Raw genomic sequence first — 114,531 nt, forward strand, 5'->3', positions numbered from 1 at the left:
ATTTCTTCATATATATATATATATAAATATCTGTAGCTATACTTAATATTATAAAACTAAAGAGTTTGTTTGTTTGAACACGCTAATCTCGGGAACCACTGGTCCGATAACCGATTAGAAAAATTCTTTCGGTGTTAGATAGCCCATTTATCGAGGAAGGCTATCATCACGCTAAGACCAACAGGAGTGGAGCACTGCGGGTAAAACCGCTAGTTATAAATATTTTTTCATTTTCTAATGTAAAGTAAAAGTCGTAGTGAAAGTTACAAATAAGGAAGGGTTCACTTAATAAAAGGTTATAAATAAAATATCACAATTTTAAAACAACATTTATTTTTACATACATTAAGTCGGATTCAAAATGCCTGAAACATACTGATTTTTGTGTACACATCAGTTATAGATTAATTTCATGGACAGTAAATAATATAATCTTTGCGATTCTCTGGAAACAATAAAAATTATAAGCGTTTGTTATTCAATGATCACCTCGCAGTAGACACTACTATACACATAAATATTAAAAATTTTATTTTTAATTTTAGGAATTTTATTAATTAGGTATATTTTAAAAATTAAATTAGTTAAAAATATAGATTTTTCAGAATATATTTAAACATAAGTATTAAGAGTAAATACACAATGACCCGCAGTCCGTCAGTGTACAATGAAATGTGCTGATTCAAAACTCTAAAAGTGTTGCTTTACAAGTATTATGAAATACCCTAAAATGAAAATTAAATTAACGTATTATAGTCGTGAAAACACATCATACTACGATGAAAAGAATTCAATGAGCAGTAATTAAATGCGATTTATTTAAACATTAGCGAGTAAGGGACGCGACTTTGGTCTGCGACAGATAAAACATTACCAAAAAATATTTTGCAGACTATATCTGCACTTTAGAATTCAAACGAAAGTTGAATCATTTCCCTCACAAACATATTGTGCGCAAGTACATTCACTTATCTACTATGAAAGATATATTAAAAAAGGGAGGAATTGTTCAATACTATTTGGTTATTGGCAACGGACGTTACATTACTACTAGTCGAGGAGTTGATCACGCAAAACTAAATTTAATATTACGTCTACGCTAAGTTCCCGTTCTGAAGAGATTTTTTATAGCCTCCGTTAGTCTATGTGCACACTAAAGGCTCGATCACACCGTTTGCAACGTTTTGCGTAGCTTGTCCTTTTCGCTTAGAACATTTCGATTCGAAGACCTTTCGTGTGCATGAGGTTTTAGAGACGTTCTGATCGCACGTTGGAAACATCTTAACTTTACACCTTATTACTTTCAATAACTTTGACATCGACACTGGCAGTATATCATCTACATATCGAAAAACATAGAAAATATGCTATATACTACTTTATACATATTACATGACTCACTTGTTATTGCGTTTACTTAAATTTTACGTAGTAGCAGGGATCGGACAGAAATGTACAGTTAACCAATACCGCGACGAGCTTGTGACAAAAATCCATTAAAGTATGATTATGAAAAAAAAAATATTGCACTCTATAATGAAGACTAAACAGTTGCAATATCAATTATTTGTAACCATAGAGAATAAGAAAAACAAACGTCAAATTTTGGCGCGCAACCGGCATGGCATCATGAGATTCGCGTATTATACGTTACGTCAAAATTATTTTCGTTTTTTTTTTCAAGAAAACTTAGTGACATAGATTAAAAAAAAGCCGTTTTCTGTGTTGCTACATTCGGATTCGCCATAATTGTATGCAGAAAAGTCTAGTGTGATATTTTCGAAAAAAAAATAACTCATTTCAATAAATTGCACCCGACTAGTGGACAGTAGACTTGCAAGGGACAAAGAAACCTCACTCCAGCAGTCTACATTACACATATTTGTTTTCGATTTATCGCGATACACTAACTTACTTAAAATAGCTACGAAATAGTTTTTTTTTTAAGTTGCATATACAATAAGTTTAAGATGCCATTTTAATAAATTACAAGATGAACTCTATAATGTTTTTGGTGTTAGAGCCGGTCGTTTGTTAAACGCAGATCTTTAAAACGGCCGAATACTTACCGACTGGTGAAATTTAAAATATTAAACCAAATGGAATTTTCCTTATATCGAAATTTAAGTCAAAAATATAAATTTTGTGATGATAATTTCGAACGACCCTACGCACCACGAAATGTGTGAAATAATATATACTTTTATATTAAACATACGCTATATTTTTCTACTTACAAAGAGAAAACTTAACACGATAGAAAAAAAAATACAATCCTCGTAATATGAAATATATTAAAAATAACGACAAAATGTTATTCAATAGAAAGCAAAATAGTTATTTGTTAATTTACAAGGTACTAGGAAGGATTGAGTTTTTATAATCTGTAGACGATGTTTTTATATATGGTAACATTATTAGTATGGTGTTTCCGCTATCAAGACATCATTATGGCACATATTTCGCCAGCATCGACTCTCTTATATTAAGGACCATTGATTTTATTTTATTTCAATGTACAAATAACCGTTATGATTAAGAGAATGCAAAGAAATTTAATAAAGAAATTTTTAATCATTTTTGAAATAACAACGAAAAAAATAATATATTTTAAAGGCATTTCAACAAATTGTAAGTACATAAACCAATTTTATAAATAAATCATAATTGTAAATATTAATTATACCGTAATGTTAGTTACATTTGTACTTAGGGCTAAAGATTGCCTTAATATAGACTGATTTCGGAAAAAAAATAATTAAAAAATACTGCTAAATAAAAATTTTTTCATTACACCGCATTACATACGGCCGGCGAATAAATCTTTGGACCTTATTATTATTAAAAGCTCCATATATTAAATAACTCTTTAAACTAATTTAAATCTACGCAGCAAAGCTCTTGCTTAGTACAATTATTTCCAAAATGTGCGCTAGTCATCCAATAAAATGAAAATAATAAAAAAAAATCGCAAAAAAATATCATACATATTATGGAAGACGTAAACTTAAACAAAAATAATATAATTAAAATAAACTTAAAAACTATGCGAAAACATACAGAAAACATTTGTTATTGCAATTAGTCCTCGAAAATAAAAATAACGTAAAATAATTATTATTATTGTACGTACATAATCAAAAAAAAAAAATCTAAACATTTGTAAAAAAACATGTGCTAGGTAAACAATAATATACTCTGTGTATATTTTTCTACAAAAGTCAACGACAGAAAAAAATTAAACTGGCGACATCGAAGTTACTTTTACTATTAAAATATTATCAATAATCAATATATTATAATAATATAAAATCGAATAAAATTTACGCAAAAACAATGCAGTTACTAACATATTAAAAAATGTTGCCAGTTTAAAAATAACAATAAATAGTATATTTCATGTACGCTGTGATATGCATTAATAAAAGAAATGCGTAATTTGCTACGTTTAGTAAAAGCTAATTGTGCCTTCTATACAAAATACTATGTGTAGCCTCAATGTGAACCGAAAAAACGTATGATCCTCAATATAAAATGACTTTTTCTAATAGCTGCCCTACGCTAAGATACAGGCTCGATTCTGCACAACTATACTCTAAATATTATATGTATATTGAATATTGCAACTACCCTATTTACTTCTGACACGTAATCATAAACATTAGAAATAGACTTAACCTATAAAATGAAATCGATTTTTTTTTAATTTTGCCGCCAAATAATTTTTGACATGTCACAAACGTCACTTGGCAAAGGTATCCAGTTATACAGCCACACGCAACAATCGAGCCGATATCAGAACGAGTTCTAAATACAAATTCATATTATTTTTTTTTATACAAATTCAGATTGCCAGCGTGCTGTACGTTCGGAAACACCATGCGAACGACAGAAGAAGAATCACAGTGACACTGGCCGCTCGGCGGTCGAAAAGAACCTTTTGCACATTATCAAAAAAAAAAAATTACGTTCTAATTTCAAATGAACTATTGATACGTTCGTACGCTAGAAAGGGTTCCGAATGAAAAAAAAAACTTTTTTTTTCAATCTTACAGTCGATGGATAATGTGCAAGAGATATAAGGCTGTGTACACACAGCGACTTCGCAACTAATTTACCGCGACGAAGTGTATGTTGAGCCTTAATGTACATAACGTTACTTAAATTGGAGCGTTACACATATAGATGTAGTATATTATGTAAATATTGCTGTCGTATTCGTTTGGTGTCATACATTGTCGCCCGCCGGGGTCAAGCCAGCGCCGGCGTTGTGCCCTCGTGGTTTTCACTGGAATTATATTATATTTGATTATTATGAGGTAGATAATAGGTCTTTATCTATACTAGTATTATAAAGCTGAAGAGTTTGATTGTTTGAACGCGCTAATCTCAGGGACTACTGTTTTTTTTATATCAGAGCAAGCAAAGGAGCAGATGGGCCACCTGATGTTAAGTGGTCACCACCGCCCATAAACACCTGTAACACTTAGAAGTGTTACAGGTGCTTTGCCGGCCTTTTATGGACAAGTAAGCTCTTTTTTTTTGACTACTGGTCCGATTTGAAAACAAAAAAATAACCTACCTAACGCGGAAAATAGACATACTATAGTAGAGCCAATTTAATAGGCAACATTTGACGTCTATCAATTTTATCTTCATAGGGTGGTAACCTGCTTAAAAACATCGATTAAAGTGAATTAATCGATACGGACTTGAAACATTTGTCAATCGAACTTGAAACACATGTCAATAATTTATGATAATTTTTATTCCCAAGTAATCAATGCATTCGATTCTAGATGTCAGATTTCGATTTTTAGAGTAACGTCTCTGGTATTTAAAAATAAAAAAGGTTTATTGACACAAAATTGTAGCGACGTCAGTTCTTTAAATCAGAAATTGTTAATTATGTTTAGAATGGTTTATCAGTGAAATCAAATCCTAAAATTACTTCTATCGGTCATTATTATTATAAATATGTAATCGTAATTGAAAAAAGTTAAACAAATGTGCAGTTCTAACAAAACGAAATATCATGTTATTCTATGTCGTGGTTACTAGGTTACGTTGTTGAATTTTGTTGAACTGTCAAATGTTGCCTATTAAAATGGCTCTACAATAAAATAACAATTTTTCATGTTACTAAAATAAAAATAAGAACATATCTTTGTTCGATCATGTCTTTTAATGCATGATGAAAGTTCATGAAGCTAATCTGTATTTTTTGGGTTCAAACACCTTGTGTATGTTTGTGCGTGCGTAGTTGTACGCATACGCGTGTGAACGTGCGCTCGTGTGCGTATGCTAATGCGTGTAACGTGAGTGTGTGCGTGCGTGTAACGTACGCACGAGTGTGTGTGTGTGTCTGTGTACACTCACCGTTAGAGCAGCTCGTACTGGCGCAGGTGCATCCGCTGTATGATGTCGCGGCAGTCGTTGAACACGCGCTTGATGTTCTCAGTGTCGACCGCGCACGTGAAGTGCGGGTAGCAGTAGTGCTTGCCCTCGCCGCTCGCTGTGCTTATACGCTGTGAACGATATATAATTCTATAGTATTATTGACGTGACAACGTCTTATAATTCGATAGAGCCGGCTGCACGCACGAAAAAACATGACTCATGCGGCGTTACCTCTCTCTGAGGCGTTCCATGTGAGGCTTGAAGTGCGAGCGAAAGCGCGGCACGAGCGACAAAGAAGCACAATCGGACGTTGTCACGTTCAACTATCGTCAGTAAACCGACTTTACAGACAATCAATTTTTTTTTATTGTGTAATTAGGTTTTCAGTGGATTATTACGTAGTACATATGGTATATTTATAGGTTAATGAAGATGATCTTAGATAACTTTGTCTTTTTTTACTAATTTTTAATTGCAAAAGTTTGTGAGTATATTTGTTACTCTATTACGGAAATACTACTGAGCCGATTACAATGAAATTTGACACACACATAGAGCGCAACTTGGATTAACACATAAAATAGGTTTTATCCCGGAAATTAAACAGGAACGGGAACTATGCGGGTTTTTCTTAATAATGCTAAATAAATAAAAAAATTGTGTAAGTGTGTGTGTGTGTGTGTGTGCGCTCACCAGGAACTCGTCCCGTATGAAGTACTTGGCGCGCGCCACGTCGGCGTGGTCGCGCGGGTGTGTGTGTGTGTGCGCTCACCAGGAACTCGTCCCGTATGAAGTACTTGGCGCGCGCCACGTCGGCGTGGTCGCGCGGGTGTGTGTGTGTGTGCGCTCACCAGGAACTCGTCCCGTATGAAGTACTTGGCGCGCGCCACGTCGGCGTGGTCGCGCGGGTCGGGCGCCGCGTCGGGCGGGGTCTGGTAGCGCGCGAACTCCGCGAAGTACTCCTCCAGCCGCGACTTGCCGGCCAGCACCTTCTCCGCGAGCAGGTCCTGCTTGTTCAGGAACAGGATCACGGATATCGTGCGCAGCCATCTGTCGGCAACATCATAGTTGATCAGTATTAGTCATTTATTTATGACTACTGGCGCATCCACACGTGCCGCCGGGTTTCAGACCGTCTTGCCGCTGAATGCAGGTCGCCGGCTTTACCGGCTGCTGACACTCCGTAGTCCATATAGAAGCCACAAGCAAACTGCCGCCGGCAACTAAAAGCCGCGCGTGCCGCAGGAAAAAGATGCAAATGCCGGAGTCATCGCCGCCGTTCATGTGTAGATGCGCCATACCCCCTCTTCCCGCATATTTTAATTCTGAATACAGTAGACCCGCGTTACACCGGCCACTGGCCTATCCGTCGCCCCCCTATAATCCGACACGTCTAAAATTACTGAATCACAATTTTTTTTAATTTTTTCGTCGGCCATGCAAGATTGAAAAAAAAAAATGTGTGTGTATACTAGTGTACACACGTAAGAAGTGAAACTTCTTTATGACCTTATTTTTCAAAAAATAATTTACTACATGCAACTTTACAGAAAAAATGTTACACTAAATTTTTTTACAACCCCGATCAAGAAGTTTCACTTTAATAATTTCACTTACTTTGACTTTAAACGATTTTTTTATTATTTTCTATCCCCTCCTTACCGATTATTCCATATGCTCTTGAACAGATCGAGCGACTCCCTGAGCCGGTTCTGCGTGGGGTCCTCCCGGAGCACCATGTTGTATGACGAGCAAGCGGTGACGAATATTATCGCTGTGACGTCATTGAAACACTGTATCCACTTGCGGCGCTCGTCCCGTTGCCCGCCGACGTCGAACATACTGGAATTATTAAGAATTAATGACAAAATGTAAGGAAAAAAATTACTACTGATTTTTATATTTAGTTTCAAATGTGAATGTTGAATTAATAGAAAAATATATATAATTCTAAAATTTCTAAAATTTTGTGTTCGATTTTTTCTATTATTACAAATATTATATTAATATTATTGACTGAAAATAAATTTATAAAACTGTTTCAACCCTCTATGACTCTTAAGTTGAAAACTTTAAATTTAACCCATTAAATTATTAACGCATTTAGTAAATATCATGACAACTATTCATATTTAACAGAAATTTTAGTAAAGGAAAAGAGTTTATTAAACATTTCATAACGGTCACTATTTAACTGGTATGTTTTTTGGGTAGTGTTTTATCTTTTACACAATAACTTATACAGATTATAACTTTATCTCCACACTTAACAATACCAAACAATAAACATATATTTAAAAAAAAAAAGACGGGTTGCACTCCGGGAGTGCCGGCAGAAGTGAAAACTTGATTACATGTCGTTCAGCATGTTTGTTATTTTGGAATGGTATCAGTCTTACGCATGGAATAGGTCAAAAAAAAACATCCGTCTTACGCTTTTTCGATCAGGCCACGTGTCCTGACGCGAGTTTAAGATTTTATACCCAACGCCGCTAAAGAAGTTTTCACTTCAAAAAAAACAAAATACTAACTGGAAATTGACTTTGTCCACGACGAACTGCGTCTCAAATATGCCGGACGTGAGCACACGACAGCGCAGTATGTCCTGCTCCGTGGGCGTGTAGTCCGGCTGCTTTATGATGTGCACCTTGTCCAGGAAACTGGGGGGTGAGATGGGTGGGTTACATTTGGTCGGGTTATACATAATATGAGTAGTAAGTTATGTAGAACGTTGTACAGAGTAGCGTATGGTATTGTTGAAAAAAAAAAGGAAATTTATTACCTTGGTAAATTTTCGTTTTTGTATATTGCATATTGTATACATTTTTAATTTTTTAATAATAAGTCACAAAAAAAAAAATACCTTTTTAACAGAAATTTCTCGATTAAAAGTTTTTTCTGATCCGACCTCGGGTCTCCCGTAAATCATTCCTTTCAATTTATTTTATAATCTCTTGCTTTTCCCACGAGTTTCACTCCAACGTTTTGTATTGTTTTATTATTTATTATCGACCCTTGTCTAATTTGACACATATAAACCCCGTACTATTTGGCGTCTCAATAGAGCGATCAGATTTTTGTATCCATAAATGGGTGGCAAAGGTTACTTTTTACCGCTGTAAGCCATTTCATTCCCATGACAATTTCCATTTATAGCTAGAATTTCCTTCTACAGCTAAAGAAGCGACGGAAGTGCGGTTGGGAGCTATGTCCCGCCATTATATCTAACCACAATACTTACTTGGCACAATCGATGAGTTGGAATAATTTCCCAAATAATTTATCTGCGAGTTGAACTTTGCCATGTTACAAAGAGCATATAATAATCTTTCTAATACATTTAACCACAAATTGAGTAAATAAAGACAGTGCCTAAAATTGGTTAGCAAGGTCGAAGAATATCAATTTTTAATATATTTCCACGACTAATGTACCAATGTTATATAAGTACCCGCGAGACAGGCTGTGCCTAGTGTGGGGTCCGCTGTCGTGATTTGTATATATTTTTAATAACCTTTTGGCAAATAAATTATTATTTTTTTATTTTTTTTTTTATATATATACATATATATCTAACCCCAATACGTACTACTTGGCACAATCGATGAGCTGGTACTCGTTGCTCCGCTCGTACGTGCGCTGCACGCCGTGGTCCTTCCACAGCTCCTCCGTGTGCTCGTAGAACTCGGCCGGGTAGTCGAAGTCGGGCTGGGATGCTACATCCTGCAATTTGGGAGTCAATTATTTAGTGAATTATTCGTGAAATCCGGCTCGAAGGACCAATGCTCGAGTAAATACTTGAGAAATGTTCATTTATTTACTGATTTGTTTATAAAATCCGACTCGAAGGACCAATGATATAGTACTGCGTGATAGCAGTCAAATAAACGCGTTAGGAAAGCTTTAATGCTGTAATAGTAATAATTTGACATTGGAAACGATACTCTTACATTAAATAAGTGCTTATAATGCTAAAATTTACGACAAAACCGTAGGCATAAAATTTTTAAATATAGACGCCCGATTCACAATACAAGATTTACTGTTTACTAGGAATCTTTATCTAAATAACAAGAAAAATTTGAGGATGAGGTTAATAATGATCGCCATTTTTTTTTTCATATTTTGTCAGTTGGTCAGATTTTTTTTTACAAATTCATATTATATGTGGTATTTATTTGATACATACTTGTATGTAGTCGACTCTAGCTTTATTCTCAGGTTTCTCGAGTGGTATGGGCGGTGTGAGGGTGCTCATTGCACCTGTTATTGTCTGAAAATACACATGAAATCATATTATAATTTGTTTATCCCCTTTACAATAGAGATTTATACATAACAAGCATTTTAAGATAACTACGAAACTATGTCTATGAAAAATTTAAAGGATACTGTTTATCAATTAAATTCATGCAGTATATTTTATAGGTTAGAAATATGAACATACACTTCAGATGGAGTAAGATAGATATTCTGAAATCATAATATAAAGCAAAGAGAAAATGGTCTATCCTTTTCGACCACTAAATAGTTGCAAAACTTTTTATCCCGGAATACCCATAGGAACGGTAACTATGCGGGATTTTTTTTAAAACGCGGGCGAATCCGCGGGCAGAAATCTAGTGTATTCACTTACAAGTATAGCATCTCTAATATTCTTCTTGATGTCCTCTATCTTCTCCCGCCGCTCCTTGTCCGAGAAGCCGTTGACGTGCAATATGCGCATTTGCTTCACGATCGTCGACTTGCCCGACTCGCCCGCGCCGAGCAAGAGCAGCCGGTGCGTGGCGCGGTATAGCTGGAAGATGATTATAACGTAATTAAAAAAAAGACGTGTGGCACTCGGGGACTGCCGCGGTAAAGCTATTGCATGCTATGCCTTCAAGCCACACCTCCGCGCCCGTCCCCGTGGGGAGCGTGAGGTTTTTCGTTACTAAATTTCTGGATTCGGTCCCCGCGCTCAAGGCCCGCGATAGAAGCTATGCAATAGCTTAAAAAAATATTTTGTATATTGAAACTTAGCAGCTTCACACGAGATAAAAAAAGAATATCAAATTGTTAACAAAACTGAATAAATAGGCCGATGATGAAAAAAAGTGTTTTTAATATTTGTCTCGGTCTGGCAGATTATGCGTCTAGATCACATTACCTTTTTGTACTTAGAGAAAATCATTGAATATATTATTGCACGCCTCATAAGCGAAGCGTTGAGGTGGGTACTACTGTCACTTCGCGCAAAACATCTGATTTTTCAAACTTAAAATGTCTTTATGTATCATACATTGCACTTGTAAGATAATACATACACACACATATTAAGAAAAAACACTATTTTTAACGTTCATGATATTTTTGATGTCATTTTTGTTATTTAAACTAGTTAAAAAACAGTTTAAAAAAGTTCTGTCTTGGACGTCCGTGTGTCTGTATGTGCGGATCCTTTTTCTTGTTTACACGATAGCGACCGAAATACTTTACTAATCGAGTCTTTTTTTTTCTCTTACGCTTGAGTATGCTCAGGAATAGAACCCTTTCATTTTTCAGGGTCTGATTCGATGTGGTTTAATTGTTATTAAATAAACAAAAATAATAATTAATAAATATTTATTAAAAAAAAATTATGAGGCGTGCACTTTTGGATTTTCCAAATTATATTTATAATCTATAATCCATCCGCCCCATCTATACTATATATAATATTATAAAGCTGAAGAGTTTGTTTGTTTGAACGCGCTAATCTCAGAAACTACAGGTCCAATTTGAAAAATTCTTTCGGTGTTAGATAGCCCATTTATCGAGGAAGGCTATATATCATTACGCTAAGACCAACAGGAGCGGAGCAATGCGGGTGAAACCGCGGAGCGCAGCTAGTAAGTCATATTTTTGAAAAACAAAAATATGTGAGGCTATTGATGCTCATTGCTTAGTTAATTATTGCATCTGTCAATTATGGGATCTAATTTTTATTATAGATGGAAATGAACAAAAGAAAATATAAGGTCGTAAAATCATATTGCTCAATTTTATTATTTCTTTATTCATCTAAGTACTTCCAAAACTTTACTATACTACTAAAAACTCAAATTATTGTCATCAAAAAGTTTAACAATTATAATAAATTAGTAAAATGAAACAACACAATAAGGCTCCACGATGAGTTTAATGAATTACGGGATACCAATGCAGAAAAATAAAAATTCAGATCTTGCGCACAATATACAGATATAACCAGTAGGGAAACTTCATACAACACGTTCGAAATGGCACACACACACAAGCAAGCGTGTTTACGAGAATCGTAAGGGTGGGTATTCTTATATAAAACTAGCTGCACCCCGCGGTTTCACCCGTGTGGCTCCGCTTCTGTTGGTCTTAGCGTGATGATATATATAGCCTTCCTCGATAAATGGGCTATCTAACACCGAAAGAATTTTTCAATTCGGACTTAGAAACTCTTCAGCTTTATAATCCATACTAATATTATAAATGCGAAAGTAACTCTGTCTGTCTGTCTGTTACTCAATCACGCCTAAACTACTGAACCAATTTGCATGAAATTTGGTATGGAGATATTTTGATACCCGAGAAAGGACATAGGCTACCTTTTATAGCGAAATATGTACCACGGGCGAAGCCGGGGCGGACCTCTAGTATTAGTATAGATTGTCAATTGTCATAATACCCTTACGATTCGTACTGGTTGTACCTGTATATTGTGTCTTTGGTACGCGCGCTCATTACGTCTAAAGCCCGCGAAATTTCATTTAAGTCTAATACATAGAAATTACACCTTACTACTTTACCAAAGAAATAAAAAACATCACTCTAAAAGGAAAAGCTCACACCATGATCCCGACAATTGATATTACAGTAAAATTGCTGTCAAATGTCGAAAAATAAGATGAAAGTTTACAAATACTATTATCACGTAGCGTTGGCCTATATGCAGTACTGTTATACATATACCCGTACGATCATAATATTATATGAACGTGTTTTTATTTGTTTTGTGACTTTGCCTGGGTTAAAAATAATGAAGTGCGGTTAATCATAAAATATAAAACAACAAGATGTTTTTCTGCTCTTGCATTTTGAAGCATATTATCTACATTGACGATTTCGTTTCATTTGAGAATAAAATTTATAAAGCTGTTTAAGCAGAACAATTTAGAGGTAGATTTGATTTATGTCCGTCAGAATTTAATTAGCACTAGCACACAATAGCAGTTCATTTACCTGCTTTTCTTTTAAGCTGCCGCATGATAACGCATCTCCTCTCCGCTAAATTTAATAGGTAAAAGATTGCATAGTGCTCCATTTACCTGCTTATCTTTTTGTAGCTGCCGCGTTATAGCGTCACTCCGCCGCTTCTGTGACTTGGCATCGTCCTCGCCACTCTTGGCGCCCGGCGACCCGAAGCACCCCATTGCAGACCAGGCAGCCCACCTGGAAACGAGATTGTATAACTATTTAAATTGCTTTTGTATTATTTTTTTAGGATAGCAGTTTTTAGCCAGGATTTTTTTGTTGTTGACATGTTTAACCAATCAGCCAGTTGTGTTGTAAAGTAATAAGGTGGAATGTAAAACACACTTTTAAAATAAATAAGAAAATTTTCGGGACACATTACGTAGGTCATATCTCATATATTTTAGTTAATCGCTAGTAAGGCTTCGTTTCATAAGACAGGTTGTCTAGAACTAGTCTGCTGGTATTGGCTCACAAATAGTTATATTTTAAGAACGTAACGTAATTCTTTAATTATTTAATATAATTTTATTAATTATATGTATAGCTATCAGATTTTTATGTGTAAATATAGGGAAAGGATAAGCAGGTATGTTAAGCCTCGTAAATAAAAGCAATCCTCGTAAATAAAACAATAAGAAAATAAAAAAGAATTCGATGGCAAATCTATCTATCGACTATTTTAAACACGCACGTGCAAGTGAGCTCTGAGGAGGGTCAGGTAACTCGTTATAAAAATCCAACGTAAGGTATAGCTTTAATATAGATGACACTTTTTAAAGGTATTTCTCCGATCTAAAAGGAATACCTTACTTAAAAATAGATAGGAATAAACGATACAATATATTATAATACCTATGTAGGTATCAATTCCTTTAAATGCTCGTTCCAGTCAAAAAATCTATACTGTTCCCCCGAAGGTTCGAAATGTAACATTTTAATTCAGAAGGTATGTTTGATAGAACTTTAGTTCCAAATACGTAATGCTTCTATATTTTGTTCAATAATTTTTACTTATTAATTTTAAATTTCAGATCATTCCATTGAGTTTAGAAGCTTCGAACATTCTGAAATGTAACATTTTAATACGAAAGATATACTTCGAAGTACAGCCCCGATAATTCTAATCAGTAATGTTTCTATATTTTGTCATATGCCTATAAATACGATAGTTACATTTCCTAGAAGCAAGGATTGCATACAACAGTTACCATGAGCGGTTTACCCGATCCCATTGTCCTGGACAAACATTTATGTACAATGTACATGTTTGTTTAAGGAGTAACATCATACGTTTGTTGTGTATTTTGTGTCTCCCGTTATACGAGGCACCCTTTGAAGTGATATGGTGTATATGGTATAGTGGAAGGGTAATGGGTTCATATTTTCCCAATTATATTAAATGAGCCCTCTTCACAATCGATAGCGTTGGCCCAACAAATGATCGTCGATGTTTGCCGCCATTGCGGCGATTACGAATAAACATTTACAATAACGGCCGATCATAGACATTTGGGGTCTTCTACACTATCGTTTTTGCCTCTACTCTACATGCCCAACGCTGCCCATTGTGAAGAGGGCTCATTAAACTAACTGCCATAGCAAACATTGATCTACCCCATGAGAAAACACGGAATATAGACACCTATTCCGTGTTTTTTCATAAAAACATTCCCTATGCCTCAATAAAAACGCTCAAAAAATAGCCGAATTGGTCATTCCGTTCTCGACAAGCTTAGCAATACATTTGCCGATTCATTTGTATAACACAGATACTATGTTTTTAAATTCGTAATAACATTTATATTAGGTTTTTACCTGGATAGAAAGTAGGCTATAATATGTCATGCCGTGCTATTATCGATCTAAATTAAAAATAAGTTACATTCGTTCAATATCTTTTACGTGAAAGCGCAATGTGCATATTAATATTTTAACATAGAGACAGGGATTTATAATATTACTATAGATTAAATTAATTTCCGATTATATGTATAGAGAGTGGTAAGTGGTAACATAGCAAACATTTTCAACAGTTTAGTCTGATGTGGCTAATTATTATGATAAACTAGATTTCCGCCAGCCGCTTCGCCCGCGTTTTCAAAAAACCCGCATAGTTCCCGTTCCCATGGGTTTCCGGGATAAATAGGTATATAGGTATATTTAGTTTCATACGAAAGTTGCTTATTTTCGGCCAAGATAGCGTTTCGCGTAACGTCTGAGAATATTAATTAAAATAATAACAAACTGTTATAAATAAAACTGTGATAATGCAATGTTTGAACGTTGCAGATATAAATAATTTGGAAAATCCAAAAGTGCACGCCTCATAATTTTTTTTAAATAAATATTTTTTAATTATTATTTTTGTTTATTTAATAACAATTAAACCACATCGAATCAGACCCTGAAAAATGAAAGGGTTCTATTCCTGAGCATACTCAAGCGTAAGAGAAAAAAAAAGACTCGATTAGTAAAGTATTTCGGTCGCTATCGTGTTAACAAGAAAAAGGATCCGCACATACAGACACACGGACGTCCAAGACAGAACTTTTTTAAACTGTTTTTTAACTAGTTTAAATAACAAAAATGACATCAAAAATATCATGAACGTTAAAAATAGTGTTTTTTCTTAATATGTGTGTGTATGTATTATCTTACAAGTGCAATGTATGTAATCCAGTCTGTAGGTATTTATGCTCTACAAAAGGTGGCGTAGAAAATGTTTTGAAATGATATTGTTTAGGTATGAAAGGTTAATAAAAATCCAAGTTTTCGACCTTGAGGGACCCAGGCGCTAGCCGCCATCTTGAATTAAAGGTGCTAAAATTAGGTATATTTTAAATAACTTCTCAATTGTTTACTAAATCACAAAAGTGTCTATGAGGGGTTCAAAGAAGACAAAATTACCTACATTTTTTGCATACATGATTATTCTGTAAGTCTTAAAGGTAAAAAGTTACAAGCGACGGAAATAATAATATTTACAGAAATCATATAATTTTAATTTTGTTTAAAAATTGTACAGCTATCATTTTTTAATTCTCTTTGATGGCCCGGGCTGGTTAATGGTGGCTTCTTCATTATCGTCGCTGAAATTTTCTGTTTCATTGTCTGTATTTTTAGTTTCCAACCATGAAATTTCGTCGTCATGACCAGAAGAAATCGAAGACGCTGGAGCACGCTTTCTAGTAACTTTGTACAGAGGGGACATGGATAAGGAATCCTTAGTCACTACATAGTATAAAACAAAGTCGCTTTCCCTGTCCCTATGTCCCTTTGTACGCTTAAATCTTTGAAACTACGCAACGGATTTTGATGCGGTTTTTTTTAATAGATAGAGTGATTCAAGAGGAAGGTTTATATGTATAATTACATCCATTAAATAGTGGAGAAGTACTGTTATTTTTGGGGTTTCTAATGTGATGTTGTAAAAAATTACATTTTTTCCGCTAACATTGCAAACGCAGGCTGAACCCTACGAGTTTTATCAAAATAATGTACTAAGTATTATACACATTGAAAAGGTCTACAGAAAAGTCCGCGATGGTATATGTCTATCTCTTATGGATAACCCACAATAACTTTTTTTTGTCATTTACTTTTCACGACAAATAATGGCTAATTTTCGATGCGATTTTAACAAATACAGCATTAATCCTTAACCAATTAAATACCTTGAATACATTGTTCATTTAATATAGATCTATATTGCCCTTTACACCGTATGATTTAAGTGAATATTTTCGAAGATATTACAGATTTAAAAATTGCGGGACGTAGCGTTTGCGGCGGTACCGGCCGGGCGCCCGGCTATATACTTAATATATGTATATATAATACCCGTGCAACGTTCACAGTTTATCTGTAGTGTATTTAGTATCAGAATTGCACCCGTGCGAAGCCGGGGCGGGTCGCTAGTTATCAATAAAAAGTAAATTTAAACTTACTTCTTTGCCGCCAACAAAAGACGCTGCATGGTATCATGCGTTTAGGACATACCACCAAGTCAAAATGGTATGGAATTGAAAAAAATCCAGAAGACTGGGGCTGGAGATATGACACCAATAGGCTCACTCCAATAACAACGAGAGAGAAAGCAGCACCTCAGATGCTTTTAAGTGTAATTTCTTGCCACTGTAAAAAAGGATGCAGCAAAGCATGTAGTTGCAGAAAAGCTGGATTAAAATGCTCTATTGTTTGTGGATTCTGTAGTGGTCAGCTGTGTGAAAATGCAGTAGAGATTCAGATAGATAACGAAGACTGTGATGACGACGAAATTTCATGGTTGGAAACTAAAAATACAGACAATGAAACAGAAAATTTCAGCGACGATAATGAAGAAGCCACCATTAACCAGCCCGGGCCATCAAAAAGAATTAAAAAATGATAGCTGCACAATTTTTAAACAAAATTAAAATTATATGATTTCTGTAAATATTATTATTTCCGTCGCTTGTAACTTTTTACCTTTAAGACTTACAGAATAATCATGTATGAAAAAAATGTAGGTAATTTTGTCTTCTTTGAACCCCTCATAGACACTTTTGTGATTTAGTAAACAATTGAGAAGTTATTTAAAATATACCTAATTTTAGCACCTTTAATTCAAGATGGCGGCGAACGCCTGGGTCCGTCAAGGTCGAAAACTTGGATTTTTATTAACCTTTCATACCTAAACAATATTGTTTCAAAACATTTTCTACGCCACCTTTTGTAGAGCAGACGCTTTTACATTTCCCCACAGACTGGACTAATGATACATAAAGACATTTTAAGTTTGAAAAATCAGATGTTTTGCGCGAAGTGACAGTAGTACCCACCTCAACGCTTCGCTTATGAGGCGTGCAAAAGATACACTTTGATGCTAGTACATATTATGAATAAAAAACTGTAGGTAATTTAAATCCTACTAATTTTATAAATGCGAAAGTTTGTGAAGATGGATGTATGTGTATGTATGTTTGTTACTCTTTCACGCAAATACTACTGAACCGATGAAATTTAGCACACATATAGAGGGTAACTTGGATTAACACATAGGATAAGTTTCATCCCGGAAATCCCACGGATACGGGAACTATGCGAGTTTTTCTTTAAAAACGCGGGCAAAGCCGCGGGCGGAAAGCTAGTACATATTAATTTTACTTCACTTAACCCATTGACCACCGAGCGGCCCGATCGGGCCACTACACAATAGATTTTCTATTGTGTCTGTGATTCCGGGGGCTGAGGCAAAACAAAATTGACGTTATAGTTTCATCATTTAGCGCTTATTATCCGTATATTTTATAAAGCATTGAAAAGGAGTAAAAGTATGTCTCCTTTTCCGTCGTAAGTCTTCATGAAAAAGGGGTGTTCGAACTTGGATCCAAGTTTCTATAAGAAAAAGTTGTGTTCTTAAATATGTCATCATGAAATTGCAAAAGTCAACAATAGGATAAATAACTCGTATAGTTAACTACATTAACTACAAAATAGCATTTATTTCGCAAAACATAACTACTACACAGACTAACTTGACCACTGAATTTTCCAAGCAATACCTACTTTATTTTTTAACGGGCTCCATAAAAGAAAGGGTATCATTTCATATACCGCTGTATATTTTCTACCATGTCGTTGTCATTTGTTAATATACGTATCCTACCGATCTATAAAAATATTTTCTTCCGTAACGTAGAAAAAAATATCGAAGATGAAGGGGGAGTCTTCTTCTTACGTGTCTACGTATAGGTATAATATAACCGTATCCTGACTGATAATAAAATTTTCAGCATTCAATATTTTAATTCCACAAAGCTAAACATCATCCTACCTAAAATGACGATTTAATTACCAATTTTGTAGTACATACTGTATATGAAGGTACTTAGTTTTTTACACGTGGCAAAACTACCTTCGCACCGTTCGTTTAAAATTTCCCTCTCACATTTCCTGCGATCCTGTTCCTTTCCGGGCTATAAGTGAACTATTTGAAATTGAAATTATTTGAACCAATCTCGCAAAAGGCATGAAAAATTAAGTGACATGGCGTATATACAATATGATTAGCATCAATCTATCGATAGATTCCTTCGTCTCCGCAATCCGAATGTTATTGCTATACATATTATTAAACTATGTATAAATAAACAAATATTTGTCGAAGAAATACAGCAATACATTATATGAACTCCTTTATACACAAAAATGTATTGTCTTTACTCGTACTACATATTATATAAAGTCTCCACTTACAAAAAATAAAAGAAAATCCATTTCTTCTCACTGTCCTACATCCGCTCCCTCCATTGCTACACATTTGGCGGCAAATGGCCATAGACACGGCCGCCATGCACAACTTTCATTTTCACAAACCATAAACACGTCGCGAAGCATACCAAAGAGGTAATGGTGTATACGACCTCATCCGTCCATCGGTGCCGATGGGCTTGTCAAAACCATGTGTAGACAGAGAGCTCGCTGTGTTATGTGAAAAGTATTATGTAATATATCTATGTATTTATTTGGCATTAAGTTCTACTTAGTACCTATTGTCTATTATTTCCTTCTGTATTGAGTTTATCGTGTCTCAAATTGTCCTATAATATGTAAACTATACTACCGTATTTCTTAAGTAGGTACAGAGACATTGGATGAAGAAAGTGTAATAAGACTTGTATGTAGTTATTCAATTTAACTTACACATCCCATAATACAGCCTATTGCACGTCTACGTTTAACGAAAGAACAAAATTTCCTAGCGGGAAAAAGATCAATGAACGTTAATTATACGTCCTGTGTCTGTTTGGTGCAAAATGCTTTTAATGAATTTTCATACACAAAACGATAAAACTGTGGAAAATAATCACCAAAAACGTGCAAATATTATTTTAATAATGTACCTATTTATCATTTTAAATACTCTACATACATTACAGAATTTACAGATAATATAATACTACTAATATAGACTATACAGGATACCTTGCAAATGGCAATAGATTTTTCACATAATTGCACTGGTTACGGATATCACGCTCAACATACAAAATGACCTCTTTTTATATATTAGCATAGCTTATATAATATGATGTTTTGAACTTATTTGAACACGTGTAGACCGAGTCTGGAGTGTAATTAATGAATGTAAATAGAATAATCGAGTAAATAAATTTAAATACTATTAGTTATTCACTATTATATCGTGTTTATTGTTTTTATACTGTTCTTAATGAGGATAAGATTTGATATCCGTTTTTTGTTTGATAGTTTATAGTTGTATAGCTCAATGTAGGAAAATGATCATAAATATACATATTCAGTACTTTTTTATATATTTTTGTTCTTTGTTATCCTTATTATTAAACAAGTGTCGTAGAGTTTTATTACTGTTGTACAAATGAACAATTCATAATTAATATTGATATAAATTGAATGCGGTGATGTCCCGTGTCTTGTGGAGAAGATAGATTTGATATCAGTTTCATAATCAATCTACAATCTTTACTGGCAGGTTGATGATCTAGCGTGCTTTACTTCACCGTTGCTGTTTTGTTTAGTACCAAGAAAGCGGTTAGTAAGAAAATATTACACACTTAGGTAAACCTACACCTCATTCCCTAGTAACTACTTTTGACGGAATAATCTTCGAACGTGCATTTGGTTCTGCTGGGCACAAAACCCAAAAAATTTCACTCTATCGCCTTTCGTTTCCTTCCTACACTTTCATCTACAATTCTACATTATTGAAAAATAAATTAGATCAATCGTACGAATATACAAAGCCAGATCATTTGTAATATATTTCGATTCTAAGTATCCAAAAATTAAATTAAATATATTACATTTACATCCCCGTCTCCTGGCCTATAAAATTAATCGAAAAGGAACAAATATGCTAATAGCCCCATAATGCGCCGGCGTGCGTCCTGCGGCGCGTGTGCCGCGCGATTTCGGCGGCTAATTACATCTGGCAGGCCTCGATGTGACGTCATTGTCTCGTTAATATACGGCTTATTGTTTACTATTTTCGCGGTCGCTCCTTTTAAATGGGAAGTGATTTTTTTAATCTACATTCCAAATTACTAAGGGAACTATATTTTCTATCACCAAAATTTATATTTGTCATCAAGTTGTATCACCTAATAAATAGATCTATCACCACGAAATATTTTCGTTCTCAGATAAACAAAAATTGTTCCCAGGTATGAATTATCAAATTAATGTTAATATATGTGTAAAATAAGAGATCGATAACCAATAAAATTGTATTGCATTACATGAATATAAACTTCGTTCTTATAATAAAAGTTTTGTTACTTAAATAATAGCTCTGTGCTCAGAATGGTAGATCTGTCACCAAATAAATCGATTATCGATCCCTGACTGCGACCCCTTTTTATTTGATATTTTGTCACCAATACAGTAGTAACATTTTATTTCGTTCAGATATTAAATTAATAGTATTCATTACCAATTTAATATATCAATTTATAACTTAAATTAAAAAATGATCAAAGTGGTGGAGACAAATTGGCGCGATAAGCTGATTATTCAGTGGTTATTATTTTTAAGAATAAATATTGATTATTTTAATTTTAATTAAGTGTTTTATCTACTATTCTGCTAGCCATAAGCCAGCTATTTTAAACCAGCGCTGATTATTCAGTGTTAATTATTTTAAACAATAAGTATTGATTATTTTGACTTTAATTGTTTTATTTACTACTCTGCTAAAAATTTTATTTAAATATAATTTATACTACCAGTGGAAATTTAGAACCTTGGGAGTCTAGTTAAGTAGCAGAATCTTTTGGCTGAAACGATGATGACAACCCTAATTTTTTATTTGAACTTAGGGCCGACTTTTCAATGCTTGGATAAAACTTATCCGTCCAATAAAGTATTACACGATAATATTAAAATGTCACGTAAACTGTTTAATACGGGCCAATAGAATACTTTTTTAAAATGGTAGTTTTATACATTATTCGACGAATAAGTTTTATCCAAGCATTGAAAAATCGGCCCTTTATGCAATTTTCTAGTAACATAATATGATTTATTGGTGATCTCTTTAAATTAGTTTGCTTAAATACTTATTAGGACACACCTATTATAATATGTACATACAAAAACATTTATTTGGTACTAGACCTTATATCTCAGGATTTTAGGTAATTTATTGTGGAACTGATTTTGCATTGTTTGGTGACTACATTTTGGTGACAGATCTACTATTTTGAGGACAAACCCTATTATTTAAGAAACACAAAACTAATTAAATTGGTGATAGTTTAAATGATACCCAATTACTAATAAAGCTGAAGAGTTTATTTGTTTGAAAGCGTAGTTACATCTACTGAACCGACATCAAAAATTATTTTACGGTTGGATATGTATTATGTAGGTACGTGATCCCTGAGTGCAATTTCGTTCGTATATATCTTAAAATCTTCCAAACGATACTGAATCTGTTACGTTTTGGTAAAACTACATGAAGATAAGACAAATCCATTGTTCATAGCGATTTTATAATCCGTTTGTCTGTCAGATTATTATCAAACCTGAGCCGATAGATACAGAACATGAATGAATTTTGAGAGATACAGGAAATATGAAGGAATGTTAATTGAGCCGCCTTTAATTGAAATGATAATTGACGGAGGTTGAAATAAAAGCTTTTGGTAACTTTTAAGTACGTGGAAAAACTGCCTGATAATGAGCAGTGCGAGCGTAAAGTAAAATTAAATCTTATTAGATTTCTGAAATGAGTTCGATTCTTTTGTACACTAGAAAAACATATGGCTAACAGAGGCAAAAACATCAACGTTTTTTCTAAGAACGATTTCTATTTAATTAATCAATTAGATACTCAATGTATCTAATCGCTAAAAGACACATGTCGTGAATTCAACAAGTCCTTAAGCACAGTATAATACTTAATAGTAGCTAACGCTACCTTTAGCAAAGATCCAAATAAGCAACATTTTATTATCTACTTTATTTATACAATATCATCAATTATTTAATCCCATTTCGTACCGGTCTCATAAATATAAAATGTGTGGGTAGATTGTAAAGATGGTGCAATGTCCTTGCGTGAAAGCCTATTTGGATGATTTTTTGTATGGAAATGTGCCTACATGTTAAGGTGTGGAAGATTTTTATGATTCGAATGTTTTTAATTGAAATAAAAGCCTTAAATATAAATTTATAAAGAATAGAATAAATTCGATTGCTCTGGCGGGTCACGAGTGGCTGAATTGGTCAGGCATCCGCCCCGGAATGGCGCGAAAGGATGCGGGTTCGAGTCCCGCCTCGTGATCGAATTTTTTCTATTCTTTATAAATTTATATTTATAAAGCATTTGAATGCCATAAAATAATAAATATCAATTTCAATAAAAGCCTTAACTAAAACAACGAAAACCTTAATTTTAATGCAGTATCCACTCTGAAAAATGTGCTGAATTTACCAAACATATATTATGAAGTTTGTAACATTTGAAAAATGTTTTCAAGCTAATAACAAACACGATGTGGGTATAGAGTATAGACCATAGTCTATAGGCGTAAACTTTAGTTCTAGCCAGTTTAAAATAATAACCGCTAAAGATTAATTTAACACTACCTAGCACTGTTGCCGTAGTTAACATCTCTCGCAAAATGAATTAACTTAAACTTAACTCCTCGTTATCAACTTGACCTACCTCAAGTGCGCTCCGCTGCAAAACGCAGTTTTATATTCATAGCCGGTGAATATTTATAAGAAACCAGTTGACAAAGAAGTAAATCGATTTGCAAATACATGACGATTAATTAAAGTGAATGGTTCAAGAACCGTATGTTATTACCACAAAACAATTTAAACAGTCTAACTTTAAACCAGGGATCTGTCACTTTAATAGTTGTGTATGTGAAATACGATTAAAGAAAACCTGCGCTTAAAGTTAAACCCTGTCTAAAGCTTTTTGTGGTAAGACAGCTTATATTTAAGTGTTGGTACATTATACAGGGTGTCCCAGGAAAGATAAACAGTAGTTACACATACATGGCAGTGATTCGGGTAGCCTAAATGATGATCTAGCTCTGGGCCACCGCTTGACAGGCTTTCCTGGGACAGCCTGTATAGGTATGTGTTGCATAATGCGATATCATAACGTAACAAGACTATAGGCAGCTGGTACGTGTAGTTGGAAATTCAAATAGGAAAAGTAATATATGTATCAAAGTGTACCGTTGAAATCTTTTGGTACATAAGGAATAACTGAGGTAGGTAATGACTCTTTTCTTTGATATTTATGCGGAGTACTCAATTCGTAGTATTATTGGATAAGGGTGATGATATTATACAGGGTGTAATCGTTAAGTGTGCACAGGCGATTATTCCGTAACTATTACAGATATCAAAAAACTTTAAACTGATATCGAAAGTACTTAACCTAATGAGTAAAATGGCCATAATAAATTTTAAAAAATAATACGAGAAATATCTAAAAAATTAACTTTAAACCCTCCCATACATTTAGTATGAGATATGAATATCCCATGTACATGGGTTGATCCAAAAGTAATGATAATCAATATTAAACAAGGTTAACATTACAGTTAAAATAATTATGTATTTCTCTAGATAGTCTTCTAACTAGATAATATACTTCGATATTTTTTTTCCTTAACTTAGAAAAAAAAACTTTGACTTCATCTACAAAAACCCCTCAAAATCGGCCATCACTTCGCTGTCGTCTTAAAATTTCTTGTATCGACGGTGTTTCTTGTGCCGAGGTAAGAGATAGAATTAACTAGGAGCTAGATCTTACAAACAGGGTGGGTGTTCAAGCATTTTCAATGCCGATTTTTGATTGGCAGCCATCGCAACTGACGCTTTGTGATCTGGTGCGTTGTCTTGGTGAACCAACATTCAAGACCGAAGTTTGCCATGTCGCTTTTTCTTACTAACCTACCCGCAATCTTTTAATTTGGTCTGTGTAGTAAGAGCCCTGTGTAGTAGTGGCTACCTTCTTAAAATATTCCACATTTCTTCAGCGTCCCAAAAAACTACGGCTTTAATCTATCCCACTAATTTTCACTTTGAAAATCTTCACCGTCACTTTGGAAGCTCGCATCCAGGCCATTGATTGTTTCTTGGTTTCAGCATAAACATGGTGAACCCAGGTAACGCCCATGGTCACAAATCGTGACAAAAAATTATCCTGATCTCATTAAAAATTTAGAAATTCACCCTCTAAATGTCGAATCGTTGTTTCTTCTTTTCGTCGGGAAACATTCTGGCTCGCACTGTTCACATTAAAATTAATGTTAATACTTGGAAACGTGGCCTGTAGATATAATTTTTTTGTGATAACTTAGTGATTACATGAGCAAGCATAAAACATTTATATTATATTTTTATGTGCACAGGAAATACCCAATTATCATTACTTTTGGATCAACCTATACATTTAATATGAAAGATTTTAGCTTTTTTTTTGTTTTTTTGGTTTTCTGCTTTAATTACTTCGCAAATTTGGAGGGAAGTTCATTTAGAAACTGTAAATAGACCTCCTCATTGTATTGCACAATAAGGACGTCACTTCGAAAATCTACTATGAATACAAAATGTATGGGAAATAAATTGTATGGGAGCGTTTAATGTAACATTTTTGGTTATTTCTCGTTTTATTTTTAAAAATTTATTATGGCCATTTTACTCATTAGGTTAAGTACTTTCGATATCAGTTTAAAGTTTTTTGATATCTGCAATAGTTACGGAATAATCGCTTGTGCACACTTAACGATTACACCCTGTATAGCCTATAACCTTCCTCGATAAATGGGTTATCTAAAACCGAAAGAATTTTTCAAATCGGACCAGTAGTTCCCGAGATTAGCGCGTTAAAACAAACAAACAATTCAGCTTTATAATATTAGTATAGTTATTAGTAAGTATAGATTACAATATCAAGCACTAATCTGCCTAATTTGTCTCCTTATAAAATTTAAACATACTCGAGGTGTTTTCGCGTAAATAGGATCGACAATTCATTCTTCCTTACAAACTTAAGTACCTTTTTATTGGATACTTCGAGGTATTGTAATAGTTGTCACAATTCTAGTATCCCATTATCACTATTTCTGAAGTATATTCGTAAATAACGTAGGACGTAGCAGGGATTTACAATTTCTGGAACGAAGTTCGCAATCGCGCGTTGCGAAAGAGGGCTAGACGGAAAAAATTAAGACAAAAAATTGTACTTAATGACAATTTTTGTTATAGTCTGTCTCTCTTCCAACTTCGTTCCATGACACCTCTCAATATTTTTTAAATAAAATTATACAATTACTACAAGACAAAAAATTTGTGAATCATAAATTTCATATTAAACAGCAAATAATTCCACTATCGTTTTTACTTTTTATTGCTTATTGATAACTTGATATGTGCATAATATAATTTTTATTGTGTTAATACTTTTATTTGGTTAATTCCTTTTATTTATAACTTAATTGCCAAGTGTGGGATTGAAATAAAAAAATAACTCCAATATTATTCAAACATATTAAGAGCAAGTAGAAAGATAGGCAGTCTGTGAGAGCAGTGGACGCGGCCCATCCGGGGAAAACGCAAGCGTTTGTCACCTAATCAGACACAGCCTGGCTTTTGCAGAGGTCTCGTGTTAAATTATACAAATTTATAGCTATAAATTACCATCATAAACACACATATATGATAGCGCTCATAATTTATCAGGAAAATTATAATTTAAAAGTAAATTCATTAGTTGCAGTTGCGGAGCATTCTTTTTCCGACTTTGGTCGAGTAAAGATATCCAAAAAATATTAGTTATATCCGTAATTAATTACGTAATTTATATACCAGCACGCGCTAACATAATATATTTATCAATCTTTCAATGGTAGTAGGTATATTTGAGAATTGTTTATTTTTTTCGTTAATACGATATTCAATTACCGAGGTTACTACTACCTACACCTAATACATATTTTATTTACAATCATTTAAAAATAAATAAAAACATAGACACAAAAACTTCCCTCATGTGATACTTAAAAATAAATTTGGTTGTAGGATAACCAGGAGATCCTACAATCAAAATTGATTTTATAAAGTCCTGGTGAAATCAGGCCACCAATCACCATATTACGAATTTTTTAAATTGTAATCCGCCCAAAAGTAGCGTCCAAAGTTCCAAACGTACCATAGACACCTCAACTGAGCAAGAAGCTATTATATGCCTTTAATACTACTAAAACCTAATTAATATTCAGCGCTGCGCACGCGCAGTACATTCAACTAGCTGTCCGTACCGAAAGTGAAAAACAGAGTATGTCACATGTCCATGTATGGGAAAGTCATTGTTTTTCGGTCACTTTGCCTGCTTGAGGACAAATTCTTTTTCCTGACATGACGTGTTAGATTTGAAGTAACTTAACTAATCAGAAATAATATGTACCTAATACAGTAAGGGCGCGTTCCCACTATGTCGTAACGACTAATTTATCGTTCGACGACTGTAGTCTCTACCTGTTCCCATTATAACGATTGTTTGTCGTCAACATTTTTTATCGTTTAGGGACTGTCGTATCTAGCTGTTCCCATTGGATCGCTAAGATCGCTCGCATCATCAGCAAGCTACAAATCTAGTCGCCTCTGCGTTCGCTTGGGTTGGGAAAAGCAAACCGAGTACAGACACGAGGGGCGCGCGGGTGCGAGAGGGAAGGGAAAACACGTGTTCGTCTACATAGAGTTGCCGTCCACGATTTTTTTATCGTTTTACGACTGTCGTGCTTGCCGTTCCCACTGTCACGACAAAGCGTCGTCACTGCAAAAACTGTTGTAGACGACAGTAAATTGTGTCGTTCTAAATGTGAACACCTCCATTTAAACATATAAGCCACGACACTTAAAACTACACGATTATCTGTCGTCACGACCCGGTGGGAACGCGCCCTAAATATGACGTTTTTAATCATTTTTAAAAGATCTAGGTTTTCACCTTTTTTGTCTTTTTGTGGGCTGTACTTTGTGTGTAATCAACTGAAAAGCCACGGACGTAAAGTAATAATTTAACTACAATATAAGAATAAATGGTAAAACATCAGTTCTACTTTTTCGCATATCCAGAAATTCCAGCAAATATACAGAATTCCCCTAACCTACCCTCTCAAAGATTTTTGTGATGATGAATACGGTTTATTCTATCGATTAAAATGTTTACTACGTGTTCATATTATCTTAGTTAAATGCTTAACTCGTAGGTTAAGCTCACTATCATTCCTAAATATTTAATAGGGCATCGATTGATGCACAGAAGTGCATTACACTAAGGGCCAAAATTTCAGTGTCGGTTAAGTCCCTGCTGTAATCACCGCACTAATTTTATTGAGTCAAATTGTCGTGCAGTGTCAAGGTGTTTTAGATAACAAATGTTACCATTAAACTTGTAAGACATTTTCTATTACGGTGAGATTAACTAAAAAAAAATATATATGTAATTAGAAGTTAGAACATATAGGAAATTCTGCGATATGCCTGAATCTGTGTCCATGTTGATCAGAAAAAGATCCATGTGTATCGCTTGATGGTTTATATATCACAGATTAAAAATATCACAAATGATAAGGTTATTTTCGTTTATTTATAAAATAAAAATGCATTCCATATGTAACCTCATTTGAATGTGCGTCAAACTTTCTTATGATGGCATTACGGCATCGCCTATATTATTTTGAGGGTATTATTTTATGGTATCGAATAATTAGGTTCTATAAACAATAAGGTTTTATTGATACGATTTTCTTCATGATTAATACAATACTGATAGTTTGTATAATTGTGTCACATTATTATATTACAGCTTAAAAGTTAAAATTAACAAAACAATTAACATCCTCAATTATTTATTTTTTTGGCGTTTGCGAGGAATAAATGTAATTCCCGCGATAAATGAATGAACAACAAGGTTCTAAAATCTACCTGCTTCTTTTCTTAAAAAGCTATCAGTTTCCAAACTGCTTTCAATCGAATTGCAAAAACATGCAATCTAGTCGAAGTCAAACGTAATGGGACATTAAAACTTGAGAATCTTAAATACACGCTATCTATTCTATCATCATTCATCATGCGTTTTGCAATAATATTTTTAAACAAATAAAAAAAATTGTTTGTGCTCTATAATGTATTGAAAATTGAAATTATAGACTACAATAATGATATTATATTAGGCAAAAAGGTGTAGTCTATACTAGATAATCGTCGAAATGTGGTTAATTATCGACATTTTATTTGATTTACGAAATTTTATTAGATTTACCTCAAATTTGGTACAGCGATAGCTAGAGACCCGACGGAGGACATAGGATAGGTTTTATCCCGGAAATCCCACGGGAACGGGAACGATGCGGTTTTTTTTAATAAAAAAAATACATTTTCTTGTATATTGCGAAACATATTTTGTAGTGGTCTATTTTTGAAAAATTTCATTCATGTCAGCCATAATACAAACATTTTGAAATCATGCATCACAGCCAAACCATGTCTTATTCAAATCATAAGCCCGATTCACAGATACAAAGATACCGTCACGGGCGTCGGTTAGTAAATAAATAAACCATTATTACAACGCTCGGTGATTGCTCACACGTCTCGTTCAGTCACATGACCATTCACATAAACATATCAACAACTAGCTGTGCCCCGCGATTTTACACGCATTGCTTCGCTCCTGATATACAGCTTACAGCCTTCCTCGATAAATGGGCTATCTACCACCGAAAGAATTTTTCAAATCGGACCAGTAGTTCCTGAGATTAGCGCGTCCAAACAAACAAACTCTTCAGCTTTATAAGTATAGATGCATCATAGGAAACACATTCTAGGCCCAACTAAAAATAATTCCTGCCTTGCAATTAAGCATTAGTGTGAATGTCAATGATTATTTTTAGCAAACATTTGATGAATGAACGGCATGCTCTTGTATAATACAGCTGTTGCTATGCCATTATTTGGTGATTTACGAGAAACTGCCTTCTTGTGATTGTTTCGTCAGAATTGTTAACAACTGCTCGTTTTGGTCCTTGGTTGTCGGTCTTGTTTCAAAGAATGCGGTATTTACAATCTGGTAAAATTGAATGCAATGTGGGATTTGGGAATGCCCAAATTATTCATCAGACGTATTTTCAGTAGCGGTTAATTACCGTCTTTTTACAGCCCTAGATATTTCCCTAATACTGCTTGCAGACGATTTGAGAATTTATTGTTTTACGTGATACTGGATGACCATGTTTATTTCACGAAATCTTGCTACGACTGTTCACCGTATACAATTAATTTCAATCTAAGCTTCTCAAAACTATTATCAGTGTTAAATGTGCGTGCCTTTACGGGAGTAGAGGTATTATAGTTAGTATAATTCGCCAACATTAAATATATTTTTAACACCTTTAAAATAATATAGATACATATTTTATCACTATATAGTATATAAGATGGCTTGATGCTGTCTGTCTGTCCCTAGTCTCTTTCTTTAAAACGCCACGGATTTCGATGCGATTTTTTGTTAATAGATTAAATTCTTCCCGAGAAAGATTTAAGTACATATCATTTGTTAACAAATATAGACAACGCGGGCGAAGCCGCGGGCGGAAAGCTAGTTCATAATTAAAATATCTGCTACATTGAAATGTGCGCTTTATGGAGTTGCATATAAAATGCAAATTGCTTAATATTTTCAATCAATTTCATCAAACTATTATATAAAGTAAATATTTTAGGCTAATAGAATTCGTCTAGGCATAATTCTCAGGATAAGTGGAAATTTCTAGCTAGCTTAGTTGATTAATTACTTTAGTTATTTGTAATCTTGTTAACACACATACCCAGATACCAGTAGTCAGGACAGTCTGTTTTTAATAAATAAACATTCAACTTCTGCACATATCAAAATACCTAACTATTATTTATTTTAATTCCATGAAATTTATTATTTAGTTTCACTTACAAAATAATTCATACTTCAAATTCGAAAAATATTTTATACAAATAACGTTCATTTTACAGCAACATATTTAAACGAATAAATGATAAAGGAAAACATACCAAGAAACTTAATTTTCTTTTGAATTACAGTAAATATCTAGGCAATCCTCAATTACAACAAAAACTTATAATTATTGTGGTATGCTCAGAATCATCAGGAAGGACACTTATTTTCCTACATGGTATCTTATGTATGACGCAATTAACAGGCAGGTGATGACAGAAAGAGATTTGTAGAGTGTATCAGATATTTGGCAGTGTGACAGAGAACAAAATATCTCCATCTCTATTTATTCAATATATCAAATCAACATGGTAGGTATAAAATGAGTCATTGTTTAGTCCATGTAATATATTGTGTTGTCCAAAAACGATTCTAATAGGAAACTATTAATTGAAATATTATAGGTTCTTAATGGGAGTTGGTTACACTTTTGATTTGAGGATACATGATACATTTTATAGAAGATTTTTCAATGTAAGAATATATTCTACAATAATGTTTTATTGGCTCATAGGTATTATAGAAACAAAATTTATATGGATTGACTTGATATAAAATTTAAATATAATTTATAGAATTGACTGTTATTTAGTGGTTAATAATATGTACAGAAAATAGCAATATTTAGAATAATTTTTTATACACCTAAAATTGGTAACATAAAAAGATTTCATATCAATACCTGTATACAATATCAATGCTGAAATATGTTACATATCACTACATAGTATAAAACAAAGTTGCTTTCTCTGTCCCTATGTCCCTTTGTACGCTTAAATCTTTGTAACTACGCAATGGATTTGGATGCGGTTTTTTTTAATAGACAGAGTGATTCAAGAGGAAGGTTTTAGTACATAATTTATAAGGTTGTAGACAAAGCGGGCGAAGCCGCAGGCGTTATGCTAGTAATATATAAGTACTGAAATTGTAATAACAGACTACAGTTTCAACATTATTTCACATAGTAAATCAAACATGTACAACAATGTTTAATTCATTAAAACTAGATTGTAGCCGACTTAAACAATTAACATCACAAAAATAGTAAAATGACTCACTATTATATATAAATACTGCATTATATTACTATTATTTTTAATCTGTGCAAATGTCATGTTGCTATGTATGTTATCTGTGCTAATATTTTGTTTGTTTTGATATTTTTAATATTTCGTGAATGGCTGCAAGTTTTAGTTGATAAGAAATTGTGTGGAATGTTGATTTGATTGCATTCAATTATTTAAGTATTCAACTATTTCTGTTATAATGACACATATATCTATGTCTATTTTTATAACTGTTAATTATTTTATTAATGATATAATAGAAAGATATTATATAATAATTTGTTTAAAGATTTGTGAATAATAAGTTAGTAGATTAGTTATTTACAATTTAATTATAAAACAATTTAAATGTGTTCTTGATGTTTTATTCATATCATGTGAATTCATAGAGAAAGTATACTTATATTCCTTAAACGTTTTACATAATAATAAGATCAATTTTGTTACCAACAAAAATTTATAATTATACTAGCGGTCCGCCCCGGCTTCGCCCGTGGAACATATTTACGTTTTCTCTACATAAAAACCATCCTCGGACTTCAAGGAATATAATAAAAAAAGAATTATCGAAATCGGTTCAGCCGTTCTCGAGTTATGCGCTTACCAACAAATTTTGCGATTCATTTTTATATATAAGATTTGTACAGGCTATAGCGAGTTAAAAATAGCAGCAAATTTAAATACGTAATTAGTGTATGAAATAAAAGAATGATGATTTTAGGAAGGTCATTTCAACTTGAGAGCCTGCCTAATTACGCATATTGTAATCGCTTCAGTTTTTTTGTATATCCTGATTTCTAGGTATGTGGTTAATTTCTGCTATAGTATAATCTTTTTTACATAAAAATTATACTGATGAGAATAATGTTTTCTGATTAGAATTTTTACTACGATTAGAAGCTATAATTTGATACAACTCAAAAATGCATATTTGCCTGTAATTGGATCTACATCTTGCTATGCATGCTAATTTATGTCACATACTCAAAATATATTATAAATATAAGATGTACATCTGTTGGCAAATCAAATAAATAAATAAATCTTTTTTTAGTCCTGAACAATCTAAACTATATCCAATCCTAATAATATGAATGGATTTATGTTTTTTTCACTTGAAAACGGATTAAGATTATACTTGACAATTCTATACTAATATTATAAAGCTGAAGAGTTTGTTTGTTTGAACATGCTAATCTCAGGAACATCTGGTCCGATTTGAAAAATTCTTTCGGTGTTAGATAGCCCATTTATTGAGGAAGGCTATAGGCTATATATCATCACTCTAAGACCAACAGGAGCGGAGCAATGCGGGTGAAACCGCGGAGCACAGCTAGTGTAGCTTATATACAAGAATAACAGATTACCTATGGAAATAATTGGTCTTGCAATATTACTAAATGCTCATGACATATCCAGTACACATACAAATTTGAAAAACTGTCTGTCTATTACACTTTTACAGGTAAACCACAGCACAGATAAGGATAATAAAATTAATAAAGGATATTTAGAACAAAAATAGTTCATGAATCACAATCTCGGCGGATACAAGTTTTTGCTTAAATATTTAGTCTATAGGTATAGCCATAGACCGCCTCCTTGGTACAGTGGTTGACGTGTGAGCGTAGAACCGGGGTCCTGGGTTCGATTCCCGGTGGAGACGAAGAAAAAAAAAATGTCTCGGTCTGGCAGGACACAGAAGGCTGATCACCTACTTATCCCTAAAGAAAATCGATCAGTGAAACAGATGTATGAATAATGCATCTGCCCCTTACCCCACTACGGGGACACGGGACTTCACTTACTTATAGCCATAGAAAGCAGTTAGTACATAATAAGAGCAGAATATCAGATATTTCTAAAGGTTGAAGTATTTTTTTCTACTTTATAGGTTAGATTTGATAATTCGGGTGATATTTAAGATAATATTATACTTATATTTCTTTAACTTATTAGATTTATTATTTAAACGATCGTAAATTATCACTTGAATGAGAAAAAAATATGTAGGTATTTTATTAGTTATAAAAACAAATTCTTGTTTTAAGTATATCTAAAATGTCATACAAGGATAACGTATTATATGATACATTTTCTTTTTTTCAATAATCACATTACATAGTTTGATACACATTGATTGAAATAGGTAAGTAGTCATGTGACTATATTGCTTAAAAATAAATTAATAGTATAAGTTATTACTTATGGTATGATGAGCTCGGCTAACCTATTTTAAAATTGTAAGATATTTGTCTTACATTCTGATAGGTTATGAGCACTTATGCAGCTTATATTAATGATAAATATTTTAAAAAGAAATCTGGGTTTCGAAATATTTACTACTAAAGATGAAACTATTAACTATATATCTATATCTAAAGATGAAAATGTTTCATTACTTTTTGACATGTTAATTTCTACATAGCTGCAGGATATTTCCCTTAGATATAAGACTGATATTATTCTAAGCTAGATAACATCTCTTTAATATGTGTTTAGCATGTAACAAGATATTTTAACAAATTACACATACATACCAAAATAGAATGTCAGATGTTTCAAAATCGGTGTTATTCATGGAGTTTAAATTGTAAATCATGTTCTTATAACTTTGCTGTTATCCATTTCATTTGTGTAATCTTCTTTCCAATAATTATTTTTATTATTACCATTACATGTTACATACATACATACTATAATATACATACATATTGGCATAATTTAAACCAATAACAAAACTCACTTATAACTGTTTAAAGATAAGAGAATTATGATAATAATAAACCCACTGAATACTTGTTACAATGTAATTTGAAATTTAATGTAATATAGCTGTAAGTATGTAAGAATAACAACTTACATTTAGGTTAGAATAATGACGGAATTTCCATTTTGAGTTTTGTTTTTTTTTTTTATTTTTTTTCGAAACGAATAGGCTAAGGATTTGAGATAGAACTTACCAACAGGTGGGAGTGGCGTTATCCACCGTGTCTTGGTTGGCCTGCGAGGGAGACTCTGCTCCCCTCGCGCCACCCGCCACAGAGGAAGCCGTGGTGCCGCTGTATTCAATCACTGAGCCCACATCATCACCACACTCTTATTATCTCCACGGAACTGACACCAATTGCATAGTTACCTGAAAACACCACAGCACTTCACTACGACACTCCACGGCGAACACAGTTGACACTTTTGCTATTTGACCGCGCGCAAGGACTTGACACTAGGATACGATGTGATCACGCCCAATATTCACCAAAAACAAATTTATCTCACGAAAAAATGGCAACCTTCAAATATAATGACCCGAGTCAACTAGCTAGTCCACCATAATATACTAAAATATTTATAAACTTTCACAAGTTAATTATAGACCAGACGTTACTATTAACGTTTGAACATAAGTAAAAGATGAGAAAATATTATTTATAAATAGCTTTGGATTATTTTGATACGATTTTAATTCGGCAGAACATCACTTATACACACCCCTATTTCGGGTGGATCTGATCCTCTTCTTTATCTTTGTAACGTTTATAACATGCAAAAAATAGCACGATTTTGTTATTAATCTACAATTAAATGACCTACACCCTGATAACTACAAAGACATTTTTGTAGCGATGACAGCGATCCGTATCGGCTTCACAGAACCTACATAAAAAATCAACATGTCGCCTGTGAGATTACGAAGAGGTGTTTTATCATTCCTAGTTCTGTTGACTATACAGATAAAGGGGCGTGGTCAAGAATAAATTTAAATATAGAAAATTTGTGTTTGTAAATACGCGATATAAATACAATTATTCTAGGAATTTCATAAAAGAATTATTTTTAAAAGATTAATTTGCAAAAAATATAGCACATCTAGCCAGTGGGTCGACACTTAGAACATCGTTTTGGTTAGGATTCTATTATCAAGCAATTTTAAACTTCATTCTATTGACATAGAGTTCAAATTATTTTGTACTTTTCCAAGACCTAAGGGCGAGTCTGGCATGCCAACATTTAGAAAAAATAAAAATATTTCTAATGTTGGCCTCTCCGATGTAATCATATATTATAAGATTTAATATTTTAGTTTTAATTATTTATTATTATTTCTTCTTTTTTTTTAAACCTTATTTTTGTACATTTTAATTTTAAGCTAGTACATTTATAAATTATTTCTTTCTTTCTTCGATTTCTTGTCAATGGTTAAGACTTAAGCATAGACAACGTCTTGATGTTGATTCGTTGTTTGTTAATTTGAATTCAAAATGGCGTTTTATTTTGTTTTGGTGGAAGTTAAACAAAATTTGTTCTTCATAAATCGTAGATTTTGTTATTTACTCAGTTAATCAAAGTGTACATTGAATTTGTTAATTTGTAGTATTTCTGCCAAAAGTGAAAAAAAAAGAAAAAGTGTTATGTGTAAACAATGTGTTTGTGTGTACTTATTAATTATTTGATTAATTATGACTTAATATTTGCAATAATATGTACCCAATGACTGTTCTATAAGGAAGATAAAACATAATAATTACATAACAATTTATGAGAAAACTTCTCTATTACGTCATGTTCTGGCTGTAGAATCAATTGGAGAGATATTATTATGTCCAAAGAAAACAACGGCTTCTTCATATACAATTCCAATATGGCGATCCGAACGGCAACGATATATTGTTGGTATCGAAATTTAGAACGAGATTTTAAAATACAAATCCCGCAAAATGTTTCAAGGAAAAGTATAAAATGTGAATCAACTGTATTCACATAATATTTAAGCCGCTAACCAAATTAAGTCCTACATGCCTAAATAAAGATATTCACCAAAATTCAAATGGAATTAACCATTTTTGCCTATTATAGTGAGTTTTAATATTATATAAAAATGTTATTATATAATAATAAATATTATATTTTAATAAACTTATTGATCTACATTGTTGGTGTTTTATTTTTAATTTCCTATAAATTTGAATAAGGATGAGAACTAGTAGTGATGTTACCCAGCATCGAAAATTTTATCGATATCGATATGAAGTTTTATCGATAATATGCACTCAAAAAGACATCACTAGCACGTCAACTTTTAAATGTTGGCAGCAATGCGTGTCATTTTTGACGTAAGTGAGCTTATGTTGGTATATAAGATTCGCCCTTAGCCAATACATGCATATGTGTGCGTGAGCTCGAAATCAAAGTACTGAGTGCCGTCCGTGATAACGTTATCGCATATTATGTGTCAATGTCAAGTGTCGTCTATTAACTATTTCAAATGGAGCGGCGAAATCAAAAATATTTTTAAAATTTGTAAACTTTGAAGGAAATTGTGAAACATATGAAAATAATAAACTACAGCACAGTATTATTTTGTTTCCTTTTAATATATTAAAATGGCCTCATCTAAAACACTTCTACTATTAGCAACTAAATTGGGGTTGGCAGAGGAGGGAAGAGTAATAAGGTATTGTTTCAGATTGTTTATAAATTATTTTATAAATAATTATAAATTATAATGATTAGATTCATAGTTATGCTTTAAATCCATATTAATTTCATTAATCTTATTTCATCATCATAAAAGGTAATTCAAGACTCAATGAATTCAAGATGATTTTTTATGCATAGTGGAGTTTTGAAATAGTCTTTTCTTTCCAAATCATTTTACTTGTAAGAAAAATACTTTCAGTAATCATTTTAAGTCTTATCAGTAGTAATAAATAAAATAATTATATTACCACAATTAAAAAGGTGAAAAATATGATTTGAAAGCAGCATATAATTTTTTTTTCAATTCCACTCAGTATACTATTATTTTATTTACAGTAAAGCAGCAGAGTTTGAGCGTTTATTACAAACAAAAACAACAGCAGGAATCAATTTAACAGACACAAGTAAAGTTGTTATATGTTTGGACTTGGCTGCGTCAATGCTCAGTGCTGATCTGGACCAGGTAAAATCAATTGAAGTATTTATATAGATTAAAAATAGTTTAGTGATTTAAAAAATTGTGTAAAATACAAAAAAACAAAATCAATTAAAATTTAAGTGTCTTTTTATCATATTATTGAATATGTGAATGTTGATACTGAGAGGTTAATCCATACTATAATACTATAATATACTATAATACTATAATACTATAATAATATTATAAATATTATAAATGCGAAAGTAACTCTGTCTGTCTGTCTGTCTGTTACTCAATCACGCCAAAACTACTGAACCAATTTTCATGAAATTTGGTATGGAGATATTTTGATACCCGAGAAAGGACATAGGCTACTTTTTATCCCGGGAAAATGAAGCAATCCCGGAAATCCCACGGGAACGGGAACTATGTGGGTTTTTCTTTGGCTGCGCAGGCGAAGCCGCGGGCGGAAACCTAGTTTTTATTAAATATTTGATAATATTGGCTTGCTATAGGATTTTAAGGCTTGCTATTTTAAACATTTTTTTTTTAATTTTCAAACAATAAAGCAAAAAACTTGACTAAGTTCAATTTGTCTTAGGACTGAACTATTGTAATGTACATGTACTGTAAGAAAAATTCGTATTTCAACCGACCTTAATATATAAAATATTGAATTTATATTTTTGGTTTTATGGCATTCAAATGCTTTATAAATATAAATTTATAAAGAATAGAAAAAAATCGATCATGTGTCCCTCCAGACACATAAAACTGAAAGAATAGAATAAATTCGATCGCTCTGGCGGGTCACGAGTGGCTGAGTTGGTCAGGCATCCGCCCCGGAATGGCGCGAAAGGATGCGGGTTCGAGTCCCGCCTCGTGATCGATTTTTTTTTTCTTTATAAATTTATATATAAAATATTTCTGCAATTGAATAATATAACATTAATATTTTCAGAAAACAGCCATAAAATATTCAGGTCTCAAAGCTCCAAGTTACAATAATTGCAGGAAAGTTGTAGAAAACTTACTTGAGCTAAATAATGACAAGATTACAGTGTCGAGTCTTTGTTTAATCATGCAGTGTACTGGCGTTCAGAACTTGGCTGAAAAAATATTAGCGGAGTATCAAAAGGTTACGAAAATGGTATGTGTTTTTGATGGTATAAATCTTGAATATATAATATGAAATAATTGTTACACAAGTTTTGTAACAAAACAAATCAAAGACGCTTTAATAATATGCATAAGTTAACTATTGTTTTGTTTGTTACCTAAGAACTGATTAAAGTTGAAAGAGAAGTAATGTTAAGTGTATTAAACTCAGATAACTAAGGATGTATCGGCAAATGTATCTCTTTGCTATAAAATATAAACAAAATGATTGTCTAATACATATAAAAAAATAAGTCACTTCATTTTTAAGGGCTTTTTTTTCTATTTCAGGACATGGATCTAACTTTGCCACAATATGTATGTATGGCTGTTTACCAAGCTTGCAGGTAAATAATTTCATTATAATTACTATTTACTAGTTTCAGAAAATTAATTATTGTATGTTTGTTTTTTTATTAAGTTATTACACATGAATCTTGGTCAAGTAACTAACCAACAATTTGTTACCAAATTACCAAAAACAATCAGGGAATTCGAAAAATAAAAAATAAAATGTTGCATAAAAAATATTAGTGCGCGATGAGGTTACATCAATTCAAATTTAATGGCGGTTCGGAAGTTAGGTGCAGGTGCGAGTGCGGGTGCGCACAGGTCCCTTAACGTCCCGCTAATGCCTAAAATTGTTTTCTGCGCATCGGATCGTACGATGTTCCGAGCCGCCATTAAGTTTGAATCGTACCTACTGTAATAAAAAATCGCACTTATAAATAAATACTCTTGAAATTGAAATATTCATAGCCAATTCAATGACCGCCTCCTTGGTACAGTGGTTGACGCGTGATCGTAGAACCGAGGGATCCTGGGTTCGATTCCCGGTGGAGACGAAGAAAAAAAAATGTCTCCGTCTGGCAGGACACAGAAGGCTGATCACCTACTTGTCCCTAAAGAAAAACGATCAGTGAAACAGATGTATGCATAATGCATCTGCCCCTTACCCCAATTGGGGACATGGGCTTCACTTTTTTTTTACTTTTATAGCCAATTTAAAGCACAGGATGAAAAAAGTATATTCAGACAATATTTTATGCTTTTAACTATTACAGAGTCAATAAAGTTAAAATAACAAAAAGTAAATTAATCGAAAAATCAAGATTGAAACCAGGACAATGGAGTAAGTTAGATGCTGAATGGACGAAAATTGTTGACGAGAAATTTACGACTGTTAAGAAAAGAGGAAGACCACCTAAAATTAAGATAGTAAATGGTGAGTGGTTTCATATTATTTGATGTGTTTTTAATTTTGGTCTATGTTTGATCCTAAGGTTTGATCAATAATTGTCTATGATTGCTGAAAAAAAAAACCATAAAGAAGACATAGACATTCTTCTGATTATACTTACGAAATTTTGAATAATCAAGTTTAGTTTGCCTTTTAACATTTAAATCTTATATTTTTCACTTATTGATACTAAAAAAATGTTATAACAGAACCAATGTATTGATAAAAATATATTATAACTTCAATTAACATTATAGACGAAAATGAAATGGAGATAGATACAAGTACTAAAGATGAGAAATCACTTGAGCCGAAAATTGAACCTTATGAACAGTGGAAACAACGCATGCTAGAACAAGCTTACAAAGAGTTGAAAGAACTCGAAAGAAAAGAAGTAAAAGAACAGAAAGAAAGAAGAGATACTATGAGAGAAGAGATAGAGAAAGAAATGTTGTCGCCGAGACGGTCGCCAAGAAAGACTCCGCAGAAATTCTCTCCTTATAAAAGTCCTAAGAAATCTAGTGGAGGAATAAGACTTCTCTTTCCTAAAGATCTTTGATAGATAATTTTTAATTGAGATTAGTAATTGAATGTTTTATCCATTGATTCTTAAATAAATGATATTTTTGTAAGTCTGGTCGAAATAATAGATTTAAGCTCTGTTTAATCTTTATTAAGTTTTGGTAGCATTTTTATAATTATTCATTGCCTTATTTTATCAACTGACATATGTGACTCTGGCTGGTCCTTATTCTGTGTTTTAATGTATGTTTGTGTGTTAGTTACAGTAATGACATTTATTAAATTACTATTATTGTGAATTTGTTTTATGATAATGAAATAAAATTTGGACAACTGTAAATTTTTTTAATTTTGATGAGACATCAGACAATCCCTATGGTCATGCAATTAATAATGAAAATGTCTCTTTTACCAGTATATTTATTTTGTTTGTTATCTCTATTTTTATCTTACAATGAAGTGTTATCAAATAACACAGACATATCTAGTTCCCAAGAAACATTTGGCAAAGAAATGGCTAATTCAAGTGACCGATTAAAACCGTTAAGTTTGAATGGAAGGAACCAAAGTGTAGAATTTGATGATCCATACCGACCTACTCTCGCTTATCCTACGTCTATAGCCTTTCTTTTTGTCTTTCTAACCTTGCTATTTGGTGTTATAGTAAGGGCCATAATGCTTTGCACAAGTATGTGTATTCCTTATAGAGTAGTCATGTTTATTTTTGGAGGTATACTCGGATTTTTGGCACACAACTATCCACATTTTAGGCCCTTCGTTGAGATCTGTTATATGGACGTTGATTTATTACTTACAGTTTTCCTACCAATTATTGTGTTTTTCACGTCTTATTCTGTCGATTCACATTCTTTCTGGCGAAGTTTTCCACAGATTGTCATGGTGGGAGTCTTTGGTGTGTTACTTACTGCTCTTATGGCGGCATTCATGGCGTTCTATTTAATAGAATCTTCATGGAATTTCTCAACAGCCCTGTTATTTGGAATCGTTTGCTCGCCTATATACCCTGTAGAAATTGTGACGCAGTTAAAAGAATTGACCAAGGGTAAAAATATAAGCGTTTTACTGCTGGGTGAAGGTTTGATTGGAGATGTCACAGTCATGATTGAGTTTACTGCAATTTTCGGGTATTTGGCAATGGCTTTAACGGATGCATCGCAAATATCTTTGTTACTTCTACGTTTTGCTGGTGGCGGTGTTCTTTTGGGACTCGTCATGGGAAAAATAACAGCTGGATTATTATCCTTGACGTATTATGATTTACTTTGCTCAGTAACTGTGACTCTGGCTGGAGCTTATTTAACATACTATATTGGAGAGAAGTTCTTCTATGTATCAGGGTTATTGGGAACGGTTATAGCTGGCGTTATGGTAAGCAAACGAAAGTCAACTGTATCAGCTGAGGTGGAACAAGTGGTATCACATTTCTGGAGAATTCTCTCCCATATAGCGAATACGTTAGTCTTCGCTATAGTAGGCGTGGTGATATTTGAGAAATTATGTTACATGATAAGTGTACGGCAATGTGCCTTGATATTTGTGACGTATACGACGGTGTACACTTCGAGATTGTTGGTGTATGCCGCAATGACACCTATTCTGAGGCATATAGGGTATGGTATGTCCTGGCAACATGCAATGGCTTGCGTTTGGGGTGGGTTACGAGGTCCGTTATCACTTTGCCTGGCTTTGATTGTCCTTCAAACACCAATTGTGGCGGATGCTGGTGAGGTAAGCTTAATTTTTTTATGCAGATATTTATCGTAATATTAACTATTAATTGTGTTAATGATTGGGCCAACATTATTGGAGTAGATTTCATTGTCAAATTTTCAAATTCATCTGCAACAATAGTATTTAAGTCACGTGTTAATTGTCTACTTCGTTACTACTAACTACCCTACTTAATAAGTGAGTACATTTTATAAATTAAATTCTAATAAAGTTTGTAATTGTAAAGTTCTTCTTAACCATTTTCTCAGATATTCATCATTCAAACAGCTGGTCTAGTACTCCTTTCTCTATTAATCAATGCAACCACAATCACCAAAGTACTAAAGATCCTTGGGCTAGCAGAAATATCGTTAGCAAAGAAAGCTAATATGACGAATTGCGTCAAACGTGTGATGATGACGAGGGATCGGTGTATCTCTATGTTGAAGATGGATAAGTTTCTTGCTGATGCCAATTGGGATCTTGTGCAAGCTAGTAAGTGGTGTTATGGAATATCTGAATCAAGTATTTGACTGAATTGTTGTTGTTGCCTGTTGGTTTACGCATTATTTGGTTGCTAGAGAATTAATTGGAAGTTTTTTCACTTTACCCATCTATTTTATACCTTCCCTCTTTTTGTTGTAATTTACTAAATATTAAATAACGTTACCTAGCTGATACCATTTTAAAATTTCGACACTTCTGAACCATTAGCAAATTACTAAATTTAATCGGTAATCAGTAGGTAATTTTTGTTTGCATAATATTGCTAACTTAAAATATCATATAGCATGTGGGTAAAAAAGCTAAAAACTATTTTAATGGTTCAGCAAACAATTCTTGTGTTTCCTTTCTCTAATAGATTATATTTAATAAGGTATTATTCCTTCCAGATACAACAATAAAACACCCATACCAACTTCAAATGTCTGGTCGCGACGAGGATAGTGATGACGACACTTACATGGGGTACCATTACACCACGTGCCCGGATTGTGAGAGAGAGATACCGAATGAGCCTACTAAGAAGGAGATTGCTGAAATGATGAGGTAACAATAAAAATCTTTATTGACATTATAAATCATGGTGCTGATGCTTGTTTAGTTTTGGATATGGTTTACTTGGATTTGCGGTGTTTACTAGTGTGTTGAACAATTTATTTACGTAGGTAAGAAAAAAATGTAACAGAAATAATAGCTGAAAAAAAGTTTTATTTTGTATGGCGTATTGCTAAAATGTTAAAATGCTTAAATGTATGATAACTTACCAGTTACCTTTCCATATATGGACTTTAAATTACTTCTGAGCCGTTATTTTTTACGCCCAACAGAATACCCAATGCTTCAATTTAATCCTTAACACAATATTTGAATAAATAATATTAATCCGCATTATTTCCTAAAGCCCTTACACAATTTTTTTTGACTGATCTGTTGGCTTAGTTGACCCTTCCTTCTAAGCCGGAGGTCGTGGGTAAGATTCCCACCCAGGGCAAATATTTGTGTCATGAACATTGCTCTGTGTCTGGGTGTTAATTATCTATATAAGTATTATTTAAAAATTATATATGTATGTTTATCAGCTATTTGGTTTCCAAAGTTTAGTTTAGTTTCACAAGCGAAAAGCTTAGTATGTGAAAATGTCCTGCAATATTTATTTACAATTACAAAATTCCTTACTAAAAGCTATACAATCCAAAGAACATTCTAGAATCAATTCGAATTATTCTAGAGAAGCAAATCAACGCGTGCTAAAAGCAATGAAGATATCGTATTGGCGCCAATACGAACACGGCAAGATAAGTAAAGATGGCGTCCGGACGTTGGTACAGGCGGTGGAAGTTGCCGCTGATTCTAATGATGGTAGGATTAATTTGGAACAATTGGGAACACTGTGGAAACCTAAGGTATATATTTTAGTCTTTATTTACCAACTTGATTGTGTATAGTCAATGGTGGATCATTACCCAGGGTGGGTTTACCATTGTAAACAGAGGTGATTGTAAACAACTAACAAGAGAAGTTTTAAAAGTGTGAGTCGAGTTGTTTCAAATCACTCCTGTTCACAACTACCCGGATTGACCCTCTTTCTTACTTGTATTATTATTTGCTAAGGCATATCCTTAAATTTTATTCAGGCCCACGCGGTCTGGCTTCGTCGTAAGCTGGTAGACATGATGATACCAGACGCGGCGAATGCCCAAGTGCCCAGACACCCTTGGAGGCAGTATTGCTATAGAATTGTAACCAATGTGTGGTTCGATGGCTTTATATATGTGATGATTTTGTGTAACACGCCGGTTATATTGTTCGAAGTGGCCATGAGAGGGCCTGTGACTCCAACGGTCACTTTCACGATCAAATCTTTGAATTTGTGAGTGTTTTTGTCGGAACTATTTAACTTTTTAGTGTTAAACTTTTGAGAGATAGAATAGAAAATGAAGAAGGATGATAATTAAAATTTTAGAGCAATTTGATTTTATATTATTTGCGGGTAGTTTAAATAATGATAAACAAGATTGTTTATTGAGATACTTTTGCTTATTGATATAAGGATGTTATCTGTAGTAGTGTGTAGTGTAGTGTAAGTTTTTGAGAGAGTAAAACGCTAGAACGATAGAATATCGCATTACAATATTAGAAAATTCGTAGGAAATAAATCAATTAGCTGATTCCAAAATTTATATCAGATAAATATGATAGCTTATTTGGTTAAATATTTTCAAATTTTTCTGCACTTGATATTGCAGATTCTTCTTCATTATATATTTGTGGGAGATGCTAATTAAATTCTACGCTTTGACCATTCGTGGATATTTTCGATCACACTGGAACAAGTTGGATTTCTTTATTATTGTCATGGCAACTGGAGGTCAGTATTGATAGTTTAATATTATGAAAGTTTAATTTTAAAATTACTGTGTATTACTATATGCTTTTTTTGTGAGCAATGTACCTAAGTAATAACCTAACAACAATTCAGTTTAAATTTATAGGCTTCTTATTTACAGAATATAATGAGCATTGAATACATATTTTCGCACTTATAATTTAAATGCAATACATATTATTATTATTTAATACAACTAAGATTAACACAAATTTCATTACCTACATCGTAATGTAATTTAAATTCAGGATAGTTAAAAAAAAACCCTTGGAAAAAAACAAATCCTACGTACCTGGTTTTTTAATTATTTTTTTTCGTTACAGATTTAATTCTAGATATAATAGATTCTGTGACTATGTGGGATAAATGGAATAATTTAAATTCAAGTGTATTAACAGCAACTAAATTATTGAGAATGCTACGTTTTCTACGACTATGCAAATTGGCAAGGTAAGCATAAAATAGATATAAGAAAAATATTTTTTTTAGAGAAAATGTTGTTTTGTTGAAGTAAAATTTCTTATGGCGCGTTAAGAGTAAAATTTCAAGGTCGCGTCATGGCAGTTCCGTCACGTCATGGAGTAAGGCGACGATTTTGGTATCTTTGAATATTGCCAAAGAAGTTTCACTACTGACACGTGTGCTCGGCACATACGCTCTGTTTTATTATTAAAATTAATCAGAACTTAAAAATCATGGGTAAATTTTTGTTAAAAGAAATAAAAACCCTACACTGCAACTGTCCAAACCGCAAACTGTACAGCAAAAGTATTTGATTATTAATTTAATTTTTATTCTAATGATAAGTAAAGGTCATTTTGCATTGAAAGAATGAAGTTTTTATTAAACATTTGCTCGATTTTAGGGTATCTGTGCCGAAAATAATGGCTTATATAGACAGAATGATTGACATACAACTAGCCTTTGGGTATGATGTTGGAAAGGTATTTATTATAAGGTTTAATAATGAATTTATAACGTAAATTTCCTTTTTATAAAACAACTAGCTTCCGCCCGCAGCTTCGCTCGCGTGGTGTTTTGATAAAAGGTAGCCTCTAGCTATGTTCTTTCTCTGGGTCTACTGATTGTCTGTGCCAAATTTCATCAAAATCGTTTGATAGGTTTAAGCGGGAAAGCGTAACAGACAGACAGACAGACAGAGTTTTTTCGCATTTATAATATTAGTAGGGATAAAATAATATGTCAAAAGTTGGTTACATAATGAAAATAGTTGGAACATATTTAAGAGCATTTTTATTTAAGTAAGTATATATAAGAAAAAAAAATTATTCATATTTTTTTTCTTATACACGAGTTCCTTTAAATAATTAAGAAATTACTTACCATTACTCGTGCTCAAAATAGAATTAATCTTCTATATTATATTTTCAGGGTTTTGTGACGGGTGAAACAGAAGTATGCAATCTGCTCCCACAGTTAGTGGATAATCTTCAAATTCAGGAAACGCTATATAATAAACTTGAAGCTGACAGGTGATACATCCCCAACAAGTCTATGTTTCGTCTTATTATAAAACACATCTAATGATTTAAAATGCACTATTCCTTCAATTGTTTCACACGTGTTCATTGGTGCTAGTATAATTTGAGAAAAATAAGTATGTTTTTGAAGTGAAAACTTCTTTAGCGGCGTTGAGCACTTTTTCTGTAATGGGTATAAAATCTTAAACTTGCGTCAGGACACGTGACCTGATCGAAAAAGCGTAAGACGGATACCATTCCAAAATATCAAACATGCTCAACGTTAATAATCAAGTTTTCACTTCTGCCGGCACTCCCGGAGTGCAACCCGTCTTTTTTTTCTAGGCTAGCAGTAACAAGACAACTAGGTCTTTTACAAAGGGATCGGCCTTGGACCGCAATAACTGTGAAAACGAGACAAGCGACCACCTCCACACTGAACATCATGCTTTCAGATGCCATGCAATTAAAGGAAGAAGGTAAATTGTTATAACCACCACACCATGCCATGCCACACCACGCTACGCCACCCCACGCCACGCCACGCTACGCCACGCCATACCACACCACACCATACTACACTGTTTTAGTACACAATTTAAAAATGTCTTATCGCAGTTTCAGCTACCTACATACTAAATTTCAGTGCAATCGGCTCAGAAGTATTTTCGTGAAAGAGTAACAAACATCATACCATCCTCACGAACTTTCACATTTATAATATTAGTTATTTTTTGTTGAAATTCCCTTATGTACTTTCTATAAAACAATCAAACATGTATCTAAACTCTTGATAATTTATTGGCCCTATTATATTGCAGGATTTCTAGATGAAATGGAATATCGTTTGCTTGTAAATGCAATACAAGAAAGAGTACAGTCTATTCGGCACAAGGGCAGCTTAGTGGCGCCATCTTCACCCGAGGTAATAAGAAATTAATTATTTATCAGTAATTGTCATACAATAAACAACTACACTAACAATTATGCTTGAAAATTGTCTAAAGCAGAACTCTGCCTACGCGTGTATTGAGCAGAGTTTTCGAATGAGCGAGACAATAGACTTTGAACGTTACGACTACGAAATAAAGTGTAAATTTCAATGAATGCGTTTTTTATCTGATGATCAAAAACTCATTCATTGAAACAATGTACTGAAAATCGGCTGTCGTAATTCTAAAAAAGATTATATATCTATGTCCCAAATCAATTAATAAATACATAAAATATACGTAACATAGTATAACATAGAAGCCATTAAAAATATCTTCAAACGTTGCTTTATTAACTACACTAATATTATAATGCTGAAGAGTTTGTTTGTTTGTTTGTTTGAACGCGCCAATCTCGGGAACTACTGGTCCGATTTGAAAAATTCTTTCGGTGTTAGATAGCCCATTTATCGATGAAGATTATAGGCTATATTTCATCACGCTACGGCCAACAGGAGTGGAGCCACGGGGGTGAAACCGCGCGGAGCAGCTAATTGGTAATAAAAGTCACTTTTAAACATAAATAAATTTCAACAGACTCAACTCCGCGCTATATCGTGGTTGCAAGGAAATGAGAGAGTAGCTGACTTTTTCATAGAGAACTCGGAAATACAGAACTATAATATGAACGATATATTAATATCCAGAGGTAAGTATAATTCTATTTCTGAATATTTAATAATGGTATGAACTGCACAATAATACGAAGAAGAAGACTAAAGTTTATAAACATATATCTAAATAAATAAAGTTTGTTATTCTGATAGTTTTACATTGTTTATCTATCTGTCTCTTTGTTCTAGCCTATTTCAGAAACAGCTGAACTGATTTGACGTCATTCAATTCATTCAATGCAAACGATGAATTAATGCACATTCCGCTTTCTTACTAATATAGTAGATGTAGTAAAATGATTTCAGTAAGTACAGGTGATACCATGTGTGTGCAATATACCGTGTTGTATGAATTTTGACGTGACAACGTCTTATAATACGATAGAGCCGGCTGCACGCACGAAAAAACATGACTCATGCGGCGTTACCTCGCTCTGAAGCGTTCCAAGGCTTGAAGAGCGAGCGAGAGCTCGGAACGCGCGACAAAGAAGCACAATCGGACGTTGTCACGTTCAACTATGACGATCAGTTAACCGACTTACAGACAACCAATTTTTTACCTTAAAAAATACCTTAATTTTCTAAATTCATAGAAAAAACCAACCATTTTAGGTGATCAACCCAAAGGTCTATACATATTAGTGTCTGGGTTATGTGAAGCTTCCTACTTACCTCCTGAGGAAGATTTGGACGAAGCAATACCGAATTATGAGTTCCTTACCGATCTCAAGTTTTCTGAACCTAGCCAAGATTATATTGTGTCGGGGAATGCTATTGGAGTTTTGGGTGTAGGTATAATCAGTAAATTAGTACAATTCTTATAATTTTTAAAGAATAAAAAATACAACCCCGAGGCGGGATTCCAACCCGCGTCTCTCGGCCACCCGTGATTTATATTTATGAAAGCATCTGTATGCTATAAAACAAAATATCATATAGAACCATTCTTATCATTAACAGGGGGGTAACCATCATGTCTTAAAGTATTATTAAATCCTATCTGGAAAAATGACAGAGCTATGCAGGCATCATCGTAACCCCCAATTCTTAAGATTGGCCGATCCATGAATTTTTTTGGTGATGTAGATAATAACACTAATTGAAAATCAATTATATTCTTATGTTTCACACCTCACATAAAGAGTGGTATCTTCAAATAAAGAGTGGATAGTTGAAATTGCCAGTATGTATGTTTCATATGAATGTAAGCGTAGATTATAAGGACTATGAAAATTCTTTGGTCTTCATTGTAATTTCTTAAAGTAAATAGCATTTAATGTGATTCGTTACTGAAGAGTTTGTTTGTTCTTTTAACGCGCTAATCTCAGGAACTACTGGTCCGATTTGAAAAATTATTTCAGTGTTAGATAGCCCATTTATCGAGGAAAGCTATAGGCTATATGTCGTCACGCTAAGACCAACAGGAGCGGAGCACTGCGTCTAAAACCGCGGAGCACAGCCAATATATAAAATACTAGGTTTCCGCCCGCGCAGTCAAAGAAAAACCCGCATAGTTCCCGTTTTCCGGGATTGCGTCATTTTCCCGGGATAAAAAGTAGCCTATGTCCTTTCTGGGGTATCAAAATATCTCCATACCAAATTTCATGAAAATAGGCATGACGACAGTATCAATAAATAATCGATTTGGTGTTGTTAGGTGAAATGTTATATTAAATAATTTTAAAATACTGCCTTATTTTTATTTAAAACAATACATAATATTATTGATATTTTTAATAAAATAAAACATTAAAATACCATAGTCCGCCATTTTGACTGAAACACCAATCACAACGCTGTTAGCTGGTTCTCTGGTCCAGATGGCATAGTTGAGATAAAATGTTCCTTAAGTAGAAAAACTTATGCAAACTATATTAAAAATGCTAAACCAAGCAAGAAGTGCTTTGCCCAGATGCAAGTGCAAATGTACCTAAGTGGTCAAAATAATTGTTACTTTTGTAACAATAATTTAGAAATTATTTGCATCGCTTATGATGAAAATTTTATGACAAGCTTTCTAGAAAGTATTATTATATTCTGGAAATGCCATATATATCCATTGTTATATAAATGTATAGGATAGAAAATAAAAAATGCAGAAATTTCATAAATATTTTATTTAATTAGTGTATCCTGTAAATTAATCAAACCACAAGCTATAGTTATAATATCATCAAGAACTTTGACCAAACTTAAGACAAGCATGTGTTTTAACATGTTCAATTCACGTATCCGTCTTATCACCTACATGAATTCTCAAACTTGCTACTTGTTTGGTTTCTTTAGCTTCTGCTTTAGATAACTTACATCCAAATGCAACACTCGGTGTACTAATTTCACACGCATTCTTCTTAAATATACTTCCACATGCTTAAATCCTCTATCTGCCATGACCCACATATTGGGTTGCAAACATTTTGAAAAGTCAGAAGTTTCAACAATGTATGTGTCTGTTATTTGGCCTCCATAACCATTAGAAATATAATTTATCAAACCATTAGGTGTACAGGATATAAGGTATTTGATGGTATTGGCTTTCTTGTAATCAGACCAGGAAAGCATTTGAAGGTTTCTGTATTTCAATCTCTAAACAGTTGATTATGCAAGTCACATTATTGTATTTATGTCTTAAAGCCATTGGTAGATTTTTTTAATCAATTTTGTTAACTAATGGAACAATAAAAGGACACATTACACTTGCTAAAATAGGTATATTATTTTTCAAAAAAATTGCTTGGATAAGTTTTATCAATTCCAAAATCATCAGCAAGTTGACGGAATGAATTTAAGACATAGTAAAATATGATTAAATGGTATAATATGGTGGTCAAGTTAACTAAATAAAAACAACTTAAAAGAACACCAATATAGGAACGGGGTTTTTTTCTAATTTTCTTTAAGGTGCACTCTAAAGCATTAAAATTTTCTCTTCTTTTGTCATCCTCTACCATCTCGCTACAATCCGAAGCATGGATACAGGTACTGAGGTTTCTGTTAGAGTCACAGAGGGGGTATAAGAATCATCACTATCTGAGTGTTCTATTTTTTTAACTTTTTGACTCAAATAATTACCACTTGACCTTGAGGGGTTAGTATTAAGGCCGTGATGCTTGATTTGAAATGGAGATGAAGAGACAGAATGTTGAAATTGCTTTGATGGTGATGTCATCTGATTTACCAAATTGACTTTTGTTTGGTTAGCTTTACACTGATTATTCAACACCCTTGGTGCCAATTGGGGAAGTTCATCGACATTCTGCTGAACTGTAAAACAAATATTTTGTTATTTTAATATTATAATTATGACTACAAATACTTAATAAGTACATATGCAACAATAAGAATAATATACGGGTAATACCTGAACTAATGGATGCAATTTCCTCAACACTTGATTGTTTTGTAACTATACATTTTTCTTCGTATTCCTTTTTACACTCTTCAAGAATCATCATTCTTCGTTTCTTTGCTATATATGGTCGCTCTGTTGTGGCAGATGTTCGTGATTTCCTATCAGATTGGCATGTAAACTTATGGGGCATACATCCTGGTTTCATACGTACTTGTGATACAAATTTCATCACATGATACTGCATATAATTTTCCATATCATTTGGCATCTGAAAGAAAAGGTAATGTTTAGAATTATTGATAATAAGAATCATAGCCAATATCAAAACAAACTTAACATAAATTAATAAACCTATAGCTGCCAAATCAATTATTTCACATTATAGAAACATTTTTAGTTTAAAATCTATAAGTATATGATAACATACTCACATCAAAGTGATCTTCACAGAAATAAAGTGGCGAATTCGTAACTACATCGTTCGGGTTTCGCCGCGCGAGCTTTAACCACTTTTGCCTTATTAATTTCTTGTTTGGAACGTGTACAAATAATTTGTTTGGCGTTTTTATTGATGTGGAAGTACACTGAGGTACCGCACAGCACTTATAAGATTTGGTATTCATTTTAACGCATGAATTAACTTAATATTTTGTTTAGTTTCTTGGACAAGCGTACAATTATTGACGTATGTATTTACTAAAAGGTGACGTCAGTCGTCACGCCGACGCCATGACACCTGCCAGCTGTTTTGGCACAGTTAATAAATATCTGAATACTATTATAAAGGCGAAAGTTTGTAAGTATGGATGTATGGATGTTTGTTACTCTTTCACGTAAAAACTACTGAACCGATTACAATGAAATTTAGCACACATATAGAGGGTAACTTGGATTAACACATAGGATAGGTTTTATCCCGGAAATCCCACGGGAACGGGAACTATGCGGGTATGAAATATAGGGTTTTTCTTGTTAATAGTAAACGTATACACACATTATGGAAGAGGATTTCAAAATCTTTCGTCATGCCTATTGGTTCTGTAGTTTAGGCGTGATTGAGTAACAGACAGAGAGACAGAGTTACTTTCGCATTTAATATATTAGTATGGATTGAACTTTTGTATTTTATTCCAGGTATTAACCAATCGTCCATACAACTACACAGTTCGCTGCGAATCTGCAGTACAAGCTTATTACATCACTATGCAAGTTATCAAAGAGGCGTTTAATTTGGCACCACATCCTATTATGGGGTAAATTCTTATTATAATATACTATAATAGCTTAGTTATAGCACAGACTAATAATAATATACTACGTATTAGGAAATTTACAAAAAAAGCGCCATCTATCGAAATTTAATAAATTTAGTTTGAATAAGATACTCTTTATTTTATTGTTTTGCTTTTATTATTATATTTCCATCATAAAACTAGTGGCCCGCCCCTGTTTGGCCCGTGGTACATATACAGCCTATAGAACTCAGGGATCACGTACAATGTACATATCCAACACAGAAAATATTCTTGAAATCGGTCCAATAGTTCCGGAGATTAGCGCGATCAAACAAACAAAACGATTTTAATTCTATAATAGTTAAGATTTATAGTATGAGTGTAGATTGAATATTTGTTATTTAATCTGGATAGACGAAACTGATTAAACGTGATTGAATTTTTATCTTTCATTTTAATTTTTAAATATTAACAATACCTAAAAAAAAAAAACTATAGTTTCAGTAAATAAAATATTTTTTAAGGTTAGAATCGTCAATGTGGCGTGAAATAGGCATAAAACTATCTCTAATGGTATTACCAAGTGTCCCAGCGTACCATTCGTGGTCTTCAGAAAAGATCAGCATGCGGCTTGAGCATGCTTTTGTGCCGTGCTTGAAAGCTTTTAAGGTTATTTTGCATTGAAAATAAAAAAGCGTGTGTGCCAAGCACACGTATCAGAAGTGAAACTTCTTTGTCAAGATTCGAAGATACCAAAATCGTCGCTACTCCATGACGTGACGGTATTGCCATGATGCAACGTTGAAATTTTACTCTCAACGCGCTTAAAGAAGTTTCACTTCAAAAAGGTTTTTTGTCTAGTTGTCGCCCATTGGTCGAAATTCGACACTAGACTAAAGAGTATATTAATATATGCGTGTGTGTGTAATGTTTTTTGTTCATTTAATATAAGTATATTTATGCATTATTTTTGAAAAAAATCTTAGTAAGTATATATATCATATTCTGTTTTCATCCTGATAAAGAATTTAGGCATTACTTTTCATAAGGTTATTGATAAACTGTCTTGTGATCACGCACACAAGCATCTCAATTTTTCAGTAGCGTGTACTTAATTAAAACATAAATAACCATCCAACAACAATTTCTGTGAGTTTATTTTAAATAATTGTAAATAATTTAATTAAATACATTTTACTTACAGATATTTGTGGTAAACGAATTAATGGAAGATATAGTTTTATTGGACGGTGTATGCCAGGATTTAGCTACTAGGGAGTTATTTCAACCCCCTTGCTATATACCGAGGTAAACTAAAATCTACTTTATCGAGATTGGAATATGGTCTATATTACATTGTATTTACTCTTTAACTTGAAAAATGATATAACTCTTTATTTGCGTAAAATTCTTTATTTGTATAAAAAGGATTATAAATACGAAAACAAAGAGTTGAGTTTGATAATTTAAAACTTGATTGTATGCAGAAAAGTTTACTTCTAGTAATTTTTTTTATTCGATTTTGTTTCAAAAATAATTCTTTATTAATCTACTTAATACCTAATCCATTTTTAATAATTTTTTGCAATCGTCAACTATTTTCTTTATTCAAAGTTTTTTCTAGAACCGTCCATAGATTAATATTTCCAAAGTCGTCCCAACTGATTGTCTCTGGTCAATGTCCAGAGACAAAATTGTTGATCGTTCCCGCCAAAGATACGGATGAGTTGGATATTATGGAGGATGAATTAGATGATTTGCAATGCGAATTGGTAAGTTATTTATAGTGTAAAAACAGCAATAATATATGTAAAATATTATGTTGTATACATATGAATATGTTGTGTGTATAAGTTGAACTCCAAGGCGGAGCTATTCTTTTGACAGATTACCTTATATTTTAGACGACAATTTGATGCTGAATACAATACAGTAACATACGTTTTCTTAATTTTTTAATATAAATTATAAAAAAAGTAAATTTTGTCGGCAGTGTCTGAAACTTTATTTAGACAAGATACATATTAAATTTGCTTTTTGCCAGAAAAAACAACATACAACCTAATAAACTTTCGCCTCTATAATTAAAGGATTAAACATAATCATTCAAAAAAAGTTTTGGATTAAAAAAATTTTTATAACATCCCAGGTATCCAACGCCTCATCCCGTTGCCTATATCACAAAGTAATCAGGAAATTGTCAACTGAATCACGAAATAAGAGCGCAATGCGCGGTCGTAAGCGACGACGAGCTGGGCTCAAGCGGGTCAACTATAGGGAGTCCGTGTGGGGGAAACAGATATGTTAGTTGTAAAATCTATACTAATATTATAAAGCTGAAGAGTTTGTTTGTTTGAACGCGCTAATCTCGGGAACTACTAGTCCAAAATTTAGAAATTTGAAAGGTTCTTTCGGTGTGAGATAGCCCATTTATCGAGGAAGGCTATAGGCTATATATCATCTCGCTGAGACCAACAGGAGCAGAGCACTGCGGGTAAAACCACGGAGCACAGCTAGTAATATTATATTAAGTAGTATACTAGCTTTCCGCCAGCAGCTTTGCCCGCGTAGTTAAAAAAAACCGTATAGTTCCCGTTGCCATGGGATATTCGGGATAAAACCTATCCTATGACCTTCTTCAGGTCTCAAGCTATCTTTGTACCAAATTTGAAGTAAATCCATGCAGTACTTTCTGAGTTTAGTCCGGACATACATACAGACAAACAGACATTGAGGCTTTACGTGTGGAAATTAAAAGTATATCTTAATCATTTTCAGCGAATGTCACCATTCCAGTAATGGGCGGATCACAAAGTGACAAGGAATTTTCTAAATATTTTAAACCAAGTTTAGATGAAGTGGTAAGTTTTGTAAAGAAAATATGAATTATGTAAATTGGCTTATAAACATTGTTTTAATAGCCTTTTTATGTTTCTATACTTTTACATGAAGATATAAATTGTATGTTGTAATCAATTGTGATAAGAAAATGTAAATAAATAAATTTGTAATTGAATATTGAAAAAAAAAAAAACTACTAACTAGGAAATACTTTGTAGTTAGTTATACGAATTTTAATATCTGTTTTATTTTCTAGCCTGAAAAATTGGAATCACCAAAAGCTACCGGTAAGCCCATTTATAACTAATATAAAGATGTAACTATGTATAGGTACCTGGGTTTTTAATCGATTTTTTTCATCAATATGTATTCACACCTCACGAATAAATCTTAATATAGTTAACTGTAGCTACGTTTATGTGAAATTTTGGTTAAGGTTATGTTATACTATTTATATTGTAAAGGTATATTTATTATTTTAGAAAATACTTCATCACCGATGCAATCGTATGCCCGGCCAAGACAAACTCATATGGACTCAGAGCAAGAGGCAAGATATATTTTATCTAAACTATATTGTACAATAGTTTAAAAATAGTTATGTATAGTTAACGTTATTGTACAAATTGTTTTTATTCATCGCAAATCTAATATGTAACCATTTAATAGTAATAATAGTAAACTCATAATATGAGTAAAAGCAGTATGAATTCCAAAGCTATGCAATAGCTTTAAATCTTATATTTTTACACGGTAAATAAACTCCTATTTTTTTTGTATGTGTAGACAGTAGAACTAATTAAAAGTACCATTGAACACAAGCCATTTATTAGTCCAGTAATACCTATTTGTTGATACTTTTGTGAGCCATAAGTTTCAAATTGCAGTACGAATCTATCAAGTTTCGTATATTTCCTCTCACACGCAAAAAACAGACAAAATATATCCTATTACATGCTCGTCGTATTTGAATCGGTAGCTTTTATTCTAGCTAGACAGTAATATGATATCAGATAGTATACCGCTTTCATATTATACAAAAAAATTAAAAAATAACGACTAGATATATTTAAACATAGACTTTAAATGTGACTATAAAGTAGTGTAGTTTTTGTATTCGTAATGGCGTAGGGTAGGTAGTAGGTACATTTTTTAATTAGGTAGGTATGTACTTTAATATAATCTGCATGTATGGCTCTATAACTGCACAAAGATTAATTTTGTTGTGAAAAACTACGTAACAAGATATCTCTTATCGTGTTAAAATATGTAAGGAACTGATTAGCTACTTATCAATAAAATCATTGTCTGATCTTGTTATTTATTTTAATACCCAAATATGTAATTATTATATGAAGTCATTTTATTTTTATAAGCAACTAGCGGTCCGCCCCGGCTTCACCCGTGGTACATATTTCGCAATAAAAGGTAGCCTATGTTCTTTCTCAGGGTCTAAAGATTATCTGTGCCAAATTTCATCAAAATCGGTCCAGTAGTTTATACGTGAAAACCATACATACATACATACAAACCTTTTCTCTTTATAATATTAGTATAGATTAAAAACTAAACATGTTTTTTTGTGTAAAAATAACTAACATGACCATTTCATGTTGACAATATTAATATTAATATAAATTACATTTTATTTTACAGATTTACAATACGATGCTATCAAAAACCAAAGGACGGTCGTCGGATAACAAATAAAATTGATTTTTTTTATAGAGTATGATTGAGTGAGATGAGAATTTGTAATATATATTTTCGATTTTATACGTAATAAATATATTTATTTATTTACAAATAAAACAAATAATATTTAATTGATTTTTTTATTTTAAAGTACAAGAACATAAACCATCAACGGTCAACATTTAAATAATGTTTTTAATTACTTAAATAGTGATCAGCAATATAGTTAGAAATGAAAATATAAAACACTGCACTTGAAAACATGAAGGAATGTTAATATAATGCATCCAATAAAAAATACCTGTATTTTACATAAACATTTGTATTAATAAATCGTTTCGAAATAAAATAACTGCAAGATACAATTAAAATAATTGTAACAATCATGTTATCAACAAACAATTAATATAGTAAATTCGTTCCAATTTAAGTACTTACAATTTCTTACAAAATAAATAATTTTTACAATTTTGAATAATGATAAAATAAATGCTGTGGGAATGCCGTAAATAAATATAAAGCAGTGTTTGCTGTAGTTTTACCAATTATATAGAAAAAAAAAGACGCGTTGCACTACGGGAGTGCCGGCAGAAGTGAAAACTTGATTATTAACGTTCAGCATGTTTGATATTTTGGAATGGTATCCCTCTTACGCATGGAATATAAGGGCTAAAAAAATTTTTAGCAGTACCTAGTTAATTTTTTGCATCTTATTATTGATATATATTATGTTATTTATAACAAGAAACAGCAACTATTGATATACATACATCAATTGTCAATAAAATTTGCTTACACACTAAAGTGAACAATGGAAGTAAATCGAAATATCTAAAATAATTGCACTCAAGAAAACAAAAGTTAAGAAATCAGTTCATAAAAACGTCTAAAACTAATTAATTTTTGATCCTTTTATTTTTTCCTTAAATATTTAATTCCAAGTTATAAATAAAATGTGTTTGAAGTAGACTGTATATAAATTTTATTGAAATTAAAGTCGAAATAAATAACTTGCTAGATATTTTCAGTCTAAAAAAATAAAGATTATAATCTTATTTTAAAAAGATTAATATTTTGTTTAGTTCCAGCAAGTCAGGATGATAAATAACAACTACATAATATTTATTATTATCTAAGTAAGACTACATATCTTTATATTTTCTAGTTATATTGCTAAAGAGCTAAGACACATACCATAGTGAAATAAATCACTGGAATAGTTAACATAGACTATACTCTGCCACAGACAATCAAACTTCATAGATAATCTAACAATTATATATTTTATAAAAAAATAAAAGGACCAAATAAATGAATGCCTTGATTAGGTTGCTATAGAAAGATTGGCAGTATCTTGGTGTTGATACTAAGTTGTAACTTAAAGTTATAAGTTATTATTCTAAAATAATAATTATTGTATAGTATACTTCTTAATATATCAATCTAATCATATGGCTATTGAACTAAATAAATCTAAATGATTTATATTTAGATTTATTCAGCCCTTGTTATACTTATGTTAGGTGTTTCTTCATTTACACAGCTGTTATAACATTTAAGACTATCCACTGACTTTGAACAATAACCTTATTGGTAGAAATTTATTATTTTTTAACTCTAACAACGTCTTAAATAACACTATCATTGTATTTAAAATATCTCCATACTGTAACAATAATTCTAAAACTACTTGAAGACATTAATTGTTGACTGCTGATAATGAAAAACACCTAGCATAAGTGAATCACTCATAATACTTTCAGATTACTCAATTTCCATAAAAAAAAGTCATTTCAGGGAATCCTAAACTCGAGTAACCAAAAATAAGTATGAGTTATTAGTTGGATATCTACTTGCGAGGTTGTTGGATATTAGGGCAAGGCTTAACATTAATATGTGCTGGTGGTTTAGGGCTGTGAGCTATTTGCGCTGCTTGCGGCGTGAAGTCAGCGTTGCCCCTGTTTGGAGCCCCAGCGATTGATACTGGGTTGGACGGAACTGGCGAAGGTCCAGAGAGACCGGTCAGGTCCTCTGTTGGTGGCGATTCTTTTGCGTCTTTCGAGTGAGGAACTTTGTGTTGAGTGATTCTCATACCACCCGCTTTGACTGTAAACGCATAGAGAATGTGTCTACTTATAATAACAATTTTTACATGTAAGTATTAAAAACATTGAAGAAAATATCGAGAATAATAGGTATGCATTCATATTTGAAGAGACTTGTAGCTGTCATCAAAACATAATGTAAAAGTTGTTTACGAAAAAAGATTTGGGTAGCAACCTGTTTTTCATGTTAGGCGTAGATAAATAAAGGAGAATGGGCATTTTACTATGGAAGTTGGGCCTGAACCCTTGAGTTGGACCAATACACATGAGATATTGTTTTTATAATAGATCATAACACAAACATAACGGGAAAAATATATATAAAAAAATAATCACCCGGGTTTTTGTACAGTCACATCAAGTTTTATTTCTTTGTGTATAATATTTTTTGCAATAAATAACTGTTATAAGACAATTACAATATCTTTATGTTACTCTAATTCACTTTCACTTACAAATACGTACTAATCTTAAGCCTTCTAATAAGCGAAATACACTAATATTATGTTTTGTAACAGGTACCTATACCGTGTTTATTATAATTTAACGTAGTTAGACGTTTTTTGTGGTTAAACTCAGTCACTCCAGTGACATTTAGATTTATACTTACTTCACTCGAATTAAAAACACCGTTATTGTGCGCAAAATAATAGCCAAATGAATAAAACTTTTTGCCTTGACTGTACAAGAACCCGGTTGATTTATTTTTTTATTTTATTTATTTCGTAAGGTATGTGTAATGATCTATCACAAAAACAATATTTCGTGTGTATTGGTCTTAGCCCAAGTTTCAGGCCCAATTTGCCCATTCTCCTTTGATACAGTAATGTATTCAATGACCTTGAAATATGTTCTTTGTTTAATAACAGAGGCTTCGTATTCTTGCAATTATATATGATTTTCAAGGTGACTTAATTACAATGATACAAACTTTCACAATTACAAGTTTAAAATAAACCTTTGATATCGACTTAGAATTATCAAAAGCTAGATTTAAGGGAGGAATTGTTGAGGCAAATGGCATTTCAAGTATAATGTAAACAAAGAAATTAAAATCCTTACCTGCGGGAGGATGTCCCGCTTTAAGTTGAGAGCTATCTTCAGTAGACGACATGTTTTTATAAGTTTTAAATATAAAATTGATTTGTAACTATAAAATCTGATAAGCAATCGGCGTAAATCGGTAAATATTATTTTTAATTCGTAGGTAATTTATGACAACGTGTAAGTAAGACGATGACACCACCTCAGAACAAAGAATCCTATGGAACTGCCGTAATTGTTCAATTTGACGCCGAAATAATAATGATATACCCATCTCTTTCTCACAACAGTGGTTTTACCTTAGAAAAAGCATCAACACTCTTTTTATTAGCGTCCTCTTCATTGGCTACATCGATGCTTTGCTGCCACGGACGCCATCTTAAGTTATAAACAGACGTTCGAACTGGTGCGACCGGACCACCGTACTCGTGCGGTGCGATCGACTCGCCACACGACCGCACCGCACCTAGGGTTGCCAGTATTTGATTTAAGGGTTAACAGCATCAAAAATACGAGTTCTAGTTATTTTTTACGGGAGATAATTAAAACAGCAATGTTAAATAGAGAAAATTTATTTTTGGCATTTATATTTGCTGTTGAAAGAAACAGCTTTTAATAGCTCTTCATTTTCTAAAGCGAATGTATAAAAATCTTTGCACGATAATTTAAAATTACATTTAATTAATTTGCAGCTTCGCCTTTACAGTTTCAATATTCAATCGGTTTCGGCTATCTGTCCAGGCATTGCCGCACAAAAAAAATATTCTTTGTTTAAAAATTATGATTAAATTTACGATTTTTAAAAAAACATTTAAAATATTGGAATTTTCGCGGCCGACTGAGCTAAATAAATTCGTATAAAAAAATAGATACACTAGTGACTAGATAATTTATTACGTTGCTAATATATGAAGTGATTAAAGGCGCAAATTATCCCTTTTTGAAATTTTCGATATTGTCGATAGAGGCGAAAGTATTGTAATTTTTACTGATTTTCGTTTTTATTTTTTTATATTATATGCAGGCGTTAGTAGAAGCTCTGTTTAGTACCAAAAGAAACCTTGAACTGAGTTCTACATGTGACAAAAATACCACATTCTAGCCACGAAGTTATTACGAGATATAGATTTTCAAAGAATGTCAGGGTTGTCCCTAGTAAACAAAATTATATATATCATCTATCTATTACCAAGTTTTTGTTTATGTTTTAGTCGTTAGTTATAGTCGATATTTCAATATATGTATTATTATATGTAGGTACATAATCTTTATATGTAATAAATTAACTGAACAAAAAAAATATCTTAGATTTATAAGACAATTCAATAATATCAAATTAATACAAATTAATCTCCTTTTTTTGTGAATATTTCGAGCATTGATCATAGTAATCTCATTAAAAGTCAAACCGAATTCCTTGAAAATCTATTTCTCGTAATAAATTCGTGGTTAGAATGTTGTATTTTTTTCACATGTAGACCTCAGTTCAAGGCTTCTTTTGGTACAAGTACAAGTACAAGTTACAACCATTGAAAAGAAGAAAACGAAGAGAAAAGAATGGGCAAAATTATATTTAAAAGACAGGGATTCATTCAGACATATGCAGTCATATCATAAATCTTTGTAGAGTTCTAAAATTTATATTATTAATCTTTTTTCAGTATTAGCCACGTCATCCGACGCCATCGCCATTGATAACGATCGACCGACGTCCGTTTTGTTTGGCGGTAGAACTATGACTAAAGCTGTAATAAGTATATAGTCTATGACTAATGCGCTGTCCGGTGCGATCGCCCGTCCACACGCGCGAATTTGGTACGGTCCGCACCAAGTTCGGATGAAAAAACCATCGAACCAACCGTACCGTCAATAATAATAATTATGTCCGGCGGACCACTGTACACACGATCGAATATGGTCCGGAGCGCACCAAGGTCACGGTGCGGTCCGTACCAAATTCGAACGTCTGTTTATAACTTAAGTATCCGGTTTTGTTTACATGTGAGAAGATGTCATTGTGAAATTTTTATGATTTTCCAGTGTTTTTCGACCATAATCTAGTGTAATAAGTATAATTAAAATTAATAATAGGTACCATGAAGTGTTCTATAGTAGGTTGTGGCCTATGCCAAAGCAAAAACAGGCCGAATCTAACCTTTCAAGGGTAAGTGGCTAACATTTTGTTAAATTGTTGCTTATATTAAAGTGTATTTATTATCAAGTGTATAGAAATCTTTTAATCATTTTACATTTAATCATCTTAGTTATTATGAGCTGTAGAAACCCGCAATATTCTCCTTATTTCATTTGCATCGAAAACATAAACATGAGTGCTAGTGTCGAACATCATCGCATAAACACCTTATCGATAAATTATTAATTTGTTTATTAATTACGTGCGAAGTTATATGTTGTTGTATATTTTCTCGTTTTAGTTTACCAAGTAACGAATCCCGGCGAAAGGCATGGTTGGAAAAGATTGGCATAGAAAATATCCGGCCAGGAACTAAAAACATTAATGTGTGCTCATTGCACTTTGAAGAGAGCGCATTTAATAAGACTTTAAACATTGTTTGATTGAGAGATGATGCTATCCCAACAGTATTTGCAAAGGTAAATAATTCATCAATCTTTTTATTAAACAACTAGCTGCTCCGCGCGGTTTCACCCCCGTGGCTCCAATACTGTTGGTCGAAGCGTGGTGATATATATTATATACCCTATAGCCTTCCTCGATGAATGAACTATCTAACACTGAAAGAATTTTTCAAATCGGACCAGTAGTTCCCTAGACTAGCGCGTTCAAACAAACAAACAAACTCTTCAGCTTTATAATATTATAGTATAGATTTTATTTAGCTCATCCTGTTTGTTTTTTTTAGGTACAAGGTAGTAATTGAAATTGTACCCCCTTACTGTTGACCGATTATTCTAATTGCTATATGCTTCACAATATCTTTTTTGACTTATTTGCTCTAGAGACCTAGAGTGTCATGAGACAAGTGGTGTGATGACTGGTACTTAAAACCTACTGAGTTATTTTTTAGTTTTTAAGATACTACCTACATTATTAAAATCTTTTAAAGTGAAACTTTTATTACATGGTCTCAAACTTTTTCTATACTTAATATTGTAAAAAGGAAAGATTTGATTGTGTATGCACAAAAAGACCTCAAAACTACTGGTCCAATTTTTTTAATTCTTTCGTTGTTGGAAAGCTACACTTTCCATAAGTATATAATACACTATGTTTGTTCAATAAATTATTTTTATAAAAAAAAAATACTAAAAGTTTTACAATTTACCAAACATTGAGTCCATGTTTCTGTAGCAATCTATTTATTATTACTTGGGACCATATCTAATGTAACATTTTTATCTCTTTCAGGCAGACCATCCATCTCAATTTGCTTTAATTGACATATGAAATACTACTGATCAACCATCATGCTCAGGTTATCCACATCCACAAGATGCCAAGGATCTTGAATTGGTAAGAGCAGTTCTTGAATAGAAAACCTATATGAAATAATTCTTGTTTAAAAAAAGGGAACTTCAATACGTAACTTTTTCATAGTCTTAGTCATACATGCTGAGATTCATGTGTATAATTATGAGAACTGTTATCAATAATTAAAATTTATTTAATGTTTTAGGCTTCAGCACTCGAATAATTAAAAAAAAATAGAAGAAAAAGTGGAGAAACAGAAAAAGAAAATTAAATGTTTAAATGAAGTGGTCCGTCAACAAATTTCCACACTGTATATGGCCAAGCTCATTTGCCGTATCTGAGACTACTGTCGCATGTACCTAAACATATTATATAGTAACCACTATAACTTAAATAAATTATTTTATGAAAAAATTGTGTTTGTTATTTAACTATACTTGCCCTTGAACATCTGCTTGAGTCACTCACATGTATTTTAGCCAGCGGCTCTGCTCTTTTTTATTTTCGTAGATGCGAACGAAGTCGCGGGTAAAGAATGCTCTTATGATCGAATGGGTTGCTTGGAAGAAATTGCTTGGAGCAATAAAGCCGCCTTTTGACTAAATATGTCCTATTAAGTAAAATTTGTATTTTCTGTTTGTGTGCAATAAAGCTTATAAATAAATAAATAAAGTACCCTATGGATGGCTCCATAGTCAAACAAAACCCGATGTTAAATTTCATCAAAATTGGCTTATCCGTTTTAGCGTGAAAACGGAATATACATACATAAACACTTTCGCATTTATAATATTATAAAACCTATCTTATGTGTTAATTCAAGTTACCCTCAATATGTGTGCTAAATTTCATTGTGATCGGTTCAGTAGTATTTGCGTGAAAGAGTAACAAACTTACACATCCATCTTCACAAACTTTCGCATTTATAATATTAGTAGGAAGTATGATAGGATAGGATTAGTGTGGATACATAGGTATATAAAGAAAACCCTGTCAATCGCGAAAAAAATCAGCTGTTTCATATAAAACTGCAGAACGAAAATATCAAAATGTATTGATTACACACTACAGCTATCCCTAGTAGGTAGGTACAATTGCAAAATGGTTAATCCGAATCACGAATTACCGAGTAGGTAACGATTGCCCGATAGAAGTAGTTATCTTTTTTTATCCCATTCTTAACTCTATCATCAATCGATACAATTTTATCGACTAGACGAACAAGTGAACGTCCCTAGCCCGCCATGTTTGTTCCCCGATTTGTTTACTTAGGTATGCAGGAAAAGTACATGCATATGGCAGTTCCATATGATCGTTATTCAGAGGACACCACAGATGACACGATTGCAGCGTCATACAGATAACGTAAAACTCGTATGTCAAGTTGGCATGTGTCAAAACATTGCATTCAGGATCAATCATCTGTGAATTGTGAATTATTCGGAATTATTCACATCTGAGATTCACATAGTCTACACTTTCGCAGATAATAAATATATTTAGGCTATTGGCTATTACCACGCTATTACTTAATTATAAGCATAGAAATCTAAATAACAAGACACATATAGGTAAACCAGAATCTGATGGCAATTAGGGAAATCAAAATTTAGAGTGTGCAACCCTAGGGAAAATGGACTGAACGATCTTGATACTGCGTATTTTTTATTTTGTCCTCAATATCATTAGTCACATTACACAAGTGGATAATACTGTATTTAATAATGAGATATCCACGTATTATTATGTAGGTACTTATTACATGTATCATATACATATCGGCGAAAGGTGTAGAATGTGGATCTATTTTCAAGCTGTGGGCGTTGCGTTGGGTAATCGAGCAAAGAAACACCTCTAACTCAAACATTTCTTTATTTACCACCGATTCGGAATGCAGTATCTACAGAGAAGAACCGGCAAGAAACTCCATAGTTGCTCTTTTAAATCATGTCAGTTTTACAATACAGTCGTTTCTAATACAATCACTTGGTATTACAATTATGACCACTAATAAAATAAATATCACAAATAAGTTATAGTAAGCTCGTAATAGATGTGCACTCGGCCACGGTCGGCGAACGAATGACCAGAGTCGTGCGCGCGCGCTGCTTTATATCGGTTCGCCGTTCGTTATTTTTTAAAGCTTCGACGGTGGCGCCGTCACGGCCATTCTGACATACGCTCGTCCTCGAGCGACTTCTGAGCACCTGGGAACAAGACAATTAAAACAATGTGCTGGTCCGGCAAGCCCTTCAGCAACCGTGCTAGTCCGGAAATCTCTCCAGATTTCCCTCTAGCGTGCTAGACCGGATCTGCAATCCCTATAGCCGAGTTATTGGACCGGACTCCCTTCAATAACTCGCTCTCTCTTTTTTTTTGCACCATTCTTTTTGCTCTCCTTTTTTTTTGCATCATTCTTTTTGCATCATTTTTTTGCATCATTCTTTTTGCATCATTCTTTTTGCATCATTCTTTTTGCATCATTCTTTTTGCATCATTTTTTTTTTGCATCATTTTTTTTGCATAATTTTTTTGAATAATTTTTTTTGCATAATTTTTTTAAGGATTATTTTTTTTCCTTTTCTTTTTTTTTACACAACAATATTAAATCCAAACTCACGACTCTCTCCACTCTCTCCACTCCTCGGCCATACTGACAATCGTACGTCCTCGTACGTCCCTTCTTGTTTTACAGCACTACGGTATTTCATCCCGGGATTAGACAACTATACCGCTCGGCCATACTGACCTTACAGAACACCAACAACATCCACATAACATAGACACGACGCTCGCTCACCACAAATGAAGGCTCAACTACCGTGGACTGCAAACCAGATAGCACGCACAATTCCTGCAATGAAATCATTACCGTTACAATAATCCACGTTACAAACTTTTACTTTACACAAGTTATCTCCGATACAGTCATACTTGCGTCCTCGTACGCCATAATATCTCATACTACATTACTACGATAATTCATTTTCATTTTTTTTTTGTCTAAATAACATCCATCCTGCCTCAGCCTACACTGACCTTACAGGGTTTCCACACTGCCCCGATCCTACTGACCGGTCAGAACACACATGTACTATCCTGGACCTCATGCCAGATAGCATATCACTTTCTTCTAATAAACGACATTACCGTAGTAATATTGGAATATTACGTAAATGTGTGTTGTGTGGACACAACACACATTTACTTCGTACAGCGTACGAGTAAACAGATGTCAGAATGCTACTGGTCAACTATGAAAACTGAAAACAGAGTGTTGCCGCAGCAAATCAGTAAAACGGTACGCGACCGTATCCTCAACGTTTGCGCTGCGTCATCGTGGCATCGCGTCATCGAGCCGTACCATTGGCCGCTGATGATGCTACGTTGTTCCATATGCTACGCAACCGCTGCGCCGTACTGTTAACTGCCTCGCTTCTAAACGCTGTGTCGTAAAACGCTCTCTGTAATTTAGCTAATTAAAATCAATCTGACATTACCTGTCGTTAATTATGATCATTGACTATAGCGCAAAAATTACAATATCTAAAAAAGTTTAAAACGAATAATTCGTAACTTAACCGCAAAAAAACACAAAATTTCGACTAACTCAAAAAGTGGCAAAAGCTTGTTCTCAAACTTAATGATTTACCAACTTGAATTTAATGTAATCATGTGGTTAAAATTCCTTAACGGTATGTTAACTTTTGAAAACTCAACTTAAAACAATTGATAAGTGTAGGCTTAAACTCATCTGTGAATAGTTTCAACGTAATAAGAATGTACTGCTCAACAACTACTGTACAACTACCTAATTGATGTATTCAGTTGATGTCAAACTACAGCTAGTCACAAAAACTAGATATTATCAAGGAATTACATTAAATGCACACAATGTAAATCGATTATACTATCGAATACTCCACGTTTAGGATTTGCGTTCTTATATTTTGAAGCTACAAAATAACCTTCAGAAAACCTGGATGGATTTTTTTTCCTTTTCTCTATTCAATTAAACAGACATTATATTCTGACGACAGTATGTAAACTGTAAATGCGCGATTAACCTTGAGATTATTTTCAGTTATTTTTTTTAAACTATCGTAATATTTAACGGACCCTTACGTTGATGGGATAGTTTTTTTAAAGCAATCAAATTACATACTAAAACCGAATCTAGACCCGTACTCCAATCATAACGTTTATCTTACGCCAGATGTTTATTTGAACACACGATAATTATCTGTGACATTGTATTATGAACTGCCTAAATAGGGCCTTAATAAATTTTCTAAGTAAAAATTCAAAACGAAATGCCTCGATTTATCTTTCATTCGATCAAACTAAGTCTGCCACATTTCATAAAACTGCATATTGTAAAAACTGTATACTGTGAATTGTTCACGACTTAATATTTTTTTTTAATTATTTTTTTTTTATAAAGAAATGACCTCAAATATCACCCTAAATAAAACCTACGAAAAGTTTATTAAACCTCTAAGCACTAGTTAACGCATTGCTTTTCGTTTTTAATCGAATGGCAATAAGGCTGTCTTTGTGTAGCAATTAATTGCTATTTGTCAAGGGTATAGTCTAAATAAAAACTAACGCAGGTAGTTCAAGAAATGAATGCGGGTAGTTAAGAAACTAATTTAAAAGTAATTCGCATACTGTTTTTTGTTCCGATACACGGACAAGTGAATGTTTATTGTTTACGTTCGATTGAAGTATCTGGATGCAGTGTACAAATTATTGCGCTTTCTTTCTTTAGTGTTAGCTCACAAACTAACCAACATTAAAGCAAGTCGTTACTTAAATCATCTTGAAGTCAGTGCTTACGCCGCGAAGTGTTTTTTTTTTTTTTTTTTTTTTTAAATAACGTGAATTACCTACTCAAGTAAACGTGTCCCTGAATAAGTGAAATACAAGTCACACGACCTAGGTACTGATAATAATTTATCACTGCGTAACTAAGATGGGCTAAATGTAATGGAATAAGATTTAACTAACTACAAAACCGTAAAGCAATATCGCACGACCTAATAATAACATCACTGCGTGAATAAGTCGAGTTAAATGCAATAAGATTTAACTATACACTGGTCTTGTAGGTTACAACTTTTAACAAAATCTGTACGGCCTGTAAATCAGCGCTGTTTTTATGCAGCATTTAGCTGAGGCTGTGACGATTTTCCTCAATTAATTTTAAGATAAATTTTGTTTTTGGCAATAAATTTCTTTTTCTTTCAAATAAGTTACTACATTTTAAAAACCTTACTTTCTTTATCTAATTGCACACTCAAAGTGAAATGTTATCTACTGACCGATTTCTTACAAGAGAACATCAGAAACATAGTAATAAAAATAGTACGACTGACCAGATTCACCAGCACTTAGCCTCATACATGTGCCGAGTGGCAGCTGCCAACGCGTCGTTTCGTTACACCATAACCCTCCTCTGCCATGAACCACACGGCTTGTAGGCGCACCGCCCGCGCCACTGCTACTGCGATAACGCTGCGATGCCAGACTTGTGAAGTCATGATGAAGCGCTGCTCTCGATGATACGGGGTCCGACGCGGTGGTGCGAGCGGCAGTGGCATCCGCGCAGCGCGAGGCGAAGTTGCCACCCTGCCCGCACATAACGAGCTCTCCCTTTGTCACCGGCTGCTCAGTGACACGTATGCTCATAGATCTGTAGGATGCCTCTTCCCGTTGAAACTGGATCGAAGTGCCACGTGGTTGCGGCATTTTGTCTTTTAATCAGCGCACGCATTAATTATATCCAGGTTATCGCCACGTGCTTTCTCATTTGCTCGATTTGATCCCAATTCTGATATCGGCGAAAGGTGTAGAATGTGGATCTATTTTCAAGCTGTGGGCGTTGCGTTGGGTAATCGAGCAAAGAAACACCTCTAACTCAAACATTTCTTTATTTACCACCGATTCGGAATGCAGTATCTACAGAGAAGAACCGGCAAGAAACTCCATAGTTGCTCTTTTAAATCATGTCAGTTTTACAATACAGTCGTTTCTAATACAATCACTTGGTATTACAATTATGACCACTAATAAAATAAATATCACAAATAAGTTATAGTAAGCTCGTAATAGATGTGCACTCGGCCACGGTCGGCGAACGAATGACCAGAGTCGTGCGCGCGCGCTGCTTTATATCGGTTCGCCGTTCGTTATTTTTTAAAGCTTCGACGGTGGCGCCGTCATACATATTACTTTTATAAAATACATAATAATATTATGTATTTACACATACCTATATTTGGATTTATATAATTATGGCATGTGAAAATATGGATGTAATGATAATGCAGATCAAAACTTAGATAGTATATTAATTAACGATTGTTTATAATTTTTTATGAAATAAAACAATAATAAAATAAAATCATGTTTATTTTCGTAAGTATTAACACATTATAAAATTGACTTGTACACCTTGGACTTGACAAATAGCCAAGAATGGAAACTCCTGTAATAAGTTTTCATAAAATTATATTTTAATCAACAAACAACATTATTAATTTAAAGTATCAAAACGGGTAAGTCCAACTTAGCAATAAAATCTTTCACGCGCTTTAAAATTGAAAATTGTGATGAGTTTGACCCTTCTTCATCGAATGTTTTTCTATACACATTGTAAACAACACCTCTTGCTTGTGATCGCAGCGGTTTTATCGACATTTCGAAGATTTTGAAGACAAAATCCTAAAAATTAATCATCAACACAATAATTTGACAACTAATTTGATAGTTGTCAAATAAAGTTGCCACATGAAAATCTTTTATTTTTAAAATATAAATATGCCATCAGATTCTGGTAGACCTATAGAAGTGCTATAATGTCATAATTCGTATGAAAACCGCTGTCGCCAAAATCAACACATTCAAACCGAAAGCTAAACAGTACACACAAGTAAACTATGCCTTTTATTGGACAGCTTGATTTTAGTGAAAACTAACTTATCTATTAAATTAAGCTTTTGAATATGTATCCTAACGCACGAATTTACGGTTTATTTTAGAATAACATCCCTAAGTATATGAGACTTTTTGCTCCAATACGAACAAACGTGATAATAAGAATGGTCGACTGTGTCATTCATTGTTATTTCGATTACTATGGTGACACTCGTAATACTTGTAAATATTCTATAATTTTAAGGAAAAACGGCATTATTTCTAAAAAAAAATATTTTCCGATGAAATATTATTCCTTTATAAGTATAATTACAACTTGTGGAAGAATTTCCGCAATGGGAATTGCTGAAACACACCATGTATACACTCATACGTCTCCAGAGCAACTGAACAGTGACGAATGCACTGGTGATGTGCAAATCACCTGAGTGGCGACAAGGTCACGCACGCTTACGACTTCTAGTGTCTTGTTATTTAGATTTCTATGATTATAAGTCATATAGCATTAAACCAACAAGTATAAGTTTATAGTAAGTATTCTGTGTTATCTACTATAAAGAAATAAGTCGGGTTTTCCTTCCTGACGCTATACATCCAGAACGCACGAACCGATTTCCACAGTTTTGCATTCGTTGGAAAGGTCTCGGGCTCCGTGAAAGCAAAGAAAAAGTGTCGCTGGTGGCAAAACGGAGTTCGCCCGGTTTGCTAGTTACCTATAATTTAGAAACAATCATTGATAAATTATGGGTAAATGGGTTAGGTCTCTGGGATCTTAGAGGTGTACTCTATGAAAATTATTAGGATTTAAAAAATTGCCATTTCTACCTGTCTTCCTACTTTCTTCTTATACTATCGTCAAAAATAAGTTCCATGAAGACTTGAATCAACAACGAAAGAAATACCGAATACGGCAAGCCTTCAGTACAATATTTAACTAAGTTTTCACTCGTTTTTAAGAATATACCTAAGTAGGGATGTCCATGTGGCAATGAATAATAAAATATAAATAATCAATATTAACTACCTACTGGTACTTTCAAAAGTTATGTGAAACAGCTAAGCACTTAGATCAAAGGCTAAGCATGTAGTTCCATTGATATTTATAATAAGGAAGTTATAAATGAAAAAACAAGTTATTTTCTATTTCCAGGCTTTTATTCTTATTTTCCTTGGTGGTATGACAACATCAACATCATCCCGGCTTGGTTTTGCTATATCATTTTGAACTTCTAACACCATGCGTAACATAAAATTGATGACATGACTGCAGGTTCCTTCCCTCAATTTAGGCAAAATTTCATTTGGAAGTATTTTGCCGTTTAAATTTATTGACTGGTGCGACAACGAAGCAAGGAGTCGTTTCAGGATATCAACTTTCTTGTTCGCCACAAGAGGGCGCAGTCTTATTACGAAGCGTAGTAAGTACTCTATTAACATGATATCTTCCTGGAAGAAAAGAAAAAAAAATAAAGTAGGTATTTTGCATAGCGTAACTTTTTAAGTGTAGTAGTTTTTAAGGGTAGTTAGGTACTATTTCTTTTCCGAAATAATAACTTGAAAGTGTTGGAAACTTGATACTTTTCCAGGAAAAGTTTTCCTATTAGTTATTTTTTTATTTATTTTAGCAAGTGTTTAGAGCTATTTTAGGGGTAGTGTTCTTAGCAAAAAACAGCTCATTATATTCATGTCAAATATTATAATAATAAGGGGATTGTAACTTGTAAAGAAAATCAACAAATTAATATGTAAGTAGTTACCATTTGTAGAGCTTTTATACACGTTTCGACATTAGTGGAACGGCTCACGATATTTGAAAGGTCCTCTTTGTCCAAAACAGGGTACTTTAGTCCTTCAAGCCATTGAAATAACAGTCCTGTTAAGATAACTGGATCCTCCTGTAAATATAATTAAAAAGCAAAATAGTAGAGAAGAGCTTAATTTTATATTGCGCAGAACTTTAATTAGGAGTATAAAAGTGGTATAAAATACATAATAATTACGTTTTCTTTGCTAGTCCGAAAGTCTGCTCCTTTATAGTAAACTAGGTTTCCGCCCGCGGCTTCGCCCGCGCAGTCAAAGAAAAACCCGCATAGTTCCCGTTCCGTGGGATTTCCGGGATTGCGTCATTTTCCCGGGTAAAAAAGTAGCCTATGTCCTTTCTCGGGTATAAAAATATCTCCTTACCAAATTTCATGAAAATTGGTTCAGTAGTTTAGGCGTGATTGAGTAACAGACAGACAGACAGAGTTACTTTCGCATTTATAATATTAGTATGGATGTAGAGAGCAAATAGTACCTATATCATTTTAATGTATTAGATTATTCTTTTTATAATTAAGAGTAATATGAAATATTACCTATTACTTATTCTTGGCAGTAGCACCACAGGTAAGCACCTTTACCGTCTTTGCCAAAGACAAACGTGATAGCATAGCAATAGATAAGCATTAAGCAAAGACTTTGTAAAAAGTATATTTTCGCAAAATAATGATACAAAAATATGATTTGTACCGCTCCAGTGTCTTTTATTATTGTTTGATTTTGTTATGTTTTGTGTGTGCAAATAAAGTGTTTTTTATTTTATTATTATTTATTTTATGATAAAAAAATACCTCTTCGTCAATTCGGCTCATCGCTTCCCTCCTTTGATTGATCTCAGTGCGTAATTGCTTGAGGTACTTGAGTTTCTCTTCTGGAAGACTTTGGTGGTCAAAAACAAATGCCTAGAATAAGGATTTTGATTTGAAATGTTATTGTGTTTGCGACTATTTTTTACGCATAGTATGATGTTAATTAGTTAATTACATATTTTGTTATTAAGGTTTTATATGTACGCAAAAAGAAGTGACTCCCTGAACGGACAGAGGTTCTGAATTTGTAGCCTTTTCTTAAGTTATTTAGAATTTAAAGCTTTCACGCTGCTATTACTTAAAGTTCAGAGAATTAAAATTACTGAATAAACAAACAAAATCTTACTTCGTAAACCTGAACAGCAGCTATACTTCCTTCAGTCCCGGTAAACTTGCTTACAGCCTCCAGATTTCTTTCCACATCTTCCTCCACTGCGCTCCGCCATTCTACCATTGGTAGATTCGTTGGTTGGCCTAGATATAAAAAAAAATGTATGCAGAGTACACACGTAAGAAGTGAAACTTCTTTATGACCTTAAAAATGTCACGAGTATGGCGTAACGCAAAAATGTCACGCGTACGGCGTAACGCAAAAATGTCACGCGTAGGTACGGCGTAACGCAAAAATGTTACACTAAATTTTTGTCCAACCCCGATCAAGAAGTTTCACTTCAATATATTACTTACTGCTATAGTGCTAGGCGCTAACAGCGTTTTAGATCAAATTTGTTAATAAAAAATACTTTTTGTCATCAACTTTCATCAATAGGGTAAGAAAAGTCATGGCAGTGGTGTATCCGTTGCTGAAATGGCAGGGCACAGCCCTAGCCAGCCAGCTATTATTTAGCATTATTTTGACACAGAACGGCGAAAATTTACAACACTTTTGAAGTGAAACTGCTTTACGCGCGTTGAGATTAAAATTTCAAGATCTCGTAATGGCAATAGCAATACCGTCACGTCATGGACGGCGACGATTTTGGTAGGTATCTTTGAATCTTGCTAAAGAAGTTTCACTTCTGAGTTCTGACACGTGCTCACACGCTCTTTTTCGTTACCATTTTGTATTAATTCTTCAGGGGTAGTCAAATCGGGTGGTTTTCCTTGTTTTAGCTTGTAGCAAATAAATGACTTGTAGAAGGGTCTGTTTTTAATACTATAGTCCAATCCGGCGCTTTTCTGACATCCACATAACTTGAGCAGCCGTTCGCAGAGACAATAGACTATCTGAAATATGGAAGTTTATAAAATTAGGAGTTTTCTTTGGAATTAGGAAATGCATGTTTTATTATTTATTAAGATCTGCATTTTAAACAGGTTACTTAGCTATAATTGCTCTCTACAGTCTACTCTAAAATTCCATACTATAAAGTGAATAAACTGAAACCATTTGATTATTGTTTTTGTTTACGCTGAAAAATCTAACACAAAGAGAGTCATAAGAATACCAATTTAGTTCAATAAGGTCATAGAATATTATAATCGAAACTACTTCATTTAAATAATAACGAATTCGTAAATGTACCTAAATGTTTAATTCATTTCACAGTTGTAGTTAGTTAAAAAAAAATATTTAGGCGTCTGAAAGCTCTTCGCTCAGAAAGACGTTTAGAAAAAGATCATACAAAAAAAATCCTAACACAATTTTACTAGTTTTATAATTTTAAATAACAACCTTAGGTAATTCTCTAAAAACACGTTCATCGATGCCATGTAGCGTAGCTCGTTGTCGATGTAAATACTGCCGTAGAGTGAATTCACATGTCTTTGGATCCTTCGTCAGCATTATAGACTCCCTGAAGGAAAATATATATTCAATTCATTAGAAACTTGAAAAAAACATTAGAAACATTTAATAAAAAAAAAATGGAATGAATTACCTGTAGGTAGGTAAGTAACTAGTATAAAGTATAAGCTCGTATTTGATCAATACTAGAAAAAAATAATTTTACGCAAGTAACTAAGTAGTTACTTAATTCATATAGTTATATGATCTAAAATAAGAAACGTAAAAATAAGCTTTATCGGAAGCAGAGAAAATTCTTATTAGAAACCTAAGTGGTGTGTAGAGTATACCGAGGCGAATCGCACACGTTCTATCGAAAAGTGAAAAGTAAGTAGAAATTGTAGAAAGAGACTTTGTCTTAAATTTATATTTTTTATGTAGTTAGTTAATTTGCTAATCACGGAATAAATAATAGAATAATATGTAGAATATTTAAGTTACTTATACTTTAGACTGTAATAAAATTCTGCGAAGTATACAATAAATAAGAAATATTGTCAAGGTTTTTATTTGAGTGGCGTTGATGGATTTTTTTTATTTTTATGTTCTGTGCGTGTTCACTGAACTCTTTCTAAAAGACAGGACCGATTTTAATAAAATTGCTTGTATCTTCAGGTGCCTATTACAGAAATGTTTAGATTTACAATTCGCGAGCGAAGCATAGGTAATAGCTAGATATTAAAATGATTGTTCCTTATAAACACGACTCACTTCGAGCTAAAAACAACCGTCTGCGGTAGAATATAGTGTTCAAACTGCTGCACACACAGTATCTGGCCACTGGTCTGCACGGATCTTGGCCGCTTCTTCCTCACCAAGCGAATGGCGTCATTCGCCCTGATGCGAAGGGAATACACGAGGTAACAGGCGATGAGCACTCCTGTTCTACCTAGACCTGGTAACCAATGATATTATTAAAATGTGTAGATATTTTATTAGCGCATGAGAATTGATATGTGGCTTATTGTCCAGTAACTTCAGTTGCCTCCTTTTTTAATTCCAGGCTCGAGTTATCCCTAATTAATGCTAAACAGATAAAACAACACTAGGATTGGATAGCTAGAGAATATTGACTTAGTTGGTTCCTAAAAGGACGTCCTGAACTTTTATTTGGACAACGGGAGCCATCTTCAGCTGCGAGCATTTTTAACAAAGTAGCAGTGAAGCAGTCTTTCACATTGTTGAAAAGTTGTATAGACAAGTCAATAACTGCGTTAAAAACAACCGACTTCAAACTTGCACTTGCAATATTTACAAATACAGACAAAAATGCTCATAAAATAAAAACTACTGGGCCTCTCCGAATAAAATTTTTATGGGACCAATTCGAAACCATCCCGCATCGAACAAAAAAAGAATCACGTAAATCGGTTCAGAAACCACGGAGTAATCGGTGTACATACATAAAAAAAAAAAAAAAAACATACCGGCCGAATTGATAACCTCCTCCTTTTTTTTGAAGTCGGTTAAAAAGCAGAGTCTCACATAGCTAACATAATTATTGATTTGACGAAATTGCATTGATAAAAAATTTATCAGCACTGTACCCAAACCTCAGGCAAACATAATATTATCACTCAAGGCTTATAAACAATTTGGCTTCTTATTATGTAATATTTAGTTTTATATAACATTCAAATGCTTTATAATCTGCCATACTTATTATCTACCAAAAAGAGCAATTACTTACAGTGGAACAATGGATAATCTCGCAAATAATGTTTGATTGGTTTAATTTTGTTTTTAAGTACTCTAAGTCGTTTTAATTTTTAGAGGTTTTTAATAAACATAAAATTGATTCTCAAAATATGGTGTTTATTTTTTAAGTATCCTATCTTTCCTCGGTTCCCGTTACAAATTTAGGTGATATTTTTTTTGTATTCCTAATTAACTAATAGATATACAATTAAAATATTATAAGTAATATTATCTCATATAATATGACCTCATGTTCTGACATTTGAGCCGTGCCAGTTGGCACTACATATTAAATATTATGTGCGTACATCCATCAATGAAATGACCGCTCTTCACGCAAGTAGGGACCGATTAGTGGTGTATTTAGATTTAATATTTCATTTCATAATCATAAAAAATGTAAAAAATAAATAAAACAAAACTGCTGTGCGAATAATCATATATTAATAATATAAATACTATATGTACTTGATTAGCTTGTTGTCCTAAAAAGAGTAAGGGTTGATCAATTCTCGTTGAATGCTTAACTCAATAAAATTTAAAGATAGCATTAAAATTAGTTTAAGTTTTTAGATTAATTTTTTGTTTCCTGTATAAAACCTTTTAAAATTTAAATGTATGCATGTGGTGTTTACTTACCTTAAAGTGTACACTTAGTTTTAAGATTAATTTTATATATTGTATACTTGTTTATTTTGTTTAACAATTACTGGTAAACCTAATAAATAAATAATAAATAATAATAATAAAAAATTTTGCATTTTTTTTTCGAATTCGAATATAAACTTACCTACCTACATGAAAGAACTATGTATTGTCTACCTACGTAATATTGCATAAAAAAATACAAAAATATCACAATAATTGATGCGCTGATAAGAAATAATACATACACCTAGTTACCTACAAAAATCTATGAAAATATTTTACAACGAAAATATTATACACAGAAACTTATAGCTACTTCGCACGTCCCTTTAAAAACAATGTCGTTTCATTCCACAATTCCTCAATTATATTCTCTTCATTTTTAATCTTCCCTGTGGGTGCTAATTTACAGTTTACAAAGTAACCTCCCGACATATTTTCAACATTAGGAGCAACACACGCATGAATTGTCGTTTGAGCACCTTCATACGGTGTTTTTATCAACCAACCAATTAACATCTTCGCGAATCTTCCAATAAAACCATATCCTAACGCGAAGATGTTAGTGCTCACAATCCCAGGGTGCAAACAAAATACTGAGACGTTTGGAGGCAATCTTTTCGATAGACCCTTCGTCCATAGTACAGTACACAACTTGCTATTTAGATAGCTCTTAAGAAAATTCTTAGTTTTTACTCCACATATATCCTGTAGATCAACCTCTCCTTTAAAGTGTACTTCAGACGCCACTATCACTATACGACTTTTCGTTCTTGTCAACTTGTCCATAAGCAGACTGGTTAACAGAAAGGGTCCAAGATAATTCACTTGCATGGTTATTGCTGCACCGTCTTTAGTTATTCTCAGTCAAAATACCAGCGTTGTTCACTAAAATATCCAAACGATCTACCGTTTTGTTTATATCCGCAGCGAATGTTCTGACGCTTTTGAAGTCAGCGAGGTCCAAGTGCCGATATTCCACTTTCTCATTGCCTGTCGCTTCTATAATATTTTTCACGGATGCATCAGAGTTATTCACGTCAGCAATGATGACTTTGGCACCTCGGTTAGCCAGGTCTTTTGCTGTTTGGAAGCCTATTCCCGAATTTCCACCGGTCACTAGGACGACTTTACAATCGAGTCTTGCTGTGCACTTGCATAGAATATTGGTAGGTTCCGTTAGCACTCGTGCGACAAAAAGGGTTGCTATAAGCAAACAGTATGCAAGTAACGCCACTATAAGAAGAGAGAAAAGTATTCCCAGTATCGTTGGTAACATGTTGTCCATACAATGTTTTTTTGATTGATTGCTTTTCAGAAATTTAATAAAATTTAAATAAACTAAACGTGTTCTAAGGGTCCCGTTTTCTTCGTGAGTGTTTAAATGATTTATAAATGCTTATTGGTCTCGTTTTTATCGAAATTACTATTTATGTTTCATGGTCAGACAAGATCTAGCTAAATCGTGTTACATGCACTTATTTAGTCGAGCTGCACTAGATAATACAAAGTAGGTATTATCACAGAGATACCTACACACATTTATGCGTATATTAAAATTTTGTATAAGTATAGAGCTGCTTTAACTTCAATTTATGTTAAGATATAATTTGACGAATAAAAACTATTTCTTTTTTTTATATTAATTCAAAACAACTAGACTATCACGAAGGACAATTGTATCGTCTATGAAATGTTCAAATTAGGTACAATAACAACGTTAATTGGGAATCACAATGTAGGTTAATGCAAAGGTATAAATTATTATTGCAATGCGATAAGTAATTGTTTGGGTCCAGATGCGAAACAATAAATATTCATTAGGATTTATTAATAATTGTTCTTTACGTTGAACCACTTCGTCGTTTGCTCTCAAAACATTCAAAGTTTGCAACATTTTTATTCAGTTCTTTATATACTTCAAGCAAAACACTTCAGCCTTATAATGTTAGTACAATTTTTCTTTCGTATTTTTAGTTTAAAATGTACAATAAAAACTATCTGTTAGTCATTGCAACGCCCTTGTGGCCAAAGGAAATCCTTGAAATATGCGGTAAAAAGTCGAAGTCTGAGCCTCGATCTAACTATTTCTATAAACACAGAATAATAAATACTAGCTAGCTACTATAGGCATAAAAAATCTGACCATAACATTACATAATACACATAATTTCGCGTTTGTAATAATATTGTAACTTTGTATAGTACCTACCTACCTAAGGAAAACTTATTCATTCAACATTTAAATGGCGAGGTCAGTCACTTAACACTTTGCGCTAAAAATAGTATAGACTAGGTATATATAACTAACTTATAGACTAAAGTATATAGCGCTGGTTCTCAGTGCCATATTATTAAAAAAGAAAACAAACTTTAGACCTAAGGTTTTGTACAAACGTAAAAACACATCAGAGAAAAGTTGTTATGCCCGCAGCTTTAGGATGTGTAAGGAATAAGGATATTAATTGTTTGTTTTCAATTGATTAGTTTTTGGTTTCAGTTAACAAATTTATTCTATCTGGCAACGTCAGACTCACGTGCATCGCGAATTTTCGTGTCACGCCTCAAGCGTGGCTCTGATTGGTTGTCTAACCTTAGATGCTATAAGTTTCCTACCAAAAAAAAATTTGGCTTCGAAAATGACAAAAATTAGGCTACTGAAATATTTTTATTAGATTTGTCGTGAATTTGATAACGAACACGAACACGAACGCGAACGCGAACGGGAACGCGAACGCGAACGCGAATGCGAACGCGAAAACGAACGCGAACGCGAACGCGAACGCAAACGCAAACGCAAACACAAGGGGTTTGTGTTTGTGTTCCGGTTCCGACCAAAATATTAAAATATTTATATTTTGCTGCATTATTTTAACTACGCCTAATACTTTCACTTTCAGTTTATACAGGGTGGCCCGTTTATAGTGGTCCAAAATTTTTTTTCAGCTTGAGAGCATCATGAGTAATCATTTAAAATAAACTTTAGTGAAGCGAAAACTTATGGTTTAGAAATTATGAATTTTTTTATAAATAATCCGGAGTTTCAATATTTTTGTCACAAAACCACTCTGATATGAAAACTACTGGACCGAATTGAATGAAATTTGGTATAGGTATAGCGCAATATCCTACCTGTCGCACTATAGGCTCATCTTGTGTAAATAATTAGACTGCATTTTTTTATTTTAACTTTTTCTGTAGTTTTTTTAATTTCTCGGCAAAATATGGATTTTTCGAAAAAATCCTGTGAAAAAAAAATGTACCACCAAGGTTTTGCTGGTACTGCTAAAAACTACCTTAACATAGGGTTATTCTTGACACAAAAAATCATAGTTGTCCTTCGATTGTAACATCTTCAAAAACAACATCATATGTACAAAATTTACCATAATTTAATTTTAATCATTTGGAACGGCCAATTTTTGAGTAAAGAACCATTTATTGCCATAAAAGTCATGTTACAAATCAGTATTCACATGGCTATAAAACTTAAAATGAATGAAATAGAATTTTAACTTGCCATCCAAGATAACTTAACTTTATTCAAACGTCAATTTATTGAGTTTTTTTTATTTAGTTTTTATGTTTAAATCTTAATAAAAGGTTTGGAGAATCAATAAAACAACAAAAATAATAATTAACATATTGTTTATTTTTTACAAAAGGTTTTCAAAATGCCGTCCGCCTTTCGCTAAACATAATCTGCATCTGCGTAAGAAATTTCTTCGCAGCCTATTAAATGGCTGCAGGCTTTCTTTAATAGCTGTTATAGCCATTTGAATTTATGCCTATAAATAACCATAAATTCATTATACATCATTATACATTTGTATACCAATTTATGGTATTATACCATTTATTACCATAGGTTCATACCTAAAAATTCAAGTGGATATAACAGCCATTAAAGAAAGCCGGCAGCCATTTAATAGGCTGCGAAGAAATTTCTTACGCAGATGCAGATTATGTTTAGCGAAAGGCGGACGGCATTTTGAAAACCTTTTGTAAAAAATAAACAATATGTTAATTAATATTTATTTTGTTTTATTAATTCTCCAAACCTTTTATTAAGATTTAAACATAAAAACTAAATAACAAAAAAAAAAAAACTCAATAAATTGACATTAGAATAAAGTTAAGTTAGTTTGTCTGGCAGGTTAAAATTTTATTTCATTCATTTTAAGTTTTATTGCCATGTGAATACTGATTTGTAATGACTTTTATGACAATAAATGGTTCTTTAATCAAAAATTGGCCGTTCCAAATGATTAAAATTAAATTATGGTAAATTTCGTAATTTTTCGATTTTCATGTGTTAATGTACATGATGTTGTTTTTGAAGATGTTACAATAGAAGGACAACTATGATTTTTTGTATAAAGAATAACCCTATGTTAAGGTAGTTTTTAGCAGTACCAGCAAAACCTTGGTGGTACATTTTTTTTTCACAGGATTTTTTCGAAAAATCCATATTTTGCCGAGAAATTAAAAAAACTACAGAAAAAGTTAAAATAAAAAAATGCAGTCTAATTATTTACACAAGATGAGCCTTTAGTGCGATAGGTAGGTTATTGCGCTATACCTATACCAAATTTCATTCAATTCGGTTCAGTAGTTTTCATAACAGAGTGGTTTTGTGTCAAAAATATTGAAACTCCGGATTATTTATAAAAAAAATCATAATTTCTAAACCATAAGTTTTCGCTTAACTAAAGTTTGTTTTAAATGATTACTCATGATGCTCTCAAGCTGAACAAAAATTTTGGACCACTATAAACGGGCCACCCTGTATATAAAAAAAATATTTAATTTATCTACTGCATAATATTAATAATTGGACATAATAGTGTACGCCATACGTAAGTGTCAGTAAAAACGCCTGCGTAGGCTGATTCCTATATTTTTATTGATTTAAATAACTAACTATTATCTAGTATTCATCTTGTAGTGGATTCTTCAGTTTTTAATGTCTAATGAACAAAAATATCCTCGATTTTACATTGACATTTGCGCTGTTGGTAAATGTGTTGGCTTAGGATATAAGACAGAAATAAAAAAAAAGTATTTACGTATGTGAAGGGCCTTATATGTATTAGTGTCGTAGTATGGTCATTGCACATTATTGTTTTAGTTATTCGCCTCTTGTTTCTATATGTAATATCATTGGTTATTCGTTCATTTATCCTATATTATGTGTTTTATGCAAGTTTGTATTTATTATTTTTTTTAAAGTATCTATTTCTAAGAAAGAAAATAATATTTTTACTGTCTCATTTTAATACTGAACCGTTCGGAAATATGCTACTTATCTCTATAGTTTAATATTATTAGATAATAAATTTATTCAGAATATTATGTAAATAATATTATTATTAGATGAATATTATGTAAATAGACTAGTTATTTCTGAATTGGACTTGCACTCAGTTCTTAGGAATCTTACGAGAATGTCCAATCCGTATCCATTCTTATGCCTAAAACCAGACATGATAAACGCCGAGCTCATCATGGAATATCCCACACCTTTAAATTATTAATTTAATACTAACACAAGTTAGGAAGCTCTACTTACAATTATTTCTACGTATTTAAAAAAGAAAGCGTTGTGTAGTCTTTTATTTATTTAGGCTGGTTAATTTGATACCAATTAACTTATTCACCCATAATTAAAAACTAATTTGACTTAGGTATTTTCAATGAAATTTCAATCAGGTAGATTAAATAATTCTTAAATCTTTTCTAAAGGAAACATTAAATAATCTATCGTTAATCACATCTGCGTATCATCGTATCATCATCACTACATAGTATAAAACAAAGTCGCTTTCCCTGTCCCTATTTCCCTATGTCCCTTTGTACGCTTAAATCTTTGAAACTACGCAACGGATTTTGATACGGTTTTTTTAATAGATGGTGATTCAAGAGGAAGGTTTATATGTATAATAACATTCATTAAATAGTGGAGAAGTACTGTTATTTTTGAGGTTTCTAATGTGATGTCGTAAAAAATTACATTTTTTCCGCTTACATTGCAAACGCAGGCTGAACCCTACGAGTTTTATCAAAATAATGTACTAAGTATTATACACATTGAAAAGGTCTACAGAAAAGTCAGCGATGGTATTTAGTTTTTTTTGTCATTTACTTTTTACGACAAATAATAGCTAATTTTCGAAGTGATTTTAACCAATACAGCATTAATCCTTAACCAATTAAATACCTTGAATACATTGTTCATTTAATATAGATCTATATGGCCCTTTAAACCGTATGATTTAAGTGAATATTTTCGAAGATATTACGATAGCGTTTGCGTTTGCGTACCGGCCGGCCGCCCGGCTGTCTATTTTATACCCATGCAAAGCCGGAGCGGGCCGCTATGTTTTTATAACGTTCACAGTTTTTCTGTAGTGTATTTAGTATCAGCATTACACCCGTGCGAAGCCGGGGCGGGTCGCTAGTAAGTTATAAAAATTACAAACGTTTATATTTACTGTTGAATAGTTTAACACGACGTTGGAATTATTTAAATCGACTCATGTTTTATCACTTCACACCGCTGCGCTAAAATTTTAGCATTTTGGGACGAGCGAGGATTTTGGGATAACATTTAACATGTTAGCCGCTTGGCGCGGCAAACATGTTTTTGTTATTTTCTTGTAGGCCACGCCCAAATAATGATAAGATGTTAAAAAACACGAAAACATGGCCCAGCGGGCTTTAGTAATCAATCGCTAGCTTGTGAGGCACAATGTCGATGTTTATATTCGGTATCGCTTACCTATTACAAGTGTTATTCTATATAATTGTGACTTTATTTCTTTTTATCATTGGATTTCGGCTTTATTTCCAACCAGTGAAAGAAGTGTGTAGATGTAAGACGAAACTTAACGGGAAGGTGGCTCTAGTGACGGGAGGGAACTCGGGCATCGGGCTGGAGACGGCCAGGGAGCTGGCGAGCCGCGGGGCGAAGGTCATCATAGCGAGCAGAGACGTCGCCCGGTCCGCGGCAGCCGTCAGCGACATCATCAGCACCACGGGGAACCCGCACGTACAATACAAACACCTGGACCTCTCCAAATTTAAAAGCGTTCGGCAGCTCGCCGAAGATATCAACAAAAGCGGAGATCCGCTACATATTTTGGTTAACAATGCTGGAGTCAGCAGTCTAGAAAGCCGTCTTACTGAAGATGGAATTGACAAGATCATGCAGATCAATCATTTTGGACATGCTCTGTTAACTCATTTGTTATTGGATAAGTTGAAGGAATCAGCTCCGAGCCGGATCGTCGTTGTATCTTCATTCTTGCATTATGTATCTAGATTGGATGTAAATGATTTAGCCGCGAAAAAGAAGTCACATTACATGGTGAGGTATAATAATAGTAAGCTATTGAATATATTATGGGTGCGAGCGCTTGCCAAGCGGTTACCAAGGGGTGTAACTGTCAATTGCTTGCACCCTGGTGTGGTGAGCACCAACATATTCCAAAAAGTACCACCGTGGCTAGGTTATATTGTTGGAAATTTTATAGCGATATTTTTTAAGGTTCCAAAGGAGGGAGCACAAACGGTCATACATTTATGTCTGAGTCCTGAATTTGAGGAACAATCTGGTGGATATTATATGGAGTGTCAGTTAAGAAAACCTTCGAAAGAGGCGCAAGATGAGGATTTATCGGAAACTGTATGGCAGAAAACTATGGAGTTGATCAAACAATGATTTTGTACAATTAATTGGATCTATAATATGTGAGATATTAATAGTAGGTACGGTTCTACGAGTTTATTGATTGTCATATCAAGGCACTTATTATTTTTATATTTACTTAATTGTTGTTAAATTGTTCATGTTTAGAACAGGAAATTCGATAAATACAGTTTTAATTGATGAAATAATCTTATAATAAACCGGTTTATAAACAAAACATTTTAGGCCTCCAATTTTAACGGCTCTTATTTAGAAGATGGGATTGTAGGTAAATATTGAAAAAAAAATATAAAAGTTATTCATTATGTATAGTTTATAGTTACTGATTTGTTCTTAGAAATTATCTAAGCAATAAATATTCTACTGTAAAAATATTTGTTTATAACATAGCTACAGGTGTCACACACAGAGAACTTTCGTTGAGACGAATAAATGTTTTTTTTTATTTGTGTTTTTTTATGTTATCTATGCCTATACCTACCACTCAATCCTGCTAGCTTGATAATTGAGTTGATAACTGTAATATATATTTTTGATTTCTGTATTAGTATTATCAGAAATAATTATTAATTAGTCTACAAAATTTATGTAGAGTTTTTCGCTTCATAGCATATTTACATATGTAATGTAAAATCTCAGTAGGTAAGTAGTAAGTACGGGTAGTTATTAACAAAGATTTAGACTTTAGTGTAGTAATTGTCGTAAAGTGAAAATTTTGACAATGTTCAAACCAGACCAATAACACATAGGTAATTCAATTTTAATTAGAATGAAATCACCCAATTTACATAAAATAAATAAATAGACGAATAATTTTACCGAAAGAATAATTATATTTTGATTTGAATTAACGCACAAAAATTTAAAACGTATTTGAAAACACTACCTATATTATGTAAGTATGGTAATTGATATCAATGACTCGATAAAACTACAGGAACCACAACAAATATTTGTTATATCTACGCATGAAGGAGGAAGCATAAGGTTCCCGTTTTTCCTTTTTTTGATTGCTGAAAGAGTCTTGTTGAAAATAAAACATGAGAAGTTAGGCATAAGCTTTGAGTGTAGGTAATGATAACCTGTTAAAAATATAAAATATCTTAGTCATCTTGCTTTGCAACTCTCCTTATGTCAAACGTGTGTATGTAATATGTATGTATTTAATTAACACCTTTGAGCTGATGCAATCGGAAAAATATTTGGTATTTATATTTACTTATATACAGGGTTACTTGTAAAACACCAGCAACCTCGTAGGACAAGATAGCTAATAATCATGTATACTATACTTATATATTTTTATTCTTAAGAAAATGATATTTTTACTGTCTGACTTTAGTACTGAACCGTTCGGAAATATGCTATCTCTATAGTTTATTATTATTAGATAATAAATTTATGAATATTATGTTATCAGACTAGATATTTCTGAATCGGACTTGCACTCAGTTCTTAGTGCATTCGAACTTGTCCTCATTATGTTTATAATAACTACATAATATAAAAAGTTGCTTTCCACCGGGTGTGTGAGTGTAATTAAGCAACAGACTTTGATAGGGTTTTTTAATAGATAGAGTGATTCTAGAGGAAGGTTTTAGTAAATAATTAATTTATTTGGTTTTAGCGGGTGAAGTTGCGAGCGGAAAGGTAGATAAGGAATTGGAAAATCGTTTGAAGCGCATCACACACCGTGAAGATACTAGGTATAATATTTTATGTTATGATTCTCTAATATAAAATATTACAGTAGGTATCTTAAGGTATCCGCTATCAGCGTTCTGACCTAAAATTTCGGGTCATTTGTAACAGGATGGCGGTTCTACAGGGGTCTTAGTACGCAATGACAAAAAGAAAAATGATGGTCAGAACGCTGATACCGGATTCCTTAAGATACTGTAATATTTTATATTAGAGAATTTTAACATAAAATATTATAGTATCTTCACCGTGTGTGATGCGCTATTAGCAGCAGATGAATTTTGTTTTTATTAATATGAGTTAAAATACATAATATATAGGAATAATAGTTCTCCACAAGTTTTTCAGTATTAATTTAATTAAATATAATTATACATGTTAGTAAAATGTTGTAGAGGAATATTATGAGAATGTCCAATCCGTATACATGCTTTAGCCTACCTAAAGGCTAAAACCAGACATGATGAACGCCGAGCTCATCATGGAACCTTATATTATATTATTAATTTAATAGGTACTTACACAAGTTATCTAGGAAGTTAGGAAGCTCTACTTACATTAAAATAATAAAAAAAGTATTTCTACGTATTTAAAAAAAAAGCGTTGTAGTCTTTTATTTATTTAGGCTGGTTAATTTGAAACCAATTAACTTGTTCACCCATAGTAACTAATTTGACGTATTTTCAATGGAATCTCAATCAGGTATAGATTAAATAATTCTTTTAAAAATCTCTTCTAAAGGAAACATTAAATAATCTATCGTTAATCACATCTACAAAAAGTACATACTTTATATAGTAATTGTTATAACTTATACATAAGTTATAACAATTACAAGCGTTTATGTTTAATGTTGAATAGTTTAACGAGTCGTTGGAATTATTTATATCGACTCATGTTTTATCACTTCACAACAGACTTAGTAATCGACCGCCAGCTCGTGAGGCACAATGTCGATGTTTATAATATTCAGTATCGTTTACCTATTACAAGTGTTATTCTATATAATTGTGACTTTATTTCTAATTATCATTGGATGTCGGCTTTATTTCCAACCAGTGAAAGAAGTGTGTAGATGTAAGACGAAGCTTAACGGGAAGGTGGCTCTAGTGACGGGAGGGAACTCGGGCATCGGGCTGGAGACGGCCAGGGAACTGGCGAGCCGCGGAGCGAAGGTCATCATAGCGAGCAGAGACGTCGCCCGGTCCGCGGCAGCCGTCAGCGACATCATCAGCACCACGGGGAACCCGCACGTACAACACAAACACCTGGACCTCTCCAAATTTAAAAGCGTTCGGCAGCTCGCCGAAGATATCAACAAAAGCGGAGATCCGCTGCATATTTTGGTTAACAATGCTGGAGTTAGCAGTCTAGAGAGTCGTCTCACTGAAGATGGAATTGACAAGATCATGCAGATCAATCATTTTGGACATGCTCTGTTAACTCATTTGTTGTTGGACAAATTAAAGGAATCAGCTCCGAGCCGGATCGTAGTTGTATCTTCACTCCTGCATTATGTATCTAGATTAGATTTAAATGATTTAGCCGCGAAAAAGAAGTCACATTACATGGTGAGGTACAGTAATAGTAAGCTATTAAACATATTATGGGTGCGAGCGCTTGCCAAGTGGTTACCAAAGGGAGTAACTGTCAATTGCTTGCACCCTGGTTTGGTGAGCACTAACATATTCCAAAAAGTACCACCATGGCTAGGTTATATTGTTAGAAATTTTATAGCGATATTTTTTAAGGTTCCAAAGGAGGGAGCACAAACGGTCATACATTTATGTCTGAGTCCTGAATTTGAAGAACAAACTGGTGGATATTATATGGAGTGTCAATTAAGAAAACCTTCGAAAGTGGCGCAAGATGAGGATTTATCAGAAGCTGTATGGCAGAAAACTATGGATTTAATCAAACAATGATTTAGAGAATTACTTGGACCTATGTGTGAGATATTAGTAGGTACATGTACGACTGTACGAGGTATTAACAGTCATATCCAAGGCCCTTTAATTGTTGTCAATTTTATCATGTTATATCAATTTATCATCTAACAATAATAATTATTAATAATATGCGTATGCGTTGCGTAGACCTGTATGGTTCAAACAGAAGTTTTTGAATCTTTATAAGTATTGTATATTTATAGGGGCTATATTTATTAGATGTTCCAAAAAATATTTATATTTATTTATAAAAACAATGATATATTAATATAAAAAGTTTATAAAGATCCCAAGAACTGTATATTTATATATATATATATATATATATATATATATATATATATATATATATATATATATGCAACATCATTATTAATATCCCAATTTAGGACAGGAAATTTTATAGAATACAGTTTTAATTGATAAAAAAAATCTTCAAAATAAACAGGTTTTTAAACGAAACCTTCACGTGCTTTAGGCCTAATCGATGAATAAAATAAACAGATTTTAACGGTACAGAACGGAATTGTAGGTAAATATTGGAAAAAAATATATAGATATATATAAAGATTATTCATTATATTTAGTTATTGATTTGTTCTTAGAAATTATCTAAGCAATAAATAATCTACTGTAAAAATATTTGTAAGAATTTTCTTATGTCGAGATGAATAAATGTTTTTTTTTATTTGTGTTTTTTTATTTTATCTGAGTACTTATATAATTTACTGATAACTGCAGCGTGTCAAGCGCTGTTCAAGCGTAGAGAACTGGCGAGCAGCAGCCGTGTGTAAATTTACAAGATTGTGATTTCTGTATTCGCAGTTACAGATAATAGGTATTAGGTATTATAATTAGTCTAGACTCTAGAAAATTGATGTAGAGTTTCTTAGTATATCCACAGAATATAATATAATAGTACTACCCATTGTCATTGAATATATTCTTCATCACCTAGTATATAACAGTCTCTTTCTCTGTCCCTGTCCCTATGTCCCTTTGTATGCTTAAATCTTTGAAACTACGCAACGGATTTTGATGCGGCTTTTTTTAATAGATAGAGTGATTCAAGAGGAAGGATTTAGTATATAATTTATTAGGTATTAGATGGTATAAGCCAAAGCGGGCTGCGGGCGGTTAGCTAGTGTAAAATAAATGTTTATTTCAAATTTTAGTAGGTAGGTATCTTTTTTTTCTTATTTATCGTGCACATAAAGGTGATGTGAAACCTCAGTAGGTAAGTAGTAAGTACCTACACGTGTAGTTATTAAAAAAGATTGTATGTTATTACTGTAGTAAGTATACTTAGTAAAATGTTTTGTGACAATCCGGTACAAACCAGACGAATAATATTATAACCAATGCATAAATTTTAATTACAATGAAATCACCTAATTTACATAAGAAACAGACGAATAACTTTACTGATAGAATAATTACATTTTCATTAGAATCAACGTACAGAAATTAAAAACGTAATTTGAATTGGGGTCAATGACACGATAACATTACAGGAACCACAACAAATATACTCGGTTCACAGTAGTCTCTAGTGTACTTTTTAATCTGAATATTTGTGGAGCTCTACCAGTGACACCCGCGCCAGCCGCCACCTGAGTCAAAACTTTTATCAGACGCTTTAAATCTCAAATAAATGAACTTAATTTATTTCTTTAGTTTTCCTTTACTTCATGAACTCACTAAAAAAAAACAACTTCATAACGATATCATTCTCATATCTTTATTTTTTTTTCCATAGATTTTTTGTTTATTTATTTTAAGTGTATAATTTAACTGCCATTTAAATAAAGCATATGATTATAACTTTATTCATCAAAATTATATTTCCACATATTACTAAAACTTTTTTTCATTGTAGTTAACTATAAAATCTGAGTTTAATTTGATTTTTTTTCTAACTATCAAACGCATAAATGTTTATCTAATTTAATATTCATGATGAAAACGAGTGGTAAGCCTTGGAACAGTTGGTAAGAATCTTACTCAAACCTACATTTATTTAAATGCACCTTGCGATTAATATGCTAAAAGACTGTTTTGTCTTTTAATTAGCATTTTAATTTATAGTAAAACATCGAGCTTGATAAAAAATACCAACTCGTACGTTACATACCTAGATGAAATAGTTTATAATAGGCTCTACAACAAGTTTTTATTTGTATAGATAAAAAATGAAACAAAAGACTGTTGTTTAATTTTATTCTTAAAATTTTCATAAGAACACGAGCATCACTTTTGTCTATCATTTATCACCTTCCACGTTTCTTCCCAAACCTTTTCAATTATATCTTCATTCTCAGCAGTTTTAGAAGCTGATCGCAATCGACATTCTGTGAAATAACCACCCGATATTCCTTCTAATTCTGGAGAAATACACAAATGGATTGATGTTTGAGCTCCTTCTTTTGACGTCTTAAAGAATAATTCAATTATTTTTAGCACAATTTCCTTTCTTTTCATTCTTTTGAAAATGTCCGTTTTTACTAGGCCAGGATGCAACGAATTTGCTGTAACACCATTCGGCAATCGCTTCGCTAACGCTTTTGCCCACATAATGTTAAGCAATTTACTGTTTGCATATCGTGTCAAAGTATCTACAACATTCTTCCCGATTAAGTCAGAAAAGTCTAGCTTTGCTCTATGGTGTAAAAGAGAAGAGACGAAAATAATCCGACTTGGTGAGGATGCGTTTAATTTATCCATTAACAAATCAGTGAGAAGTGCGGGACCAAAATGATTAATTTGCATTGACATTTCTATTCCATCTTCAGATAATTTAGGTTTGGTACCAGCCATGCCAGCGTTATTAACTAGTATGTGAAGTTCATCTTCGTTTTTATTGAAGTCTTCAGCGAATGTTCGTATGCTACTAAATTTGGAGAGGTCCAGGTGTTTGTGTTGTACGTGCGGGTTCCCCGTGGTGCTGATGATGTCGCTGACGGCTGCCGCGGACCGGGCGACGTCTCTGCTCGCTATGATGACCTTCGCCCCGCGGCTCGCCAGCTCCCTGGCCGTCTCCAGCCCGATGCCCGAGTTCCCTCCCGTCACTAGAGCCACCTTCCCGTTAAGTTTCGTCTTACATCTACACACTTCTTTCACTGGTTGGAAATAAAGCCGACATCCAATGATAAATAGAAAAAATAAAACAATTAAGAAAAATAGAGATCTGATTAAAGTAATACTTGTGAAAACAAGAAACGACCACATGTTATTAGTAATACAGTTGCTATGTAAATACTCATAAACGGATTGTTAAAACGGACGCATCGCAAGTCGGAATGCATAATATTATTAGAGCCGTATTTTGTCAATCGAGGGTCCTAACTTTATATTTATTTATTTATTTTATTTATTTATTAATTTATTTCAGGGAGACTCCAGCCGTTCCACTCGTAGACTCAAACCGGTTTTCGCATGCAAGTACTCGACATCATCTTCAGTCTTGGACTCTTGGTACAGTATGTAGTGCACAGGAGACACGTAGAGCGGCGTCAAATTATATATTTGTAGCCCCAATAATACTAATACTATGGTAGATAGTATATTATATGCAAGTAGGAATGTTGATATGAAAAATTGCAATACTGACAATAATATATTAATATACCAGCTATTTCTTTGCTCTACTCATACGTAACAACGTTTTAAATCAATTAGAAGTAAAATTATTACCTGTACCAATGTACAATGTACAATTACAAGTAAGAATAATAATTATGATTTACGCATTAAAATATAATATAAAAAATCTAGATTTCGTCCCTGTGCTATTTAAAGTTTAAACTGTACAGTGTAGACTGTAGAGTTCATAAGGTTGGGGCGGATGTTTTTAAAAAAATGGTGCTTGTGAATCTTCCCGGCGTTGCTCTTTTTCTAATAGCTTATACGTGTATATATGTTTGGATTTAGTAAGTAATCTATAATATAATATTATAAAGCTGTTAAGTTTGTTTGTTTGAATGCGCTAATCTCAAGAACTACTGGTCCGATTTGAAGAATTATTTCGGTGTTGGATAGCCTATTTATCGAGGAATGCTATAGGCTATACTAAGTCATCATGTAAGACCAAAAGGAGCGGAACCACGCGCGTGAAACCGCGGAGCGCAGCTAGTATAGGGTACTTATGAACTTGTAAACCAACTTTACAATATATAAAGAGCATATTAATGCATTTAAATTCTTTTGTTATTATAATAACGTTACCTGCATGACAGTGTATGGCGACTCGACCCTCTTGTAGCGCAAAAGAGAGGACTTTCGCCATATCCAGTAAACCGCTGAGGCTCGCTTCCCCGTAGTCCGGCCAAGCAAAGTTGTAGTAGTATACTAGTAAAGAAAAAATGTTATAATAATTTATTTTTCGTCAAGACCAGCAAACGGCCACGATGTTATTTGGTTACCAATTACCATCTTAAACACTTTTTTATGGATATCATCTTTGTTTTTAATAAATAAAAGAGCCGTGTACCTACAGGTTTTAGAGCTTATTTAAGTTTTTTATTATGTTCGTGTTTTTAAAAGATATGTTTTTCCCGTGTCTAGTCTATTAATTGTTTTTCCTACTGTTTATAGTACATATTTCAATCGTATAATAGACGTAAGCAATTAAATGCGGTTATATTTTTCTAATCATTTATTACATGCATTTAGATGTTAGCAGATAAAAGGTTAATTGATTAAGAACCAATTAAATCAATCCAAGCTGTAAAACAACTTACACTATTAGGTAGAGTTCTTAGAATCGAGTTTGTAATACCACATAATATAATTAGTATGGCAATAAAAAGAACAGAAATTATTTCGGTTCGGCAAACAGATGCAAGTAAGCGGATTTAACATTGAACAACTATTTGACCCGAGCACAGATCCTGTTCTCAGAAGTACAGGATCTGTGCATGATCTGTGCAGACTGTGCTCCCTCCGGGTAGCCGAAGTAAAGTTAAGGTTAAGTTTTTTTCTAAGTTTTTCAAGTTTTTAATACTTAGGCAATAGGTATCCTCATCCAAGCGGAGAGAGATCTTAAACTGAATATCATTAAAAATCTGTCCCTTCATTCTCGAGGTATATCTGAAACAAATTCGACTAACTTTTATAAAAATAGATGGATAATCTAGGTAAATAAGACTTACTATCATTAGCCATGAATATCACAGGGTCATATGTGAACCCAGACTTGGTGAGAGGAGGTCCACAGCTCGCGTGTTCCCCGGCCATCTGAAGATTTATCACCGTACGGATGCCCCAGCTGAAACATGACTAATATTCATCATCACCATCAGCCCATTATGTTCCCACAGCAGGGAAATAGGGAATACGGGCCTCCTATGAGGGTTCAAACTAATATTATAGATAATTAATTATATTATAGACAACTAGCGGTCTCGTGGTGAATATTGCCTATAGCACGTAGGAATTACGTATATTCAACAGTGAAATAATATTTGACATAGGTGCAGTTGTTCCTGAGATTAGCGTGTTCAAAGAAACAATGTCTGTGGCTTTGTAAGTATAGAAAGTTTTGCTACGCAAGTCGCCAAGGACCGTATTATGACCTCTTATTCCCAGTCAGTTTACGATCATAATATGAATTTGCCAGTCAGTTCAATACACGGCGTAATCTGTCTGGTATTAGAGGTTGGGCCTAAACCATGCAGTTCATGTGACCCATTATGACCCCACTGTGTGCAGGTTTCATTAGACTAATGTAAATTTATAGGTTTTTTCCGACTTCTTTTACAAGGTTAATCACAAGAAGGGACAAGAAGATTTAGAAGATTTATTTACTAAAATTAAAAAACAAATTTCATTATTCTAATGTAATTGATAGGTTTTTCCGGGAACAAGAATAATATTCATCAATTAGCTATTAATAAGGACTTATTTACTAAACTTAAAAAAATACTCTTTTGAAAATGAAAGCCCTCAAGAATTAACCAAAATTTATTTTCTGTTTTTTATACCATTGGTGGCCTTATGGTTTATAGGCCATTTCTGCCAAGCAACCGAAAGATAAACGGTAGTGAATCATCAAATGTGACTTTGTAACTGCTTACATAGCATTAAGCGCGTCACACACGGTGAAGATACTATATTATTTTATATTATAGTATCTTAAGGTATCCGGTATCAGCGTTCTGACCATCATTTTTCTTTTTGTCATTGCGTACTAAGATCCCTGTAGAACCGCCATCCTTTTACAAATGACCCGAAACACTGACACAAAATTTCGGGTCATTTGTATTTGTGCATTTGTGCTATGTTATTATGAAAATAACCTGTGAAATTGTTGTATGATATTTCTAGCTGCAATTCCCGTGGTGCTGGGTCGCGCCATCGCCAGAATGTCGTCTGTGACCCTGAAATACATTTAATATGTATTTTGTTCATAGTAAACTTGATACCTAGTTATTATTGTACTTCGATACTATAACGTTCATGATTATCTACTAACTACAGAACCGACATTAGTGAAAGGAATCTAAAGTGTAGTCAGAGTGAAAATTTGGGGTATTTTAGTAACGGCAACGCAATCATAGGGAAGGGAATCAAAACCTATAGGCTAATCCATACTAATATTATAAATGCGAAAGTAACTTTGTCTGTCTGTCTGTTACTCAATCACGCCTAAACTACTGAACCAATTTGCATGAAATTTGGTATGGAGATATTTTGTTACCCGAGAAAGGACATAGGCTACCTTTTATTGCGAAATATGTACCACACGCGAAGCCGGGGCGGATCTCTAGTTTTATTATAATTGATAAATTATTAGTATTATATAACCGAGCAGTATTCACAATAAAATCCAATACAGTACCTACTAAGATAAATGCACCTTTAATCGATAACCTTCATCGTTTTTGGGCACGTCGGTTAACAATGTATTCAAACGTAGTATAATTAGCTGCATATTATTTTAGTTTAGGTCAACTAACAAACATACTGACGCAGGTACATTATTCTTGTAAATTTAAAAATTCTTTACCCTGAATTATACATGATTCGCGTGACTTCCGTCCTCACTCATTTTAATATAAGTACTCATTATTTTGCTAGTTATGATCGCAAAAAATATTTGAATACGAATTTTAAACGCTTTATTCCGGTTATTGAAAATATTTTTCTAACATTAAAGTTTTTGTAACTAGTTATATGAAACAATTCTAGGTTACAAAAATAATATTATTTTTGTATCAAACGAAAAATGTATGTCATTATGATAGTTGTGTAATTGGACAATAATTATAAAAAAATAACGCCTCACATTTGGAACTTGGCAATAACGATGTAAATCATAATTGCTAAAACCAAATTATGTAGAGACCAAGTAGAGACATACAAGATCTTTAAATAAGATAGAGTCATATGGTCATTGGGAACCGATATTTTTTTGTATATAATTATAAATTGTATTTAATGATTTAGTATTAATAATACAAGGAAATAACTGGTAGAACCACATTGTATCGAGTTTATAATGAAAATTAGTATAGGCTGTAGTAAACTGTAAACAAGCGACGTTGAAAAGCGAGTTTGAAAAGCACATCTTTAAAACCTGGTTAAACTTCTACAATTCTTACCAATCAGAATACAATCCCTGTATAGCCGACGATTTCTGCGACGGCAGTTCATACTTGCATCTAGAACCGCCACAGAACAACGCACATTGCAGGCCAGCTGGTGTGTTCGTGCGTAGCGCCTCACTGAGGGGGCTGTATTGCGCGGAGGGCGGGCGATTGATGCGGCGACGGTTTTCTTTCCTGAAAATTGGTGGTCTTGAGAAATGAAATGAAATGAAATAAATTTATTTGTCCATTATATGTTTTACAATTAATGTACGACAGTGGGTCCCAAACTAAGTGAAATACTTGTGTCTTGGACTATGTGTATGTGTAATGTGTTGGACTATGTTATTTGACTGATATAACTAATAGATATTGATGATGTTTTATTTTAATTGCAAATTAGAGGTAGTGTGCTGTATTATTGAAGAAAATTTATGTAATCGTCACTCTTTTTCATCATGCACACACACAGAACAAATAAAATGAGCCGAAAAATTAACACAAAAATATGAGATGCTTATTTTTGTAACATTTAAAATTGATGCTCTCCTATTCATATCTAGGATTAGGATCTCTCGATAAGTGGATTATGAGGAAGAAAAAAAATGAATTCGAACCAGTTCTTCAGATTAGTGCAGCTTTTCGTTTAGAAAATCTCAATCGGAAAAATTTACATTCACATGCTATTTAATTAGGCAACGAAATTAATCGATTCCAATTCACAAAGCCTGTTTTTATAAATTCTATAGAACAAAACAAAGTCCCTAATGATCCAATCACGTGTGGTTTATCACGTTTGAGTTCCCCTTATAACCTTTCGTATTAATGATACTTTCCTAATTTTCCAATACAGTGGATTTTTTTTTTGCTATATGATTTTTGAAGTGAAACTTCTTTAGGCGCGTTGAGAGTAAAATTTCAAGGACGCGTCATGGCAATACTGTCACGTCATGGAGTTTTGTATCTTTGAATCTTGCCAAAGTTTCACTTTTGACTTTTTTTAATAACGCATGAACTGTTTTTTATTTAAATAAATATATTGAAATACTATAAGTTTGTTTTATTTGTTATTTTAACACCTAATAAGTAATAACTAATTAGAGACCAATTTTGCTGGGCATATTCCCTTTTTTCATAATTAATATTTATACTTAGATATATTCCGGTTATTTTCGATGTAAAGATTGCTAAAATACATAGCAAAATGATAGTTTTTGAATTTTAAAGTTGAACAAAAAATCCTGCTCTACCTATGATTAAATTCAGAATAAAACTATAAAGTTTTATACCACTTATGAATTAAAAAGATTATATTATATTATACGAACCTGTTTAAAAAATGGAATTTTCTATAATTAGAGAAGTTGATGCTTGATTTTCTACGTTTAGTTAATTTGGACATTTCCTACGTGGGGTAGGAACCACGGACAAGGGTGTACTGTCGTGTTTAATGTTTTACCCCTAAGTGGTATGCGTTGATAAAATGACAAATGAATGTAGGGTCAGCAAATTAATGATCGAATGATTGAGGTTAAACTGTAACGTTTGTTTCTTCAAGTCATGCTTAGAAAAAAACATAAACTGATGTGTAAGGGTGCTTTTCGACCAATAATATTCAAGAGTATGTAGCGAGGAATGTGTTCGTAAGTAAACTATCTTAATCTTAATGTTTCGATGTATGGATGTTTGTTACTATTTCACGTAAAAACTACTGAACCGATTACAATGAAATTTAGCACACATATAGAGGGTAACTTGGATTAATACATAGGATAGGTTTTATCCCGGAAATCCCACGGGAACGGGAACTATGCGGGTTTTCCTTTGAAAACGCGGGCGAAGCCGCGGGCGGAAATCTAGTTGGTTATACATATTTTACAAACACATCACTTCAAACTTCAAACTAAATGAAGCGATATGATTGGTTCCTTACACCCGTCCGATTAGGGCCCTTCTGGCCTCCTCCACTCAAGCGACAGCTCAAGCCGAGGTTCGTGGTCCCCGTCAAGGGGGGACGCCCTTGTGCATGTCGCTACCAGGGTGAACCTTCAGTTCACCCCCGCGTCCGCGTTAAAATGTAGAAGCCCTTCTGGCTAACATTGAGAGACACCACACAAAAAAAAAATGGTTCCTTACAAACACATCCCTACGCATCCTCGCACATCATTGGTAGAAAAGCACCCTAATTGTGGAATGATATTGATAGTGATTACATGAGTGTGACTATCGTAAAATAAATTTTCGAAATAAATAAAGAGCGTGTGTGCTGAGCATACGTGTCAGAAGTGAAACTTCTTTGGCAAGATTCATGTAATCACTACGAAAATCTTTACCTTACTCTATGACGTGACAACTGACAGTATGAGTAGGTACCTTGAAATTTTACTCTCAATGCGAATAAAAAAGTTTCACTACAAAAATAAATTCATGTTCATTTGAGTTTCGACACATAAATATTTCACAATTATGAATATCGATAATATGTATTTTACCTAGGTAATTAAGGATTTATCCAAGTGCAAGTATAGGGGTGTCTTCAACATTCATGTGTATTTAGATATTATGTGTCTTCAACATTCGTTGAATTTTATGAAAAAATCAACTCAGTAAATTTATTTTTCGTCAGACAATAGACATTTCTAATTATCGAAATTGAACTTGTTTTGTTGACGTTACATCCGCATATTTATATTGTCGTGAATAAACATTAACGCTATAACATGTGATAATATTGACTGAAGTATACAAATATAGCTTTTTGGTCGAGTGCAGGTTGAAGGTGTATGAATCTATATAAAAGCCTAGTATGTCATTGTAAACTGTTTTTTAATCACGGGTGCAATGTACTGCTAACATAAAAAGGTGATGTAACAAGATTTTTATCCTTACTAAATTTCGGTGAAGCCTGAAGGGTCACCTGCTCTACCATATAGTTTAAACTTTAAACCGAGAATTTCAATCAAAAGTCTTGTTTGTTTTTATAATGGCTGCATCACGTTTGAACAAAATTAGCTCATGAACTGTTCCAAGATATTATATTTCTGCATCAAATTTCATTACAATCAATGCAAATTTTTCGACTTAAAAGCACATAAAAGGCCCAAGTCTGATTAGTGACATTTAAATAGAAATACATAAATACTTATTATGGGCTTATGACTTTATATTACCTGTAACTGCAATCTACCGCCAAAGTAAATTACCTGGTTTCGTGTCCCTAAAAATAATCGTGCCCTATTTTTGAGTAGCGTGATTCGTACAGGGCCAATTCTTATTATAACGAAAATGTCACGGATAAAGGCCAGAGTATCGTGGCGATATTGTTTCTTTATTTTGGAATCATTTGTTATAAATATTTTATTTTAAGGTTTCATTAAGGATACTATCGAATTCTCACAACCCTCGACCTAAGGTTGCCTGGAAATGACCGCTGTTTTACCGATAAGACCACCTTTGTAGTTTTTTTTTGTGTGGTGTCTCTCAATGTTAGCCAGAAGGGCTTCTACATTTTAAGGGGGCGCATAAAGCAAAATAACCAATCTTCTATTAGATGATACGTGTAATATGCAAGACCAAATCTAAAAAATAAAATATGTATATGTCACGGCTAAAGGTAGGTGAGAACATAAACTTAAGATTAGCCGGCTAAACTTAGGTTTATTTTCGACGAGGTGTTAATGTTAGTTTGTTCTACCCACCCCGACATTTTTAGCCACGGGCCTGCGGTTACACTTAAGTTTAGCCGGCTAAAGATAGAACAAACTAACATTAACACCTCGTCGAAAATAAACCTAAGTTTAGCCGGCTAATCTTAAGTTTATGTTCTCACCTACCTTTAGCCGTAACATATATATCAAACTAGATGATATGTTCAACGATTCTGTTTAATCAAAAACATAAAATATTAAAATTTACTCGATAAAAAAAAATCACCAAGTTAGCTCTAATTTTCACACTTTTACGTTTTCTACTTGACATGGTAATACTTATTATGATTTTTTTTTCATTATCCCCTCATCAGTGGAGGAACCACACAGTGGCAGGTGTAAACTTTTGCGGATCTGTGTGGGGGCCACAGTGTGGTTACTTCGTGACCAAATACAAATCGTCTCTAAAATCTTATTAAAAATCATTCTAGTTCCCTCTAACCTACCGTGGTATATACAGAATAGAAAGAGCTACCTATAGAATCACATGACTTGCCTATTTGGTCGGTTTACTAACGGTTTTTATGCTGTCAAAAACACGGCACTTCAGTCCACTAACTTTTGAACATGTTTTGTAGAAAAAATATGTACGCATGGTGTATGAGATTTTTAGCTATATTATTAGGAATATATGTAAGGTTTCATAATTAAACTAAATTTCGTTTGAAAAATGTTTCATTTTTATAAAATAATCAAAATTAGTTGACATGACAGTACTACATTTTTGACCATCAATTAAAGCTTATTTTTATAGCTCACTTCATACATGATGAATACTATATAGTCGGAAATTTAATGAGGTTTCATTATTTCTTAAGTTTTCTAGTAATTTTCATATAAAAAAATAGAGAAATCGCGATTAAAAAGCACTAGTGTGCTTCACCTGGATCTGTCTGTGGATGAACCACAGTGTGGCCCCACAGATGCGCACATTCCACGATGGCCGCGCCCCACTGACGAGGGGTTAACAATTATATTAAAACATTTGCAAGATATTTGTCAGAGCATTTTGTGTAATTACTTTTAGTTTTGGTTTTCTGCGATAAATCACTTTTATCGTGACAAAATCAAACGTTTATCTCGAGAATAAAAGAGCCCCCGGAGGATGGGAGTGGGGAGGATGGGAGTGGGGAGGATGGGAGTGGGGAGGATGGAAGTGGGGAGGATGGAAGTGGGGATGATGGGAGTGGGGAGGATGGGATGTGGGAGGATGGAAGTGGGTAGGATGGGATATGGGAGCATGGGATGTGGGAGGGTGGGAGAGAGGATGGGAGTGGGGAGGGAGGATGTGGGGAGGATGGAAGTGGGGATGATGGGAGTAGGGAGGATGGAAAATGGGAGGATGGATTGTGGGAGGATGGGAATTGGGAGATTGGGATATGGGAGCATGGGATGTGGGAGGGTGGGAGGGAGGATGGGAGTGGGGAGGATGGAAGTGGGGAGGATGGGATGTGGGAGGATGGAATGTGGGAGGATGGATTGTGGGAGGATGGGAATTGGGAGGTTGGGATGTGGGAGGGTGGAATGTGGGAGGATGGGATGTGGGAGGATGGAAGTGGGGAGGATGGAATATGGGCGGATGGAATGTGGGAGGATGGATTGTGGGAAGATGGGAATTGGGAGGTTGGGATATGGGAGCATGGTATGTGGGAGGATGGGAGTGGGGAGGATGGGATGTGGGAGGATGGAAGTGGGGAGGATGGGATATGGGAGCATGGGATGTGGGAGGGTGGGAGGGAGGATGCGAGTGGGGAGGATGGATGTGGGGAGGATGGAAGTGGGGATGATGGGAGTAGGGAGGATGGAAAATGGGAGGATGGATTGTGGGAGGATGGGAATTGGGAGGTTGGGATATGGGAGGATGGAATGTGGGAGGATGGATTGTGGGAGGGTGGAATGTGGGAGGATGGGAGGGAGGATGGGATGTGAGAGGATGGGAGTGGGGAGGATGGAAGTGGGGAGGATGGAATGTGGGAGGATGGGAGTAGGGAGGATGGAAAATAGGAGGATGGATTGTGGGAGGGTGGAATGTGGGAGGGTGGAATGTGGGAGGATGGGAGGGAGGATGGGAGTGGGGAGGATGGAAGTGGGGAGGATGGAATGTGGGAGGATGGGAATTGGGAGGGTGGGAAGTGGGGAGGATGGGAGTAAGGAGGATGGGAGTGGGGAGGATGGAAGTGGGGAGGATGGAATGTGGGAGGATGGGAATTGGGAGGGTGGGATGTGGGAGGATGGGATATGGGAGCATGGGATGTGGGAGGGTGGGAGGGTGGGAGGGAGGATGGGAGTGGGGAGAATGGAATGTGGGAGGATGGGAGTGGAGAGGATGGGATGTGGGAGGATGGGAGTGGGGAGGATGGGAGTGGGGAGGATGGAATGTGGGAGGGTGGGAGTGGGGAGGATGGAATGTGGGAAGATGGGAGTAGGGAGGATCGAATGTGGGAGGATGGGAGTGGGGAGGATGGGAGTAGGGAGGATGGAATGTGTGAGGATGGGAGTGGGGAGGATGGAGGATGAAATGTGGGAGGATGGATTGTGGGAGGATGGGATATGGGAGGGTCGGATGTGGGAGGATGGGATATGGGAGCATGGGATGTGGGTAGGGCATGAAGAACCGAGTCCGGTTCCAAGTTTCTGAAACCCGGTTCCAAATCGACCTCAGAACCGGGTAGAATCGGGTTACCCGGTTCTTTTATAATATGTACCTCGGAAAAAATACGAAATTAAACAAAAGTAACTGTTAAAGTGTGAAAATTAGAGCTAACTTGGTGATTTTTTTTTATCGAGTAAGTTTTAATATTTTATGTTTTTGATTAAACAGAATCGTTGAACATATCATCTAGTTTTATATATATTTTATTTTTTAGATTTGGTCTTGCATATTACACGTATCATCTAATAGAAGATTGGTTATTTTGCTTTATGCGCCCCCTTAACGCGGACGCGGGGGTGAACTGAAGGTTCACCCTGGTAGCGACATGCACAAGGGCGTTCCCCCTTGTCGGGGATCTCGAACCTCGGCTTGGGCTGTCGCTTGAGTGGAGGAGGCCAGAAGGGCCCTAATCGGACGGGACCTTTGTAGTATCTGTGTATTTGCGTATTGTTTCCTTGTTTTTGAGCAAATTATGTGTTTTCAGTCATTCATTCATACTAACTACAAACACTAGCCACTAGGTACTACGATAATACATAAATAAGAATGAAAAATAGCGCTGCCATTTATAAATATGTAGTCAATGGTCCATTGATAGTGCGGGCACAGAATTGAAATGGTTCCTAAATCTGACCTACTCGTAAATTTTCCTAATAATAAGTAAATATTTATTCATTCATTCAACTCTTTACTCTATTTAACAAGAAAATATTTTTCCTGCTTTTTCAGCTGCTTATTCAGATTGGGACCGATATTCTATTCTTTAGTCTATGTACAGGCTGCTGGCTGATAACAGATTGTGTATTTTTTTTTAATTTATTTTGGCGGTGAAATTGACCCAATTTATTTTTCTTTATTCATATTTTAACTATGTAAATGTTTTCGGTAATAAAACAGCTGTAGGTATTATTAAATGCTATTAATATTAATGCGATGTGCGTGAGCTTGATTACTTCGCTGCTAATTATAAATGTATTGTTGTTGTACGAAGGACGTTTTCTTACGTAGAAAAACTAACTAACACCCGTCATGTCACTAACTAACATACCTACTTTATGTATTTGTCTCCATTTTTCTTGGTTTTGATAATCTCTCAACAATTTCAATAATCTGGGAACTCTATCCTGCCCATTAATTGTTTTTTTTTGTTATTTGATTAAATAGCTTTAATTAATTGAGACAATGATTTTATAGTCTTCAGTAATTGTATCGATAATTGTGTATTATGTGGTGTAAAATAATATGGTTCATTCATTCAAATGTACCTACAACAATTATCTAATTGGCGTGAATGAAAACAAATTAAAAAAATATATACATAATAATTCCGTCAATGGCTGATGCTTGAGTTCGAGCTTTTTGGCGCAATTCACCTTTAAAACAATCAAATAAAAACTAAATGCATACAAATAATTTTTGATAAGCTTTATCGAGTATTAACAAGTGTAAGGAATACAAGTAAAGTTTTATTTTTTAAGTTTTATAGAGTCTTACCTTTTGCTGTTAGAACCATCGGGCGCGACTCTACGTCTTTTCCGTCGACACAGTCGCGCGATGTGACCGCAGCCTAATCTCTCCCATAGAGGAGGATTTCTCTCCTGCGCGGCTTCAATTATATCGCCGTTCATTGCTTTTTTTTTAATTACGAATGTAACTACATATATGAGTTAAGTTTTTACATAATCCTATGGGGAAGCCAGCACAATATTTATATAAAAAAATATTTTTTGTATGGAGGTTCTGCTTGATTATACGTAAGTATATTAATAAAATAAGCTAACTCTGATGAGCTTTAATGTTACAAAAATTATTCAAACAACATTTTTGTTGATTGACGAATAATTTAACTTTTTGTAAATAGGTAATTAGAATATCGATAGTATTGAATATCGTCGATAGACATTAGATAGTTTGTTTTTAAAAAAATACACCCAGACAAATTGTTGATTCGCGTGTCAGTTTGCTTGCCATTTCTAATTATGTATTGAATTTTTAACTAATTTGATACGACACGATCGATAATTCCTATTGAACTGGCATTGCAAACAATTAATGAATGTGCATATGAATACAAATGAATATTTTCTCAAAAATGTATTAGAATTTAAATAGAGAATTATTTGTATGGAACAAAACTTATTATGTATTTTAAATCTGTTGTTAATGGCTTAAATATTTTACCTCAATTAATGTTAAATATACGTTTCAGAAATAGCAAATATATTTAAGATATTTTAAGAAGTCTCAGCACTATTGTTTTCGCTTATTTCCCTTTTTAAAATGAAATTTTAGATTGCATTATGTTTATGTGAAAATTTACAAGGTTTACAATAATTATTGATTACCTATAACTACATGCTTCTCTTATCAGAGTTAAAAAAGATTTACTTTTTATTATATACACAACAATATACTCTAGTAGTAGTGTCCCTATAAAAAATATATATTTGAACACAAAAGTACACACGTAACAGTTTACGCGCGAAATATTACAAATTTTAGCGCCTGCGATCAAAGCTAAGGCAAAGAGGTGACTGATCGCCGTTGCTATATAATATCGACTTCACAAGGAAACAGGGTGCGTGCATATTAGCATTAATATTGAGGTGCTGTAAGCAAGGGGATCACACAAAGGTTTACGAATCAATTACTTGCCGTCTGTCGATGAATATTTACCGAGTTTGAAAATTATTTTTATGGATGTCGAGTAAAAAGTAATCGAAATAAGACGTATATAATAACATTTAATTATTTAGGTTGTAATACAGTATTTGACAGGATAGGTACCTATAGTATGTAGGTAGGTAACTTAAACAAACATGAACGACTAAATGTGAATGAAATATTATGTACATGTAAATAACGATCGTTCTATTCATTTATAAGTCGAGAATAGGCTGACTATATCTATTTGGTACCTACTAAGTTATTTACTTATGTATATCAATAAATATGTTTATTCAAATACAGCTGTTCACACACGTCTATTTTAGCCATGTAAGTACCTAAATAGGTATTTGTGTGACAGAGAAATATGGCCAAGGTAATTTATATTAGAAATAAAACAGACACTCTAAAATAGGTTATTTATTGTAAAAGTAAGTAATAATATCTAATATAACGTAAACTTAAATTAGTTTCAGAGTATATTTGTTGATTGTTGAATGAAATAGTCACAGAAGCTTTGTTAGATAACTATTACTTCTGTAACATAACTGATATTCTTATATAGTTATAAGTCGTAAGTAGATAAAATATTGACACTGTAGACTTAAAAACTTAAAAAAGGAAAAATGCAACAAAAAAGAAACGGATAACAATTTTTTATTTAGGTACCTATCTAATGTACCTAATCATTTTTAATAAAATTTAAATAAACGCGAATTTACATTCGAATAAAATAATAGTATTAAAAAAACGGGGCAGAAGAAGATGAAAATGTAGGCTTTATATTACAATATTATATGTAGTCTAATATCTAATCTAATCTAATCTAATATATATTATAAAGGCGAATGTTTGTATGGATGTATGGATGTATGGATGTTTGTTACTCTTTCACGTAAAAACTACTGAACCGATTACAATGAAATTTAGCACACATATAGAGGGTAACTTGGATTAACATATCTAGGATAGTTTTTATCCCAGAAATCCCACGGGAACGGGAACTATGCGGGTTTTCCTTTGCAAACGCGGGCGAAGCCGCGGGCGGAACCCTAGTTTTAAATAAATTACGCTCGCATACACTTCATTCTCTTCGTGGCTGGGTCTATCTTGCATTTCTCGGAGGGGCTGCATTTTTGATTATTGCAATAAATTCCGGAACCACCAGCTATAAAAAAAATAAAATAAAATAAAAGCTATCGCCGTAGAATGGTTATAGACCGGGAGATACTGACACAAAATTTCGAGTCATTTGTAACAGGATGGCGGTTCTACAGGGGTCTTAGTACGCAATGACAAAAAGAAAAACGATGGCGTGAACGCTGGTACCGGCGGCTTAGTCGCGTGGGCGTTAGTCGAACTCGTCGGAAAATAGCGAAAGTCAAACGATTTGTAACAGTATGGCACTTATTTTTTCTGTAAGTTTGAGGATCGACAAATATAAATACAAAATTTCAAAGATCTATGTGTTGGAAATCTTCACTTATATAAATTAATAATAAATTAAGTTTTCAAGTATGACAGCACTTTTTCCCCCTACTAGAAGTATGGCAAATATAATAATGGTCACATTTTATCAAATACTCTGCAAAAATCCAAATGAATGAAGAAATACTGGTACAAAAAGTTTGGCGAAATATAAATTTTTTTTCTGATTTTCGGCGGTATGGCGACCATTTGGAATCGTCCGAAAAGTATGGCATGGCGATTTTCGTAAATGGCTGCACGACGATAGTTACCTGTGCAAAAGTTAGCCTGGTACAAATGGTTGAATGATTGTTTTATTTAAATCAACACATTCGCATCGGTATGGCGGGCTGTAAGTCACACCGGAAAAGTATGGCATGACACTACCGCCTACTACTTTTTTATGGGCTATCGGTAAATTCTAAAATTTTTGTGTTACAAATCGTTTGACTTTCGCTATTTTTCCGACGAGTTCGATAAACGCCCACGCGACTAAGCCACCGGTACCAGGGTTCACACCATCATTTTTCTTTTTGTCATTGCGTACTAAGACCCCTGTAGAAAAGCCATCCTTGTTACAAATGACTCGAAATTTTGTGTCAGTATCTCCCGGTCTATTAGCGGAGAGACCAATTTCTTATTAAAATAAACACAATTACCAAAATTGGAATCATAGCTTTTTATTGCACGCCTCATAAGCGAAGCGTTGAGGTGGGTACTACTGTCACTTCGCGCAAAACATCTGATTTTTCAAACTTAAAATGTCTTTATGTATCATACATTGCACTTGTAAGATAATACATACACACACATATTAAGAAAAAACACTATTTTTAACGTTCATGATATTTTTGATGTCATTTTTGTTATTTAAACTAGTTAAAAAACAGTTTAAAAAAGTTCTGTCTTGGACGTCCGTGTGTCTGTATGTGCGGATCCTTTTTCTTGTTAACACGATAGCGACCGAAATACTTTACTAATCGAGTCTTTTTTTTTCTCTTACGCTTGAGTATGCTCAGGAATAGAACCCTTTCATTTTTCAGGGTCTGATTCGATGTGGTTTAATTGTTATTAAATAAATAAAAAAATAATAATTAATAAATATTTATTAAAAAAGAATTATGAGGCGTGCACTTTTGGATTTTCCAAATTATTTATTTTTTTCTTTAAGCTAAGGTTGGCAAACTTTATGTAGTTTTGCAAATGTAAGGCTGCAAAAGGGTTGCAGCTTTAACAAGAAATGGATAAAGACCAAATGAAGGGTGAGGAAAAGCATCAATCTTCAATAGCTGAAATAAAAAAAAAATGAGGTACCTAACTACATATCATCTGGCTATTTGTTAAAAAGTTAAAATATTTAAATGGCGCAATTTCAATCCATTCTGTGGGTTCGCCACAGACTAATATTATTATTAGTCTGTGGTTCCGCCAAGGTTTACGCAGTATACATATAAAATCTATACATATCTATGTATAAAAAAAACCTAGGAAAGTCAAAACTGTACATTGAATTTTTTTTAATAATACTTGGGGCGTGATCTGCAATAGATACCTAAGCCAAAAATAAAGTTTTTAGAATTTTTGTCTGTTTGTATTTCTGTTTGTCTGTATGTATGTCCGAGCTAATCTCAAAAAGTACTGTATGGATTTTCTATATGGATCTTCAAATTTGAGTGAGAGACGAGATTTTTTTGAGTGTATTCGAGTGAGAGATAGCTTGAGACCTAAGAAATGACATAGGATAAGTTTCATCCCGGAAATCCCACGGGAACGGGAACTAAGCGGGTTTTTCTGTCACTACGCGGACGAAGCCGCTGGCGGAAAGCTAGTTGTAAATATACAAGTAATATCATCTATCTTTTCTGTATTTATTGTAGATTACTTACATTGCGAGTATTTATCATTATTCCCGCCTCCAACAGTAGCCAAGTCAACACAAGACTTAGCATTACAAGAATTAGGACAGCACGCCTTGCCGTGGCTGCAGTCGTAGGTTTGCTGGCATTTTGGGCTGCAGCTGTACACCTTTGACGGGAGGGGACAGCTGGCTGAAGCTGGAAACAGTTAAATGATTAACAGATTAATAAATAAGTATATAATGAATAAATAATCAAAATGGGACGGTGTGAATCCTACTTTGAAATTTTGGATGGATATATTTGACATTCATGCAAACAGCGGAATGGATCTGTATAGAATTCAGCACAAATAGGTATAGATTATCCCCTGGTACCACGCGAGCAATTTACACAAACATCTATACTTCTATACTAATAATTATATTATAAAGAGGAAAGGTTTGTAATTATGTATCTGTATACAATAAAGAGTTAATTAGTATGTATGGTTTTCGCGCATAAACTACTGGACCGATTTCAAAAATTCTTTCACCATTAGAAAGCTGCATCTTCACTGAGCAACATAGGCTATATTGCATTTTCAAAAAAATTAGAGATCCTTACCAAAAATGCAATAATGTAACCCAAGGTGTAAAAAATTCCATAATAAAAATTCTGACATCGCGTGCGCTGCGGAATCTATTCCTTGAAGTGCGAGGATGGTTCTTATGAAAAAAAAACGTAAACATGTAGGTACCACGGGCGAAGCCGGGCGGACCGCTAGTCTAGATACTAATATTATAAAGAGGAAAGGTTTGTATGTATGTATGTATGTATGGTTTTCACGCATAAACTACTGGACCGATTTTGATGAAATTTGGCACAGATAATCTTTAGACCCTGAGAAAGAACATAGGCTACCTTTTATTGCGAAATATATACCACGGTCGAAGCCGGGGCGGACCGCTAGTTTGTTATAAAATGTTACTACGCGGACTCTAGCTAATACAGGCATAAAAGCTCCGGAAACTTTGTAAAATGATGAGGTGTTCCGACCTACTTTTACATATTCACAAATGAATATATTATTATATAATATTATTAGTTTTACCATAAAATATGAAAAATAGGTACTCATTATTCATCAAACAAAATATTACCTGTTTTATTTCAAACTTACCGGCTTCTGAGTATGCCGCAATGAGAACAACAGCAAAAAGTGTCACGATCGTGAGGGAACCTGTAAAAATAAAGAAACCTTTTAATTTTGTGGTAAAGGATTGCAATGTTTGTTTTTATTTTCCCACATTTATGTATCTTCCTATCAAAACCGCAGGATAAAATGGAGGTGAATTTACTAAGATTTAATATTATGAAGGCTTCACTTTTTAACTAGCATATAACTTCACCTATTTGTATGTAATCATTATATTGTAGCCATAAGCCTTTAGACACAATTTTGACCCACTTTTTTGTTGATTTGGCTTGTATAATAGTCACCTCGTCGTAATTGTACTTACAGACCATTTGACTAATTGTTATCTTTACTCGAAATTATTTTAATTGCATTATAAATAATTCAAGATGCCCAATCCAGTGTCATTAAATCGATAAATTATTATTTCTCTTTGATTGTATATTCAAGAAATCAAACCGATTTGTGATAGAAATAGGAACATCAAGGAATAAGTATAATATATACATATAATATTGCACGTTTTTCCTGTTTACCGCATATAAGGCCGCGTTTCCATCTGCAAGAAATGTCCGACAGTCTGTCTGACAGCAGCTTGCAAGTCTACTTGCAGGTGGAAACGCACGATGTCATAGTTGTATAAACTTGTAGTGTTGCCTAACTAATTAAATGCCAGGCAAATAAAATGGCAGAATTATATTTGCTTATTTCGTAAAAAACCTTGAATAGGATTATTCAACTGAAACTTGTTCACGCACATACAAATACCTACTGCGTTATAAATAAAATTTACTATATTCGATGATAATACCCTACAATAGCAAATTAATTAATTTCTTTTGGACGTGAGATTTATCGGGTTCTAACTACTGGATGTTCTGATGGTTATTGCGTATCAGACGGTTGAAGTGACAAAATAATTGAGTAACTACATTGGTACCTATGAGATGCACCTATGCAAATATAGGTTTTAAATAGACTATCGTTACCTTTGTCTTGCTGATAAAATTAGTAAGAAACCTTGCCCTTATTCTCAATAGAAAGTTATCACATAAAATCATCACCTCAATGCACACAAACCACGTATGTATTGCCAAACGTAGAATAAATATTAAAAACAATTTAAGCCAGCGGAGATGAGATAAAAATCAACCTTGTACCTGTTACTAATTGCTTAACAAAATCGAGGGGAAAACCTTATCAAAATAGCACGCTACAGGTTGACCTAGCTGACCCACGTACATAAATTATTAGTAATAAATAATAATACACTCTTATAATATGACAAGGATACCTATATTTTATGGAACTATATCAGAGAGAGAAACAGTAATGGTTAGGGAGCCAGGTGCAAATTTGGTTAACTATTTCCTCTCAAGAGATAATTCGTCAGACGCATGAGAGTATAGTATTATAAAGCCTCGTGAACGTCAGCTGGCGCTCGGTTGGGGGGGTGCCTCCCACGCACATAGGAAAAAAAATACATTCATTCATTCATTTCCTCTCAGCTAAAAATTTGTCAAATTGTAGCTAACCCAATATCTCAACGAAAAAAAATAGTCAGCTGGTTACAACATGGTGTATTATACGTCAGCTGGTGTCTCGAACATGAAAGTTAAATTTAAAGAAAAATTTATTTTCCGTTATTTCCTCTCAAACAAAAATTTACCTGATGATACCTTATATGTAACTGTGGATAAATATATATGTCAGCTGGCTGTATCTTGGTGGAAAAACCGTCAGCTGATACGGGAGGCTACAACCGCTCTTCCCCCCAACCGAGCTCCAGCTGACGTTCACGAGGCTTCATAATACTATACTTTGATGCATTTTACTAATTACCGCTTGAGAGGAACTTGGTCATAAAATCTGCTGCTGGCTCCCGGACCATAAATCCCCGGTTATCAATGTTATTACATTGCACAAAATGGACAATGGACAAATGGACATTTTCCATTTAGGTAAACAGGAAAATTGGCAGTTTTACATTTAAAATTGGCAATTTTATGATCGTATTTGCGAGAGCAGACGCAGGATTGACCTTAGTAATTTTTACAAGTGCCTAGTAGGCACTTTTTTAAAGTTATGTATATAGGCAGTGCCTGCATACATAACTTTAAAAAAAAGACAGAAAAAATAAATACGTAAGTGTATTGCAAATAGACATTCGAGTAGACTATAATAAGTAGGTACTGAATGAGTCGGATTAAATTATTCAATCACTTACATTAAGGATGTGTAGTGTGTTTAAAAGCAATTGGATTAAAGTGGTATGAAGGTTACGACATTTGTTAAGGCAATAATACAGATGGTATTTTCCGTAGATTAGGTATAAGTGAAAATCGTTTAATAAATAAATAAAATATTACCTATCTATGCGATATGTACTAGTCACTAGTGTATAAGTCGTAATTTATGCAACAGATCATTGACCTTTTCTAAAAATGTAAATCTTATTTTGTCAATTAGGTACAATTTCACACAGTTGTAAATATGGCATTTACTAGCTCATCGCCCGCGGCTTTGCCCACTTTGTCTAAAACCTAATAAATTATATACTAAAACCTTCCCATTGAAACACTCTATCTATAAAAAAAAACACATGAAAATCCATTGCGTAGTTTTAAAGATTTTAAGCATACAAAGGGACATAGGGACAGAGAAAGCGACTTTGTTTTATACTATGTAGTGTTTACCGGTTTTATTTCCTTTTGAAGTTTGGAACTTGGAACCCTAATTAGAACACAAATAGGTACATATTTAATTGAACGAGGAAAACGCGGGAAAACATTTCTTACAACCTCCGAGAGTTTTTATTATTTCACTTTATAGTTTATAGTGACCTACTATTTCAATTATGACACTAAACAATTTATTGAGTAAAATTATTTACGAAGTACCACAAATTCAGTTTTCTTCCTCAGATTCATTAAATTAGTTAAATTATAGATTTCCTTAAATTAAATTAAATTAAATCGAGATATTGTAAAACATATTTATATTCACTTATTAGGTATGTAAAAGTAAAACTCACCCATTGTAGACATTGCACAAAAACTGGTCGCGTCTGTTTTGTGTGAGTGGTGTGCTAATACTGCTTTAACGATACAGACATACGAATCACTAATATATAAACATGCTTATACGAGTAGCTTAGTGCAGAACTGAGGAGACTGGTTGTATGTGTCATCTATGTACACAAAGTTGTACCTATATCTGGTGCATTTACACATTCGTGCGAATATAGAGGCGAGTAGAGAAGCGAATAGCGAACAATATGTCAACAGTGCACTCGCCTTTCACCTGGAGATTCGCGTCATTCGTGTTAGGACCGTTCTTTAGAACTAATGAAAAGAAAGAAGTGCAGTCAGCACTCAGCAGTGGTTCGCGTCGAATCTCGTATACGTCATACGAATGTTTCGTCGAATATAATATTGCAGTTGAATCATGAGGCGAATAACGAACACAAATGTGAAAATGCACCATAATTTATGAACATGCTTTTAACTTAGTGCAAAGGACACATACATGTCATCTGAGTATTAGCTTTTGGTCAGCGACTTTGCGTGATCTTTGCTTTATCGCGTGACATGCGTCCTTCATACTTATTTTCCATTCCATAAATTGGTTCCTTCATTGCGCTTTTGCGCTTTTAATTCGCGCCACAGTGGTCACATGTTCTTTATCTTCAGCTACAGAATTTATTTTAAAAAAATTCATTAAAAATGTATGTATTTAAGTTATATTATGCATAATTATCCTGATTTATGCTGTGAAGATATTTGCAAACTAGATATTAAACTAGGTAGGACAAGTAATGAAGATAACAATTGTGGCTGGAATAAATATCTATCTTAGTGAGACGCATTAATACTTTTACGATGACCTTGAACTCCTGCTGGGTATTATTAAAAATATATTTAATATAAATTTAACAAACATACCTCCACTATCCACTGTATTTAACATGGTGAAAACCGACGCGCATCTGTGGTGCCGACAGTTTTGATTGTAATACTTAAGGTAATACGTGGTAATACATAATACAGCCTAGTTAGCAAGTATTAATAATATCTTTTAAAATTAGAATTTCGAACCATTTTTTTTGAAGCACAGGCTGACGCGATGCGAAGGTTTAAACTTGGTTCAAACCTTTCGTAGAAAAAACTGAAATCTACCTACATCCCATGCCTACATCCTTTTTAAATTATGTGTATGTTAGGTAATAAGAATTAGTTCAATGAAGTATCAGGGAGGGTGTTAACAGCTGTTATCTGAATCCATAATTTGAAATCTATCATTTTCAATCTAAAATTTATATCCCCTATGAGTTTTTATG

General features: G+C 33.5%; 6 protein-coding genes, 2 long non-coding RNA genes and 5 pseudogenes across 10 annotated transcripts; 5 read left to right on the forward strand and 8 right to left on the reverse strand.

Annotated features, from left to right (window-relative positions):
• Positions 1 to 316: 316 nt before the first annotated feature.
• Positions 317 to 35,467, reverse strand: Galphas (G protein alpha s subunit). Of its 2 annotated transcripts, none has more exons than XM_090116008.1 (11): positions 35,359 to 35,467; positions 34,728 to 34,903; positions 12,723 to 12,846; positions 10,037 to 10,198; positions 9,590 to 9,673; positions 8,990 to 9,123; positions 7,932 to 8,060; positions 7,063 to 7,242; positions 6,252 to 6,450; positions 5,380 to 5,528; positions 317 to 4,288 (listed from the first exon to the last, which is right to left on the reverse strand). In XM_090116008.1, exons 3-10 carry the CDS (start codon positions 12,825 to 12,827, stop codon positions 5,382 to 5,384), a joined length of 1,140 nt encoding a protein of 379 aa, XP_089972134.1. In that variant the 5' UTR covers positions 12,828 to 12,846; positions 34,728 to 34,903; positions 35,359 to 35,467; the 3' UTR covers positions 317 to 4,288; positions 5,380 to 5,381. The 2 variants fall into 2 exon arrangements, with proteins under 2 accessions (XP_089972134.1, XP_089972133.1); XM_090116007.1 differs by having other exon boundaries at positions 35,257 to 35,435.
• A 1,560-nt stretch (positions 35,468 to 37,027) lies between these two features.
• On the forward strand, positions 37,028 to 40,859 carry Orc6 (Origin recognition complex subunit 6). The gene is made up of 6 exons (XM_090116076.1): positions 37,028 to 37,219; positions 37,582 to 37,708; positions 38,628 to 38,816; positions 39,116 to 39,171; positions 39,889 to 40,049; positions 40,322 to 40,859. The coding sequence occupies exons 1-6, from the start codon at positions 37,149 to 37,151 to the stop codon at positions 40,621 to 40,623; spliced, it is 906 nt and encodes a 301-aa protein (XP_089972202.1). The 5' UTR covers positions 37,028 to 37,148; the 3' UTR covers positions 40,624 to 40,859.
• A 402-nt stretch (positions 40,860 to 41,261) lies between these two features.
• Positions 41,262 to 57,548, forward strand: LOC149897665 (sperm-specific sodium:proton exchanger-like). Its single transcript, XM_090116036.1, has 20 exons — positions 41,262 to 42,335; positions 42,587 to 42,812; positions 43,211 to 43,367; positions 44,050 to 44,224; positions 44,456 to 44,691; positions 45,068 to 45,189; positions 45,531 to 45,657; positions 46,073 to 46,151; positions 46,600 to 46,700; positions 47,034 to 47,167; positions 47,510 to 47,613; positions 52,781 to 52,899; positions 53,406 to 53,550; positions 54,086 to 54,189; positions 54,506 to 54,653; positions 55,031 to 55,184; positions 55,660 to 55,742; positions 55,979 to 56,009; positions 56,205 to 56,272; positions 57,379 to 57,548. Exons 1-20 carry the CDS (start codon positions 41,262 to 41,264, stop codon positions 57,430 to 57,432), a joined length of 3,441 nt encoding a protein of 1,146 aa, XP_089972162.1. The 3' UTR covers positions 57,433 to 57,548.
• LOC149897666 (uncharacterized) lies at positions 50,397 to 52,372 on the reverse strand (annotated as a pseudogene). Its single transcript, XR_016458144.1, has 3 exons — positions 52,078 to 52,372; positions 51,656 to 51,914; positions 50,397 to 51,558 (listed from the first exon to the last, which is right to left on the reverse strand). The product of XR_016458144.1 is annotated as an uncharacterized LOC149897666 (transcript).
• A 1,644-nt stretch (positions 57,549 to 59,192) lies between the features above and the next one.
• LOC149897667 (death-associated protein 1) lies at positions 59,193 to 60,759 on the reverse strand. Its single transcript, XM_090116037.1, has 2 exons — positions 60,585 to 60,759; positions 59,193 to 59,523 (listed from the first exon to the last, which is right to left on the reverse strand). The coding sequence occupies exons 1-2, from the start codon at positions 60,634 to 60,636 to the stop codon at positions 59,267 to 59,269; spliced, it is 309 nt and encodes a 102-aa protein (XP_089972163.1). The 5' UTR covers positions 60,637 to 60,759; the 3' UTR covers positions 59,193 to 59,266.
• A 1,803-nt stretch (positions 60,760 to 62,562) lies between these two features.
• Positions 62,563 to 65,333, forward strand: LOC149897668 (uncharacterized). Its single transcript, XR_016458180.1, has 4 exons — positions 62,563 to 62,730; positions 63,002 to 63,179; positions 63,955 to 64,059; positions 64,223 to 65,333. It is a non-coding gene; the product is annotated as an uncharacterized LOC149897668 (long non-coding RNA).
• A 539-nt stretch (positions 65,334 to 65,872) lies between these two features.
• LOC149897669 (uncharacterized) lies at positions 65,873 to 67,374 on the reverse strand. Its single transcript, XR_016458178.1, has 2 exons — positions 67,057 to 67,374; positions 65,873 to 66,871 (listed from the first exon to the last, which is right to left on the reverse strand). It is a non-coding gene; the product is annotated as an uncharacterized LOC149897669 (long non-coding RNA).
• Positions 67,375 to 72,096: 4,722 nt separating this feature from the next.
• Positions 72,097 to 105,045, reverse strand: LOC149897670 (uncharacterized). Its single transcript, XM_090116198.1, has 12 exons — positions 104,520 to 105,045; positions 96,681 to 96,860; positions 95,376 to 95,456; positions 94,230 to 94,345; positions 93,304 to 93,426; positions 76,084 to 76,267; positions 75,262 to 75,382; positions 74,645 to 74,813; positions 73,933 to 74,060; positions 73,569 to 73,679; positions 72,714 to 72,851; positions 72,097 to 72,402 (listed from the first exon to the last, which is right to left on the reverse strand). The coding sequence occupies exons 1-12, from the start codon at positions 104,651 to 104,653 to the stop codon at positions 72,097 to 72,099; spliced, it is 1,791 nt and encodes a 596-aa protein (XP_089972324.1). The 5' UTR covers positions 104,654 to 105,045.
• LOC149897671 (retinol dehydrogenase 11-like) lies at positions 78,031 to 78,997 on the reverse strand (annotated as a pseudogene).
• Positions 84,441 to 85,850, forward strand: LOC149897672 (retinol dehydrogenase 12 pseudogene; annotated as a pseudogene).
• LOC149897673 (retinol dehydrogenase 11 pseudogene) lies at positions 88,057 to 89,364 on the forward strand (annotated as a pseudogene).
• Positions 91,330 to 92,307, reverse strand: LOC149897674 (retinol dehydrogenase 12 pseudogene; annotated as a pseudogene).
• Positions 105,046 to 106,097: 1,052 nt separating the features above from the next.
• Positions 106,098 to 113,377, reverse strand: LOC149897675 (waprin-Thr1). The gene is made up of 5 exons (XM_090116199.1): positions 113,227 to 113,377; positions 110,178 to 110,237; positions 109,046 to 109,213; positions 106,746 to 106,860; positions 106,098 to 106,492 (listed from the first exon to the last, which is right to left on the reverse strand). Exons 1-4 carry the CDS (start codon positions 113,237 to 113,239, stop codon positions 106,760 to 106,762), a joined length of 342 nt encoding a protein of 113 aa, XP_089972325.1. The 5' UTR covers positions 113,240 to 113,377; the 3' UTR covers positions 106,098 to 106,492; positions 106,746 to 106,759.
• Between the last annotated feature and the right edge of the window lie 1,154 nt (positions 113,378 to 114,531).

This window comes from Colias eurytheme, chromosome 25, assembly GCF_061535395.1.
Source record: "Colias eurytheme isolate Ceu_HAF_F1 chromosome 25, ilColEury1 Martin Lab GWU primary, whole genome shotgun sequence".
Lineage (NCBI taxonomy): Eukaryota > Metazoa > Arthropoda > Insecta > Lepidoptera > Pieridae > Colias > Colias eurytheme.

Coding starts and splice junctions, on each gene's coding strand:
- Galphas (XM_090116008.1), bottom strand. CDS start 12,827: ATGGGGTGCTTCGGGTCGCCGGGCGCCAAGAGTGGCGAGGACGATGCC. Junction 9,124..9,589: donor CTAGAGTCGACTACATACAA/GTATGTATCAAA, acceptor CCCAAATTGCAG/GATGTAGCATCCCAGCCCGA. Junction 8,061..8,989: donor CTCATCGATTGTGCCAAGTA/GTACGTATTGGG, acceptor CTCACCCCCCAG/TTTCCTGGACAAGGTGCACA.
- Orc6 (XM_090116076.1), top strand. CDS start 37,149: ATGGCCTCATCTAAAACACTTCTACTATTAGCAACTAAATTGGGGTTG. Junction 37,709..38,627: donor TCAGTGCTGATCTGGACCAG/GTAAAATCAATT, acceptor TAATATTTTCAG/AAAACAGCCATAAAATATTC. Junction 38,817..39,115: donor ATCAAAAGGTTACGAAAATG/GTATGTGTTTTT, acceptor TTTCTATTTCAG/GACATGGATCTAACTTTGCC.
- LOC149897665 (XM_090116036.1), top strand. CDS start 41,262: ATGCTTTGCACAAGTATGTGTATTCCTTATAGAGTAGTCATGTTTATT. Junction 42,336..42,586: donor TTGTGGCGGATGCTGGTGAG/GTAAGCTTAATT, acceptor CCATTTTCTCAG/ATATTCATCATTCAAACAGC. Junction 42,813..43,210: donor TTGGGATCTTGTGCAAGCTA/GTAAGTGGTGTT, acceptor TATTCCTTCCAG/ATACAACAATAAAACACCCA.
- LOC149897667 (XM_090116037.1), bottom strand. CDS start 60,636: ATGTCGTCTACTGAAGATAGCTCTCAACTTAAAGCGGGACATCCTCCC. Junction 59,524..60,584: donor AGCGGGACATCCTCCCGCAG/GTAAGGATTTTA, acceptor ATGCGTTTACAG/TCAAAGCGGGTGGTATGAGA.
- LOC149897670 (XM_090116198.1), bottom strand. CDS start 104,653: ATGAACGGCGATATAATTGAAGCCGCGCAGGAGAGAAATCCTCCTCTA. Junction 93,427..94,229: donor GATATTCATGGCTAATGATA/GTAAGTCTTATT, acceptor TTTCTTTACTAG/TATACTACTACAACTTTGCT. Junction 74,814..75,261: donor TTTTTAGAGAATTACCTAAG/GTTGTTATTTAA, acceptor TCCATATTTCAG/ATAGTCTATTGTCTCTGCGA.
- LOC149897675 (XM_090116199.1), bottom strand. Junction 109,214..110,177: donor TGCGGCATACTCAGAAGCCG/GTAAGTTTGAAA, acceptor AACTGTTTCCAG/CTTCAGCCAGCTGTCCCCTC. Junction 106,861..109,045: donor TAATGATAAATACTCGCAAT/GTAAGTAATCTA, acceptor TTTTTTTTATAG/CTGGTGGTTCCGGAATTTAT.